Consider the following 144179-nt stretch of genomic DNA (forward strand, 5'->3'; position numbering starts at 1 on the left):
AAAGACAGTTGCAAGTTTTCTAACAACCATTTTTCCAGTCGAGCTTTCAAATTCCAAATGCTCCCTCACATTACTTCTCAGGCGGTTTGGTGTTGTCCCTGTCCAGCACAGTGTTAGCTACTAGAGCTAGCTACTTTTCTGCTCTGTGCGTCAAGAGTGCAGCGATAGCCTAGCTGGCATCAGTTGGACTCCTCCTAGACTAAGGCACAGTCTGATGTGCTAATATGTTGTGAATTTTTAATTGGAACTTTTGTTTACAGATCGAATATTGGATTTTTAACATGCTGGTAGCAGACGAACTGAGTATTTTGGCTGATGACAATGACAATCTTTACTTCTACCACTGATTAACTGTCTGTGCTCCCCCCCTAATAGAGAGCAACCTGTATCCCTTTGGAGCAGAGGTTGGTGATAAAGCAGTCAGGATTGACACAGAAGATGGAAATTCGCCATACATCACCCCACAAATGGGTTTCCCCTTTTTGGGAAAACTTTATGACAGGGTTTATGTGAGTTTCAAACTTTATTCACTAACAACAGAACGATCTCAGAGAAGAATATCTCTGCAGAGGTTGTATAATCCTGCATTAAGATATAGATATAAATAAGGGCACTTTTAAATTCCAGGACCTCCTTGGGTCATTCAACATATTCACACAGCAGCCATTTTCCTCTGACGTCACTCTCAGGTTTGGAAGCTCAAAGGGCGCCATCAAAGGGATAATGTTTGTTCGCTGGGTTCCAGGCTGCAAAGTGGATCATCGTAGGAAATCTGACAAATCATTATCATTTTACTTCTTCCCGACTGATCAAACACATAAAGGATAATAAATACCTGAAGGGACATTGGGCCTTTTTCAAAACAACATATTTGATAACCCATTAGCTTGTATTAGACACCAGCTAACTTTCTAGCAAACATTACCATTTCAATCAGGAGAGACTTCATTATGAAAGATGAGAAATGTGCAAATTCTTTGCTGATTAGACCCCACTGCGATGTCTCCATGGATTTGAAGGGGTAGTGAGGCCAAGAAAAGGACAGGACACCCCCTGATGGAGTCTAGACACTGGGTGACGGAGCTGAACTGATGAGATGGATTGGAGGTGACCAGGGCGCAGGAGGGTCGCAGTGACCGAACTGAAACGACGGACTGACAGTGGAAGAGAGGAGAACAGATTTAAAGTTTGACTGCAGCAGGATGGTTGGTCGACAGAAGTCGAGGCTAAATTTGATTGGTTTAGTACTTAAAAACATAATCAGCTGATCACAGAGCAGAAAGGAGAGAGAGAGAGAGAGAGAGAGAGAACGTGACATGAGTGAATGAATGAATGAATATAAAACCTGCTTGAACTTACGCTGAGCTACATTCAGTAGTGTCACACGATAAAATAGGAAAGTGGTTCATTCCTTGCTACAGTAATTGTAATTGTAAGCTAATGTTAGCTAGGAAGTGGTTGAATGCTAACGTTAGCTCCTGTCTGACCGTAGCTAATGATCATCAAATGTATTGTTTTAACTTCAAATATGGCCCAGGGTCACTCCAGATTTTCATCATCCATTACCTTTTCAGCAGTTGTAGTGAAATGATGATTTTATAGGTGTATTCGATTTGTAACCTGGAGCGCAGCAGTACGACAATATAACAGCATCAGAACACCCTGACCGTGACCAGAGAAGAATGGCTGCTGCGTTAATGAGAGGAACAGCTGTGGCCTACAACATATAAAACAGGAAGTAGTTTTTACAAGATTTAAAGTGTCCCAGCTGTCACAGCCCGGCCTGTAGATATCCACAGTGAATGCATGAATATGGTGAATGGCCGACCTTCACTGAAACATGATTTAAACATTACATTTGAAATAAATGATATGATATCTGTATCCTCCTCTCCTTACAGTTTTCTGATAATGGTCTCGTCCAGTTCCAATCAGTCGCTGAGAACGAGCAGTACCTGCTGCCAGCTCCTTCAGCAGGTGGTTTCCTGGACAACATGAATGTGTCTCTGTTGGCGGTGTTTTGGGATGATGCTGATCTCACGCGCGGGGACGGACAACTGCTCTATCAGGTCAGATGGTCTGGCAGGAGTCATTTCTTCTTTTGTTCAGTTGAAAATTAAACAAAGTCATAGACCGGTCTTTATTTGAATTTTAATATAATGAGTTAAAAGCTTTATGCTGAAACGTCTAAAGACTCCCTTTAAACGTTCAGGAGTACCATGCGCTGGATACGGCGAATATCTACTCCCAGATAGTTTTTAATCGTACAGCCAACGAAGTGACAAAGTTTGAGGAGCGGAGAAGCAGGCCTGCCTTCACTCCCTCCTGGATCCTCAAGATCACCTGGGATCACGTGATGCCCATCTCCTACCAGAAGGTCAACTTATCAGAGGTAAACATGTTGTTTAAATCACGTTAACTATCATGCAGAAGCTCGTCAATAAAGACAATGTTTCTTATTTTCTGTAAAACATAACAGCTTAAAACAGGATGTTAGATGTGTTCAAAAGAGAAGTGATTGTTTTTAAGTCGTGCAATTACAAAGTCAATACAAACCCGGATAGACATTTTTGCATTGAGATATTTGCTAGAGTTTAATTTTTTCGTTGAGATCCTCCTGGCGTCCTGGTGTTGCATCAGAAATAGCCGAACCAAACTCCATTCAAAAAACAGTCATTTTAAAGTCATGAACTCAGTTTACAAACCTGCATCCTGATGTAGTTATTTCAGCATCCTTTCAGCCTGTTTATTGTCATTAAATGTCAGTAACATCTGTTTGTTTTGGCTTCATAGCGCTGTAGTAAGACAGATCTCAGTCCACGTGTGACTTGCTAGATACAGTGAAACTGCCACTCAGTGGAGACAGATGAACAGGCGCTCCACAGCTGAAACAGAGCACTGTACTTGTACAGTATTAATGATAAGTAGTGAAGAACAAAATAGCTTACTAACACATCAGTCCTGCATGGCATGGCTCACATTCCCGGTCCCTCTGTGTTAAAACACATGAAGAGAACATAAAAGATTAGTGTTATCGTGATTTAAATCTCTGTAGTCTCAGTGCACGGTGTGATGGAGCGGGGAGTGTTCCAGTCTGCTGCATGCTTGCCCCACTTTTATGCAGTGTGAGAAAGCATCGTTCCTGGAACACTCTTCTGTTTTCCTCTGGTGCCACCTTGAGGCTGTTAACTGTACATGCATGGTTCAGTGATATCTGCTGCCCCCTGTTAGTCTTCTGCAATGTTTGCATCGTATGTGAGATCATGGATGGTTTCAGTTGTGTAACCATGCAGAGTTAACATGCGAGTTAAGTCGAACAACAGGTACGGTCGTGTATTGAAAACAAAAGTGCAGAATATGTTGTTGAAGTATGTTCATATGGAAGATTTTGTTTAAACCTTTTTCATATTTCCCGTTATTTTCCTTCCTGTAAATGTTCTCATTTAAAATGATTGATGTTGTATTTAATTCTTATGTTTGTTGTATTGTTAAATTTATACTGTACAGTAGTGGGCCTTTCTGTGTGGAGTCTGCGTGTTCTCCTCGTGCATGCCTGGGTTCCCTCCGGGTACTCCGGCTTCCTCCCACTGTCCAAAGACATGCTCGTATAGGTGTGAAAGGTTGTAAGTCTCTATGTGTCAGGTGTAACCCCGCCTCTCGCCCAATGACAGCTGGGATAGGCTTCAGCCCCCCCTCGACCCTGAACAGGATAAGAGGTGTAGATGATGGATGGATGATTGTTATTCGACACAGAGACAAAACTGTTTAACGTATAAAGTACTCAGTGTAACAAAGTGAATGTGGACTTCACTGCACTCAAGAAAAGTGGTTGTTTGTTGTTGCAGACGAACACCTTCCAGTGCATCCTGACCACGGATGGAGCGCGCTCCTTCGCCCTCCTGCGATACGGGGAGATGCTGTGGGGTCCTGGCCAGAGGAAACACCACGACGCTCTCATCGGCTACACAGACGGAAAATCTTTCCGCGGGGAGCCCACTGTTCCCACTGGAAACCTGTTTGGGCCCAGGGGCAGATACAGGCCCCAGCAGACGAAAGGCATCATGGGAAAGTTGGGTCAGCAGGTGTATGATCTGACAGGACGGGCTGGGTCGGACTTGGATCCCCGGATCAGGTGTCAGGCGTGGGCCATGAAGGAGCCCGACCCTGCCGAGTGGACAGAGCAGCTATTTTCATGTCCCTGCACCCGCACGCAGGCTCTGGAGGACCTGTCCTTCCTGCAAGACACCACTGATCCGGGGTCAAGGGTCAAGACGCTGAGGGGGCAACGGTGGGGGGGTGCAGGAGGGCATATTTTCCAGTCCATTCTGTCCAACAGACACGGTGCAGGGAAGAGGTGTGTGTACGAACCGGACGGTCCGCTGCTGGCGGGGTACAGTGAACGCTACTTCTCCGGACACAGCTTACAGAGACACATCGGTAATACAGCAGCTTCTATGTTCATTTTATATCCAGTGTTGAGGTCATTACTCCAAGAAAGTGTTACTCGTTACTTTTTAAAAAGTAATGCATTTCATCACTGAATGACTCCCTGTGGAGAGTAACTCGTTACACTGCTCATTAAGCGTAACTCTTTCCCAGAGTCATCACTGTGATTGTGTCTGAACGATTGCATATGCCGAATGGAAACTTAAACGAGATGCATTGACGCATCATTGCCAGTTAATAATATAACGTTAAACCTGACATATTCCCACGTATCAGCACAAATCCCCATCCTAACAAGGAGCTGTCAGTATTTTGCCAAGTATGTTTCTGAGAGACGGTGATTCTCCTGTAGAGACGGGCACATGTCCTCGACTAAACGATGCTCCGAGCCTGATAATCTCTGCGTTTGTTCCCTGTTGTTGAAAGCAAGCTTTGGCTGCTCGGTTGGGGTCGGCATACTCTGAGCTTGAGCATCACTCTGGTTCCGGGGGTCTGTCCATACCCGTGTTGGCATGTTGCTTTTGCAGGTGCTTGGTTATGTTCCATGTTGTGTTCACAGCAGTGGATAGATGCTCCTGGCCTGGACACAGTTTGCACTTTACCCTTAAATGACTGTCCTTTCACACAACGTCGTAGGTCGGTCTGCCATTTTGCGTCATCCCTGTTTGGACTCTAGCCAAGTCGTGACGTGAGGTCCAGCGATTGTTTTGCGCGCAGCATGCACCGTGGGAGACGTGTGCATGAAAGGCAGAAGAACTTCTGTAACGCACGTAACGAGTAACAAACTAATTGTTTGATTAGTATCAGTAATATGATTGCAGTAACACCCAACACTGTTTATATCTTCTATTGATTTTTTACCTTTTTAAAATATATTAATATAAATGTGATGTAAAAGTGGAGACGTTGTGTTTTCAGAGCTAAACTACAAACATAAACATTACTGAACACTTTATGATTGTACATCATCATCATTCAGTCCTCCTCTGAAACTTGAGAAGAAATTATGAATTATTAAGAACCAAACATTTGCACAGAAAGAAGTTATTGGAGGCACTGCTATGATTACTGTGTAATATTGATGCCTGGCTCAGTTGGCCTCTGACCTCTGACCTCTCATAACCACTCTATAATCTACCTGCAGATGAAGACCTGCTGCCTTTCCAGTGGTGCTGTATAGAGTCTCCTCTGTGCCACCTTTACCTGAACAACAGACCACTGGACCGCTGCCAAGGTTACAGCTGGTCCAACCCTGATGTCTGCACCGCCGCCATGAAGGCCACGCAGGGTGTAGGTGAGGAAGCGCTCCCGTCAGAGGAGCACACGCAGAGGAGTCATCAAGTCAAAACATGATGCAGGAATGACACAAATCAGTGCATAAAAACACCAGTTTGCAGGAAATAAAGTGTTTGAAGCTCAGAAATGTATCGAGATGCTTTAATCTGTGTTCTTACTATGTGGCCGTAGTTCATCTCACTTGATGGTGCCAACTATTTACTGGCTTTTAGCTTAGCTTCTAGCTTAAGGTGCAGGTTGTATATCCAAGCATTTTAAACATTGAAAAAGATGTCTACCTTTGTGGGGACGTGACCTATAACTTTCTGCTTTTAGTCCTTTGCCAGTCACATGCCTGTATGATGGATGTAAATGATTAAGCAGAAAACGTCTCCTGTGTTTGTTTCCCCTGCAGCGATGGTGTTCGGCAGCCTCCACTTCATCACCTTCGACGGGACGGAGTACTCCTTCAAGGCCCTGGGAGAGTTTGTGATCCTGCGTCTGTCCTCCAACACCGGCTCTAATATCTTCACCCTGCAAGGACAGACGGACAAGCTGCACACCGGCACAGAGGGGATCACTGAGGTCCCAGTGGTGGTGCGCATGGCTGCCTTCCACCAGGGCATTGGCAAGGTCAGGATGGAGTGTGTAACTGTGTGTGTGTTTGTTGCAGAGAGTTTGTCTTAAAGAAATCTATCTGGAGATTGGTGCCAGTCTGATGTCTCCGTGTAAAGTTCTGAGCTCTCTTTAGGGGTAGTTAGCCTAGCTTAGCAGACAGAACTGTCTTAACCCTGTATTCTCTCCTATGTCCAGCAGATGGCGATTCTACTGGTTACATAAAGAAGTGTGATTGTATAGAAGTCCATGAGAAAATGCTCCTCCTGATTTATTCCCTCAGTAAACATGTTCCTAATGAGTTTATGGTTTTCAGTCTCTAGTTTCAAGTCTTCTTCAACACAGCATGATGTTCATTTAGTCATTGATGCTCCCATTTAGAGTCACACCTGGGGCTACCTGTGGTTGACAAGTCAGTACCGCTGCAATCTGAGGAATGTATTGTTCAGTGTTTGCCGATATTCAAAAAAGTCAGAAGAGTCGGCTGTTTACTTACTTTACTTTACTGTTAAAAGGTAAAAACATTCTATGTGTGAATCTTTAAGATCTTTAATAGTGCTGTATTGTCTTCAGATTGAGTGGAGATGTGCAGAGACCGGAGACGGACTGCGCCTGTTTGTGGATGATGTCGAGGTCCCAGTCACAGTTGGTAATGATCACCGAACACATCACGTATACATTCAACTTATACATATTTGGCGTCCAAACGACTGACAGGTACCAAAAGTGTTGAACTGGTCCAGTAGATTGAGTGAAACAGGCTGTTATGTAATAAAATTGACTATTTATTATTACCAACCAGACTCATTTGACAAAAACAGTTCTTTAAACTTCACAGAAAAAAGGACAAAAGGAGTTGTTGGTCAGCCACTGACCCAGTGTCAGATATGACAGATATAACATGATATTTGTACAACACAAAATAACACAAACAAACTAACCAATCAAGCAGCAGCAGAGCAGCAGCTCCTGTGATCAGTGAGCTAAAATCACTGTTTTTATGAATGGAGTCTGGTGTGTGTGCAGAGAGCGATGTAACGTCCGTTTGTGGTTAAAACAATCATCTTCCTCTGTAACAAAAAGGTCTATCTCTGTAGGGATCCTTTCTGTAATGTTGTCACACACTTAGAATAACAATCTGAGCCTGTCAGTGGAAACAACAAGAACTTTTAGTGGACGACCTTTGACCCATCAAGGATTATGTTGCAGCCATTACAGCCTGTTTCACTGCTGCAGGATGAACACATCTACTGACATTCACACACTGTTTTGACCCTAAAGTGTGTGAACCTGCACAGTGTGTAAAAGCTGTTTTGGGTACCTGTGTCTTTCAGGTGTGGTGCATGTGGGGGAGAAGGACTTTGCTGTGCGCTGTTTGTCAGTGACCCGCTGTGCGGCGGTGTACGCCGGTGGTCTCCATGTGCTGGTGTGGAAGGTTGTAGGTCACAATCAGCTGATGGCCATGGTGGAGGTTCCTCAGACGTTCTACAACCGCACCGTGGGTCTGATGGGTCTGTGGAGCTCCAACCGCTCCGACGATTTCCTCATGTCGGACGGCAGGCTCCTCCCCTCAGCCGACCTCAACCCCCCCTCCGAGGAGAGACTGCATGACTTTGGCTTGTCCTGTGAGTGGACCTTTATTGTTAAACTTCTTCACTGCGTCTGAAGGAAAAGATCAGGAGAAAGAAATGGAAAGTTAAGTCAAACAAAGCTCTAATGTACAATATTCAGACCTAAACATGATGTGAATATAAAGCTGGTGCTACCTGGGATCAGAAACTACCTAATAAGCAGGTATGGTGAGCACAGACACAGATAGCTGCTAATCAGTGCTAACATATAAATAAAATAATGAGTGTAAAAACAGTGTGTCAGACGTGTTGGATGGTCTGTTAGTCCAATAAACACACAGATTATCTGTCTGATATTTACATGAACAAATCTCCAAAAGGCTCCAACAGCACAAACACGGCCCAGAGGTTACGTTCAGTGACTGAATTAGCTGAGGGGACACCTAGCAGACAGCTAGCAGCTCCCAGCTGTCACTCAAAGTGGCCACACCCCTAATGAGCCTTAATATAATGTAAACAGGTGAGTTGTATAAAGATTCTCCCCGTACAGTTGTCATGAAGACAGAAATTAGCTATAGAGACCCAAACTGTTTTTTGTACCAGGCTGTAAACATGTTTATTTCTGCTGTAAAATTTAACATGGGGCTCTATGGGGACTGACTCACTGCTGGAGACAGCCTCAAGTGGACACCAGAGGAACTGCAGCTTCTGGACCTTCAATGTTAGCTTCAGTTGCTAAAACTGGAGGTTGCTGCTGGGTCTCTCTCCACTTCTCCGCCCCTCTGTAACTGTGTGTGTGTGTGTGTGTGTGTGTGTGTGTGCGTGTGTGTGTGTGTGCGTGTGTGTGTCTTTAGGGGCAGTCCCAGTCCCAGAGAGCCTGTTGTTCTCTCCTCCTCCTCTGGCTCCTCTGCAGTCCTCCTCCTCTGAACAGCTGATGGACAGCGTCAGTCCTGCTGAGGTGGAGGAGCTGAGGAGAACATGTCGAGGCAGCATGCAGTGCGTCCATGACACCCTGGCATCCGGCAGCTCTGAGCTGGGTCAGCACACTCTGGACGCCAGGAGGCAGTTTCAGAGCCTGGCTCTGATCTATGGTGAGTCGGCTGTGTTGTGATAGAGAGCTGTTTGTGTTTGCATCATTAAACTGTGCTCATCTGATGGTCTGGCTGTGGTCTTTAGGTAACATGCCTCCCATAGTGACAGAACCCACAGTGATCCCCTGTAAAGTCAACTCCACCGTCAACATCCAGATAGTGGCTCAGGATGCAAACGGAGACCCCATCACCTACTCGCTGCTCTACCCCCGACCTCCACGGGCCTCCATCGGCAGCGGTGAGACGCCTCTTTTAAATTCCTCACATCCGCCTCCGTCTATGTTACAGATGACTGACTGTTGACATTTGTTAGTGGGATGGTGAGCAGTGGTGAGCTGAGTCAGTGGATGTGTGAGAGAGAGAGACACGCACAGGCAGACTGAACACACAGATGAGTGACAGGACCGTCGCTGGTTTCATTACAAAACACAACAAAAAGTTCTGAACATGTTTTTATTAAACCTCAGGGAGATGCTGGTATTAGGCCAATACAAGCAAGAATGCTAATTTATATGGCAGAGATTACCATGGAGTATTAGGGCCTCAGTAAAGAAATAAAAGAGATTATTGTTAGCCTGAATGTTATGTTGAAGGGGATATCAGAGGCGCAGCCAGCTGCATCCTCTAAAATAACTAAAATCACGACTTCTTCCTGATACTTGTGACAAAGTGGTGCTGATGAGCCAAAAGATTCAGTATTTCGTATTTGTGAAGCCCATATTAAATATAAAGCTGTGTAGTGTGCGTGTGCATTACTACGTGTTATACGGTAACACAGTCTGCAGTGAAACCGAGGACACCAGGAGATCTCACATGTTCTTGTGAGGTACATGTATGCTTTGCTTTCATGCTACCAGCTGTGTTCAATACATACAGCTCTGGCTCAAGTTGTATGAAGCCTCCTGTGTGATCAAAGTATAACTTCACAAGATGCTGCATGTTCGTTTTAGCGCAGGTGGTTGGCCGCTCCTCTGATGTTCCCTGCAAAATAACATACAGGCTAACAATAAACTCAAATTACAACTTTATTCTCATTATATTACGACTTGAAATTACAACACTTTTTTTCTTTCACGGGCCCTAATACTCTGTCGTATACAACAAAGGAGGAAGTTACAAAAAAAGGTTGTGATGGTTTAAAAAATCTCCTCCAACATCCCAAAAACAAATCAAATGATGATGAAATGATTTTTTTGTATATAAACACTTCCAGAGCTCACAAGCTTAAATCTGATCCTAAGATGGCCTTTCTTTTCCTGAACATTACACTTCCTATGGCCCGCAATACATAAATCAGAGGGAGGAGTCGTTTCAGTCACCAGCCCTCCAGATGGAGTTGGCCTTATTTCTTGTATCCAACAGTATGTTCATATAAAGCCTCTGATGCATCTGAAGAACATGAGAAGTCAGTAGGACAATAGGAAAACAAATCCTTTAAATAATATAAAAAATATTTATAACTTTCTGTCGACAGCTTGTCCAAACCAAACACCAAAATAGTGTTAAAGAGCAGCTGCAGTCACGTTTTCAGACATATAAAACGCACTGCTTGAAATAATAAATTGTGTCTGATGTTTTTTTCTGTTTGATTTCCTTGTGAAAGTCCTCCCAAGGCGTCTCCTCCTTCTCCCTCAATAAAGATTCACCAATCTGCATAGGCCCTGCCCACTATGCAAATGTCCAACTGCCCCCTCTGTCGTGAAAACAAACCACTTCTCTGCCATCGTTTAGGGGCGACTTGTTAAAACTTAGCTAGCTTGAAATGTAGTAATAAGCAGTAACGTTAACGTTAGCAGTCAGTAGTGAGTTTGCAAAGATGACATAATGATATGCTCAGCGTCACCCCGTCCATTAACGGGATTGGCTCCTTAGGTTTGTGACGTCTCAATCCTGCCAATCTGACCACGTGTTCTTCAGCCTGTCCTTGGTACACTGCAGGTTAACAGGTCCAGCCATGGAGATGATGCTGATGTCCCTGATGTGTCCTGTATCACATGATGAACACCACATGGAGTTTACAAGGTTAAACTCTGGATTTTACCTGGAGGGGGCTTTCAGCATACATACCAGCATGACTGCAGTGTGATCATTAAGCTTTTAAATATTTAACGTCAAAGTACTGAAATTTTGCAGCAAACCTTAATGAAGACTTTTTCTTGTCTGCCGGCCTGTATGACCTCAGGAGTATCCCATGATGCAGCCTGTCTATGAATGCCTGCGGGTCATTTTTGTTGCACAGCAAAGTCATTAGATTATAGATGATTGTAGACGTCCTGTCAGCGTCTGTTTCCTCCTGTAGGACAGTTTTTAAATGATAGTTTGAGACAAAGCTTTTCATGTTTTTGTGTTCATTTAAAGATGTGAAGAGGAGGAACAGCAAACTGTTTTTCTGTGTGATGTGTTCATTGGAAGGAAAAAGTGACAGATAAACAAGACAAATTCTACTCATCAGTAAATATTTTATTATTTGATGATAATGTGCCTTGGTCTCCAGGTGACGGCCTCCTGTCATGGACGCCCCTCAGCACGCAGCCCGTCCAGCTGACCGTTAGAGTCAGTGACGAGCTCAGCAGCTCCCTGTTCACCCCCATCCTGCGAGTCTGCAACTGCCTGAACGGAGGATCCTGCCAGTACGACAGCGTCACTGAGAACCACCTGCACGGAAAGTTCCAGGTGAGTTCAGATGATGTTATTAAACGAAGAGACCGTCAGCGGACAGATTTCTGTTGGAAGGTTTCAGAATTTGTCAGGAGTTCTGATTAAGTGACATTATTATCTGTGTTATTTAAGTGGCAACCATGACGAGGCTGCAAAGTATTAGCTAACAGAGGACGCTTCAAAGCTACTCATAAAGGGGATTCTGGTATTTTTGAAAGTCCGTCCTATGTTTGATGGGTCAAAGGTCGTCCACTAAAAGTTCTTGTTGTTTCCACTGACAGGCTCAGATTGTTATTCTAAGTGTGTGACAACATTACAGAAAGGATCCCTACAGAGATAGACCTTTTTGTTACAGAGGAAGATGATTTTTTTAACCACAAACAGACGTTACATCGCTCTCTGCAAACACACCAGACTCCATTCATAAAAACAGTGATTTTACGCCAACACACAGACCAACACAGGACGTGCTGGTCTCCTGCTGCCTCGATCTGGTTTTTTTTTGGTGTTATTTTGTGTTACACAGCAGTTGTGTTGGACCTGAATGAACCATTTAAAACACCAAAGTCACACAATAATACCAACAAACTAACCAGTTGAGGCAGAGGCAGAGGCAGAGGCAGAACAGCAACTGCAAGGTAGAATCACTGTTTTTATCAATGGAGTCTGGTTTCTGTAATGTTGTCACACACTTAGAATAACATTCTGAGCCTGTCAGTGGCAACAACACAGGGTCAAAATGACCAGGATTCACATTAAAGTAAATTAATTGATCCAGTTGTTTCTTTCTGTTCAGTGTAATCTCTCAGCACGGTGGTTCTCCTCTCTAAACTCTGTAATGATTCCCCTAAACATCCAGTGTTCGTTGACTTCATGATGAAGAAATGTTAAAGAAGGACAAAGTGTTAGTATTTGGGGTGAAGCACAAGTTTCGACTGTGTGTCGTATTTAATCTGTGTGTCCCTCCTCGTCCTGTGTGTTCATCAGGTGGTGGGCTGTCTGTGCTCAGAGGGGTTCAGTGGAAAGTTCTGTGGGAATGCTGCAGATGTGTGCCGAGGCCGACCCTGCTTTAGAGGTGTGCCGTGCCGGTCAGAGTCAGAGCCGGGCCGGTTCACCTGTGGAGAGTGTCCCGATAACACCGTCTCAGGGGGGAAGCAGGGATACAAGTGCTTCGAGCACGGTCTGTAGCACACTTTGTGATGTCACATCTTTGGGTTTAACAGACCCCACACAATCTCATTTATCTCTTGTTCCCAGACATGTGCAGCCCTCCTTTCAGCTTCCCCTGCCACAAAGACGCCGACTGTCTCAGCACCAAACTCAACTACACCTGCACCTGTAAGCCTGGCTTCACTGGAGACGGGAAGAACTGCACAGGTACTGAACACCTCAGGGTCAATATAACACATTTACTTACAATTCTTTATAACGCTGTGGCTGTGTTTGTCTGTGCTGCAGATATAGACGAGTGCGTGGAGCTCTCCACCTGCCCCAATGCTAAGTTTGAGTGTAAGAACACGCCGGGCTCCGTCGAGTGCTTCTGCAGATACCAGAACACCAAGGACACTGATGGATGTGGTACGTTCACAATCAGGTTCATCATTTAACCCACAGCCAACAGTTGTATCTGTGACACTCAAAGGTTAAAGACGCGCTAATGGTTCATTTAATTCAACTCAGCCCTAAAGGGACTGTCAGTGGTAGAAACGTCGCCATCTAGAGGCTGGACATCACACATTTTCATCTAATGAACCCAATCCAGCCCTTTATTTATTTATAAAAAATATAAATATGATCCAAGAAAAATCATATATACAGTATAAACCCTTCCAATAAAAGACTGTTGATGCAGCCATTCGGAGCTAACGTCAGTTAAATGAGGGAAAAACTGCAGGCAATGTGTCTGAATATAAGTAATATCATGTTTAATTTAACAGTTTATGGCTGTTTACATTCTTTGATTATCAGGGGATCATCAGTAATAATCCAGCATGTAGGTGCAGAGGAGTCAAACTGAATTTTAAATGCAATATTGCATTTATTAATTTTTTTTTTTTTCAATCTTTAAAAAACATTTAATCGCCCAGCTCCACGTTTATTTATTTGTCCGACATAAAAGTTTTACTCCTCTCTATACCTGCGACTAACAACCTTAAAATACTCGTTATGTGACATTAAAGGGCTGGTTGATCTCATGCATGTATTTATAGGTGTATTACTAGTAACACACACAAATAAGACGCATTTGTAATCACAGGTAGTACACCTGTGTTATACATATTTATGATATGTTGATACATGTTACAGTCATGTCTTGTGGAGGGAGTTAAAACAGGTGGAGCTCTCGATGTATTCAGACCGAAGGACAGGAGATGATCTGTGAAGCTGTGACGAGTTTTAAAGTGACAAAGAATTAGAGATGTAGGCCGGTCCCAAACCATGAAGAGCCTGAAGCACAGGCAAAAGAACCCGAAGACACTGAGAACACGTGCAGGTTAGCTAAAGCTCAGAGATGTTCTCTCTTTTTGTTCACGGTAAGAGCCTGGCAGCAGCGTTCTGAATTGTTTTTTATTAATGAAATGTTCTGAAAAACAGAGAAAAGATCATCACGGTTGTCGCACATTTTTTGGCACCTAGTTGGAAAGGAATCAAAATATTTGCAATATTTCTGTAGTGAAAGAAATCTGCTTCGGTACCTTCGTTATGTGTGATTTATAAAGTCTCTAAAACACTCGAGCTTCTGACTGAACTCGTCCTACAGGGAACTCGCTCTCTTTTCTCTCTCCTGAAACTAAGCAGAGGTTTAATCAGCCAGAATAACTGAGGATGCTAATGTGATTTGCTTAGCCCTGCTACAGAAGATAATGTGCAACAACGCTGACTGCACATGTGCAGCCTAAACATGTGCAGTGTGTCATCTGTATGTTTAACTGAATGTTGTGTTTGTCTGCAGGTGACTCTGCCAACCCTCCAGGTAAGTCCCCGCATCAGCTTCATCGTAGCTTTGCTCTTCTTCAGGTGTTACCTTTGTAAACACGCCCATATATGGTCATAAGAGGCCATCACAAAGGTGTTTGTTGTTGCTGTTGTGTGTTTGCAGGCAGTAATGTGTTCAACGTCTCTGTGGGCTGGAAGAAGAACAAGTCTGATGGACTCAAACAGGTGTGTGCATGTGCGTGTGCGTGTGCGTGTGCGTGCGCATGTGTGTGGCTGCTAACACATTATTCATTCAACCTTTATTTAAATCTTGAGGAGTCATTGAGGGTATGCCATCATATTCATGACGTAAGGAGTTCATTTGAAACTAAATAAATACACAAGAAATAAAAACAATAATTAACAAATAAACTAACAAGCAGAGAAAAGACGAACCAATAAAATCAGTAACTGTTTTCACAGTAAGATCCAATTTTTTTCCCTGAAATTGTGAAATTTAAAAGTATTTTTTGATCCAGCCACATGCTCAGATATTTATACTCAGAGACTCTTTCACCACTGAGACCTTCCAGAGCAGAACAGTGTCAACTATTGTCCGGTGTGTTTGTAGCTCTTGTAAAGAGCATGTGCTCATTTCTAATAAGCAAGTGCATCTCGCAGCTCGTAAAAGGCTTGTTGTGGCTAACTGTGCAGTAATGTCAGAGTAATACAGAACTGACTCATCCACATAAAGATGGGAACTGCAGTTAGTTTGTAAGGATGTGGGAACAAGAGCGGACCCAGTACTGAACCTTGTGGAACCCCATTTGAAAGAGCGATCATCCCCCAAAATCACACATGGCTGTCTGTAAGATACGGAAGCCCTAAGCAGACAAGCGTCCATTTTATTTACTATGTTTTCTCATGATAACGAGTAATTTCCAGTTGTATAATGGAAATCTCGACTTATTTATATCGTTACCTCGAGATATCAAAGCTGGTTTTCTCCTGATAACGGGATCATTTTCTCGATGTAGAGAACAGAACAGCAGGCTGGTCACTGTGATATCACAGAGCAGGACATGCCATGCTGACATCGCCCACACTCATGAGGTCAGTTAAGCCTGTTTCTATGTTTGTTTGGTGCTTTTGCAGCTCTGGAGATACGAGTTATGATCGTCTGACGTTAGGGTGGTGCTGCATTGTCATCGCAAGATAATAGAGATAAACGTTATAGATATTATAAGAGAAATGAGGGAATAATTTGTGTGACAGTTTGTATTTAGAAAGAAGGACAGCAGAGGATCTCTAAAGCTGAGAGGAGTTTTAAAGTGACATAGAATTAGAAATGTAGGCTGGTCCCAAACCACGAAGAGCCTTATACACAAGCAAAGGAACCCAAAGACACTGAGAACCTGTGCAGGTTAGCTAAAACTCAAATGAGATGTTCTCTCTTTTTGTTCACGGTAAAGTTGAGATCTTGAGAAAACAGTTGGAAATGACTCGTTATCACGGGAAAACTGAGAAAATAAAATGCATGGATGCATGTCTGCTTAGGCCTTCTGTAGTGAGTCCGGTAGTCCTGAAAACATTTACATCAGTTTACAACATGTAGCAGCAGAATTATTTTTAATCAACAGACTTACTAAGCCACACTATACTCATGTGTTTCTGCTGGTTTCTCAGCTGGTGGGCATTCTGTCGATGGGTTTCCAGAACAAATTCTACAATGCCAGTAAGAAGGATGCAGGACTGGGCTCGAGTCCAGGTGTGGCTGAGTATCGTATCAACGTGTCCAGTGACACGCCCCACTGGTACATCAGAGACTACCTGGCCAGAGTGAGCAGCCACTACGACGTCAGTGCTGTACAAGTGGATGGTGTGTTCAACTTCTATTTAAATACTATCATACATCACAATGTTTCAGTTTGTTAAAGTGTGACTGAGCCCTGATCTGATGATTCATCATCAAAATCTGATCTGAACTCTTTTCTCTCCAGTGATCAAAGATCAGGTTAAAAAGGTTTGGACAGCAGAATTCTTTTTTCAGGAGTGCAAATAAAGACTGTATATAAAGATGGACGACGCGTCTCTATCTGCTCTCATGGTACGAAATTGAAGCCAAAATAGCCCCATGATAAGTGCTGCCATCTTGCAATGGTGATGTCATTTGGAGCCAGAGTCTGAGCAGTAGAGATCGGCAGGTGAAGCCGCTGTAGCCACTTGCGCTAAACAAAACACATATTTAACTTACCGAAAAACAGCAGCAAGGATCCGGCACGTCGGCGTGTTTAACAGCAGAACAGCTTCTTGTGTCGGTCTGAAGCAGATATTCACGCTTATGGAAAGTTCAATGACTGTAGTGTTAGTGTTAGTTACGTCTCCTCTCGCCGTTCCTCCTCTACTCTGCTACTCGGGAACAGAAAGCTGCAGGAGCCCCATTTGTCAACAGAGCTGTCAATCATGAGGCCACACCCCCTTTTTATAACATCAAATAACTAATTAAAAGTAATCTTGTCAGAAAAATGAACACTTGGACGTAAATCAGCATGATAAGAACTAACTATAATGACAGAAACCATGTTTTAGAAAAATGTATTTGACGTGTATTTTGATTTTCTAGTTTGACTCATGTCCCATCTGTTAACATGGAGGAGGCAGCTTTATGACCTATACTGCAGCCAGTCAGCAGGGGGCGATAGAGAGGGTTTGGCTTCACTTTAGGGAGCTGCCATGTCGGCTATCTTTTTACACAGTCTGTATGCAACAGGTAGGAAGATATTAGCGGGTTAACACAACTTTTTTCAGGTAAAGTGTTTGGTGTTGTAATACTCATTTCATCCACAAGGGGCAGTGACACCAGCTGAAACCACTGACACCTTCACCGAAATAGTTCTTTACAATTCTGCTCAATAACTTTGGAACCTTTTCCAAAACATTTTACATTTCTTTAAGATGCATTTTTTCCAAAACAGCTCATATGTGCAGAAACTCAGTGAAGTCAATCTGTAAACAAACTTTCACTTCGGTGTCAAAATGAAGTTTTTGTTTTGCACATAATGTGAGAAGAAACTAAAAATACAGTGAGAATGCAGAGAACAAAACACTGTCTTTAGATACACCACACAGGTTGTCATATGAAGTTAGTTTAATACAAGATCTAATGAAGTTACAGAGCTGTGGGTCACTCTGTCACTGCTGTCTGTTTGGACTCACCTGATAATGAATTATATTATTGAGGAGATTTTAGCAGAGGCCGTATCAGTGCTCAAGTTGTTAACAGTGTTCAGAAACCAGTTTTTCATGTATGAAGATGATATCAGTTATATATAATATAAGCCCTAAAGGATTTTATTTCCTGTTTTTTGTGATCAAATAAAAGAAAATAAAAAAGTGATCACAGTGTTGGATGTGAAAAAAGTATTGTCATGATGTAATGGGAGCTCTCAGCCCAGATACAAGCCAGAGACAACCCGGCAACACATTTGTTCATGGGGCGGTGATGTGAACCTCGGCCTCTTGTGGCCAAATTAAGTATTACAACAACAACAGAAACATGAGCCTGAAAAACTTTGTTTCAGCTGTTCCAAGGATGTAAGAGAGGAGTTTTTTTTCTCACTTTCCTCTCGGGGCTTCAGAATAATGTTGAATGCTTTAACTTCTCTCTGTCCTCACCTGCAGATCTGGATGAGTGTACGGCCAAGGAGGCGGTGTGTGTCCTCCCCGCCCTCTGCACCAACACGTACGGAGGCTACAGGTGTATCTGCAACGGCACGACGGACGTGGATAAAACACAGTCCTGCGTGTTAGGTGAGCGGACTTTAAACTCATCCTGCAGCCACAGAAACACCTTCAGAGCTCATTAACTGACAAAATCAATATCATGACTGAGTGCTAGACCCGTTAAACATTTAATAGATGAAGTAAAAGCCTCTCAGATTTGCCTTTCATGTCTTTAATGTCCTCGTCATACAGTATGTCATTCTTTAATAGTAGAATAATCATAGTCAAGTCCCTCTGTAAAACATTTTAATAAAACACTGTTTGACCTTTGACCCCCCTGCAGACAGAGACCAGCAGAGCGAAGTGGAACTGGACCTGGTTCTGGGCCTGGTTCTGGGCATCGGCATCCCCCTGCTCCTGCTGCTGCTGCTGGCTGCGCTGGCCTGCTTCTGCTGCTGCAGGAAGACAGTGACCGGAGAGTGAGTAACACCTGGAGCACGCTCAGAGCAGCTTTCATACAATTCATTAACAATGACCACATCAATCAACATGCAGATTTATATTGTTTATTGTACATTTGGATGGAGGAGAGCAAAATGTTGTAGGAGGGATGGATGGAGGGATGAACCTGGGTCGGGTGGATGGAGGAGGATGATCTCCTTTGTTTCTTTACCGTGTTTCTCAGATGGAGGTATCAGCTCCCCTAGAGGTTCTTTAGAGAACTGCAGGGAGTACACGATTGTTTTTAATTGTTGATTTAAAAAACATGAGTCAGCATGAATCCTTAGATAATGATAATATGATAAAGTTAATGAAACAGTCATTTTCAAAGCAATCACTGCAGTAGCAACAAACGTATCTGTCTGTTTTTCACATTTTAGTGTTTGTGTGAAGCCAGTTTCTTTATTGAATGACAGAAAATTTAAATGGATTTGGGGTGGAAATGTTGCAACAAAACAGCTGAAAAACGACAGGGCCTAAAATACCGTCAGTATCAGGAATAATATGTTTTAATGCGTGTTTTAAACCCTCCCCAGACTTTGTGCTGTTTCCTTAAAGATTATTTTTTTAGGCCTTTTTGCCTTTATTGATAGGACAGTTGATTAGGATGCATCCTGTGCAAGGTTTTCCAAGCACGTCCACTGGGAGGAGACCCCGGGGCAGACCCAGAGCTCGCTGGAGGAATTATATTTCCCGTCTGGCCTGGGAACGCCTCGGGATCCCCCAGGAGGAGCTGGAAGACGTTGCTGTGGAGAGGGACGTCTGGGTCCAGTTGCTTAGCCTGCTGCCACCGCGGCGGATGGATGGATGGATTGATAAATGGATGATGGATGATTGATGGATGGATGGATGGATGATAGGACAGTGAAGATATGACAGGCAATGTGGGGAGAAGAGTGTCTGGGATGACACGCATCAAAGGGCCAAGGTCAAACCAGCGGCCACTGGGGCGAGGACTCTGTATATGGGCTGCCTGCTCTACCGACGGAGCTAAACCAGCTCTTCCATACTTTGTGCTGTTTCTGTGGGGAGAAATCATCCAACAGCAGCATGTAAACAGAACACCTCATTTTTCAGTTACAGGTTGCTGTTTAGTGAATCAGACACTGATGGTGCAGCGCTGTATTCTGCCTCTTTATGTAGGCCTCTTCTTTCCACAAGTAACATTGTGCCCTGGTCAGGAGGTACTCGGCTGAAAACATATTTCAAAGAAGAAACAACATTTTAAAAAGTTTTAGATCCACTGGTTTACATGAGCAGAATTAAACTCATATTCAGTCATATTCAGGGTAGTGCGGGTAAATGAAAAATGTTTTTGACCTCATAACGATTAAAGAGAAGCAGCATCGTCTTTACATTTGTCATCCGTACAACAATCCTCTCCTGCTGTGAAGTGACCGTCACACAGATCAGACGTCTTCTCTGGTGTGTGACGATCACTGCAGGCTCACGGCAGCCTGCTGACGCTGGGAGTCAAACCTTTGTGGTGCTTCCAAACTCTAATGAATTAAAATAAAGTGTTGAGGTGGCTCAGCAGCTCCTGTGGGGTGCGGCGAGACAGGGTTCACAGCAGGTCAAGACAATATATACTGCTGCAGAGATAACCACACACACACACACACACACACACACACACACACACACTCTGTGTTTGAAGGTACAGCAGTCAGCTCGGTCTGCCCGGAGACAATCTTTGGGAGCAGCTTGAAGGCTTTAAATCGTGTCCTCTGTTCTGCTGCTGCAGCAGCGTCTTCTCCTTCTGCTGAACTTCTCTCTGCCCACTCTCTTACTATATTAAACTAAAACACTTCCTACTAACTGCTCCACTCCCAGTTATGAAACGGCACTTGGGTAACACTTTGCAGATAGAAAATACAGTAAACAAGGATTATAATGAGGGACACATATGTTAGATTACACAGATTAGACATTGTTATCCATCAGTGATTTCTATGATTTGAGTGGCACCAAACTCAAGTTAATATGAAGCAATAGTTCACAGACTGTTAGCTCAGAGTAGTGTAAAGACTGGAAAAGGGGAACCGGCTTACCTTGATCTGTCTGAAGGTGACAAAATCAGCCAACCATCACCTCTAAAGCTCAACCACCAGCTTGTTATATTTGCTTTAAAAACACATTTTTGGTTAATGCATGGTTACAAACGGGACTGTTTCTCAGCTGGGACTTAAAGGTGGCAAAAGTACCCACATTCTTTACTTAGTTGGTAAACTGTGGTGACTCCATCCTGCTGTCAGTAGTGTCCTGTAGTATCAGTGCAGCGTCCAGGGTGTGAACTACCTCTCAGTATAAAGTCAGACGGGTCCCTCTGAAGGTCAGAGCTGTTTCTGTGCTAAGCTAACTGAAGCTAACCTCCTGTTTGGAGATGATTAAACTGAAATCATGTGAGCTTTAATTCAAAGAACAATACAGTGAAAATAATGAACATTAACTTTGCTCCAGTGTGTAAACCAGTTGGATGGGGAACGTTTTGCTGCTGGTTGTCGGCCATGTTGGCTGCTTCACTTTCATGTGGCTCCAAGTTCTCCCTGTCGCTCACAGACATCACATTCATGAGTTGCCTCTTTTCCACGCTCCAGTTTCCCTCTCTGTCTCTCTGTCTTCACTCGTCTGTTTCCTCCTCTTCGTCATGTGACGTCTTTCCTGTGTGATGCGACCTGATGGAGACACCAAGGAGTCTTTCTGTCAGTTATAGTTCATACATTGTGGTTGAAATCAGTCTGGATGTTGTGAGGGTGGCGTGTAATGATGCAAAATAAGAATAATTCTCCTTAAGTACATTAAATCTAAAGTAACCAACCTGTTTTTAAATGTATGAAGTGGAAAGTACAGATATTGATGTTAAAATGTAGATGGTGAAATAAAAAGTTATCAGAGAAATAAATACTTAACCAAAGTACAGATAATGAGAAGTCAGGATTTATCATCAGTGTTTTATGGGCCCCAGGAAGAATAGTTGTTACTGTGTAATAACTAATGAGGATCCTATGTAAACACATAAATGAATCTTTGGTCTGAACTGAGCTTAAGGGGAGCATATTTATGAAAAAAGAGAGACTCCAGAATAGAACCCTGAGGGACTCCACTAAGGCATCACGAAGGCGGACAGAAAAAGCTTCTGATAATCGAAACAAACTTCTTAATAATGCTCATCAGGAAGGACTATAAGTTTATTCCACATATTGTCAAACCTTTTTTGATAAATATAAAAACAAGGAAGACCACACAGTTTGAAAAATCCGTCACAGAGTAGGACAGTAACGAACTTCATTACTAAATAACAAAATGTGCAAATTGTTATGCAACCCTTAAATAAAGCCTACAGTTTAATATTTAGGTCAATCAATTAATATTAATAGGTATAATTTATTCATGTCAGTTAGTAATTCACACAGTATGGAAAACTTCAAGGAGTCAGCTGCACCAGGTTCAGTAATTAGGGCCTCTTGTTTATAGAAATATATTTATCATTTTAAAATATTTCCTATCCGATCTCTACATTAATCTTTGGAATAATTGGTAGGATACGTGATTACTGGAATAATTAATACCTACATCCCCACACTGAAGAGCTTAGAACATTAACCATGTAGATCAGATCACTGGAGGACATTAATGCACCATGTTTGATGCAGTCTGCTTTAACCGCATTAGTACAGCTCATTTTCAGATGTGCGTGTGAACATGCATGTTGTTTATTCATGTTGCCGTGCATCAGAATGTGCATGTGTCCTTGGCCCTAGCATGTGAGCCCAGATGTATGGCATCTGGGCCAGGTGTTAGTGGGCCACAGAGACCCATAATCCCTCTGATGACTGGCCTGCTTTCTCTGCAGCAGTTAACTGCACCCTATGGATATAATGGCGCCAGCATTGTGGGATTATGTTGTTAGATTAGAGCGAATAAGCAAAGCCAGGGGAGAGGTTATGCTGTTGTCTTTAACACAGTAGCTATAGAGCTGCTTGGATTGTGTTGTATGATATGATAGGGTTTAAGGTCCCAGATGTGAGTGATGTCAGGGAGCAGGACTGGTTGGATTTCTATAAAACGCTATAATTCAGCATCATATATAAACGATTATAAAAGACAAAGTGTAACTGTTATAAAGGACCTAACAAACACTCTGAAGAGCTGTGAAGAGCCACTGGGCAAGTGTGCAAAGACTCACTGGCAGGAAAAGTGTTTTTTCACTCTTCTTCACAGAGTGATTCATGGCGCAGCAGGTTGCACCGTCTGCAGCTCGTTATCAGAGAGATTATACATGTTTGCACAAAGAACAGCCATAATGATATACAATCCTAAACATCTGAACTGCAAATCAGACAACAGCAGGTCTGCAGGAAGCATTCGGGGTGTGTGCTTCATGTTTTAATCAGCTTTAGCCCCAGATTTCAGCATCTTTCAACACTGAATATCTAGGCTACAGCCGACATGAATATTCATGAGTCACTGAGTCTTCCACAACAACTGCTGCTGCTTGTCCAGTCATCTCCATAAAGTGCCTGAAATGATTGTTCACTGTAAGGAGGAGTGTAGACAGCACTTATCAGAGGCAGAGGTCACTGCCGAAGGGATCACATGCAAAAACCATCCGAACCAAAAGGTCACAGTTTAGAGGAATAAAATATGAATAAACAGGAAACTATTGAGGAACTATCATCAGTTTACAGTGCGGAAACACCAAAGAGAGTAAGAAATAGCTTACAGCTGTAGCTTACAGGCATGTTATAAAAAGTAAACAGGTTAAAATACATAAACATATGGACAGATAAATAAATCAAACTGTTCTAACAGACCTTCATGTATCTTTCTCTCACGTTCACAATGCCTGTGAGGTCAGTGAAAATGTCTTTTATCGTGTATACGTCAATGCACATTTCAGCACCATGGACAGAGAACAGAAGTCTAATCAGAATCAGAATTATCATTTGTTCAACTTCAAAACGTCACAGAAAAGTAAAATAAATATATGAAACCTTTCACAGGTTTTCATAACACAGAAAAAGGAACGTTTGGCACAAAGTTATTGTAATTTTAAAAGTCTGAGGTCTGAATTTATTCACACCTACAATCACAGACTATTTTTAGGCTGTTGGGGACTTATCTGAAGCAGCTGTGCAAAATGGCTCCGTAAAACTCAGTGAAGAATCATGCAAAACAAACAGGTTCACTCATTAAGCATAATGCAATACTAATACGGTCACAAATCTATGGTGGCTGACAAGGGCAACCGCACTGCAACGGCCAACTAGGTTTCCATTAGAAAAAAACGGACTAAAAATTCACAAACAATGCCAATCCAGAAACACGCCCCCTACAGGCCTGGAGCACTTCCGTCGCATTTTTTCTTCTGCGTGTGTTTTTTGGGTTTGTGTGTTTTGGACTTTTGCATCCCGTTTTTTTCTTTTGCAGCTCTTTTCCATCACTGCATATGTTTTGGACTTTTGCATCGTTTCTGTATTAGCAGTCTGTTTCTTCTACCGTACAAATCCCAGTCACAAACACAAGCAAACACTCAAAACATGCAATATTATAAGGCTTTGTACATTAAGTCACAGATCGAGTAAAGTTACTTAATTTTCATTATTTTATATAAAAATTCTATCTTATTACACAATAATCATTGGTCATTTGTTTTAACTTAAAAATAATAAATGGATTAAAATTCAAGCTCATTTCTGGGAGGTAACCGAGGAGTGTTCAGCAAAACAAAAGGCAAGTTTGCTGCTAATGAGGCAATTTTATTTAATGTAGTTTCAAAATACAAAGTTCTGACTGAGAAGGCTTTAATAAAATGTTTGCATTTATTTGTTACTGGAAAAAGGCATTGGCAGTAAAGCAGCTGGCCAAATGCCTCCATAAAAAACTGTTGAAAATCCACTAATGTGTTACGCTCAACTACGGTCACAAACAGACACATCAAAACATACAGTATCTAAGGCTAATCGATCAATACAAGTGAAATAAGTTGAAGACTCTTATCAACTTAAACAGTTCCTCGATTCTGCTCCTCGTCTCCGTCTGAGCTGCAGAGTCACATTAAACAAGATTCAATGATAAACCTGCAGGATTAGGAAAGCAGGATTAAGGACTGTTTGAACACTGAATTCTTATGTGCTGTTACTGAACACTGCTAATTCATTCTTTCATTTCATTTCTGCTCTTTGTTCTTGATGAGAAACTTTTCACATGCTGCCGTCTTGGTCAGGATTTCCTCCTCAACAGATTTGCTATCTTAATGGGAATATTTATTTACCTTCTGTGACACCTGATCACACAGGATGTTATACCTTTCAAACCTTGCAGAACCCAATCGAGGCCTAAGTCTTGAAAGGTAGACCGTAGCGTCTCCCGGTTCTTTCCTGTGATCTGATTGGCTCATGTGTTTTCTTGCAGCCTCCCCCACCTGTTGCCGGACTACATGCAGGAGCAGTACAACCCTCCGCCCTTCAACTACGCAGACCCGGCCCTGCACTACATGACCCACTGCAGCCCGCGGATCATAGACAACATCACACCCAGGCAACGCCACAGATAGCACACACACACACACACACACACACACACACACACACACACACACACACACACACAGACACACTTAAACTGAAATGCTTACAAACGAGCACTTTTGGAGCCTCTGTGTGTGTTTTATAACTGTAAAATGAATGACTCTTATTTATATGGTAACAAACAAGTAATTAAAGCAGAGTGACTTTAAAAGTCGATTATTTGCGCTCCTGCGGGCTGAGCGCTGGAGCTGCCGAGTGCGAGCTGGAAGTCTTTCTGCCTGGACGACAGTTTACAGTCAGTCTGAGCCAGCAGAACTCGACCACCTCTTGGCTGGAGCCGCTGATGAAAAGTAAACCTCTGCAGTGGTGTTCGGCTTCCAGCTGATCCCAGGCCAGCAGCTGCTCTGATAGCAACATTAGCATTAAGCAGAGTACCTGGCGTCAGGCTGCTGCCCTCTGCTCACAGTTACATCCAGTGTGTCATGGTTCCAGTCCAGGATGTCCAGCATCATGCAGCATCGCTCATAATAACAGAAACCTTCATTAATATAGGACTTCAACACTTTGAGGAGGCGTCACTGTGTTCATAAAGCATTAATCTCGCTCTAAATGATTGTTGCTGGATGGTGTCCCAGTTAATTTCACTCAGCAGGATAATTCAGCTGCAAACAATCTGTAAATATGATGTAAATCATTACGAGGTCCAGTTAGCAGCGTTGTGCTGGGGTCATGTTGCAAAAGAACAAAGCATTCTGGATGTTGGTGTTGAAACAAATGTGGCATGAAGAACGGGATTGTGGGTAAGATATCCTCCAGGTTTAAACTCTACAATGTCTCTGTGTGTCTCACTGCTCACTGACTGTAGGGATTGTCTCTGCAGCGCACCCTGACCTCTGACCTCACATCAGATAATATCACATGATCATCCGGCTGCACGCTGAAGCTGCTCATAGTTCACAGACAAAAAATCATTATTTTTTCAATGAATTCTTATCAGGGTAGAAAATCCTCTCACATTGAAAGGTCAACACTACACCTGACACTTTTTTTTCATCTTGTTTTATATAACATTTAGAAATAAAAAATACATCCATCCATTATCTATACCGCTTATCCTGTTCAGGGTCGCGGGGGGCTGGAGCCCATCCCAGCTGTCATTGGGCGAAATAGAAAATACATAGTCGTCTAAAGAGTTTCCTCTTCAGCGTTTGTGATTAAAGAACAGGTGAAAAAAAGTTCCTTCATTTGTTTTTAATTCATCAAAGAGGCTGAAGAAAGGTCTCTCTTCTTCTCTGTGTGATGACAGTTTGAGACGATAATAAAAAAGTTTAGCAGGATCATTTCTACTACTCCAAGTTTCTTTGGTCGTCTTCTGAGTTATTTTATTTTCATTTATGAACCTTCTGGAAGAAAAAAAAATCTTTGCATTTCGGTTTCTGTTGATGTAGCTAAAAGGGGCTTAAAAATTCCACAATCCCGTGTTCTCAGAAGGACTGAAAAACGTTCATGTGTTCACAGATGAAACCTGTTTTAAAGAAAAGAGAAAACTACTTTGATTTTTTTCCCTCCTTTTATTTCATGGCATCTGTGGCAAAGTAATAAATACAGTTAAGCCAGTATAATAAGCTAATAATATTAAAATTATACTGATCTGTATCACTAATACACCGACACATGAGCAGTAATTTAATTTTATAATTGATCAACACTATTACCACTTCATACTTCACAAAGTTAGATCACCTAAAGTCCTCAGGGTCTAATTAATGTGAGTTTGTATTGTGCTCATACAATACATGTTACTGAATCAAGTGTTTAATTGAACTAAACACAGAAAGTAACATTCATTAAGGGGTGCAGGGTAGTTTCTGGATCATGTTAACACAACCAGAACAGGTTGTTGTGCGAAATAATGCTTCGAATCTTCATCTGCACCATAAGAACTTCTAAGAGCTGTTAAATAAATACAGAGGAGATCCGATTCCCAGCTTTGGAAGAAGTATTCAGATCCTTTACCTGAGCTAAAGTTGTATTTACCTGTATTAAAAACTGCATTACAACAAAATGTTCACAGTATGTGATACTCATGTTGTGTCTGTTTTATTCTTTTATCCTTTCACAGGCAGAGTAACAATGCATAAACGGAACAGCGTAGAAAGCAGCATAAAACTTTTTCACAGATGATATTATTTCTCTCCTCTGCACCTACAGTTATTAATTCTTCTATCACATGAATCCACTGTTTATCTGCGTCCTGTAGTCTCTCCTCCTGCCACCAGGTGTCACTGCTGAGTCTCCCACATGAGGCAGCTCAATCCACTTTGTTTATGAGTGTGGTTTCAGCAGAAACGCAGCACTCTCACTGCCCCAAAGACACACACACACACACACACACACACAGACGAGTAGACACCTGCTCTGCAGCGTTCATCTGGACGTGGCCTCAGCCTGCAGAATGAGATCATCTGAGGGGGGCGCGGAGCGAGGCGGCCCTGCAGGTCCTCTGCAGAGACAAACCTGGACCACACAACAGCCGGGGTCAAGGACGGGCCGCTGCTCAAACGCTCTGTCACTTCCTTATTGTGGCTAAAGTGCTCATATACACACATCTACCCCTGCATAACCTCTGCAGTGCTTCTCATTCCACCGGTTTCACTTTCCACGCCATTGATTGAGAGTAAACTGAGATAACAGCACGGCAACACACACACGATCTGAAGAGGATACAAATCCACAGCACGTAGAGCTCCTGACACCTGTTAAAGCCACACTTCTGGAAGGTTCCAGGTAGCTGTTGAAGTCTGCAGTGTTTGAACTCCAGCTCCACACTGACTGCAGCAGACAAGCTGGAGACAGGCCAGAGAGAGGAAGAGAGAGAGAGAGAGCCAGAGAGAGAGAGAGAGAGAGAGTGAAGATCAGCAGCAGTCAGTGTTTTCGTCCCTCAGATCCCCTCGAATAACACAAAGCACAGGAGCAGGTTCAAAGACGCTCGATGATCTACAAACACGTTAGCGGGACAGAAAACTAAGTGCATGCTTCCTAACAGTATATCCATTTCATCACAACATGATAGAAAGAGGCAGGCACGACCAAATCCTCTTATCCGATTTGAGGCCATTAATCATTTCTGCCTCATGATGTAATTTTGGAAAACATGTCATTTCTCAGTAACAGGTAGGCCAGACAGTGATGGGATTGGCTCCTAAATGACTAGCCTGCTGTTGGACCTTAACCTACTGATGTCCTTATGGCATGGCTGTAAAACCATTAAAAACATACCTCTCACTCTGACTGGGCCGCAACCTTTGGCCGGTGCATGCTGGGAAACAATCAGTTTTTCTGGGGATGGTCCGATGTGGGCTGTAGGTCATAAAAAATACATGTTCTTCTCTGTGGCGTTTACCATCAGTGCATGCATACAGAAGCATAGAGCATAGTAGCATGTAGGCTAATCTCATGGGGGGTTTTAAAGCAAACAGATGCAGCTCTGTGTGCACACGCACACACGCACGCACACACACACAATGTACAGGTCTTTTCATTAATAGTAGCTCGACATCCATGACGCACAACACAACTGCCATTCTCTCCCATGAAAGGTGATCTGCAGGCTTGGCATGGAACCAGCAGGTGCATTACAGCCTCATTCATTAATGATGGCGTCCGCGTCTTTCTGTTACACAGGTAAACATCTTCTCATATTTGTCACCAGCGCTTTATCCCACAGTGAGCCCTCCTCTCTTTAGGCTATTTGCCTGGAAGCTGCTTTATTTTAGAACATGATTGCACAATAACACCGTGCAGAGCTAACACACACTGGAGCTCACGTGCCTACACGCACCCAGTGCCAGAAATTAGACTGCCCCACATGGTAGGTTTCTGACTAAAGGGAACAATGCTAACTGCTATCAGATGGAGTGATGTTACAGGCCATTAATGAAGATGGAGGGGCGACTCCCGCCCTGCCTCCGCTCAGCTAAAGTGACCTTTGACCCCCTGTTATGGAAAAGAAAGCTGCCATTTTATAGAAGTGTATAGAAGGTAGGGCTGAGTCAGATAACGGTCATTATGTGAGGCGGTTACACATTCACAGAGCTGATAAGAAGAGGTGGTTTGATTGTAGTGTGTGTGTGTGTGTGTGTGTATTAATTTGAGCACAAAATAAAACATAACACCTCACATCCATAATGGAAAACCAACACTGTAACACATACTGTATCAAGCTCCATGTTGGATTACATCATGGAGATTGGTTTCAGGTTTTATAGACCATTAAGTCATGTCTCCAGGGCTCCAATATTCCCCATCCATATTAACTTCCAACCTGAGTTCACCTTTGACCCGGAGTTGTTCCCTGGAGACCGGCCGATCACTGAGGGCCGAGTCATCAGGCACCAAACAGCTGATTCTGCATGTCGGATGGAGCGCGGACAAAGTAGAAAGCTATTCTGATTGTGAAATATTTATGACCCAACAGAAAACCATTGTCTCCAAACGTCAGCTTTATTGGAGCAGTTTACCATCTGTACTCAAATACTGTATGTAAGTAAACGTCAAATACCACAGTGTAAGTGCATTTAAAGTACAAAAAATAAAAGCATTATACTCCAAGGTTAATTTCACAAATAGATTAATAAAGTTTCACCTTTATCCAACAACATACATCAGACTGTAATTGTTATTTTGTATAATACGCCGACAGTAGAAGTATAAAGTAGCAGAATAGGAAGATATTTAAGTAAAGTAAAAGGAGTACTTGATGAAATGTACTCTTGTTATACTTTCCACCCCGTTCAGCACTGATGAACCATTACAACATGATAATCGTGTGAACACATAAAGAAGTGCAGTTCAGTGTTCAAGGCAAACACATACTAAGTGCCTGCCAAGTACTTTCAGAAAGGCAAAAGGTGAATTACTACATAATACACCTCCACATACGGTCGCTCACACATGCTGCAGCTTATCTGCGTCTTGTGACGGGCCTTTGTGCCGTCACCTTTGGCATTACACAATCTGCACGGTGACAAAAACCCTGTAGCAGAAAAACAGCTTTAAATGAAAGAATCCAATGTGCTCCAGATTAGGTATGTTGGGAAAAAGCCTGGCTCATTCTAAAGCTGCTCAGCAGATCACATGGCCCAGGCAGCATCACCTCTGCAAACAGTGCAGATGGAAGTGGGAACCACTTTGGATCCTCGTTTCTTACATTTTTACGTGTGAAATATTGAGCTTTACACAATCCTCGGCTCTCCACTTATAGTGTGACATCCGTGGCTAATAATAAGAAGAGAGGCACTGGAAATGGGAGGAAGGGGGGCTGTTTTGGGACATGGAGATTCTGGTACATTCTCTCTCTGAGTGGTTATTCAAATCCTTCTCCTAGCACATCCCTGTCCACCCTCCTCCACCTCCTCCTCCTCCTCTGCATCTCCCATGGGAGCAGACCAGAGACAGGTGGTCACTGGGAGACAGGGGAGCAGTCAGGCATAAGAAATAAGGCTATCAGATACTCCCATCCACAGCAACAGCACAATTAGACCTGAGAATCCACAGTCAGCTGACAGCAACGCCTGCTGCAGGCCCCGTCACATATCACACATCTATTACAAACTGCTGCACACAAACACTTCAGCACTGACACTGCATCTCATTATGCATGAAAGTGATGAGGACTTGAACAGCAGACAGGAGGAACTTTACTCTTGAGCCACTCTGAGCTCTATGTCGGCCTGTGGCCACCTTGTAACAGATGGAAATAAGAAAAAAGCATGGGTATCAATAGTCTTATGATGACACAAGTAATGTAATCAAAATGTTTAACTGCAGCAACAGGAAATACACAAAACTGGGTCAGTTATACCACAGTTACAAGTAGCTAACTCTGCTCCTGCTAGCTAATTACTTATCAAAACCATGTTATTGAGTCTCCCTAAAGATAATGTCCATATGTATACACACACTATGCAACAAGCTTGTCTGCTGTGCCTGTGGCTCTGACTGGGATGTCTATGGACAAGATGCAGCGGCAGCGCAGACCATGGGAGTGACGCATTGCAGGTACAAACACACCAATCAGAGAGCGCGATTTCTTCCAGCTACGTCTTGTGCCCCACCACAGAGTAGCAGAAAGTATTCATACGCCGTTACGTAGACCACCAGCGATACGGAATATAATTTCTAATATCGATATTGAAGCTTTCGTATCAGTCGTACATGGGCAAAGCTGTTGTTTGTTGATTATTCTGTGGAGATATTTTGCTCTACAAAGGCGTTTTATGTTAATTAAGTAAGTGAGGAAAAGGGAGGCTGGCGGAGTGATATAGGAAAGAGGAGGAGTTTGGGATAGCCGTTAAAGGCGAGTCCAGTTGCCTCTCTCTCAGTGTGTTCATAGATTGTCACTGTACTGAGGCGTTGTGTTGGCTTTCATTTGATACGGATTTTGCCGTGAACCAGCCTCTACATCTTCATCCAAATGGTAAGAAAAACAGGATTATATTCTCTCTATTGTACAGAATCATTTGATTGCACCTTAACCGTTTTCTATTTCTCAAATCTGCGAAATAAATGTTTATAAAAGTCAGCAGTGGCTAAGCTGAAGCTGTGCGCTGTAACGTTAACTACCGCAGTGTCTGCCGACCTAATGACAGTTTTCTAGTTGCTAGGTAGTGCCTGCTCTTTAGTCTAAGCTAACGGTAGCTAAAACAGAGTTGGTCTGAACAAATGCAGCAACGTCCGTGTGACTAACATTACCATTCTTACACACTTGAAATCGTGCATCAGCGTCACTTTGTCTGCTGTAACTCAGTTGATTTCATTCTAACGTTAATGTTGGGCGCGGTAAATTCTGGATTTGTCCAACGTGTCCCACTAAATAAGCGTTGCAGATTATATTGTTATGACTACGTTCTAACCGACGCCCTGCCTGTGATACATGCTGTAATAATCATTTATTCTGCTGAAGGTGTCCACAATTTGTCAAAGTGCTGTAACGCAGAGCCGGTAGCTAGCTAGCTTTAGCTCTTTCAAGCTAACGCTTACCGCCAAATTGTTGGTCCATTCATTGTCTATGGCAAAGTTAGCGTCATCTTTTTTTGTCCTCAAACTTTATTGAACAATATTTGAATGTACAAACCGTGCAGACATGTGCCTAACGTAATGGTTTACAAAGAAAATGATAACATGACTACCTAAACGACTTTTCTCGTTGATTTCTGGTCAATTAAAACACGACACATCTGAATAAGATGATAAAGAAACGTCGACACGTCGACATTTAGAGCCAAGCATCAAATAACTGTTTTTAATTGCAGCAGAAATATTTTACCATTCAAACTAATATACGTGTGTGTGTGTATATAATAACCATATTTTTGTTAGGTAACTAGGATAGTTATTCCTGACACATCCCACTTTTTAATAATCAATATGACTATATATTTCAATGTATTAGAGATAAAGAATCTTGCACACGTTTGACCGTAAGTGGTTTTAAGGTGTTTTTAATACCAAATATAATGTAAAATCATGTTTTTCTGGAAATTATAGGGCCTAGTATATCTATATTGCATAATTTATGTACTATAGATTAAACGCATACCAATCTTGGGTAATAACATTGCTTATTTTGACTCCATTACAACACTAGAAATGGTACAAAAGAGCCATTTGGGAGCAGAAAGACCAAGCTTTTATTGCAGCCAAATGATCTGATCACTTAAAAGAGGCAGAAATTCTCGGATGGATGGCGACGGCCCTGTCTTTGACAAAAGACTATCTGAAGACAATTGCATTTGTTAAAGATGGAAGGGTTAATTCTGGATATGTTTGTAACTTGGTTCTCTATTAATTTCTCAATCTTTTTTTTTTTTTTTTTCAGGCTGATCAGCTTACAGAGGAGCAAATTGCCGGTAAGACATGGCTGCATTGGTCTCCTTCTTCTCTCATGTCTGCAAAGCCGCCTGCGTTATGGATCCTTGCAGTGGATTTACACTTTTGCCTTTTAAGGCATTCCACAGGGCGGCCTACTGGTCATAAAACAGGAATGAATGAAACGGCTGTTGCTGGCTGGCTCTGCAGTGCAGAAGGACTCCCTCATGGAAAACTTTGCATTTTCCTGGTTGCCGTGTAATAAATGATGTAATCTGGAAGGGCCGCTGAGGCGTTAGCAGTCACCTTTTACATACTCTGCATGAAGTGTCCTTTGCCCTGGGTGTGTTCTTGTTAGATGGAATGCTTCAAGAACAATTGCAGTGTAAACTTGGGCCTAGTGAACTGGTATCTAAGATGAGATGAACATGTTGTAATGTAAAGAATGCAGGAGGAGGGTCTCTGAAGGCATTACTTCCAGAATGTGCTCAGGGTTGCTTGCTGTAATGTATACGTTGTCTAAAATGAGGCTCAGTTGTAGTGGTTTACTTGAATATCTTCAGTTTCTGTTGACTTGCTTCAGCTCACGTCTCGGCTTTCACTATATGCTCATCGAATTCATCTTGTATTTCATGGAATCAGCTGTTAGTGGGTGAACCCTCACTAGGTGTTTTTTTTTTTTTTTTCTTTCTTCTTCTACACGACTGTAGCCTTCCATGTTGTGTTTGGATTTAAATTTAAAGTACAGTAAGTGACTGCAATGCTGCCCTCCTCATTTCCTGCAGTCCATGCAGACAACAGACCCTCCCTCATAACAAAGAGGGTGTTGCCCTGTGTGTTTGACCCTGCAAATGGCAGGGCAGGTTGTGGTTTTTATGATGCTGACAAGCTGCTGCATGCCACTCCACATCGCCCATTGGCCTCATCACACTTGATGAGCGTGTCATCGTTCTCATCCCTCACGGCTCCACGACCCACACAGCCTGTCATTCTAAGCGCCCCGCTGCTCGCTCTTGTGGTCGCTGTCCTTGTTTAGCCACAAACTGCTGTAGTTGGAAGTGAAAACAGAAAAGTTGGTCAGCCTGCTGGAGCCCGTTTATACCTGAAACATGAGTGATGTAATGCCCTTTAAAGTCGGGGGTAATTCGGGGCTTGTGTTGCTGTGAGTCAGTTATGCAGGGTGGATTGATGGCATCTAGGTGATTTTTTTTTTTTAATACACATTTTCCCTCAGAGATTCAGGCCTTTGCAGTGTTTTGGTTTTAAAGCCACAGTCCTACACTCCTGCATAAATGTGTAACATGTCTGCATTACTAAAGAAGCACCTTTTTTCAATGTTTTTTTTTTTCTGCAAACAGAATTCAAGGAGGCGTTTTCGCTCTTTGACAAAGATGGAGATGGCACCATCACCACCAAAGAGCTGGGCACAGTCATGCGCTCTCTGGGCCAGAACCCCACAGAGGCCGAGCTGCAGGACATGATCAATGAAGTGGATGCTGATGGTGAGAGCTCAGTCTGTTAGCAACACGTGTATGCGCACACACACACACACATCCTAACAGTGGATGTGCTGGATGGTAATCCCTCATCGATGCCTGTCTGCTGTCTCCAGGTAATGGAACGATAGACTTCCCAGAGTTCCTGACCATGATGGCCCGGAAGATGAAGGACACAGACAGCGAGGAGGAGATCAGAGAAGCATTCCGTGTCTTTGACAAGGTAAGCGCTGTCCACTCGCGCTTACAAACCACACACACGTGTAAGGCAGATATTAACTGACTGCTGTGATGTTCAGGATGGTAACGGATACATCAGTGCTGCTGAGTTGCGCCATGTGATGACAAACCTCGGGGAGAAGCTGACTGATGAGGAGGTGGACGAGATGATCAGAGAAGCAGACATTGACGGAGACGGACAGGTCAACTATGAAGGTAGGTACAGGTCGTATTTCATGTTTTTACTCCTCACTCATTCATCACACACTGAGTCCCACATTTCTTCTCTCCCCTCTCTCCCTGCAGAGTTCGTACAAATGATGACGGCGAAGTGAAGGCCTTGTACAGATTTCGTATATAAATAATTTGCCTTTTTTTCTTTGTGTAATTTATCTGTAAAATCTTAATAGCCCCCCTTCGTCCCGCCCCCTCTGCTGTCCAAAGGAACTGCATGTAAACTGCATAGGCTCTTGTCCCCATGTCCCTTTCTTTTGCTGTCATGGTGTGTTGGAGTGACAGAACGGTCATACAACCAGAAGCCTGCGGAGGCCCCTGGGAGCCGGAGAACTTGGAATCTTCCCGTCTTGTGTGCTCGGGGCCCCTCCACGCATGGCGACATTGGAAACCTGTCAGCTGGTTGTCACTTGGCAACACTGTTGGCATGGAAACAATGTAGAGGAGTTTAAACTCTGCATGGACTACGGACAAAGTATATATGGAAATCTCTCAGCATTGCACTACTGCAAAAAAATGACACGGGTGTATCTCCTAGGTACTCGTACAAACTCTTTTTGTATCTGCTGTTCTATATACCAGAAAACGACTAATCTTACCATGCTTTTTAATGTTTTACTCACGACTTTTACTTTCTTTCTTTTCTCTTTCTCTTTTTTTAATGACCTCTGGTCATGCCTCAAATAATCCATTCCAAGTTGTATATTTTTGTTTTCCAATAAAATTTACAATCTACCCGGATTTGAAAATTGTCTTGTTTTCTCAGTTCTGATGGATCCTTGAGTTTGTATACCCTGTAATAATTCCCATTTTTGTATTGACAGGATGCTCCGGTTTTGATAGGATCTTTTTTTTTTTTTCTTTTTTTTTTTTTCTTGTTGCTTAGAATACATATGAAATGTTTACCATTAAAATCTAAAGTGTCCCCTGTTAATTCCCCAAAGCACTGAGGAGCATCAGCCAATGCCTCTTAATGTTCAGATAAGCTCAGATCAAATCTGTATTGTCATTAAAATAAAAGCACTGAGTGGGATCAAAGGCTTCTATTTTGAAGGGCACATGATGGTCCTCGACATTGAATTAGCCTTGTTCTGTCCAGCTCCCCTCTGACCGCACAGCCACGTGTTGTCTGCTGCTGATGGCACCATGCAGAAGCTGCCTCATGTCTTATTTGGCGTTTGCCCCCCAGTGACGCGGTGCAGGTGACAGAGCGTACATCAGAAACATGGTGTAAATAGAGGTGTACCTGTTCTGTTTATTGTTAATTTCTGATTATTGAGTTTGTTACAGTAGCTTGCAGAGATACTAAGTTTGTTATTTTGATGAATGACAAAATAAAGCTCTATTGTGGACCTCTGATCTGGCTCCTGTGTGGACTTTATGCCGGCTGCTTTTTGAGTGGTCAGACTGACGGTTATGTAACACTAAACTTCAAATTGTGTTTTCAAACTATGTGATGGGTTGTGACTTCCTGTTAGGAGTAGTGAGGGTTATTGTTGGCTCGGTCAGTCATGCATATTATTCAGTGCTCCCTGTGGCTGCACATTGAAACATTTAGAGCATAGCAAAGTGCACTAAAGTTAAAATTCACATGCCAAATAGGACGATGATGCAAAGAGTAAATTTATTGACATTGACCTAAATGTTGTCATGTTTGTACCTTTTTAAAGTAAGATCACCTTCATCAGAGTCTGCACAGGAACAAGTTCAGTTCCAAAACCTTCAACAAAAAGGAAACCGCACAACCCAGCGCAACAGTTTGAGGTGTGAATTGATGACACAAGTGGCTCGTGTGTTGTGAAAACCAATTATCACAAGGTTAAAAAAACTCACAGCGGGAGGTGCCTTCACAGTCTACTTATAAAAGCTGTTAATGACACAGCACATACAACAGTTCGGTCTGTACCACCAGGTAAAGAGAGATGTACACTACTGTGTGTGTGTGTGTGTGTGTGTGTGTGTGTTTCATGTACTCTCAGATCACATGAGACTTCCTTGACAAGCAGTGTAAACACACAGACAGAGAGAAAGAGTGTGTGTATGTGTGGGTCCAGCCTAGTATGCCACAGCAGGTAAGATATTTCACACTTGATAAACCATTAAGACAGTTAGTTTGAAAGAATCAGTCAGGGTAAACACAACCTACATACACAAACCTACACTCATGTCTACCCTGCAGGCAAACCAGACTAATAAGCTGCTGAAGGACTAAATTTGAATTTCATGTCATCTTTTAAACCTCGGCCCTATTTCTTTATTTTTTTTTCACATGTTTTGGGGTCTAAATGACTAACTAACTAGGTAAACAAAGCTTTATGTCTCCAGTAGATGTGTTCAGCCTGCAGCAGTGAAAAAGGCTATAATGGCTGCAACATAATCCTTGATTGGTCAAAGGTCGTCCACTAAAAGTTCTTGTTGTTATCCTAAGTGTGTGACAACATCACAGAAAGGATCCCTACAGAGATAGACCTTTTTGTTACAGAGGAAGATGATTGTTTTAACCACAAACAGACGTTACATCGCTCTCTGCAAACACACCAGACTCCATTGAGAAAAACAGCGATTTTACCTCACAGAACACAGCAGCTGCCAGTCTACCACTTTCTCGATCAGTTCATTAGTTTGTATTATTGTGAGTTACTGAAACGTCGTGTTGGATTCTAACTGACCATTTAAAACACCAAAGTGTTGACCAGCCGTGGCAGCTGTACACCAGTAACTCAAGTGTTCTTTATATTCAAAATATTGTTTTTGTTAATGGAGTCTGGTGTGTTTGCAGAGAGCGAAAAAATCATCTTCCTCTGTAACAAAAAGGTCTATCTCTGTAGGGATCCTCTGTGTAAATCGTCATGGTCATTTACACACCAAAACATGTAACAATTTGTAGGTTTAAAATTATGACAATTTCCCTTTTAACTTCAAAGGAAATAAAAAGTTGCATAATTTAAATATTTGAAATCTCTTTTTGCCCAAGGTGGTCCTCAGACCATAGCTTGGAAACAGGGTTTATGAACAGCCCTGTACCTTTGAGATGGTGAGAAGAAAGAGACGTGTGTTCCTGTATTGTCTTGTACTGGATCGTAATTTGCATTTTAATGATAACTTCTTATCTGTATCATCTAATCACAGTAGCCGTCTAAATATCACACGATGGAGAATGATTAAAATGATGATGATGTGAAGTAACTAACTGCACCGTGTACACACTGTTCCTCAGTACTGGCTTGCTATTGTGTCTCAGTCTCAGTCGAACTGGTCGGTGGGTCTAAATTTAGCCCTCCACCAGGCCGGCTTGTTGAAAAATTGATCGATAGTGGAGTCGCTGCTATAGTAACAGTCGCAGTTTTAATGGTGGTCAGGTGTCATCGGCTCTCCAGCCAAGCAGATAGTGAAGGAGAGAGCGGGCTGTGGCCACATGGAAAAACAGAGCCGTCTGTAAAGGCACTGACATGTCCAGGGGCGGTAATAGAACAGATAAGGTAAGGCCCTCAAAGCCAGAGTAACTGTGTGAGCTTAATGAGGACGAGATGAGCACAGGACAAGACACGTGGAGACGCATCAACACATTGTTGGCATAGCAATGTCATCATAGCACTGACAATCTCCTGTGTGTGTGTGCTTCTTATCTGCAGGCTGATGACAAGGAGGAGCGGTGTGTCCGGGGGAGCTGGTGGCTGGGAACACTGAAAGTAGGTGTCACACTGCAGGACAGGTTCACAGTCTGTACACAGCGGCCTCTGTGCAGGCCCTCACACTTTAATACTCATTAAAGAAGACAGGAGAAGATGTGTAGATATGGTAGATTTTCAGTTAATGGATTTTCTTACATACAGCACCCTCCCTTTGTCTGTCTGTCTGCCAGGAATAATTCAAACACTCACATAGCCTCAGTCCGGTCCCTGAGAGCCTCAGAGTGCATGCAGGGTAATAATGCACAGACCTAATTAATTATCAGGTTACCTCTATCAGCTCTCACGCTCCATTGTTAACCAGCTGCCGTCCTCTTTCTATGAATGGATCATGTACAGATGACAATAGGCCAGGTGCCTTGATAATTATTCTCAATCACAAGCTTAGCTTAGTATATAGCAGCGCTTATAGAGCCGAGCGTTTTATTGTGAAAGGCCACAGTTTTGAATGAAGAGATTCTGCTCCCAGACTGCTTGTGCATCAGGACGAAGAGGTCTGAAGTTAAACCTTCATCTTGTGATGTAGAAGTAATAATTTCATCAGGCTAGATATAAAACAGTGTTCCAGTTACTGGATTTGGCTCCTCCAAAAAAAAAAAAAAAGTTCAGTAGTGACTAAAACATGCTCTTAATACAATAAAGTTTATATACAAGCACACAAGCACTAGAGCTGAACTGAGATAAGTTAGGACCCATTTAAATGTGAAATATTTGGATATGGTGGCTGATAAAAAAGAATACTTTGGGTGTAATGTAAACAGACCTTTTTTCATGTGGACTGTGCACTGATTTTGAACCAGTATGCATGCTACTTTCTTAAACAAATAGCTTTATTTGACAATATTTAACATCAGATAAAGACACAATTCCCTAAACTTCTCTCCTTTCATTGTCTTCCAGGACACACCTAATCCTGGTCTCTATCACATCCGGGACTTCATCGAAGAAGCTGAACTGAACCCTGTGAGGAAGACCTATGGGTTCAAAGGCGTGGGGAGGAAAGCCCCATCCCTGGGCGTACGTAAGGGGGATTTTCTTCTACCAGGGGCATATGACCACATCGACTCCATCCAGGAAGTTCTGAGACGACAGGCATCGTATTCTTTCAAAAACTGTCCACGGCCTGACATTGTCACCCTGGGCATCAGGGACAAGGTAGGGTTCAGACATGACCATTACTGACCCTGTTGGCATAAAGCTACTGACCATGTTTTGCTGCTTCTAAAACCAAACGTTCCTATAGAAACCTCTGGATCCAAACAACCAAGATACAGCTTTAATCAGTGTTTTTGGACTTGCTAAGCTACGCTAATCACCTCCTGGTTCAGTTTGACACTTGATGTACGGATGTGAGAGTGGTGATAATATAATTAAATGACACTAAACATAATAAAGTCCATAATATGAGGCCTTAACTTGAAGCTGGCTCTTTAAATGGGAAACAACCAATGGGCGCGGAGCGAGCCGCACGATAATTGCCCGCCAATTTTCAACTTAATTTCTCAGTGACGAAGATATACTATTGCTGTGATTGAAGTTACATTGGCAGGAGAGTCACGATTTAAGCTATAGCCGCAAGAAGGTTGTGATGTTAGCTAAAGCAGCAGGAGAGATGTGATGTTAGTTTTTGTACAGGAGAAATGTGATGTTAGCGATAGCAAAAGTAGAGTTCTGATTTTAGCTTTAGTAGCAGCGGAGTTGTGACGTTAGCTATAGCAGCAGGAGAGTTTTGATGTTAGCTACAGCAAAAGAAGAGTAGTGATGTTGGCTATGGTGGCAGGAGAGTGGTGATGTTAGCTATACCAAAAGGAGAGTTGTGATGTTATCTTTAGTAGCAGCAGAGTTGTGATATTAGCTTTAGCAAAAGAAGAACTGTGATGTTAGCTTTAGTGGCAGGAGAGTTGTGATGTTAGCTTTAGTTTCAGCAGAGTTGTGATATAAGCTTAAGTAGCAGCAGAAGAGTTGTGATGTTAGCTATAGCAAAAGAAGAGTTGTGTATTAGCTATAGGAGCAGGAGAGTTGTGATGTTAGCATAATAAAGTCCATAATATGAGGCCTTAACTTGAAGCTGGCTCTTTAAATGGGAAACAACCGTGATATTAGCTATAAGGAGAGTTGTGATGTTAGCTATGGTAGCAGAAGACTTGTGATGCTAGCTATCATAGTGGGAGGGTTGTGATGCTAGCTACAGTAGCAGGAGAGTTGGGATGTTAGCTACAGTAACAGGATAGTTGTGATGTTAGCTACATTAGCAGGAGAATTGTGATGTTAGCTACATTAACAGGATAGTTGTGATGTTAGCCACAGTAACAGGATAGTTGTAATGCTAGCTATAGTAGCAGAAGGCTGGTGATGTTAGCTATTGTAGTGGGAGGGTTGTGATGCTAGCTACAGTAGCAGGAGAGTTGGGATGTTAACTACAGTAACAGGATAGTTGTGATGTTAGCTACATTAGCAGGAGAATTGTGATGTTAGCTACATTAACAGGATAGTTGTGATGTTAGCCACAGTAACAGGATAGTTGTAATGCTAGCTATAGTAGCAGAAGGCTGGTGATGTTAGCTAACGTAGTGGGAGGGTTGTGATGCTAGCCATTGTAGCAGAAAAGATGTGATGTTAGCTGTAACAGCAGGTGAAGTTATTAATACAGCTAGATAAGTTAATGCTACATTCCTTTACCATTATTTTAACACTGATATAAGAGCAGTAGACTGTGCTCTTCAAAATGCACCTGCAGCAGACTTACTGGAAACAGAAGATGTTTGAAATGTAAGACCACAGACAAAAAAGCCAGCTCATGGTGATACTGACATTTATATTTAAACACGTCTTTATCTTTATTCCCTGTGCCAGCACATAAACACTTCACCATGCGACTACAATGTGGCAGAGAAACCAGTGGAGAAGATTCCCTGCAAGTAAGCGCTTGTCAAACAGCCTCTCTGTAACGCTCAGATCACAGCCGAGAAGACAAACTGTGAATCATCTCTTCATCACTGAATCCTTCCTCCTCATCTCCTTCCCTCTCTCATCTCGTACGGCTCAAAGATGGAGGAGCAATCAACATCCTGCTCTCTCATTGTCTCTGCTCTGATCATGCACGGCCTTATTCCTTTCTTCTCTCACTCTTGCCTTTTTCTTTGACAGCTAATCAACCCTATGTCCCTCCCTCTTTCTCTCCCTCCCTTACTCTCTCTCTCTCTTTTCTGTCTTCTTGCAGGCATGTGATGTTTCGCTCGACCGTGCAGCGGATCAGCTTTCCACCTGTAAGTATCCAGTCACCAAGACTAGTTATTAGGATCATTCAGTGTTTCCATTGCCCACAAAAAGGCTTCATTACAATACACTTTCAATGGGTTTTGGTTGCAAGCTAATGTGTACCTGGTATGTGCTGTACAGGAGCTAGTTATGACAACCACAAGGGTCAGAGAAAACCGATCCCACGGTATGTGTGATTGTATCATCTGTAGGCCCGTTATGGCCCCGTGCTGGCTGACCAGTCAGCAGTGGTTCATGTTGCAGAGTGTCGCAGCCTTCGCCCTGTGTCTGTGCTGGTAGCTGATGGATATTTGAGCCGTGCTGGCAGCTGCTGAGTGTTGACAGAGAAGGAAAGGCGCTAAGAAATCCCGAGGGTGTTATTACTGCAGAGTTGGGAGCAGTTTTCTGCTGTTAGTGGTGTCACAGCAACTCCAAGACAAGTCTATTGTCAAAGGTTAAGCAGCTACACAAATCCCGCAGCGAAGTTAACTGGAAGCTCAGATCGCTCCGACAGCTGACCTGACGGGACATTAGCAGATCCTGACTGAAGAGTCTTAATGGTTTACAGTGGGAGCTCCTGGTTCTTCCTGAGACGCTCTGAGAGGAATAGAGTGAAACAGATTTCCACACACACAAAGAAAAACCTCCAATGAACCGAGGACGTTTGGGAGCACAACAAAGAAGATTCATGTTCTCTCTTTTCTGATTTGACTACATTTCTCCGTCCCCGGGCCACACTGCGTCCCAGATTTACATGTTGTGCTTTTTGCATTATCGACTGCACGTGCTGCGCTGAAGGAACAAATCCTCCCCTGTGATCCAAGCCTGTGTGAATTAAAGTCATAATCCCACATTTCCATATGAATACACGTCTTCCTCTCTGAGCAAACGAATGATTCAACCTTTAACTACAGCAGGAAAACTTGCTGATCCAAACACCTGCTGCTGCACCAGCAGCTTTGCTCTGTGGATGCCAAAGCTGCTCTGTCCACATGGAAATATCTCAACAACTGTTGGACGGATTGGCATGAAACTTTGTTCAGACATTCGTGGTGCCCGGAGGATGAATCCTGCTGACGGCTGTGATTCTCTGACGTTATGTTTGATGCCATTTGCAGGTCAATTTTTGTAATCTTAGAGATAGATGTTAAGATGTCCAGCATCCCCAGAGGATGATCCTCCCCTAAAGTTGATGATCCCCTGGATCCTAGTGTTTTTGGGTGGCACTGTGATGCAGTGGTTAGAAAACAGCTAGAAGGTCCCTGGTTCAAATCCCTGTTCTCCCCGTGAATGCGTGGGTTCCCTCCAGGTACTCCGGCTTCCTCCCACAGTCCAAAGACACGCTTGTTAGGTTCATTGGTGACTCTAAAATTGCCCGTAGGTGTGAATGTGAGCGTGAAAGGTTGTCTGGTCTTTATGTGTCAGTCCTGTGGTTGACTGGTGACCTGTCCAGGTGTAACCCCACCTCTCACCCAATGACAGCTGGGATAGGCTCCAGCCCCCTGCGACCCTGAATAAGCAGCAAAGAACAGATGGATGGATGTACTTTGCACATCAGAGCACAAGGACAGTTTTTTTTTTACATTTATGGGGAAAACCAGCTTTTTAAAATAAATGTAAGCTTCCCAGTTGATTAAAGTTCGACTGTTTAGCAAGTTCTTGGATGCACCAGAGAAAAGCAGGTCAAAGTTTAGAAGTTTCACAGACTATCACAGTATCTGACAGTTTCCTTCACTGCTCAGGAGAACGTTCCTGTCGTGCTGTGGCACAGGAGGAAAGTAGGCCAGGTGCTGCACATACACACACGCGTGTGAGAGAGTTTCACTTCTGTCCAGCAGCTCCTGTGAAACACACCTGCATTAGCACCTCTGTGAGCAGCAGGGGGGTGCAGGGGCAGCAGGCCGGCCGCTGAGGATCAAGTGAACGAGCAACTGGGATCAAATGGCGTGTAATGTTAGAAAGCGACCCTCTGAGGAGCAGAGAAACCTCACTGACTCTGTGAGAATCAGAGAGCAGCTGAAAATGAAGGGCTGGTCCTGCGTTCAGGGACAGAGGGACAGTTTTATGTCTGAGGATGAGGAGGGTGGAGGGGGGGGTGATGCTATTTCTGCATGGCATGCCGCTGGTGGTGACCAGTATGTGTGTTAGTGGGTAAGAGGAAAGGAGAAGTGAAAGGCAAGGAACGAGGCAGAGAGGGAGTTTAACCCTCAACAAATCACACAGGCGAATAAACACAAGCCGCTCATAAAGACAAGAAACAAAATATAGATAATAAAGGTTTTAAAATCTGGGTATACACATCTGAAGGATAACTACAGTATCAGTGGAGTGTTTCAAGAGATTATAGATCCAAGGGTGAAACTGTGAGTCCGTTATTTGGCCCCTAATACTGTCAAAGGTCATGATATAAAGTAGGTGAATGTAACACAGGCCTCAGTGCATGTTTACAGCTGATTGATGGGACGCTGTCCGGTTTACTGTCAGCGCGCTTTGATCAGATGCTTAAAAACTGCCATTTGAACACCTTAAAAATGAGGCTCAGAGGTGTGGTAAAGGTGTTTTTACTAGTCCTAGAAAACATGACGATGTCAGCCAAATAAAGTCAAAACAGCTCATATTAATGTTTGTATGTCCTTAACTAAACTATTAACAGCGCCCACAAGTTAGTCAAAGTACAGGGACTGGAAAGCTTTTTTTAACTTCACTGGGTCAAAAACTTATGATAACATGCTACAATGAAGAGTTCATACTTTGAGTCAGTTCTGCTGAAAGTGCCTCCAAACAGACCCTGTAAGCTTGTGGAAAGGGTTCACAGAGGGTCGGGTGTGCTTGGGTTAGTGCTGAATTCACATGGATTCAGGCCAACAGGATCGCATCTAAGTGGACGTAAGCAGGAGCCAGCAATGGTAACATATTTACCTTTTGCCACCAGGTGTTACGTAGAGAAAATGTCTACTTCCAAGACAGGTCAGACTATAAGAGGAGGGAGTTCATAAAGATGTTCTGAGGCACCGAGGATCAGAGGGACTACCCAGCTAAAGCTAAAGGGAAAGCAATCATCTTGGTTTTAAGAGTTACCAAACCTCTAAGCAATAAACAAGCTTCTTGCGAAAAGCTAATGCTAACTTACATTTTCAATGAAGATAATGCTAAAAAAGCTGCTTGTTGCTGCAGTTTTTTATGCGAGAAAAGTTGGTAAACTGTTTGTGTTATTACATTTTAATAACATTTTAGACTTGATCTGCAACATATTGAGGTTGAGGCGTTAGCATAGCATGAATGGCTAATTTCTGATCCAATTGGTTTTAACCTACGTGGTTATAAATCATTCATCCAATCAAAAAAGTAATGCAACAAACTTTTGCTGTGTATATTTCTTCAGTCTAACGATGGTACAAATATGTATGTGTACACACATGCTAACGATGCTAACTGCCAGCCTTGGGTTACAGAGTATTGAGGCACATATTCAGATAATCCATCAATAATAGCTTTTGTCTCTGACTGTCTCAGAAGGAGGGACCTGCCCCCTGCCAGTACGATCCACCGTCCAGACCCTCAAGAGGCGTCACTTCCTGTTTCAAATCCAAGTTACCACGGCTCCACTTTGTGCACTCAGTGAGTCCAGCTAGCATCTCCTCTATAGATGCACACAGGTCGATTTGCTTGGATAATGTTCTAATCATGATGTTTGATTTGAAAGATGATCAGTGTTTAATGAAATGAGTCACCCTTTGGACGTCTTTTACAGGATGCAGCATCGATAAGCAAAGAGATCTGACGGCTAATTCTCTAAAACCTTTACATATGATTTAATAGAGAGGCCAAATATCTATTTAATTAGCAGGGCTGACCAGTATACAATTAGCTTTCATTATTTGAAATTTTAACATTAAAATATCATTTTTAATCAGCAATTGTTGATATCTACAATTGCTGTTACCTGTGGTTGAATAAAAGTGGATTGCTATACATCAAAAATGATAAATTATGCTTCTCTTTTGGTTAAGGGTGTCCATGTTTGGTATTTTAATGTATTGCAAAATATATAAAGCATTAAAACATTTGTGTCTGTGTGTATTTAATAGAAGACCCCGGGGCCGGGGGCCTACGAGCCCTGCTGGAAGCTGGGGGACCGTCTGAACACGCAGGCCACAGACCCGTCGTTCAGCCTCTTCTTCCGCAACATCTAGTGTGGACTTTATTTCCCACAATGCATTGCCTCTATCTCCTCATCCTGTCAGCTATCAGATGACACATGAGCCTACCTGATTACTGAAATAAAGTCAAATGTAGAAGAGAAACACACATTCCAGTGTCCTGTGACTTGGACTCTGTGTATGTGCACGACTCTGAGCTCTGCCAACAACATAATCAGCTACATTTGTGGAGCTCAAATCGCTTTAGTGACGCCGGCCAGGGAAGCAGAACGATCTTATCTGCAACAAAGGGTACTTCATTCCACTTAACTACATGTTCCCGGTACTGCTCTCCCCCTTCATCCCCCCTCTCTCCCCCTTCATCTCCCCTCTCTCCTGCTCTCACTCCTCTTCCTCCTCTCTCTGCCCTGCGATGCTCTCAGGAGGAGGAATGCTGCTCAGCCATGCGTCACATGGACATAGCTTACTGTGGCATGCTGCACCCTCAGATAACACATTCAGCATTAGAGGGCCGAGGCAGCCGCGCACAATAAAACAGCTATTCTTATCGCTACCTACTTCTCTGTCGACCGAGCAAACAAACACAGGCCATAATGTCTGAGCAGCACAGATACCCATCACACAATGGTGGTGCACATTACAGAGTTACAGCGCGACGAGGGAAGGATGCAGAAATAAAAAGACTGCACAGTTTCCTTTTTTATTTATGTATTTATTCAGAGGAGGGTTTCCGGAGCATGCACAGCTTCATATTTGTAGATTTAGACACTCGTGCAGAAGAGCAGCTGAACAGTTGTTGAGGGAGAGAGGAGAGATATTTATCCAATCTGCCAACACAGATTCTCTTATCAGATCCAAGCATGAAAACATGTACAGCCATAACTAAAGGCCACGTTATGAACCTTTATTTTAGTGTGGTATTGATTCTGGAGCCACAGCAACATTATAATACAGCAGTCAAAGTGCCACAAACAAACAGTCATAGTGCTTTTAATGGCAGGAAGTCAGTCACATGACTGAACCTTTTTTTTTTACAGCTCAATCAGAGACAGCATCTGAACTATTGTAAAGTAGGATCAACCAAGTCACCAGGCCTCATAGTAAAGCAGCATGTCGATCCTGATCCTGTCCTTCACCTCAGTTTCGCAGTCACATAACTACAGACTCGGGATGCACACATATTTTGTTGATGTGACAGGGACCGAGCACGTTAATGAACATCTGTAGAAAAACAAAGATGTTCGTAGCGAGAGTTAGCAAGAATGCTAATATTCAACAAAAACACAAACATTACAAATGACAACAAACTGGTACACAAACAACACCATTGGTATCGACCGATAACAGCTTTAAAATTAAACATCATCATCAGCCCCTCATAAATGATTCAGATATTACAGTCTGATAAAATAGCTCTTTATAATATCAACCAGTCTCAGCTGGACTCCGCCCCCACGGCGAGTTAATGAAGTATATTTTACACTTTAACCAACGTTTATAAGTAATTTGTTGAGTATATTTGTACATTTTGAAAAACAGAAAGTGAAAGAGTCAGCATGATATTTATGAGATTTCCTCTACAGGAAGGACTAATTAACAATTAGTTTTAGTGTTGGCATCGGTATCAATAAGTACTGATCGAGATTTCAACAATCAATTAAATGATGTTGTTGGATAAGAAACGTGCAAAATGTCCACAGATAACTGCAGGCTGACTTCTTTAGTGTTTAGGGTTCACAGCAGCAATTTTAACTGTTGTGTTCTGTCTCATCAGCCAGCAGCTGTCTTCAGCCCTGCACCAAAAAGCAGATCATAGGCAGTATATGAGAAGTTGGCGTGGTCACTATGATGTCACCAACTGGCTTGTGACCTTCTGTTTTGAAGCCTTGAGTTTGACATTTTGTGCATCACCATGTAAATTTTGTGAGCCAGAAGTCACCATGTTTGGACAAGAGGGTGGAGCTGGAGAGGAGTGAGGTGTTAGCAAACACCAGGTAATCAGCTACTGCTAGCCTGGATAGCAAGGTGCATCTGTAATTCGTTGTAAATGTGATATTAATTGAGGTGCTAAATTTGGCCTGCAAAAAAAGCCTTTAAAAACAAAATGTTCTTAATGAAAAAACAAACGGCCGACTCCTCAAAGTGTCTTTTAGTACAACTGAACGCTGAACAAGACATTTGTCATGTTGCCCATAGTCACTACTCATCATTCACAGGTAGCCCCGCCCTAAACCCTCCCCTCTTTCTGGTCTGTGTGACTCTCAATGGGAGCATCAGTGACTAAATGAACATCATGCTGTGTTGAAGAAGACTTGAAACTAGAGATTGAGACCATAAACTCATTAGGAACATGTTTACTAAGGGAATAAATCAGGAGAGGAGGAGGACCATTTTCTCATAGACTTCTATAGAATCAGACTTCTGTGGCGTCCCCCCTGCTGGACAGTAGAAAGAATGCACTTCTGTATTTTGAAACCTAGATGCTACATCCTCCTCTGACATACAGTCTATAGAGCCCAAACAAAGTTAGCAGCTGGCTTCTGAACATTTAGCAGCTAAACACAAGAAGTTTTCAGAAGTTGTTAGAGACCAAAAAAGAGCTGAAGGAGGGGAAATATTTAATGTTTCTCTGTGTCTGCTGGATGAAAATACAGACAACAGTTTGCTGACTGCGCTAACTTTATAATGGGAAAATATATAAACATAAATAAATATATCAATGTTGTGTTTACAGCTTGTACTGCAGCCCACAAGTAGCATGCTAGCATGCTAGCATACAGCGGGCTGTGAACAAATCAAACAGCTTATTCAGTGAGGAGACAAGCAGGGCCCTGTTTTTGGGGATGTTACCATGACATGATGTCTTATCTGATGCTGGTTTCTAAGTAAGCAAATATTTTCATATCTAGGAGATCACAAAATACCTTTGTTGCTCCGACCTGCCCCTCGACAACAGGACCCATTCTGACCTCCTGAATAATGGATCTATATTTGTGCTTTTATTGTGGCGAGAATATGTTTTTCAGTTACGGCTGAAAAACTAAAGGGGGTGAAAGAAGTCTAAAAACCACTGATGTAGGGGGTCGACACACGGCAGCATCGCTACAGCTGGTGAGGATGGATCTGGTCTCCTGTTCAGTGTGCTAGATTAAAGTTTAGAGGCTTATTTAAACTAGATTTGTTGGTGATAAGAGAAATTTGAGGCCTTGGGTGGACTCCTCCGCACGTATCGACATCATTGAAGTGTTTTGTTTGCTGCGACAGGCGGACGAGCTGCACAGAATATTATCTCGGCACATCTACTTAATCTCCCCCGCTCTGTTTTCCTTCACTTGCAGACACTTAAGAGGTTGAAGAGGTTCAAGAGCCGGGCTCTTATTCCCCCGCTCATTATTCCTGAGACAAAGGAGAGGAAGACAATCTTATTAACACGCGGCTTTACATGGAGGGCTGAGTGTGTCCGCTGCTTTAATGTGTGTGTGTGTGATGAGCAGCCATTGTGCCTGTGGTCAGGGCACCAAGCCCCCAGTAATCTCTGCCTCCCTCGACCCCCAGCGCCCTTCCTCCCTCCTCATCTCAGTGATCTCCACAGTCCAGCGCTGATCTCTGACATATGCCTCATACTGACGACTTAACACCCTCGGCCGGCCTCGACCACAGGCACGGCCACACAGCCGCTCTCTGCCTGTCAATCAAGCTCCCCCTCATACACACACACACTGCTTCAGAGAGAACGCACACAGCTGCACAATGACATGAATGCACACACACATGCACTGTGATCCCTTGCTCTTTAAAAGCACACCTGCAAACTAATGCAGAAACATGCAAACTCTTTAGTGAAGGTTTAACAGGTTAGATCCAAACCTTCCTTGGATCCTAAAATATCAACAGAAAGATGAAGCTGAAAATGATCACTGCACAAAGCCGACAACACACACTTCATGTGGAGGAGTTCTTCCTGTCAACAAGTCAAATGAACCCTCAGGAACACAGAAACACAGTGACTACATTGGTCTCATTGTGATGTCATTTCTTTGATTTCTTTGAATGCTTTATATCCCAAAAATCTGAGCAGTTTAAATGTTGTGTAAGTTTGTAAGTAATGCTCTACTGACTATTATGTATTTTCTTTTCGATCTGTTTAACAGGATTATACAAACAGTAATTCAGAGGTGTGTTTATTGGTTTATAACTCAGGATGCGAGCTGTGCTGGCACAGTGGCGTTACATCTCTGAAAGGTCAGGAGAACATCTGGTGTCGGGGCGGGCTGCACTGTCAGACCAAACATCATTTTCAGTCTGTGGTAGCAGCTTAATGAGATCTGGTGAACCTTCAGGAGGCCGAGCAGCATATCAGAGGAGTAAATCTGTGTTTCTGGCAGCTTCCATCAGGAGGTGACCCCACTCCTCAGCTGGGCCCGAGTCAAGGACGGCAAATTAGCCGCTAACACGCTGAGAAAATGTGACCCTGCTGCAGAAGGATGACGAAGGCAGGCGGGTGGAATTTCCCGAGAATGTGAAGTTAAACAAAAATACCCATAATGCAATTCTGGTGAGGGACAAATGCTACTTTCAGTCCCAGCTAAAGGTCACCAAACAAACAAAGACGCCAGTGTTCGTGCTGTGACATTATGCAGGACTTAAACAGCTTCGTCTCTCTCGCTGTTTAACTCGAGCACCTTGAGAACCTGCAGACGGTCAGCAGGTCATAGAGCCGCAGGTTCAGAGGTGCTGCTCCCTGTTAGCCCGGGTCACATTCACTCTCATCACCTCCACCCACACTGAGGGTGACGAGCCGGCCGGGGAATTTAACAGGCAGTGTGACACACAGGAGGGCAACCAGGTATCCTTTTACCCCCCCTCAGGCTGCTGACAGACACGTCAGAGCAGCATTACGCTTCTATTAAATGACATGTAAAAGTTTAATCAGCTGCAATGGGCGTCTGTTAGCGAACAACAGGGTCATTGTTTGCGTGGGTAGCGGTGCTGGCAGCGTGGCGCTGGACATGGAAGTGTACCAAGAGCGCTGCAGGCCGATCAGGTGAGCCAGAGTCATTGATGGAAGAGGTCACGCTGCCTATGTTATGAGCTCCGCTGCTTCACAATGTCGACATCATAGAGGAGCAGCCGTCCAAAAAAGAGTCTGATGGCAGAGCGACAACAACGTGAGAATAATTTAACACTTCTTTCACATCCAGGCAGCTTCAGTTCATAACACGTGGTTGAATGTGTGACCTTTTGACCTTATGTCTGTTACATTATATTTTACATGGTAGACTTAAAGTCTTCACGAACAGTTTGACATTTCGGGTCTACAGTTCTTTACTTTCCTTTTTACACACTTTAACACGTTTTTTGGAAAAATGAATCCAATACAGAATTGTGAAAAAGCTGCAGTTCCTCTGGTGTCCACTTGAAGCTGTCTCCAGCAGTGAGTCAGTCCCCATAGAGCCCCATGTTAAACTTTACAGCAGAAATAAACATATTTACAGCCTGGTACAAAAAACAGTTTGGGTCTCCATAGCTCATTTCTCTCTTCATGACAACTGTACGGGGAGAATCTTTATACAACTCACCTGTTTACATTATATTAAGGCTCATTAGGGGCGTGGCCTCTTTGAGTGAGAGGTGGGAGCTGCTAGCTGTCTGCTAGGTGTCCCCTCAGCTAATTCAGTCACTGAACGTAACCTCTGGGCCATGTTTGTGCTGTTGGAGCCTTTTGGAGATTTGTTCATGGAAATATCAGACAGATAATCTGTGTGCGCGCTTTATTGGACTAACAGAGCGTCCAACACGTCTGACACACTGTTTTTAGTCTAGGGTTATTTATATATTTAGTTCTAATTAGCAAGTGAATTAGCATGGGAGACAGGATTGCTGTTAGCTGGTTGTTAGCTTAATTTTAGATTTAAAATTGCGTCACGCTCTTTAACTTCACGATCAACACGTCATGAATCTGTTTGACTGTTTTGTTCTGATGCAGGGTTGTGTGCAGTGGTGGGTAGTAACGCGTAGTAACACTTGCGTTACATGTACTTGAGTAATTTTTTCAAAAACATGTACTTTTAAGAGTACTTCTTTCGTAGCAAGTTTTTACTCTTACTCGATTAAATATGTAATAAAAAATATGTACTTCTCTGTTACATTGAGCTACACACGTCTCACTACTTTTATTGACACCAGGGTTGGAAATGAAGCACCCGCCAGTCCGAAGTATAACTGTTCTGATCAGTTAATGACTTCACCTCATGCGTGGACGTTATCTGTGAAGCGGACAGCAGTACTTCCATATGATGACGACATCACTGTCTAATCCTTTAGCAGACACCTGCGACGTCTCTGCTGCTGCGGACAGCTCGCGAGTTTACTTCACGGAGGACCAAGCACTCAGGTGATTTATAGTGAATAAGCTAACGCAACCAACCCCTACTAAGTTAACCATCATCAGTGTCGTCTGCTAACACCAGTTAGCAACTTAACAGCTAACCACAGAACATAGAGGAGAAGAGGAGCACAGAAACTGAGGCAACAGTTTGGATTAGGGGAGAGTGGGGCAAGGTGCGCCGCCTCATGTTTGTGGGCAAATGTGCACACTGTTTGTCACTGAAGCATACATTCATGAAACAGCCCTCATTTCTTTCTGGCAGTGATGCAGAGAAACACACAGGAGAAGGGCTGAGTGATATTCAGGCCTGCACATTGGTGCATTTTGGTTTGAAAATAAACATTTGAGTTTAATGACAACATGTCAAACAAACTATCTGGGTCAGATGACCGCCGACCAAATGATGAAAAACACGTCAGCGATGTGGAAAAACATTTATGGAATATTGTTACGGTTAGAAAAGATGTTTTAAAATAAGTGAACGTTAGTTACTGTTACGAGTTTGTAAAATGCATGGTAAGATTTAATTTAACTGGAATATGATTTGATTTATGAACATTGTCTTATCTTGTGTTACATCTAATGAAGTTACTCACTACTTGAGTCGTTTTTTTACGTAATACTTTCTTACTCTTACTCAAGAACTCTCTATAGCTACTTTTACTCCTACTGAGTAAATATAACAGTACTTTTACTTGAGTACTGTTTACCCACCTCTACCCACCACTGGTTATGTGCCACCTTACAGTTAAACAAATGACATACAGATAGTTAACAAGCTTTAGAGGTGCTGGCTGGAAGAGTTAGATACTGTGGGATGAGGCTGACGGCATTTTAGTTAATGCACATGATATTTGTATTAATCGTCCTAACTCTCAGGAAAAAAGAACATTTCCTGTAACTTTCACTTTAACCATTCCCAGATGTACAAATTCATTTTTATTTGTGTTTCATAGCTTTAAGTGCTTATTCTACATAAAATGTCACAACCATAAACATCAGATACCAACAGCAGCATCAGAGAAACTATACAACTAAAAATATGTTGTGCGTATTTTTACAGTAAAATCTTGTAAAGAGCTCGTGTCACGTCTCCTGTAAAGCTTTAAAAATAGAGATGCGTCTGAGAACACGCTGTCTTCGCTTCTGCTGAATGCATTCAACATGTGCATTGAACTCTGCGGGAACACATTTGCCCTGCAGGGATGAACTATGTATACGTCTACTGGACCAGTCCTTTTATTTATAAATGAGATTATGGAGCCACATCTGATCCTCATAACCTCCATCACACCCCTCACCCATCCGTGACTCCTCGGCCTTGTTTGGACATCACAATGATGGTTTATGGTTTCCTTCTTGGCGCTCTGCACCCGCACCACCCAGCCTGTGCCCTCCATGTGCCCCTGCAGGGTTGGCATCAAAACACACACCCACACACACACACACACACACACACACACACACACACACACACACACTCTCTCAAGCGTGACCTGAATACCAGGCTCTCTCTCTCTCACACACACACACACACACACACACACACACACACACCCCTCACTCAGCCCTTGATTATTAGTTAAAGACTCCTTGATCCTGTATGGCTGCTGCTTCGCTCCTGATGACTGGCTCACTGTGACTCTTGAGTTACTCACACAAGTCAGTCCACAGGACCATTTATGTTTTTCACATTGGTTACTCACAACCTGCTAATATTTGTCAGAAAATCAAACTCCATCCTGTCTATGATCATGACATCACCTGCAGTCTCACACAGCTGGTTAACCTCCCTCCTCCTCCTGAGCTGTGTCTGGATGAACTCTCCTGCTGCTTCCAGCTCCTTGAGGCTGACCAGTGCCCACTGTGATGAGCTGTTAGCTCGGATCAGTACCAGGATTTCTCTGATGAACTACCAGCGATCTGTTTCAGCTGTGGAGCGCCTGTCCATCTGTCTCCGCTGAGTGGCAGTTTCACTGTATCTAGCAAGTCACACGTGGGCTGAGATCTGTCTTACTACAGCGCTATGAAGCCAAAATAAACAGATGTTACTGAGATTTAATGACAATAAACAGGCTGACAGGATGCTGAAATAACTACATCAGGATGCAGGTTTGTAAACAGGCTCATGCTTTGTCAGGTCTGTCTGCAAGACGAAAAGAACATTACTTTAAAATGACTGTTTTTAGAATGGAGTTTGGCTTGAACATTTCTGATAGAATCTCTATACTTCAGGAAAATGTTAACGATGTTAACTGATAAGCTTTCATGACTTTGCATCATGCTAATTCTTTCTTGTATTTGTACGAATTAAGCAATTCGCACATTTAAATTTTATAACGTTAGGTTGAGTTTGTAATTTTGTTCTTGATCTAAACACACCTTCATGCAATCCTTTCACCAACAGCTTTTCACTGTTGCTGACAATTTTACAATGTGGTAATGAAATCCTGAGCGTTGAACTGGAGCTGTGTCGCTCCTGTCATCTTGTTTAAGCTGTAAAGACGGTCATTAAACTCTTTTTCTTGTCTGTGAAAGGTTCTCAAACATCCAGGTCATGGTGATTCAAAGGTTTAATCCAAAAGGCGGCTGGACTCGGTTAAAGTTCTCAAAGACGTTTTGTTTCTACTACAAAACTGAAGAAGCCTGTTGGATGAGAGCCTTTGACATTCAGATAAAATGGAACATGCCTCATATTATCATCAGTTCTTGTCTTGTGCAAATAGTGAACATCGATGACATGAACATTGTAAACAGCCAATGGGAGCGTTCCCTGCAGCAGCACACAGGAAGCAGCGAACCAGGTAGATAGTAAACATGGTCGCCACAGTTTGATCTTTGTTTGCTGTTAGCACGATGTGTTAGCACGGCGGCAGTTAGTTTCTGTAAACATTGAAGGAGAGAGGAAGGAAACGCCTCGCTAGCAGCCTGCTAGCCCTCAATCACTGTAGATAACAACAAACCACTGCACACACAAGGCCAGCTGTGGACAAAAGCTGCTTCTGTTTGTTCTCCATCGTTTGTTTTCTTTTTGGAAAGCTCCATTAAGAGCATGAAGGGAAACATTCTCAACAGGAAGTTGGTGTTTGTCTGTGAATAGTGACCCTGCAGGATGCCCAGCCTTTGGTAAGTCTCTAAATGTCGTAAGACTTGTAGTGTATAGGGCAGAAGACAGTTAATGTACACTTGATACCCCCCCAACCCCTTCCTCATATCAACCGTACAGACTGCTCAGGTGCAGAAGGGACAGCGTAACTAGAGCGACACACCTGAGTGCTCTGACATCACGATGACGCACACACACAATAGGATCTCAGGCATTCATTGATCTCAGGTGTACAGTATAGACTGTATACTGTATAGATATATGTGAGTGTGTGTGTGTGTGTGTGTGTGTGTGTGTGTTGACTCTGGGTCCAGTGAATAGAGCTTCCTCTGCCCGTTGTCATTCTGAGAGGCTTTGCAGCAGGCCGCTTCCTCCATTAATCTGTCTCCTTTTACCCGAGCTGTCAAGTCCATGGCATGTGTGTGTATGCGAGAGTGTGTATTTTAAGGCATGTGTACTCGTTGTCAGTGTGAGTGTGTATTTGTGCGAGCACACCATGTAATATTTCACTCCCTCCCCACAGGGATTAGACCATTCATCTCCCGGAGCCCCTGTGTAGGTGTCACACACGGTGCTAATGAGGAGAGGATGGAACCAGGGAGCGCCGGCGACGAGGAGGGAAAAAGTAAAAATAGATTTATTTCGGACGGAAAGAAAAGAGGCGACAGCGATCGATAAATCCTGCACGGAAATCAAAGTATTGATTGATGAGGGATTTTCATGTCGGGAGCGATGGAGAGCGTGGGCGACTGTGGAGTGAGTGTGAAGACGGCGGAGGCGGGGATTAGAGCTTGTTGCCCTGCAGGAAGGGAAAGGGTTAAGAAATGGGGGCTCTTCCTAAAACACAAATCAATTTCCAGCAGGCTGAGACATTGATTATAGCTGCCTCATACCTCACATGGTAACAGCAGACATCAAACAGACACTGTCAGCCTGTAAAACCACACAACAGGGGCATTATCTGCCTGTGTGTGTGTGTGTGTGTGTGTGTGTGTTGTTCTGCAGACCAGATATCTCTCCGCTTCCCCAGTTACTCAAACAAGGGGATGGCTGCTAGGCAACCAAGCCACATCACATCACATCAGGCAAGCCGGGAGAGGGCAAGAGACATAGAGAGACAGAGGAGGAGAGAGAGAGAGAGGAGGAGGAGGAGGCAGGAGAGTGTGCTGGCAGTATTACATAAGCCGGCAGCACAGTCCCACTGCTCACATTAATGTGGTTAGGCACTCGGAAGTGATGTCCATTAGTCACAAGTGACAAGGCAGGTGAAGACGCCGATCCAGCAGTGATTTTTAAAAGCCATTGTTGTTTATAACAGAGAGAATTATGATGAGAAAAAACAAACAACACACATTATGAGCAGATGGGTCGCCTACAAACAGAATAGGGACTGATAACAGCCCTCAACAAACATGCACTAGGAACACACACACACACACACACACACACACACACACATAATAATGACATATGGAATGATGAGTGCACGCCCCTGACAGGAGAGCTCTCATTGGACGATGAAGGGGGGTGTTTGTGTGCATGTACATGAAAGCAACGTCAATCAACACGATCATCAAAAATACATCAAGGGGCTGAAATAAAGATGAGCTGCTGCTGTGACTGACAGCCGATAGATCATCTATGATTCCACATATAGAACACAACAACACAGTCCGTCTCAGGATGTAACCAGCACATCTCTGCCATTCACCGTATTCACACAGCCGCCATTTTACTCTGATGTCACTGCTTGATAGAGTTGCACAACAAACTGTGTGGGACAGACAGAAAATCCTTGCTCACTGTTATGTTAGCTATGAAGTGGCTGAAAGCATTACACAACAACTAATGTAACATAAGACAACATCTCACAATAGCATTCCCCCGCTGCCTAGCTATATTGCTGCTTAACAGAGTTACACGATGTAAGAGAGGTGGAAAGTCCTTGCTAACAACAATGTTAGAGTTGAGGTGGCTGAAAGAGTTAGACAACAGCTAACATTAGAATACAGCCACTCCCTAGCTAACACAATATGTTCCTAGCTAGTATAAGAAGCTAAGAAGTTGCTGAATGCTAACGTATGACAACATTTCACAATAGCATTCCTTCAATGCCTGGCTAACATTACTGCTTGATAGTGTTACACGATGTTAGAGGAAAGGTGGAAAATCCTTGCTAACAACAATGTTAGCGGTGAAGTCGCTGAAAGAGTTACACGACTGCTTACGTTAGGTTACAGCTACTCTCGAGCTAACAATACTGTCATAGTCTTACACGATATGAAAGAATGACATAATTTCACAGCTAAGAAGTTGCTGGATGCTAACTTTAGACAACATTTCACAATAGCATTCAGCCACTTCCTAGCTAACATACTGCTTGATAGAGTTACATAAAATATCGTGCAGGAAAAATCCTTGCTAACAGTAATATTAGCTAATCAAGTGGCTGAAAGAGTAGCCTAATGCAACAGCTAACGTCATAATACAGCCAATTCCCAGCTAACAGTAATGTTAGCTAGGAAGTTGCTGAATGCTAATTTTAGACAACATTTCACAAAAGTTCAGCCACTTCCTTGCTAACAATCCAGTTTGATAATTTAAGTAGCAATATGATTATGCGATGAAAGGTGTATTTAGCTAGCTAACATTAAACTAAGCTACGAATGGAGCATTGAATGCTAACTTTAACTGTTGTCAAACTTAATGTCCCAGAAGATTTCCGTGTCTTTCGTGTCTCTTCAGGTGCTAATCAACTAAAAAAAAGGAGAAATGCTAATTTCTCAAGTTTCATGTATTTATATGATTTGAAGCATAGAACACAGCAGTGTGACATTTTAACCCTGAGTGTGACATCAGAGGAAAATGGCCGCCCTGTGAACATGGTGAATTCATATATCGTGATATGATTTGATTCAGATTTTTAATATATTACTCATCAATTGTAACTATTACTTCTGTGTGCAACAAGAGATTGTTACAGTACTTACATTATAACATTATACAGCTTTGTTAATGTTTTTTGTCAGCATGAACAGCATTCATATCCAATTTTAACGTCAGTGTATAAATATTGAAAAATATTCAACGCTAAGAAAGAAAATCAAAGAATCATTTTCTGATAATTTGTATCTGGAGCATTTTCAAAAAGCGAAGCTCTTATGTTTCAATTGAGGGACAATCAGCCTGATGACTGAGGGGGTGACAGTTAAAGCCACTGAAAGTGAAAAAGTAGTTTGGATGCCTCCTTATAGAAAATGCCCTTCTTACAGAATCCCTTTAAATGTAATAACTTTACACTAACACTTAGTGCCTTCTTGCTACGCTAAAATGAGAAGGTTGACACACATTCAGATCTGTTTTATTAAATATGAAGCTACGTCCAGGGGTTGTTTGGTTAGCTTAGCATTAGGACTGTAAACAGAGGAAAACCTCTGTATCGACGTTACTACCGTAACGTTTTTTAATACTATATCTTATTTGTTTAATCCCTTCAAAATCAAAGTGTAAAAAACACCAACTCATGGTTTTCTGGGAGGGTGTTTTTGTTATAGACTGTTTTAAAGCTAAGCTAACCGTCTCCTTTAGCTTCATATTAACTAGACAGAGATGATTGATATTGATCTCCTCGTCACACTCCATGCATGGAAGTAATAAACAGTGTGTCCTTGAAACCTTTATCAGTGTATAATTATCCAACTAGAGGCCAAATCATCGAACCGAACCCAAACCCCCACCCTGCCCTGACCCCTTAAAGCTCCCTGGGGATGATGGTGAAGGGCCGGATGGGACAGGAAGCCTCCAGCTCCAGGGCCGTCAGGAAGCAGTCAGGGGCCTGGCTGGAGCCCCGAGACTGCAGGGCCTCGCCCAGGCCGCTCCACGCCTCGTGGGAGGTGCTGTGGACCTGAACCGCATCACGCAGGACCTTCTCCCCGAGGTGCACACGCTCAGTTTTCACCAGCAGACGGCCCTGCATGGACAGAGGGAGGAAAGAGACCGGGAAATAAGAAATACTTTACAACGTTAAGGTTTGTTCAAATATTCACAGAAGAAAATCTGATTTGTCCTGCTCACCGTCAGAGATTCAGAATCAGAATCAGGTTTATTGCCAAGTAGGTTTATACATACAAGGAATTCGTTTTGGTGGTTTTGGTGCAGAACAATTAACACAGAACTAGAATAAAACAAGTAAAAGACTTAAATAGAATAAGATAAAAAATTAGGCAATAAGAAATAAGAGCAAAAAATATGTCACATCAGTGTTTTTTTTGTTCATCTTCTGGGACTTTTTTAAAACACATACAGTAACTCAAAAGTACAGGGTGGTTAATATGATTTTTTAAGTTTCTAAATCTATTATTTTTTATGAAAATCTACTCGCTGTATTAGTTGCGTTAAACTAAACTAACTAACTCCACGACTGAGGAAAGAAATTAGCCAAAGTCGACCTATAACGTTCTCTCATTTAAACAAATACAGACTGGTGATAATAAAACTTGAACTTCAGCCCTTTTTCTATGTAAAATATCTACCATCAGAACACAGCAGCATGGCATCATTAGATCCCGTAAGCAGATGGTGGCTTTATACAAAAAATCCAAATCTTGGATTATAATGCCTGCTGTCCTGTGGACTAAATGAGTACAACACAAAACAACATCCAACAGTCCTTCACTTTACCACAGTCAGTTCAGACTGAGATTGTACAACTGAAGGGAGAAAATCCACAAATCGAGAGATTAGGAGCTGAAAGACGAGGCAGTGAGTGAGTGTCTGTGAAAGCAAACATCACGACTGCTTCTTTTTTATTTTTGTTTTCTGAAACAGTCACAGTTTGGTTCCTGGTTTGTGTTGAAAAAATAATCTATAGAGCTGCTACACTGATACAGAGCACAGACCATCATCTGACATAGACTTGGTGAATAATGGATGTTGCCACCGTGACGTCACCCTTTGGTTTCTCGACTGCCTAAATAAAGCCTCGAGTTCGGGATTTGGACGCCACCATGTTGGTTTTTTGGAGGCAGACGTGACCATATTTGGATAAGAGGGTGGAGCTGAAGAGGAGTGAGGGGTCGGAGGGAGCGGAGATTCTGTTTGTGGTGGTGACTGACTGCAGGTGTTTATTTATCAGACTGAAGAAGTAGTGGAGATGGCGGCGGGTGAATGACACATTCAGGGAAACTTAAAGTAACCCTGCTTAATCCCGATTGCTGAATGCTGATGTACCAAACATAATGAGCTAACAAGCAGGTATGGTGAGCACAGGCACAGGTAGCTGCTAATTAGTGCTAACATATAAATTAAATAATGAGTGTAAAAACAGTGTGTCAGACGTGTTGGACGGTCTGTTAGTCCAATAAAGCGCGCACACAGATTATCTGTCTGATATTTACATGAACAAATCTCCAAAAGGCTCCAACAGCACAGACACAGCCCAGAGGTTACGTTCAGTGACTGAATTAGCTGAGGGGACACCTAGCAGACAGCTAGCAGCTCCCACCTGTCACTCAAGGAGGCCACGCCCCTAATGAACCTTTATATAATGTAAACAGGTGAGTTGTATAAAGATTCTCCCCATACAGTTGTCATGAAGAGAGAAATTATCTTTAGAGACCCAAACTGTTTTTTGTACCAGGCTGTAAACATGTTTATTTCTGCTGTAAAGTTTAACATGGGGCTCTATGGGGACTGACTCACTGCTGGAGACAGTCTCAAGTGGACACCAGAGGAACTGCAGAGTTTGGCACTTCAGCTTTAACTTCTTTATTCAGCACCGGAGGTTGCCGCTTGGGTTGCCCAACTTGAACTTGCTTATCAGTTTTATTACCTGCCATAAGCAAGTTTCAGAACTCTTTGTTAGGCATGAAAATGAATAAAACTTTGTGTGAAGGCATAAAAATCTACAACAATGTATAAAAATAAAGTTTTGTGAAAAGACATTGGTGTGTTCTTTAACAGAACATGTGATTCAAAGTCTTCACTTGCAGTGGCGTGCCGGGCGACGACTGCCCAGGGCTCTGCCAGGAAGAGAGCCGGGTATGCATGCAAACTCCAGACTCACTGGTTTTATACTGCATGATTCATGTACATATATACATGTATGTGTGTTGGTGTCTGTGTGTGTGTGGAAGGAAGGATGAGGAGTTTCATGTAAACTGTACGTGTGTATAAATTAATAAATGGTCGTTAAAGCCAAAAAATAAATGTGAGCTGAGAGAAAGAGAGAGTGATATTATCCGTGATATCTGTTGTCACCATGTTAAAGGTCAGCAAACCTCTGTGTGTGTGTGTGTGTGTGTGTGTTCTCTCCCTCCAGAGCTAAGCTCAGTCGGGGTTGGTGTGTTTGAGAGTCCGACAGAAAAGGGCGTCACGCAACGGACCACAGCATGGAGTCGAACATACTGCACACACACACACACACACACACACACACACACACACACACACCAAGATGCAGTGTCACATACACACAAGGTGACAACATGCAGCACAATATCCTCCTCTCTAACTATGACTGCCTGTTACACACACACACATGTACACACACACACACACATACTGGCCTGGGGTCAGACAGACAGTCTTGTTATGCACTCTCTGCTCACAAGCACAGGATTAATTGGGCTGAAATTCACATAGCTGTCTAGGGGCTCTGATGCAACTTTCAATAAAATCACACACACACACACACACACACACACACACACACACACACACACACACTTCCCCCATTCTACTTCTCCTCACTAAGACTGTGAGGAAAACACGGAGGAAGACCGAAACTCTAGGGCACGGAGAAAACCTGTCACAGGAAGTACACATAGGGTGACAGGCTTGTGTGTGTGTTTGTGTGCGTGTGTGTGTGTGTGTGTGCACGCTGGAGGTATGTGATGTTTTCCTTGCTGATAGTTTGTTCACCAATTTCTGCATCACACTGTTCTAAACACACGCACACACACACACACACCCACACACACACACACACACACACACACACACTCGTCCATCTGTCAGTTCTGCTGGTAACCATGGAAAAGATGATCATTCGAGGTCAGCAGCTCGATCAAATAAACTCTCCTGAATAAACTGAGCTCTGTTATAAACACAGGAGACGCCACACTGACAGTCATTTCCTGTATCTGTGTCACATGGTTCCCACATTGGCCACGCCCTTTTAATAGACCAGCAGCTGAGTCTGAATCAAGCAGTAATCTCTGGTGTTGAATAATGAAGTCAAAGCTGAAGTGCCAAAAGCTGCAGTTCCTCTGGTGTCCACTTGACCCCCCCTCTGGTATCCCCATAGAGCCCCATGTTAAACTTTACAGCAGAAATAAACATGTTTACAGCCTGGTACAAAAAACAGTTGGGGTCTCTATAGCTCATTTCTCTCTTCATGACAACTGTACGGGGAGAATCTTTATACAGCTCACCTGTTTACATTATATTAAGGCTTAAAGTGATGCAGCATTAGGGGCGTGGCCTCTTTGAGTGACAGCCATTGGCACAGATTGTTTAGCTTCCACAACTTAGCATTTGCTAACCCCTCGCTCCTCTCCCGCTCCACCCTCTCGTCCAAATATGGTCACTTCTGGCTCCAGAAAACAAACATGGCGGCATCCAAATACCGAACTCGAGGCTTCATTTAAGCAGTTGGACATAAAATGATTGATGTTACGGTGGCTATGTCCATTATTTATACAGTCTATGGTCTAAATATTAGCACAGAGTATGACTGATTCTTTCACCCCAGCATCACCAAAGTTAATACTGGACCCTTTTTTAGGAATCAGAAGGACAGATCAGGAGCAATGATCTTTGCTTAAGACCTGTCTTTGTCTTAGCAACACAGTCTCTCTGTTGGTGCTGAACAATCAGTGTTGCCACGGCTCGTTAGTATCAGATTTACAGATAATTACAAGTTAAAACTTTGCTTCTAAATTATGATTGTTATTTAAATGTAACTGTTTTTGGAGGGAAAAAGAGAGACTGCTGAGAAACACAAAAACAAATGTGAGACTTTAGGAAACTGTTAATGATGCGAGCAGTTGTTTTCTGAGAAAATGTTCCAGCATTTAATTTTACCTACAGCCATGAATCGACATTTTACATTTCTGCATAAGGACATTAAGACTGTTTTGGGGTTTTGGTAGCCTTGTTGTTTTGCTCTTTTTACGTTTGGGACAGAAATATGTATGACTATGCTAAGCTAGGCTAACATGTCCTGATTTCAGCTTTGCACCTGCCTATAGATTTTCTTCTCCTGAACTTTGGAAGAAATGAAGAGCATAACACTGAAGGGTTCCTTTCAGAGGCAGACAGACAGGTCTCAGAGGACAACACAGGAGCCAGAGAGGCAGCATGAGGACGAGTTCTGCTGTTAAAGGACTAAAAAAGAGGAACCAAATGTGAGGGAGGAGTAGAGTGAGCAGATTAGAGGAAGTGAGTGAACAAATGTGTGTTCAAGAACATTTAGATTGCTTCCCACAGTTTCTGGCATTATACTAAAAAACTGGTATCTATTGGTTTTGCTTTAATTACTCGCAGCCATCTGTCTGCAGTTTTACCTCAGCTGATCCCGGCGAGCTGGCAGTGCAGGTTTGTTTTCTGTCGTGCCATTGAAGCACAACTGAGCCGAGTCAAGCCGAGCTGAGCGAGTGGGCTGTGGTGTTCTACATCCCTCTTTCAAGCTAAATATAAGCAACATGTAGAAATACTGCAGCTAATATACAACATTTAAGCAAGAGTGTTTCCATCAGCTGGGCTGAGGAGGATGAAACAACCTGACAGAGATCTGATCATACAAGTGATGAGCATTGGAGAACTTGGTTTGTGTTCTGATAATAGACACTTTATACTATACAAAGACAAAAAGAGTACTCAGTGATATTCTAACATACAGCTACGCACTCATCAAAGTATTTTCCAAATATTTTCCATGGGAATTATATTTGTTGGATTCTTTATCACCAGGATGCAAATCCATCTAATGTGTGAAGCAATACACCGACTTACAGCTACAGTATATTGCTTTAAACGCTTGTTAGCTTGATACATGCTAACATTATACAAACACAAAATCAAAACAGCACAGAAGCGATCATCTTCATGACGGTGTGGAGACGGCTGAACTCTAAATATAGACGTTCTGCTGTCGGCCATGCTGCCTGCAGAGCTGAACATGTGACTGACCAGACCAACAGGAAATAAGAATAAAGTTGTAAACAGTTAAATTTAGGTAAAGGTGAGACGTTGTCATGTAGTTTCAGAGGGATTAATGCGTCCATGTCACGGTTCAGGTTCATAAGGTCCATTAAAATCCAATATGGCAGCCAGAGGGCATTTTTTGTCACCGTACTTGTAACCCGAGTGTACTATCATCTTCTACACACAGACACACACAGGTTAACCCAGTGGCCTGATGAACTGTCTTTGAACCAGCTGGAGACTCTCACCTGAACCTTTAATCCCATCAGAGGTTCAGCCTGGTCAGGAGAGCCGAGGGGAGCTGAGGCTGCTGTTTCTGACCCGGTCACGCTGCTTTCAACTCTGTCTACTTATTAACCCTTACAGCTTCCCTCTATTATTATATAAGAGAATTATCCGTAGTATGTATGTATGTAGAGTATAAAGCTATACTCAGCAGCTGCTTAGCTTAGCTTAGCATAATGACTGGAAATTCAGTCAAATGGAAATATTTTGGATTTATTGAGCATTTCCATAGAAAACTTTTGACACTTTTGACTATTACCGTTTCTTGTTGAAAGTCAGTGAACACAAAACAAAGAAATACAAAATGACCACAAGAAACGCGAAACAACATTAAACATAAGCAACAATGACTGCAAACAGACAAAACTACAAATAGACACAAAATACACACAGATACAGAGACACACAAAACAACCACAAAGACACACATCAACTACAAATGATAGAAACAACCTAAAGAGAAACAAAAAACGAGGGAGAGACTCAAACTACAAAGACATGTTTAAAGAACACAAAGAAATGCAGAGCAACTACAAAGAAACAAAAAACAACAACACAGCGGTACGAAATGTCTGCGAAGTGATTCAAGCAACTACAAACAGACACAAAACAACTACAGAGACACACAAAACAACCACAAAGACACACAAAACAACCACAAAGACATACCAAACAACCACAGAGACACACCAAACAACCACAGAGACACAACCACAGAGGCACGCAAAACAACTACAGAGGCACACAAAACAACCACAAAGACACACAAAACAACCACAAAGACACACCAAACAACCACAGAGACACACCAAACAACCACAGAGACACACCAAACAACCACAGAGACACAACCACAGAGGCACGCAAAACAACCACAGAGACACAACCACAGAGGCACGCAAAACAACCACAGAGACACAACCACAGAGGCACGCAAAACAACCACAGAGACACATCAAATAACCACAGAGACACACATAACAACCACAGAGACACACAAAACAACCACAGAGACACACATAACAACCAGAGAGACACAACCACAGAGAAACACAAAACAACGACAGATAGACACAAAACAATCACAGAGACACACAAAATAACCACAGAGACACACAAAACAACCACAAAGACACACAAAACAACCACAAAGACACACAAAACAACCACAAAGACACACCAAACAACCACAGAGACACACCAAACAACCACAGAGACACAACCACAGAGGCACGCAAAACAACCACAGAGACACAACCACAGAGGCACGCAAAACAACCACAGAGACACAACCACAGAGGCACGCAAAACAACCACAGAGACACATCAAATAACCACAGAGACACACATAACAACCACAGAGACACACAAAACAACCACAGAGACACACATAACAACCAGAGAGACACAACCACAGAGAAACACAAAACAACGACAGATAGACACAAAACAATCACAGAGACACACAAAATAACCACAGAGACACACAAAACAACCACAGAGACACACAAAACAACCACAGAGACACACATAACAACCAGAGAGACACAACCACAGAGAAACACAAAATAACCACAGACAGACACAAAACAACCACAGAGACACACAAACCAACCACAGAGACACAGAGACACACAAACCAACCACAGAGACACACAAAACAACCACAGAGACACACAAACCAACCACAGAGACACACAAAACAACCACAGAGACACACAAAACAACCACAGAGACACACAAAACAACCACAGAGACACACTTAACAACCAAAAGGAAACAAACTACAAAACACGACAACGACAGAGACTTAAATCAAAAGACATGTAAAATGACCAAAAAGAGACACAAAAAAACTACAGACCAAAAAATTACAAACAGACACAAAACAACTAGACATTCTCAAAATGATAAAAAAGACATGCAACTACAAAGATACAAAAAAGGCTCCAAACAAAGCTGCAGAATCTGTTTTTGTCAGCATGATGTGATAGTGAAGATGCAGACCTTTACATGTCAAATGTCTGTAACAGTTTATTCACCTGGATGGCCTCTATGCATGGGAATTCATTTCACAGTTAATTTTCACCTGTGTGCAGCTTAGAGCAGATCTATAAATATAACAGAATAAAAGTCAGGTACACAGCCACATGGGAAGACAGCAACAGGAAGTGAAGAAGAAAGAAAGAAAGAAAGAAAGAAAGAAAGAAAGGACTGAATGATACAGAAGCCACAGAGGAAAGGAAGAAAACAAGGGAAGGAAGAAAGGGAGCAAGAAAGAGCTAAACTGGGAACAATGGATGCAGAGAGAGGGAGATGGAGAGAAAAAAGAGAGAGGTGTCAAAGAAAAAGGAAAAAATAAGTGGGCCCAGATGAGCCATACATAGCAACGGACGAACCAGCCAACTCCCAATCCTCTCCCTCTCTCTCCGTCCCTCCCTCTCTCTCTCTCTCTCTCTCTCTCTCTCTCTCTCTCTCTCTCTCTCTCTCTCTCTCTCTCTCTCTCTCTCTCTCTCCCCCTCTCTCCCTCTGTCTCTCTCTGGTTATCAGAGGTTTTGCTCAATAGAATATATTTCTCTGGTTGCTAGGCAATCCCATAAAGCGGCAAGAACGTGCAAAGTGTTATAAATAATGTATTTGCATTATCTAATCAGCTGACAACCACCCCCATCCACAGAGAGAAAGAGAGAGAGAGAGAGAGAGAGAGAGAGAGAGAGAGAGAGACAGAAAGAGAGAGAGAGAAAGAGGAGAGAGAGACAGAAAGAGACAGAGAGAAAGAGGAGAGAGAGACAAAAAGAGAGAGAGAGAGAGAGAGAGGGACACAGAAAGAGAGAGAGAGAGAGATGGGGGCATTTGATAATTGGAACGCGATTAATTCAATGAGCACAAGTCCTCGTCCTTGAGAGTATGCATGCATATGTGAAGCAGTGTATGAATATGCTTCATTTGGAGAGCAGGAAAAGGAAAGTGTGTGTGTGTGTGTGTGCGTGTGCGTGTGCGTGTGCGTGCGTGTGTGTGTGTGTGACTCAGAGCAGCAGGGATGAGATGTGGAGGATGTTGGGAGTGGGTCAGATTCATTTCATGCCGTCGCTGGAAGCGAGGCTGGGCCGTGTTTCAGTATCAGCTAACCATGAGAGAACACACACACACACACACACACACACACACACACCTAAACATTACAGCACGGACCCCCTCTTGTGTAAAAGCTTAATTAGATGGATCAATACAATAGATGTGAGGTTGAGCCTGTGAGGTCTGTGAAGAAATGACAGCTAAAATGTGTCGCTAACCATTAGCAAACATAGCATAGCCCTATACTGGTTTCCCTCACCACCACACCCTCATCGATCCAAAAATACTCTGAAACCGGCAGCTGACCAGAGCTGTGAGTCACTGTCTGACACACACACACACACACACACACACACACACACACACACACTGGAAAACCATGTGGACAGGGTTGATGCTAACACGTACTGTAAAGTGGTGTGTGTTGAAAAAGGGAAAATGGAGGTGGTGTGATGGATTCTCTTACTCATATTTGCCTTTGCTCTTCTTCTGTGGAGAGAATTATGGCTTCTCTCACTCTGGTTACCTCGACTGAAGCTGTTCAGGTTGTTTTACCTCGAAAAAGTACCTCTGCTTTATTACTCTGCTGCTCTTCTTAGAGTACTTTTGCTGTATTTCCTCAAATAAAAGCCGGTCTCAAATACTGGCCTGGGCGTAAACACAGCTACCAGTGACCAGCTGAAAAACAAGAGTGTATAAACTCCTGGTGGTTAATATATTATGCTAACTATGCAAGTTGTACATTTAAATCACTTTCATTTAATAAATTCAAGAATTAAATCACGTTATTGCCAGTTTCATGTTATACTTAACTAACACTAACACTACAGTCATTGAACTTTCCATAAGCGTGAATATCTGCTTCAGACCGACACAAGAAGCTGTTCTGCTGCAGACTGAGCCCACCTGAGGGCTCCAACACGCCAAGGCCACAAGGTAAAGGTGTGTGTCGGGTAGAGGAAGGGGCGGGACGTCAATACTGCGGCTCCACCAGCCGATCTCTGCTGCACACACTCTGGATACAGATGAGCACGATGGCAGCGCCCGCTCCGGGGGGGTTAGGCTTCATTTTAGTCAATGAGAGGAGGAGGAGACGCGTCAGCCATCTTTATATACAGTCAATGATTCAAATGTCTACTTAAACATTAACATTGATTGGACATTCACATAAAACATGAAGAGAACTCCCCCTTAAGAGGAAATTAGTCGTACAGTCATAGAAATGAAGAAGCATGAAGTTCTCAACACTGTCAGCATGCTCAGTTTGAATTTGACCCATCTTGCTCTCTCCCTGTATTTCCTTACTGTATGTAAACTGTAACCTGTCCATAAAGGTAATATTCCAGAACAATAATCTGAATAAAGACTCATTTTCACATCGATGTCTCCGTCTCATACTGTCGTCACCTCAGAGGAGTTTCTCTGACAGCCAGCAGGAGAACATTGTCTTTCCTCTGTCACCCTGATAACTTAAAGAACTTAAGGACATTCAAGGAAAGTACAGTATGTACCTTTGCAGAATAATAGCTCTGTGAGAATATCAACCAAGAATATCATCAGAATTCCCCTCAAGGCAGAGCAGAATAAATGGGCCACTGGCGCACAAAGTGTCCACTGCAGATTCAGTGTAAAAATAAATGCATGAAGCCAGCAGAGCCACAGCGGAGCAGCAACTGTAGGTTGTATTCTGGCAGGCTGATGCAAGCCAGAGATACGGGCAGCGCTCCAAATCAAATGTCCCACACACTGTCCCACTTAGACTCCACCACAATGCAAGGATGAAACTGTTCACCACACAGCTCCATCAGCATGTCTGATGTGTAATCTACATTACAGCAGTAAGCTACAGAGCAGAGTTTTTTTATTTGGCTTGGTTAGTGCCCAGTACAACATTCAGCTGGGCGATAACACGGCCACTTCCCCCTGCAAAGCATTGTTTGAGCTGCAGGTGAAGAAAGTGGAGTCTTCCATACAAGTGAGAACCACAGTTGGGAGAGAGAGACGGTGAAAGTGAACTCATCCTCCACAGATGAGTAAACAAAAAATGAAAGACAATGTTGTTACATAGATGTTAAAGGCAGCTCAGCTAGCAGCCCCCTCAACGGACATCCACTGTGCGCTCACGAGCGTTAGAAAAACCTGAAACTTTTTCATGTAGTGTTTTAACTGGTTTTACTGAGTGTGTCTGTTTGTTTTGGAGAGGAGGAGACCTCTGTGGAAATTCTGCTCATGTAAAAAACTCTTTGAAGATGAAAAGTTAAGGAATCCTAACCTTAAAACAAGCCCAGCTCCAAGAGACAAGTTGAGCTAACATTAGCAACAGCTCTGCTAACAGCCCCTCCTCACACCCTGACACAGATTCTTAAACTAAAACTGCTTTATTTCATTAATTTTGTTTGGTTAAAAAAACATAAATCAAGCGGTTAGCAATAAACGACTCCCAGCCATCACTTGTCTGCGCTGAATTGTTTACAGTCCGACTTACAACCTGAGAAGTGAGAAAGGAGTTAAGAGACGATGTCAAAGAACGGATTGTTAGCTGTTAGCATGCAGATGTCTGTTTATAGAGATTAATAAAAAAGGAAATCATCATCAGACGACAGCCGATCGGTATGTAATCACGGCAGACTGCGTTCTGCCTCATTTGTTGTCCACATGGACTGTTTTTTCCTGCAACCAAAGCCTGCTGATACGGGATTGGTCGATACTACTCAGACTACAAACACACTTCAAACGGAAACCAGAACACTTCCCGTACTAAAATCTGGTCTCGCCTGCATTTTTATGCACAATCTGTTAATAGAGATTCGTTTTAAAGGTGAAGATGTCTCTGAGAATAATTCAGCACCTGTAAAACCTCACCTGAATCCTGACCTGAAAGCGTCCTGTGTCTGATAAAGGACGTCTGATAAAAAATGATTTCTAACATAATTTTGTCATGAACAGGATACTGAAACCGGCAGCATCATCAGATTAAATATTCTGATTGCTGTCAATCAATATCGAAAAAAATATAGTGATCATATTTGTGCTCTGACGGCCAGTAATATGTGTCCTGATCCAAGTAGAGACAAAAAAAAGCACAAATAGTGTGACATGTGTGCCAAATCCACGGAGGAGGGCAAAAACACAATCATGCTTAAACACACACACACACAGATGCACACGCACTTATAGACAGAGAACACATCTGGTCTGTAAGAGACCCAGAGTAGGACACCGCCAGCTGGCTTACATTCAACTTTTCACCCCCTGGGATTGGTTCTCCCACAGGCCAAATATGGAAGAGACGCGTACCTCCGTCTACCACAACGACACACACACACACACACACACACACACACATAGATACACATACACTAAAGTGCACAGTAGGAGCAAAAGCATTAGCCTTATGTGGTCACAAGGTGGCCAGCAGTTAAGTCAAAGAGATATCATCCAGCACATCTATGTTCACTATGGAGACCACAGACTGTGTGTGTGTGTGTGTGTGTTTGTGCGTGTGTGTGTGTGTGTGTGGTGGACAGTGTGAGTCTTAGATTTGAGGAATATCCCTCTTTGGTCCCTTCACCATGACAACAGAGAGAGTTCAAAGGTCAGGGCAGCGATGGTTAATCCAGAGGATGATCTGTAAGACAGACTGGGAGAGAGACAGAGAGAGGGAGTGGGCGAGAGTGGGCAAGAGAGGATCTTTATAGAGCAGAAGTAAAGAGAGAGAGAGAGAGAGAGAGGATGGGTTAGGATGAAAGAAATGTGGTCGAGCAATCAGGAGAGGGAGAGCGAGTCCTTGAGCAGTGTCTATTGTTTGTCGGTTATCGTCCAAAGTTTGTTTCTATTTTCTGAAATGAACACATTTCAGTCAGACTGAGCTGTAACATGATAATTAGGACTACAATTACCACGATGCTAACACTGACACAGAAGCTACCGCACTGCTCACAGCAGCTATGGCTACTGCAACACTGTGAGCTAACATTAGCAGCTAATAGCAAGCTAGGCTAATTATTTGTATTTGTATTAAATAATGCAAATAACATCAGCTAAAATGTATGTTTACCATCTAAAAGGGACTTTGTTCACTACTATAACGAATAAACAGGAGTACATGAGAGTAATGATAATGAGCAGCTGGTTGTGAGCTAATATTAGCTGTTAATGGCCCCAGGCTTATCATTTCTGTTTAACTAAAGAACCCAAACTGCTCAAATTAATGTTTATTCTCAGAGGAGGACTTCACAAGAACCTACAGTAGAAATGTATTAGGCTAAACATTTAAAAAAAACATTGGCTTGGGGTTTTTCTCTTTTCTTCTGTGGCTGCAATAGCCAACATGTATGTTATTTCTCAGTGACTACGTTTACAACTACTGACAGTATAGCTTTGTGTTTGATGTTAACATAAGCTACATCCCTTTTAGTTTCAACAGAGTATTGATTATGAGCAGTTGCCATCTCTGCTGATAGGCTGCAACCTAATATCTAATATCAGCTAATAGCGAGCTAGCATGTAATTCTGTTTAATTCAGTATCACAAATTAATTCAGCCAGCTTTAATGCTATTCATCAGAGAAGTACTAAATAGACAATGTTCACATGACGACCATGTTCTCATGGTGACCATAGTGAGGATGGAAAGCTAGTAAAAAAACTTAATGCTAACTTTAGCTTCTGTGAAATGCTAGCTAAGGGGTTACCAAGTAGGCCATATAACTAACTAATAATGCTATCAAATTGTAATTAGCATTCAGCCATTTCCTAGCTAATGCTAAAGTTATCTTGGAAGTGGTTCAATTCTGACATAAGCTCTGTTTGTTTTTCCATGAAATAAGGTCCGATGTCCCTCAGGATTTTAAATTATCTTTTCAGTTGCTGATCTGGACCATAGACTGTATAAAAAGATGGCCGACATGACAGCTCCCTAACAGTGAAGCCAAAACATTTTGGGCGCCGCCTGCTGACTGGCTACAGTATAGGTCATAAAGCCCGCCTCCTCCATGTTAACAGATGGAACATGAGTCAAACTATAAAATCAAAATACACGCCTGATAAATTTTTCTTAAACATGGTTTCTGTCATTATAGCTAGTTATTATCATGCTGATTTACATCCAAGTGTTTGACACGTATTTGATGCTCACAATTTGATGCTGTCAAAATGATGATTGACAGCTCTGTTGACAAATTAGGCTCCTGCAGCCGATCAGTTCCGGATTAGCAGAGCGGAGGACGATCCGCGAGTAGAAACGTAACTAGAACAATCACTACAGTCATTGAAGTTTCCATAACTGTGAACGTTAACCTCAGACCAACACAGAGAAGCTGTTCTACTGTTAAACACGCCAGTGTGAGGGATCCTTGCTGTTTTTTCGGTAAGTTAAGTGTGTGTTTGGGTTAGCGGAAGTGGCTACGGCCGCTTCACTCGCCGATCTCTACTGCGCAGTCTCTGGCTCCATATGAGGAGACGCGTTGTCCATCTATATATACAGTCATTGATCTGGAGGCAGTAAATGATCAAACTTTTTGAGATTCCATTTGTTTTAAAACTCTAAAAAATCAGTACCACATGTGAACAGCGACTAAACGTCTCACTCTGACTATCTCTTTATCTCTATAAGCTTACCCAATAATTTCTGTTAAATGAACAGAAAACAAACACAAACAAATGTGGTCAGGTAACACTGTCTTCTCAGTAATAGTCAGCACTAACAGCTGCACACAGAACGGTAAAGTGGGGCTAACTCGTGTACCGACTGAACAACAGAGTGATCTGTTCATCTTTAGCCACCGTGACTCAGCCTAACGAGGTATTGATTAGTTATTGATTAAACATGACAGGACACATGGGTGCTGTGATTAAGAAGCACAGATTTACACCTGATATGGACTGATACCATAGTTTGTGTTATTTAGTTTTAAAGAGGGTTACATGTGTTAAACATCCTCATTAGACAACAATTACAAATCTGACAAAACATTATTTATTTAAATTATAAAATTTTAGCTCCAAATTACATAAAAAGGTAAGACTGTAGGTGGATATAAAACACATACTGAACACAGAAGCTGTTTACAGCAACTATTTCATCGAATTTACAAAATTCTACAACTTTAGCTAAACACAGCGGACCTGAATTTATAAAATACAAATTTCTTTAAATGGCTTTAAAACAAAAACACGTTTACATAAATTGCCTGTGTGCATATGTTCAAGTTAGTTTTGTGTCTGAGCACATTTATGCAGTGTGAACAGTATATCTGTGAAAATGTGTGTGTGTGAGAGTGAGAGCTGAGTTCAGCGGGTGTAAAAACACTAATATGAGTGTGGTTTCCTGTTCATGTTCTGACACACCATTAACACAACAGGCTGCACTCTGGTGTCTTAACACGGTGATTTCTCGGGCTTAGATTTTCCATCCGTTGTGACAAAGAAAAAAAGGCAAAAAACGTGTGAAGACACCAGATCATCTCCTGCTGAGATCCTGCAGGATGACATGCGTGTAAAAACGACATGTGCGTGTTTGAGTATGAACTGTTCGTCTTCAGAGAGCTGGATTTAATTTAATTTCACGTAATTTTGCAGATTTTAGAGAAATGATTTTGTGCATCCCTCCGTGTGTGTCAGCATGTTTGTGTTGGAGCACGACTGCATGTGTGAGTCTGACGTGATTTTAAAGTTCTTGCGTAACGTGCAGCGTGATGTTATTTAGCGAACTTAAGCATTTATGATGTGAATGGATGTGTGTGTGTGTGTAGCTGTTTGCTAGGGTGAAAACATGAGTGTGTGCACATGTGCGTCCTGTGTCTTATGTCACTGATACTTTAATGAATTCATGTAAAGCATTTAAAATGTGTTCATGTATCCGTGCATGTTAGCTTTGATTCAGTCTATCAGCCTGTGTAGTGTCCCTAGCTGTGTGTGTCTCTCACCGTGTGCACGAGGATGCTCTCTCCTGTGGGGTGGATGGCGAGCGCCTCGTCGTACAGGCCCTTAGCTTCGTCCAGTTGGCCCCGCAGCTCGGCCAGGCAGCCCCGCTGCAGCAGCACAGAGTGAGAGTTGGGGAAGAGCGCGCTGGCCTCGGAGATGCAGAACTGGGCCTCCTTTAGTCGACCGTCCGCCATGAACAACTCCCCTGAGGAGGAGGAGGAGAGGGAGACAGGTGAGAGGATGGGCGGGAGAGAGGTAGAACAGAGAGCAGGAAGTATGGAGGGTCAGGGGTGAAGAAGGGGGAGAGAAAGGGAGTGAGAGGAAGAAAGATTAAGGGAAGATGAAGAGAGGGAAAAGAGAGAAAGGAGAGAAATGCATTAACCTCCTGAGACCTGAGACCTGAGGTGCTTGTGTGGGGACAATGGATTATTTTTCAACAGTGTGGAAAAGTTTATATCATAGCTTCTTGGGAATACTAATACTGGTGAAGCTGGTATGCAACTTAAAACTACAAACATTAATAAACAAAAAGTTTCAACCACAACATTTGATGAGGTTTTGTCCAGTATTGTCTTGAAGACGACGTAGAATCATTTGTCAGAGATGGCTGCCATCTTGTTTTTACACTGTTAACTGTATCTTGCTTTTGCTCCAACTAGATGGCACCGAAAAGTGTGATTTACTTTAAAATTGGGACAACAGGTTTCACTAAAGCAGAATCAAGTGTGCGTAAAGCAAACCCTAAATGTGACAGCGACATGTGAGAACACAGGAGACAACAATACACACTTGGATGGACACACACACACACACAGCGTCAAAGAAAGAGTGGGAGTTGATGTGGTGCCTGGGAAGTCCTAAAAGTCTGCCTAAATATGGACATCACATACTGAAGCTGCCTTTCTCTGCTGAGGACAAACCCCAGACACACACACACACACACAGTTTCACCCACACACAATCACGCCTACAAGCAAGCTGTTGTCCAATCAGACTGGGACACACAGCTTAAGGACCCACCCCTCAGGCTGGAGCAGACTCATTTCTGGGCGGGGAGCTGACGCAGGGAGCTGTCAATCATTGACTGGAGGGGACGCCAGGTCGACAACACCCAGAGAGAAACTCTGCATCCCCTGTGTGTGTGTGTGTGTGTGTGTGTCTGTTTACCTGTGTGTCATGCATGCACAGATGGGAAACACTGAGCGCATCACGCTCTGAGATGATAAAGAGCCATTTGGCCTCGAGGTTCTTTCATAGTTTCACTTCGGGGAAAAAAGAATTCAGTGAGAGCTCGGTGGTTATGTAAGGACGTTTCCTGCTGCTCACCTGAGCTCTCACATGAACCGTCCGATCTGAGCCACCTCTACGTTTACAGGTTATCTTTCATTCAAGAGACTAAACAAATGTTTGCCCGCTCCTTTAAGAACAAGATTGCGATGCATTTCTCTCCAGTAGATCAGAGAATTCATTGATAAACTGTAATTAATTCAGAACTCTGCTGCTTAACTACAACTAGGACAACGAAGCGTAACAGCCCAGTTCAAACTGCCTTTACTGGTTCATCAGGCTCTTAATAGTCTTTATAGCCTTCATTACGACTATTTTGTCATTTTATAATCCTTCACAGAACCTCAGTTTTACTAAAAAAACACAAACAAAGGAGAATCATCAGCTCAACCTTAAATAGTAAAACGAGATCAAAGTTGAGTCTCATTCTGAGTGAAAACAAACCTTATAGAAAACCACATTTTGATTGACATCTGTCTGGCTCCGCCCACAACATGACATGTGACAATCAGCTTGTTGCAGCTTTATATGTTTGAGTCATCTGAGCCAGAATCAGAGGAGGAAGCGTTATCCATGTAAACTGCTACAACATGCTTTGCTATCAGATCAAAGTTAGCAGTTAGCATTCACATGCTACGTTAGCTAGGATGCCTCTATTTGTTTTCAAAGCTATGGTTGCAATGCAAAATGATGGTCCATATTGTTAGCTAGTGCTACATTATGACACAGCAAAGATCAGCGTAGGGTGACCACCCGTTCCACATTTAGCGGCACCGTCCCACCACGTTCTCCAAATCACAGCAAATGTCCCGCATTTCAATGTTTGTTTTTTTTAATCACTTTTGAAGTAAAAATGTGACGTATGAACCGTGTAACTCCCAAAAATACAGTCCCACTTTAAAAAATGTTTCCCCAGTAACTGTTGTGGTCTGAAAATATTTATCTGCGTGCCCAGCGATGCGTGTGACACAGAGCTTGCTGCGTCTCCAGGCTGTAAATTCAAACAAACAAACAAAAACAAAAAAAGAAAAAGAAAGTGAGCTTCTTAAAAAAACATAAAGTGGTGCAGGGAAGGCGCAGCTCCACCTGCCCTCTCCTCTCTCCCTCCCTCCCTAAATGATCCATGTTGAGTGCTAAGAGCAGAGTTTATTTAAATGTTCAAAGTGTCCTGGGGGAGAGGGCTGTTTGTTTTTGAATCTATAGCTCTCCTCCTCCTCGCCCTCCTCCTCCTCAGGTCTGCCAATATGTTTGTGACCTTACTGTGTATCATAGTTCGTTCAAAGACAACTTGTGCACTTTTTTCTTCCTTTAGTTAATTCATGATTTTATTTTGTGGTTGAGCCTGTCCAATTTAAATTGAGGTGTTCAAATGTATTTGTAAAGCCATCGGAAATCAAGTTATGGGATTTTTATGTGGCGCTCAGTGTTTCAGTGGGCTTTGTCTCGTTCAGTTCAAAAGATATTTAGCGCTCTGCTATTCTGTAACTGTGAGCGCTCTTATTAATAAATAAATTATTTGTATTTCAAACAGTAATCTTGTGTTGTTGTCTTTGTTGTTGTTTTTGTTGTTGCTGTTGTAAGACTGTAACTAAATATTCATTCTGCATTGTTTTTCGTAGGTTGCCAGCGACCTCTTTGAGTGGCATGCAACAATAAAATCAAGATTCACAGAGCCTAATAACAGTCATTTCTCTCGCGGTCGTGTGTCCCTCATTGTCCCGTAAAATCATGTCTGCTGTCCTGAAACAGAACAATGATGAGGTGGTCACGCTACATCAACGGTCCGTTCCCGCGTCTGCCAGTAATCACCAACACAGTCAAAACATGCTAACAGCCGAATAGCTGCCATGTACATTTTCCTATGATTCGTTTGCACAATCACTTCTGTAATTTTTGTAATAAATACCGAGCATAACCACGCCTTATTCAAACCAAATAACAGGAACATGTACAGACTTTTAAATAACATTATTATTATTTTGGTTTTAAACTAGTTTCTAATATTTATAGGTATTTACGGTTATGTACATTAGACCCTAAATGACACAGTTAGAAGGCTAATGTTGATCCAGGGGCTTTAACCCAAGGTTGTAAGAGATGCACACTCTGTGACAACACTGCGTAACTGTTTGATTCTGATCTGTTACCTACTTTATATATAATATATATAAAGCAACTCGACCTCCTGTATGAACGGTGCTATGTAAGAATAATATTACATACAGCAAAGTGTATCCATCGTGTGTGTGTGTGTGTGTGTGTGTTTGACCGTTAGAGGATGTGAGATTGAAGGGGGAAGTGACCGATGAGAAGAGGAATGCTGGGAAGTAAAGGAGGGGGGGGTCTGAGTTGAAGGACACTCCCCTGGTCACACAGAGTTTAATTCAGCATGCTCTATTTTCTCAGCAGAGAAGAAGCAGAGTTCAGAGGCAGGACGTGAAAAATAACCTTCATATTACAGTAAAGCCACAGGGGACCTGACCCCCTCATCCCGTGCTGAACTGTCACACACTGGTATCACTGGTATGCTGGTTGCATCACTGGGCGGCTGTATGGACCCCTGTTCTCATGCCTCACTCCCTGCAGCTCAGAGGATGGATGGAGTTTGTCTGTGCGGAGCTTCATCCACAGTCAGACTGAGGCTGCAGGCTGGAAGTAATGACTGCATGCATCACTGCCACTCTGCCCTTAATAGCACTGAGGACACATGTATGCAGGTACAGAGGCTATGCGATGGTTTACCCTCTAAATGGTGTTAAAGATGTCTGTGTCTGTGAAGGTGGAGACAACTGAAAGGAGCTGCAGTGGTTTACACAATAAAGGGGGAACAAATACATCATTTACGGCACACAATAGTTTTGTTGTGTAATCACTTCCCTGATGTTACGACACAGAGTTTCCAGCCTTTCGGATAACGGTGACCTGAAGTGAATTTCTGTGACAACAGTGCTCAGAAATGTGCGCTCACATCGGTGAATAAAAGAGAATAAATGTTTTCTCGCTCCCCACAGAGACCGAAATCCAGCTGAGTTTGTCAGCAGGTCAGTCAGGCTGCACAGAACAGCCTGCGTGGAGAGTTTTATTCTGCTTTGGTCTGGGTTTGTCTGATGAGGCTATTCCTGACAGGGTGGTTTGATGTTTCCATTCATTTTATTCAAGTGTGATATCTTTGATCATTACATAATGGGGTACAACAACGTCTACAGCAGAGAAATTAAGCCAACAAATGTCTGAAGTTTCTCTCTTGTCCACTTGAGGCTGTCTCCAGCAGTGAGTCAGTCCCCATAGAGCCCCATGTTAAACTTTACAGCAGAAATAAACATGTTTACAGCCTGGTACAAAAAACAGTTTGGGTCTCTATAGCTCATTTCTCTCTTCATGACAACTGTACGGGGAGAATCTTTATACAACTCACCTGTTTTATATTTATACATTATATTAAGGCTCATTAGGGGCGTGGCCTCTTTAAGTGACAGGTGGGAGCTGCTAGCTGTCTGCTAGGTGTCACCTAATTCAGTCACTGAACTTAACCTGTGTTGCGATTGGAAAGTTAGCCAAGTTCCACACTCCTCACTGAGCTTCTTAAAGGGATTTTTTGGGTGTTCTGAAGGGGGGTTGTATGAGGTACTGATCAATAGTAAGTGTACTACGTACAGTTGGTAACAGTCAGCACGGCCCCTGTTAGGGGAAGCTGCCCAGAGTTTCTACACTGAAGCTAAGCTAAGCACGGCTGCAGACGGGGTGAGGACCACCACGTTACATCAGCCACTTAAAATGGTCCTATACAAACAAACATGTCACTTTAAGTGTACGCTGTGTTTTAGTTTTGGTCACCGCGTCACGTTGACGTCAGACAGCCCGTTCCCTCTGCACTATGTCTCACTCTGCACAGCGGCCGTGTATACCTACGCCTGCAGCGCCAGTATCACAACAGCGCTTTGAGTCTGCGGTTTGTAGAAGAGATGACAAATAAAGGAAAAATCAATATCATGGAAACGACAAAATGCCGTTCACGCTCACAGATGTAGTACACACTGTGATAGCGTGCTAATCAGCTGACCCGCAGCCCAAACAAGTTAAAGAGGTTCCCTGGTTATAGAAACAATAAATCATTTTCAAAAGAATAAAACCCGCAGGTTAGAATAAAAGTTTAATAGTCGTGTGAGCTGCTGTCGTACCAGCCTGCAGCCAGATGCGCTCCAGCATGGTCCAGATGTAGGTGGGTCCTTGGCGCCGACTGGAGCTGAGGTCAGACACCTCAGAGAGCGCCGCCTCCAGACGAGACGCTGCAACAGACGAAGGGCTCAGAGAACCTGTGAAGGAGAGGGAAGCGATGAGAAAACACAAGTTTCTCTACAACCTAAAGGTGACAGTAGATTTGCTCTCGCTATGTTGGTTTTATTTGAGATCAATTAAAACAGGATGAAGCAAACAACAGACACAGCCTGTGTGTTTCCATTGCATTTTACAATCATTAAAAACAAGCAACTCAGTGACGCAGAACACTGAAGCCTTTGATTTCTGAAAACATTGAAGGCTCTGTCTCTATAGTTTTTATTTAAGACGGATTTAAACATGAGCATCTTGCAGCCCCCCACAGGACCGAATGTAACCGAATGAACAGACAGGTGATTCCACTACAGACACAGGTGTGGAGGTGAGTCACATGATTGATATTTAACAACCTCAGCCCCTCCCTCATTGGGTCGCAGACAGGTAAACATGTTTTAATCCACAGCAGGTCAGAGGCTGGGGGTCTGGGCTGACCTCTACACCTACCTTCCTCTCTGATATTGACGCAGCAGCAGAGAGCAGGAGGAAGTGTTTGACTTTAAAAGATGAGTTCAGCTCCAAACATGTTTCACATCAGTCTGTCATGAATAATGATCGCAGCAGAGCCAGGACAGACCTGTGGAGGCGTCCTGGAAGTCCGGCAGGGTGAGGTGGATGGAGGGTTTCCTGGCCCCGGGGCTGACCTCCACCCTGTCAGCCATCGGTATACTGCTGCTGTCGTCTGTCTCACTGCAACACACACACACACACACGCGCATGCACGCACGCACACACGCACACACGCACATACGCACACACGCACACACACACACACACAAACACACAAACACACAAACACACAAGCCCACACATGAGGACAGATACTGATAGATTGAACAGTTTTGTTCCTGTAGTGTGTGTAGAGCAAAGATCTGACCCAAACAGCACACCACACACTAACAGATTCATTCACCAACAACCAGAGTCCAACTCTCAGAGCTGGAAATCTCACTAAATCTCTGGCGGTCAAACGAGACTTTAGAGTAAACAAACATGGCGGACGACGGGCAGGAAGAATTGGTGATGATAGTTAATAAAGAAAAGAGAACAAACTGTGGATGAAGAGGTGGAGACGGCGTGAACACGGGCTGCACGTTACTTCATGCTGCACGTTTGCTTTTGTCGCCATGGCTACGGTTGTCGTGCTTCCTGCTTCAGTCAGCTTAGTTCCTGATTGGCTATCGTTTGGTTCCACGTGACGATCCACAGAGAGGATATCAGATCGTAAATATTGAACATGTTTAATATTTGAAATCGGTGCGAACACGACGTTCTTCTGAGCAGATCGGGGGAAGTAGAATCACTCGAACATCTGAGATCATCTTTAGAACCATCAGAACATCAGGACTCTGTTACTTTAGTCTGAAGGAGGGAATCAGACTGATTATCTTGTAGTGTGGACCCCGACTAACTTAATGTAACTTGGCCTAAAGTCATAAAATTAGTTGTAGTAGTTAAATGTTCCTCAGCAAGTTTTATCGTGAAAGTGTAATCGATTGTTGCATATTTATGATCACTAACGTCTCTGCTATCTGATTCTAACTGTACCCTGAATATCCTGTCAGGTCAACCGTGGAGTCCTGCATGTGCAAAACTGATGCTAGAGGGGAACCTAGATCGTCATAGGTCCACTGACCAAGCTGCGGTTTAAGAGCAGTTGGGAGCTGAACTAGTTGAACACTCTACAGTTCCTTAAAGACACACACAGACCTGTGTTCTCTCACCTGGAGCGGCTGACGTCGTAGCGGCTCTGCCAGCTCTGCAGCATCTCCTCACACGTCTGCAGGGCTGTAGCTGGGCCGAACAGGACCTCCTCCAGCTTCACCTTCGTGAACAGCAGACTGGAAGACACACACACACACACACACACACACACACACAAACATAACTCATATTCATGTTTTGAAACAGTGTTTGCTGTTGATGCACCTGTAAGGACATCAGGTCACACCAGTTCTTACATTAGCTGACATTCAGTGTAAAGACGTGGTTATGGAGTCTCTTTGAAGGGAGCCAGAGCAATTTAAAAGCGCTGCTCCATCTGTGTCTGATCTACTGAACAACAACACACCTGAAACACTCCATGAGGTGTTCTGGCTTCATGCACCTGTTGGATCATTTCTCCACAGGCAGGGCACAAAGCCAGTGGAGGGTTTAAAACCAGTTTAAAAGCGTTTCCTCCTGATACTGACGGTAAGTAGCTCCTGCTTCCTCTTAGTTTTTCTCTTCCTTCTGTGTTTTCAGCTCTTTTGTTTCAAACATCGTCAGTCTTTATTTTCAACTGACTTTGAAAAGCAGAAACATTAACATTATTTAATTTATAATTATATGAGGAATAATGCATCACTGAATCTTTCTAAATCCATCAATCCATCATCTACACCGCTTATCCTGTTCAGTGTTGTGTTTGGACTGTGGGAGGAAGCAGAAGTACCTGGATAGAACCTACCCATGCACAGGGAGAACTGGGGACTCAAACCAGGAACCTTCTAGCTGTGTGGAAACAGCGCTAACCACTGCACCACCGTGCAGCCTTTTATTGAAATCAACTATTAAAAAAATTCCCCCTGCAGTTCTTCAAAGTACCCCGAAGGCCTCAACATCAGGCTGCACAAGGTGACGCAGTTCATCTTGTGCCGGGCTGGTTCGCACTTTACACCTACACAGAAGGAGAGTGGACTTCTTCGAGTGTTTATTGACGGTTTTCAAAGCAGCTTGTAGAAAGGCTTTGTCAGTAAAAAAGGCTTTGTCAGAGTCTACTACAGTAAGACATGAAACCGTCAGGTTATGGGGAACAGCACTGGTGACTATCTGATCTCATCCCAAGCAGCAGACAGGAGGAAGATTATCAGCTAGCTACCTTTGCTATGTGCCTCCAAGAACTCTGCGATGTGCTGCTGCTGCTGGTTTTAAACTGAAGGAAACCAGCAGAACATTTACGTAGAACGAGCTTCCTGTAGATGTTCAGGTAGGTACAGGTGTAGGTGTAAACATGTGATTATTATGGCTGTTATTATTAAACACACAGAGTCATAAACGAGCTCCTGCTGTGTTTGGTCAGAACATCAACATCTGACTGATGCTTCACACGGAGGCTCATGGATCAATGCTCACAGAGAGGTACAGATAATCATCAATAACACGCTCGAAGAGTGTGTGTGTGTGTGTGCGTGTGTGTGTGTGTGTGTGTGTGTGTGTGTGTGTGTGTGCGTGTGTGCGTGTGTGTGTGTTTGGGTGTGTGTGTGTGTGTGTGTGTGTGTGTGTGTTTGGGTGTGTTGAGTGGTTGATGAGTGGAGGACATAGAGTGTTTCCGTTTGGCCCTTTTAGTTGAAGACAACTGGTTAAGTGATGTGGGAGTCTCTGATGAGTGAGTGTGTGTGTGTGTGTGTGTGTGTGTGTGTGTGTGTGCGTGCGTGCGTGTGTGTGTGTGTGTGTAGCAATTGCCAGAAGGAGCTCTCAGAGGATGCAGTCTGTCATGGGCATCACTCATCCATGAGAGAGAGAGAGAGAGAGACTATGATGTTCAGCATGTTGAAGGCTCCTCCAGTTATGCTCTCCTCTCCTCTCAGTGTGTGTGTACGTGTGTGTGTGTGTGTGTGTGTGTGTGTGTGTGTGTGTGTGTGTGTTGTGTAGGGGGTAAATAGAGGGATGGAAGAAAGGATGGAAGAAAGGATGGATGAAGGGAAGCAGGATGAGGATCAATAGCAGAGTGAGACGAGCTCATGTTGGGGGAGAAAACTCGGTGAAAGGCAGCTCGTTACCGACTCACGGGTCTATGGACCGAAGGGGGAAGGGTGTGTGTGTGTGTGTGTGTGTGTGTGTGTGTGTGTGTGCAGAGCGTAAGGGGTAGATGGAGGGATGTTGGAAAAGAGAAAATTGAAAGTGTGTGGGAGGAAGGGAGCTGGATTTTGTGACGTGCAGATGACAAGTGCTGCTGAGGGACGGGGTGTTAAGGATACGGCAGCCTGTCGGGTCCACAGGAGTGTGTGTGTGTGTGTGTGTGTGTGTGTGTGTGTGTGTGTGTGTGTGTGAGTATGTGTGTGTGTCTCTAGACTCCCCATTACCAGTGCTGCAGAGCATTTAGAAGCATTGTGATGGTGTTAACCCACCCTAGTGTTGAAATGTGACAGGGTGTGTAACATGGACAGCATGAAGCAGCAGCAGCTGTGAGTGTTTGTTTCAGTTTAACTTCAGTTGTTTCATCACAAATTAATTCCAATCACTAAATGACTCACAGGAACAAAAACTTCATCCTGCAGCAGTGAAACAGGCTGTAATGGCTGCAACATAATACTTGATGGATCAAAGGTCGTCCACTGAAAGTTCTTGTTGTTTCCACTGACAGGCTCAGATTGTTATTCTAAGTGTGTGACAACATTACAGAAAGGATCCCTACAGAGATAGACCTTTTTGTTACAGAGGAAGATGATTGTTTTAACCACAAACAGACGTTACATCGCTCTCTGCAAACAAACCAGACTCCATTCATAAAATCAGTGATTTTAGCTCATAGGACACAGACGCTGCTGCTCTGCTGCTGCTTCGATCTGTAAATGTGTTTGTGTTACATAACTAATTTAAAACAAGATAAACAAACAGAGCAGCAGCTCCTGTGTCCTGAGACGTAAAATCCATGTTTTTGTCAGTTTTCAAATAAGAATCATTATAAAGAAACCCCTGTAAGATATATGAGTAATTACTGGTAAAACCATGATAAAATCACCCTCTAATATTAGTTTAAAGTAAAGACCTTATTCTGTCTGCAAGTGAAGCTAATGTTTTAGAATTGAAGTCACATGTTTTCACTTCTGTTGCCCTTACAAATGACTTCACATCATCGCGATTTAAATCCAGTTGATCTCAGCCGTCTGAGGACAGAGTGTTTCCCACCTTGTTATTCACCACCTGATCACAGCCAGTGTTTCCCTGCAGCTCCACAAAAGGTACATTTCATCAAGATTACAGCACTCACGCTACACATCAGATTACAAAGGCTGTCATTTCAGCCTCCTGGGAGTGAGCCGTGTGTGTGTGTGTGTGTGTGTGTGTGTGTGTGTGTGAGGCCGTACAACAGCGAGTGGTGCAGCTCTGTGTAAACGCCGCAGCCGGCTGAGAGCAGCGAGCGCCGGCGTAAACTCAGTGTAAAAATAGCTAATAATGCTCCTCTGAAAAAGTGGTTCAGCTACAGTATTACTCACTCTGCACTCCCACAGAGCTGTGTGCTCTGCAGGCACACACACATGTGCACACACACACACACATCATACTGCTGTGTATGTGTGCATACATACCATCAGTACATGCATAGGGATTAACACACACACGCCTGTGCAGACATGCAGGAGCTTGGCATGCACGTGCACGCTCACACATGCACGTACACACTTCTCATGCAGCAGCATCCCGTTAGATGAATGCAGAATCAAAGGCTGGGATTAATCATTCTCTTTAGTACAAACTGAGAGACCACGATCACTCTCTCCCCTCCCCCTCTCTCTCCCTCCCTCTCTCTCCCCCTCCTCGCTCAATCTGTAGCAGAATCCCATTTCACATTGAAATGCATGCCTGTTTACGGGGTGATTAAAATTTCAAAGAAAAGGCAGAAACGGAGACGGAGAGATAAAAAAGAGGAGAGAGAGAGAGAGAGAGAGAGGGTGAGGAAGAGAGGAGGAGATGGAGGGGGAGAGAGGAGGATGTTGGGAGGACTTTGGTGTGCTACAGCGAGCTGACAGTTTGCTGTGGTGCAGAGAGGCAGCGGCTAACAAGCATCACACACATGCATGCACACACACACACTCACAGGGACACACAAACATGCATGTGCCAGATTAGGATCTTCTACACATGTACACCCACACCCCACCCTTACAACACACACACACACGCATGCTCTGCAACATGCCTGATACAAGCTTTGATGTGTGAACTCACTGCAAAGACTCAACGAGCTTGTTACAGAGAAAACACGAGTTTCCCTCTCTGACTCGGAGCTCTGCAGCCCGGCCGGTCCCCAGGGCGTCCACATACACTCTGGATGAATTTTGTTGTGCATGTTGCAGGTTGGGTTTGCATTCGGCTGACAATAAAGTGCTGCCTTTACCGTTACAGTTCTGTTAAATGCATCCTAATCTGATCCTTCTTTCACCTGAAGCCTTCTTCTTCATCTGCATGAAAGCAAACACTCACAGTGTTTGTTCTACAGCCCGGCAGATATCATCAGGCCAATATGGGCCTATCGCACATATATCAGTATCTGCGTGTATCTTTTATGCGGTGGATGAAAATGTTTTTTACAGAACATATGAAGCAGAAAACAATGCTTGGGCTGATTTGGAAAAAGAATAGCATCACAGCTGAGCAGACTCTGCTCCTCGATAGAACTGCTCGACAACATTAAATATTGTTAAATAACAGCCTCCTGGGGACCTTTGCAGAGTTGGATCGATGCCAAATCCAAAAAGAGCGACTGCAGAAGGTCAAAAGTTCTAATTGGACGCTATATGGATTATCGTATTTCTCTATTAACTCGATGTCAGTCTCAGAGGTTGGGTTCTTTATTTCTATTGATTTGAGTTACACTGTCTTCATTCCTGTTTCACATCTGCCTGCAAACTTTAACAATCTTCTGACACAGACGGACGCACAGCATGTTGTAGCTGTTTAAAGGATGGTAAAACTGTGGACTGTACTTTATACAACAAAACTATTATGAACATTCAAGGCGCTTTTACATACGTGACATTCGCCCCTTCTCTCACACATTCACACACTAATGTAGAGCCATGCAAGGCCACTTGTCAGCTAAGCATTCATACACATTCATATCTTGCCCAAGGACACTTTGGCACACTTTGGAAGTGCTGGGGATCGAACCGCCAACCTTCCAATATGAGGATGACTCACTCTACCTCTGAGCCACAGCAGCCCAACAAACCAAACATGTGCTCCTCTGCTGTGTGACTTTGCAGCTGATGTTAAACCTCATCTGTTGCATTAATCATCACCTTTACTCCAGTATCTGGTCCCTTTGACAAAAAGTTTTTTTGCAGGTGTTTTTAATGATAATCAAGAGTTGGTCATGAGCTGTGTGTTTTGCTAGTTTGTGTCCAATGAAATGCTTTCTCTTATTTCTGTGTTCCATCGCCACTGACGAGAGAGAAGAAGAGATCGAACTAGCTAGCAGCTAAGGGTTGTACTGTGTTTGTGTTTAGCAGTTCCACAATTCACAGTTTGTGGCTGCTGTAAACGCCAATCAATATCCACGACAAGTCCCTCCCTCACTTCCTGTTTTAACGGTTACATGTAATAAGCAGAATCCAACAGACTTCAAAGAACAGTCTGCAAGTCTGCATCTATTTCCTCTTTTAATTGTCTCCATGTGCATCGAGTCTCGCAAAATACTGACGGTAATCTCTCCCTCTCTACCTCCATCTCTCCCTCTCTGCTCCATCTCTCCATCTTTGCTCCATCTCTCCCTCTCCACCTCCATCTCTCCTTCTCTGCTCCACCTCTCCCTCTCAACCTCTATCTCTCCCTCTCTGCTCCATCTCTCCCTCTCCACCTCCATCTCTCCCTCTCTCCCTCCATCTCTCCCTCTCTATCTCCACCTCTCCCTCTCCACCTCCATCTCTCCCTCTCTGCTCCATCTCTCCCTCTCTGCTCCATCTCTCCCTCTCCACCTCTCTCTCTCTACCTCCATCTCTCCCTCTCTATCTCCACCTCTCCCTCTCTATCTCCACCTCTCCCTCTCCACCTCCATCTCTCCCTCTCTGCTCCATCTCTCCCTCTCTACCTCCATCTCTCCCTCTGCACCTCCATCTCTCCCTCTCTCCCTCTCCACCTCCATCTCTCCCTCTCTGCTCCATCTCTCCCTCTCCACCTCCATCTCTCCCTCTCTGCTCCATCTCTCCCTTCTACCTCCATCTCTCCCTCTCCACCTCCATCTCTCCCTCTCTTCTCTCCCTCTCTGCTCCATCTCTCCCTCTCTATCTCCACCTCTCCCTCTCCACCTCCATCTCTCCCTCTCCACCTCCATCTCTCCCTCTCTACCTCCATCTCTCCCTCTCTGCTCCATCTCTCCCTCTCTGATCCATCTCTCCATCTCTACCTCCATCTCTCCCTCTCCACCTCCATCTCTCCCTCTCTACCTCCATCTCTCCCTCTCTGATCCTTCTCTCCCTCTCCACCTCCATCTCTCCCTCTCTACCTCCACCTCTCCACCTCCATCTCTCCCTCTCTGCTCCACCTCTCCCTCTCTATCTCCACCTCTCCACCTCCATCTCTCCCTCTCTGCTCCATCTCTCCCTCTCTTCTCTCCCTCTCTGCTCCATCTCTCCCTCTCTACCTCCACCTCTCCCTCTCTGCTCCATAACAACAGTTTGGGAACAACAACTGATGCTGCTCTCTCTACCCATATGACCTCATGGTTACCGGGGCGATGGGGATTCCTGGCGCAGAGAGCAATGTGATTGGCTGAGCCCGGAAAGAGCTCTTAAATGGGTCAAAGCAGTCAAGTGTCTCCACGGAGGATGTGTGTGTGTCTGAGTGTGTGATTGTGCGTTCAGAGAGAGCGAGCTGATTTAACGTCCAGCAGTGAATCTGGTGTAATTATAAAAGCATCGTCTGTCCTCCGTCCTCCCACTCTGTCTCTGTGGTTCCTTCACTGTTTCATCACTTCTCTTGTTTTCCTGCGTCTCCTCTCCCTCCTGATGTATGGATGCACCCGTCTGTCTGTGCTGGGCCCAGGGAGGCCAACACTGACCCCACATGGCTGCGTTACGAAATGCTTTGCTGGGCTTTGCAATGGGGAGAAAACACATGAGAGAGATGATGCAACACGCTCACATATTATGTTTCGAGAGAAGAAACTGGGCCGGATTGTTAATGTTGTTCTCTCAAGGTACAATGGAGCTTCCTGCACTGCTAATGAGTGTGTTTTGTGTTTGTTAAGGAGGACTGGCTGGAATTCTTCCTGTGAGATAATGAGAGCATCTTAAAGCAAAGATTTGGGCCGAGAATTCAGAGTTCCTGCATTTTTAAACCTGAGCCCTATTCTTCATATGTTGGGTCTAAATGACTCATAGAAACAAAAAGTGTGTGAATGTCTCCAGTAGATGTGCTCAGCCTGCAGCAGTGAAACAGGCTGTAATGGCTGCAACATAATCCTTGATGTGTCAAAGGTCGTCCACTAAAAGTTCTTGTTGTTTTCATTGACAGGCTCAGATTGTTATTCTAAGTGTGTGACTACATCATAGAAAGGATCCCTACAGAGAGAGACCTTTTTGTTACAGAGGAAGATGATTATTTTAACCACACACAGACGTGACATCGCTCTCTGCAAACACACCAGACTCCATTGAGAAAAACAGTGATTTTAGCTCTCAGGACACAGGACCTGCTGCTCCACAGCTGCCTTTATCAGTTAGTTTTGTTTGCATTGTGTGTTACACAAATATTCAGTTTGATTTGAAACAACCATTTAGAACACCAAAGTCACACAACAGCATGAACAAACTCACAGATGGAGGCAGCGGTAGGCCAGACTCTCCTGTGCTCTGTGAGGTAAAATGACTGTTTTCTTCAGTGGGGTCTGGTGGATGAAATGATACTAATGTCAGCCTGTTTTCTGTTTAAATGTTTATGACTTAACGTATCTGAAGCCTTCTTTGAAGAATAAAAGAAGATTTTGAGGTAGAAATCAGCATTTTAATCAGATATTAATTCAAAGATTAAAAATATAAGTATTATGATGCAATATTATAAAATGTATTTCGATATTAAACCTTTGTGAAGTCTGACACCACATGTTGGTGAACTTGTGGGACATTGCTTTTGATCTAAAGCAGCAGGCGGGCGCTTCATGTGTTGGACGTCCCAGTTCTGTGAGGAGAGCAGCGCTCGGGTCGGGTCAGAGCTGCAGCGCTAAAAGGGTAAGAGTGTACGAGGGGCAGAGCTACCGCAATGCAGGCCTCCCCTCCGGCACGTCTAAATAAGGCGTGAAGTGTGTGTGTGTGTGTGTGTGTGTGTGTGTGTGTGTGTGTGTGTGTGTGGAGCTGGGACACCCAATCCCTGCGGAGAGGACTGGTGTTAGGACGGGTCTCACTGCACCACTTACTGGAGCTTCTCTCACAAGTAAAAGAAAACACAACAAAGTCTGTAACAGTAAATCTGTTCAGCGTTCGATCGATCGGTTCTTTATCCTTAATTCACCGACGCACTTTCCCGTGTGCGTCGGCTAATTTAGTGGGCCTTACTTGAAGTTTCCGGGGTGCTGGCTGAGGGCCAGGTTCAGGGTGTCCAGAGCGTGTCGGTGGTGTTTCTGGGCGCTCAGCAGCAGGGTCAGCAGGTGGAGCGAGTGCACGTCGTCCCCACGCAGAGACAGAGCGGCCTGCAGGGGCTCCAGGGCCGCTGATACCTGCCAGACACAGCTCAGGTGAATCGTACAATCTTCAGTGGTTTGTAATAACATTTATAATATTTCCCATCAGTTTACCTGGCGAACGAGTGCCAGCTGCAGAGACAGGTACATGGCGATCTGAGCATCCTGAGGGTCTAATGAGTGAGCCCTGAGGAGGAGAGAGGGAGACGACCCTGATGGTTCATATCGTCATATGACAAACTCCAAAGATGTGAACCTTAATATCTGCATGTCAGCAGTATTACCAAAGGGTTGTCTCTTGTAGCTTGTACTGTACATATTAGTTCATATTTAATGTTTAAGTGTACATAGAGAGCAAAGTTAAACCGGAGTCAGATTCCTTATATGTGTAAATACCCGGCCAATAAAGCTGATTTATCAAACTTTCCTCTTCTTGTCCCCATTGCTGCTATTGCTTTTTGCATTTACTTATTTCGTCTTTTATTGGTTCCTCTTTATATTTAACTTGATAGAGCATTTCTACCAATATAACAGGCCAACAATGACACTTGTTTCATATGGACTATAACTACACTCCGACACAGCAGGGGGCAGTATGCAACTTTTAGGAATGTTGCATAAAATTAATTATGGCACGTTTTTAACGTGACTGAAGTTTCCGTAGTTCTCTTGTTCACAAACCGAAGCACTGGGCAAATGTGAACACAGCTGTTAACATAAACCTGAGAGGAAAGCGATTCTCCTGATCCACATCTGTTTCCATCCTTAGTGGATGAATTGCTCGCATGGCCTAAAATAAAACGTTACATTTGTGTACGATCTGAGCAAAAGTTCAACAACTAATAAACAGACACAAACATGTGACGGAGAGACGAAGAACAGAAACGTACTTGTTTAAAGCTTGAAGTGCTCGTTTGTTGAATTCATTGCGATCAGCTTTCAGAGTGGCTGCAGAGACAGAACCAAACGTTAACTCAGCGCTTACTCAGCTCTTAGCAGGAAAATAACAAGTTACTCACAATCAATAACATGGATGCACAGTCCTCACATGTAAACAAAAAGGCGAAAGGGTGTTTGGTTTCCTGACAAAGGCAAAGACTGATACCCCTGAAGTATCACGCTCTGTAGGAGACCATTAGCTTAGCATAAAGAGCGGAAGCAGATAATCAGGACTTTTTTTCATCTTACTCAAGAAAACAAACATATTTTACAACATGTCTAATCATTTCCGCTAGTTAAAGGTCCAGTGTTTTTAAGCATTGTGAAGAGACAACATGTATTTCCAGTGAGAATATCCTCAGCCTTCATCGTTAGGTCGGTTCATGTGTGCTTACCCTCAGAGGCCTGCAGACTGCAGCTCAGCCCCAGAGCCAGGTACGCTCGGGGTAAAAACTCTCCGGCTTCCTCCCCCATTGACATCACACTCTGTGACAGGGCCTCCGCCTCCTCGAACTGCGCACACACACACACACACACACACACACACACACACACACACACACACACACACACACACACACACACGTACACACTACAGTTTAAATGTAGACCACATACCTCAATGTACCAGAGAAAGAGAATTATTTAGTGTTCACACAGAGTCTGATGTATATTATCTTGATTTCTTCCCTCAGTAAACAGTGAGAGAGTTTATGGTCTCAGTCGTCGTCAGATGACGCTGATGGGAGCCAGGATGTCATGACGGTGGATTACGTTCCGCCTGCTTCTGCTCTCCACACAGACTGTTTTTCCTGCATACGCCACAGCCTGCTGAGACGTGAATGGTCAATATTGCTTGGACTACAAGTGTAGTACAAACGGAAACCAGGGCACTTCCCATCCCTAAAATCAAAGCAGGGTAGGATTTAGGGCGGGGCTTCCTGTGATTGACATCTCGCCACCATTGTTGTGTCTGGAGCTCAGACGTGTTGGACGGTCTGTTAGTCCAATAAAGCGCACACACAGATTATCTGTCTGATATTTACATAAACAAATCTCCAAAAGGCTCCAACAGCACAAACACGGCCCAGAGGTTACGTTCAGTGACTGAATTAGCTGAGGGGACACCTAACAGACAGCTAGGCCTCACTCAAAGAGGCCACACCCCTAATGCTGCATCGCTTTAAGCCTTAATATAATGTAAACAGGTGCGTTGTATAAAGTTTCTCCCCGTACAGTCGTCATGAAGAGAGAAATGAGCTACAGAGAACCAAACTGTTTTTTGTACCAGGCTGTAAACGTGTTTATTTCTGCTATAAAGTTTAACATGGGGCTCTATGGGGACTGACTCACTGCTGGAGACAGCTTCAAGTGGACACCAGAGGAACTGCAGCTTCTGGCACTTCAACATTCATTTCTCTGCTTTGGAGGTTGCCACTTGTTTTAAAGCCTGTTTTTTTGCTAGCCAGAATTAGCCTCCCAATTCATCTCACAGTTACTGTGAATAAAGGATGCACCTTGCTATCCAAGCTAGATTTTCGAACGTGTTCCTCTCTAGCTCCACCCTCTCACCAAAATATGGTCACTTCTGGCTCCAAAAAAAACCAGACCGCTTCGGAGCTTCCAAACAGACATGTGACATCACAGTGTCATCACTCCTCATTGACTTCTATGAGTGTGAGCTGCTGCACGTAAACCTGCAGCTTCTCTCCGACCTGAGTGTGAAGGAGACAGAACGTGTGAGAGGTGCAGCAGGGAGCGGAGTATTGATGTCTGAGCCTGCTGTGAGTTTAGTGAGAGGACAGTCCGAGCAGATTCAGTTGAAGGACGACGCAGAGTTTGCTGAAGGACACACACACACGGTCGCCCACACACACACAGCAGACTGCAGGCGGTGTGTGTGGCTGATGTGCTCTGAGCCGAGGAGAAAGTGTGTCAGTGTGTGTGAGGTACGACTTGTGGAGGGGGGTGGGGGGGTGGGTAGGTGGGTATGAGGGGGGGTAATGTCTTTGACAGCACGCCAACTGCTCTGCCTCCCTCCTCCTCCTCCTCCTCCTCCTCCTCCTCCTCCTCCTCCTCCTCCTCCTCCTCTTCATCCTCCTCCTCGTCTCTCTCTGTGAATCCGTCCTCTCAGTTCAAAGCCTGCACACAATAGTCGCTCGTTTAAACACACACACGTCCTCGCTCTTCTTCGGAGGATTACATTTCCCTCTCTGGTGAAAGAAGAACGCGTCGCTGCTGTCGGGTGGAAACCTCTCATCTGCAGGACAGCTCTCCAGGAATTTAAAACAGCAGCTCTGCTCTCAGAATACACACTTTGTAGTGATGTCACAGGTCTGCAGACGGTTTCTTGTGCTCATATTCATGTAGGAGTTTTATGAACGCATGAAAGCACATGAGGAAATCATGATGAAGTGTTGAGCTGCTCTGGTGACGAGTGTTAGGGTGAGGCAGAAGAGAGTGAAAGTCAGTTATTCCATACAGTGAATGAAGACAAATTTCAAAGAAGTCCGCCGCGCTCGTCAATGTCACTTCTCAAAACCAATCAAAATCAAGAAGGGGCGGGACTTCTGATATCAACTGTGTGAACAACAACGGTGCAGGAGAAGCTAATCCTTTCGTTTGTTTCGAGGATACAGTTTCCATGTGTGGAGCTGCTGCTGACGCCAGGACACGATTTATTAACACTGTTTGTATGTTCTTGGTAAAATGTCTTTGAATAAAAGTTTCAAGCACACCAGACAACTTTCATAACCTAGCAGCAGTGAGCGGCGGTGAGAAGCACTCTGAAACTCTTATTCTTTACTTTTTAACTTTATTAACAGAATTGTGTCTTTATTCTCAACATTCTGACATTTTGACTTTAACTCACCATTTGGAAATATTTAAAATTACAAAACTTTTTTTAATTTCACATTTGGACATAATTCTCAAACTATCACTGAATCCACCAGATTTTATTTTTATTTTAGACGTTCTGACTTTAGTCTGCATTTTAACATATTTCTCAAATGTTCGTAGTTTTTCTCAACATTCTGACTTCATTCTTGACTTTATTTCTGAACAATAAACTATTTCTCTCTCAAATATATCCTCCACATTTTGACATTCTTGATATTTTTTGCTTAATTCTCATAATTTCAAACAAATTAAAGTTACAAGAGTTTGTGTTGATTCTTGAATCACAAATCACAAATTTTAACTGAATTCACAACATTTTAATTTATTCCTGAAACTTTGAAGAATTATGAGTTTAAGGGTTTTTACGTTATTCTCCTAATTTCGTATTCTTTCACAATATTTTGACTTTTTTTTTTACATTTTGATTCATAACATTCGACTTCACATCAGAGTTTTTCTCATCATGTTGGTTTATTCTGATAATGTTAAATGAATTTGAGACTTCGTCTTCATTCTTCACATTTGGATTTTTACAGTTTTGTTTTTATTCTAAACAGTCTGACTTTATTCTCGACTCGGATCGTGACTTAGACTTTATCCTAACTTTCACATTTATTCTCCACATTTTAACTTCATTCTTATAATTGCAAATTAATTCGACATTTAAATTTAGTTTAATTTTGACTTGTTTCATGACATCGACAGTTCTCAAAATTTCAACATTTTTTATTTATTCTAACTTTCATTTGAACATTCTGCCTTTTATTCTTCAAGTTGAAACTTTATTTTTATATTTGACGTCTTTGGGTTGATAAAACTTTGACTTTGTTCAGGACGTGTTGATTTGACTTTAAATGTAAAATAAGAGCCTCCTCCCTGATGCCTGGTCCGGACACTCTTCCATACAGTGAGCACAATGAGCAGGAACAACAATGCTGCAGGCTGGATTACAGCGCCGAGCGTCCGCTGCAGCCGATGGTGGATAATGGTGGCCCATTTCTGTAATGCCCCCTGCACTGTGGCCACACTGTCCCATTGTGATTAAGGCTGTAAGCTCCTTAGTGTCTCCGGCCGGCCGTGATCTCCAGCCTCTGACAGATGTGCTCTATCCGCTCGCCCCGTTAGCTCCTCTCTCCTAATCTCTGACCCCTTTCTCTCTCTCCCTCTGTCTGTCTCACCCTCTGTCTCACCCTCCTCCCTCCATGCTGTGACTCTCTCCCTGCGGATCATGAACAGGACTTCTCCCTGCGGTGCGTATCTGTCTCAGTGACCTCAGAGTCAAACCCAAACATTAGCGACACAGTGCGGTGGTGAGCTGAATTCTGTGACACAACTTCAGCTCTCAGCTTATCATCAGAGAGCGGAGGACGCGTAACTCCGTGAAAGTGAACATGCATGGATTATAATGCTGCTTTACGTGACACTGCAGCACATTTGTTGTGTCTCTTTAGTTCCAGATGGAGAATTGATCCACGTCTGTAATCCTGGAAATTGTACCTTTACAGATCTGCAGTTTGGCTTTGAGTCAGTGTTGTGTTGACATTATTTCATGGTTACTTTAAGTCAGCAAACCTTTTCCCCAGTGACCTCTTAAAGGACACCCATATTCTCCTCCTCTATTTATCTGAGATTAACACGTGTGGCTCAGAGGAACTACAGAATAAATAACATCCCTTTTCTCCCTCTTTGCTCAAACAAACTAAAAGACAAAAAGGGTTCAGCAAAATGTGGGTGCACAGATTTTGTTTCGCCTGCTGGATATTCACACACATTTATGTCAGCCAGAGTATACAGCTGAAGAAATGCAGAGAAAGGAGGCCAAGGCTGCAGCTGCTTGCAAGCAATGCATCCTGGTACATGTAGGCACTGCAGCACAGCAGCACAGAGGAATTTATCAACATCCACATTAAACACAGATAAACTCTCTTGAACACAGAGCAGTGTCTCCTTATGACCTCTCATCATGGGCTATCCGTCAGTGTCTGATGTGCAGCTAAGCTAACGCGGGATGTTATCCTCAGAGACAGAAGATCCAACTGCTGTGGAGTCAACAGCCATGCTAGCAGCTTTGTAAGGTCAGCAGTGCTTTGAGCTAAAAGCTAACATCAATATGCTAACATGCTGATGTTTACATCCTGCATGTATTTGGGCATTAAGCAGAGTATGAGACTAATTTAAATGTTGACCTGATGATGGCGCTACATGAGAAGAGTCACTGGAGTTACATTTCCTCTTAAATTTCATCGACTTTCTTCAAGTTGTTGAGAAACCGCCACAGAGCTCTGGAGCTGTAAGCGAGGCCAAGAGGAGCAACATGTAGATCAAAGTTGGAAAAAATAACTTTTTTGTTTTGTAACCACAGTCATCATTTCATGACGCTCTGTGCGGATCCTCATCGCTGCTTTCAGGGTTAAGTTAAGCTGTGAGCAGGATAAGAAAGGGGGGGGGTTGTGTTCTCATTGCTGGTTTCATTTGAAGGATTTCACGAGGGGTGACGAGGTGGAAGTGTCCCCCAAAAAAACACAAAATATAAAAGAAAAGTCAGGAAAAAAATTCACCTAATTTTTAAGCTGTAGCAATAAATATTTTCTGCTTCATTACTCTGATGATCTCATCTCTCCTAATGTGGATGTAAACACCTGCTGCTATTCTGTGTGCACTCTCCTAATAGAGGAGTTATTAGAGCAGCACATAGCTGCACAGACAGGAGAACAGCTCCCCCTACAGGAAGTCATCCACATCAAACTGCAACAAGTTTCTCTGCAGAATGTGGAGCAAAGAGCTCCCAGCAGCAGCACTGATGGCATAAAAGTTATTCTGAGGTCATTACTTTAATGTGTCTGCACACACCTCAGGCTGCAGGCCTCTCTCTCCAGGTGTGTGCGTGAGGTGTTCTGTGCACGAGTGTGTGAGTGTATATTTGTGTATTCACCCAGTGCAGTTGACCAATGCAGACTTTAGCAGCCAATAGGGGCAACGAGGGGTCCTCTGGTCTCATCCTGCTGCATTCTTTAAATACAGACACTGCACCGACCCCCTGCAACACACACACACACACACACACACGCACGCACACACACACACACACGCACACACACACACACACACACACAGACACACACACACACACACACACACACACACACACTGTGAATCATCTGCACGCAGCAGCCGCTAATAAAACTGAATCACGTTCAAGCCAGTGAACGCACATCATCCGTCCTCACACAGCCCTAATAGACCCATTTAGACACACAGTCACTTAATACATGTAGGCCAATCATTAATGGACCACGTGCACGCTCACACGCACACACATGCACACGCACACACACAGCCGGCTGGCCCTAAATAGAAGTGGATGTGACGACGCTGAGGCGGCCCCTTCTCCTTCTAGGGAGCAGCAGCCTATTTCTAGAGCTCTCATTGATCTGCAGTGTCACTTTATCCTGCAGCCCAGATCAATGTCTCTGTCACACACACACACACACACACACACACACACACACGGAGGGGACTGTAAGCTATTTCAGCTTCTGCAGAGGATTCCCATTTGGCATAAAAAACCCAAAACATTTCACTATATTTCACATCAAACGTTCTCAACAGCGTGTCTGACTGAAGGTAAAGTTATTTTTGGATTAAACTTTGGCTGATGATAAGAAGGACAATATATTTCATACCTAATTAGGAAGTCAAATGTGCTTTTAATGTTCATTTTCAGCAATTAATTTACCTAAAATATTTAATTGGTCAAGGTCAGGAACCAACATTCATCTGTACATGCTGGTTGTTGCATGTCTGGTGATCATGGTGAGTGAGGAGTGTAGAGGACAGAGGTATGGTGGATGATGGATGTCTCCTTTGGGTGTGTCTTAGTTTGTGTGTGTGTGTGTGTGTGTGTGTGTGTGTGTGTGTGTGTGTGTGTGACGAGCTGTTGCTGGTATTTAAGGAGAAATGAGCTCACCTTCCCTGCTGCCATGAGTGACAGGCCCAGCTGGTGCCAGAGGTGGAACTCGTTGAAAGAAAACTTCATGGCTCGCTCAAGACACTGTGAACACACAGACATGTTTAAGTTATATAATGTGGGCAAGTGAGATGCACAGAGCAGGTACAGGTAGGGGCAGAGAGTCTGACCAGGTGAGCCCAGACTGTATGACAAAATGTATCCTCAAACACTGGAAGACTTCATTCTTTTTAAAAGGTACAAAAAGTGCATCCACTAAAAGTTCTTGTTGTTTCCACTGACAGGCTCAGATTGTTATTCTAAGTGTATGACAACATCACAGAAAGGATCCCTACAGAGATAGACCTTTTTGTTACAGAGGAAGATGTTTTTTTTAACCACAAACAGACGTTACATCGCTCTCTGCAAACACACCAAACTCCATTCATAAAAACACTAATTTTACCTCACAAGACACAGGAGCTGCTGCTCTACATGTGTTGCTTTCAGTTAGTTTTTTAATTGGTAACACAAATATTGTGTTGGATCCAGACTAACCAATTAAAACAAAGTAAAATAATAACACAAACAAACTCTCCCACCAAGGCAGTGGTTTCCAGCTAATACATGTCCTGTGAGGTAAAATCACTGTTTTTATCAATGGAGTCTGGTGTGTTTGCAGAGAGCGATGTAACGTCTGTTTGTGGTTAAAACAATCATCTTCCTCTGTAACAAAAAGGTCTATCTCTGTAGGGATCCTTTCTGTAATGTTGTCACACACTTAGAATAACAATCTGAGCCTGTCAGTGGAAACAACAAGAACTTTTAGTGGACGACCTTTGATCCATCAAGGATTATGTTGCAGCCATTACAGCCTGTTTCACTGCTGCAGGATGAACACATCTACTGGAGTGATTCCAAAACATTTTATACACATTAGTCATTTAGACACCAAGATATTAAAAAAAGGGAACCAGGTTTAAAATTCAGAAATTCCCCTTTAAGTCAGGAAAGTCAGGGTGAGTGTTATTCTCTTATTATCTTCTCCTTTAACAGCCTCTAAACTGGAAGGCGGCTCCTCTGTACGACATTTCTCCAGCTTGAGCTGACTGTCACTCCCCCTCAGCACCCACTCAGAGCTGCTTCAGCCCATAATGATGTGATTGATGTGTGTGTGTGGACGAGCAGAGGACGGCGGGGAGCGCGTTCAGTCAGCTGCTGTCAGTCACACAGGAGTGAGCTAAAGCAGGAAAAGGGTCCGGCTGATGTTGTGACGGAATAATGTGCTCAGAGGCTGCTGGGAGCTGAACATGCAGACAAAGAGGCCCTGCTGCAAACAGCTCAAAATATCACACAGAGGGACAGAGGGTGGACTGTGCAGCGGATTATATTACTGAATAGATTCTTAATGAAACCATGAATGAACTGAGCTTGACTGAAATATACTCGAGCACTAGTAAACTTTGTAGCCATGAAACTATAACAGTCACTGCTGCTGCCACAGGCATAATGGTGCTGACCCTTGTTAACCTGCTGAATCTGCCCCCACACATACAAATCCCAATTTAACCCCCGCTCACAGGGTTAATATGCAGAGCTGAGACTGAGCACTGAGTCAGATACTGATCTGTTTACTACCACACACACACTCAGAGGGAGGAGATGTACTTTTTGAGCCACCTGCTTTGAGAAATAATAATCACATTTAGAAAATATAAAAGAACATGAAGGTGTGATGGAAACCTGTCGTAGCTTATACGACGGCTAAAAAGACACAAATACAGACAGACTAAATTAAAGCTACATTGTATGTGTTTAAGAAGAACAGTTTAAGTTAAAGAAAGCAGAGAAGCAGAGTTTACAGGATGAGCAGCAACATTAAATACTTAAATATTTTTGACAGCAGCTCATTTCTACGTCTTTTTAAGACAAAATTACAGAGGGATTTCAATATTTACATTCTTTAGCTTTTCCATCTGATGGAACAAATCCCACTTATTTGATATTAAACTCTTTGAGGGAAGTTTTGCACAAAGGAAGAAAAATGACTTTAATCTTCTCTAGTTGGTTTATTATGGAGTTATTAACAAAAAGGTGAATCTGTATTTTGTATCTCACTTCAGAAAAAGCTGCCTATCTAATAAAATGTGAGGCATTAAAATGACGATGCTAACGTGATAATGTTGAGTGTTTTAATATCTTAACCTTGTGAGTTAGCATTCGCTAATTAGCTCAGGGGTTCTCAAACTTTTTGGGGCCAGGGGCCGCTTACAGGGAAGAACATTTTCCAAGGGCCCCCTCATAATCGTAACACCATACACTTCCTACCATCTGCCCTCTGAGATGCCGTTGGAACTATTTGTCTTGTATAACTTATCAACCGAATAACTTCAGATCTGTTTCATAGTGATGAACAATAAAACAGTTCAGTTTGAATCATGTTAATGCCACTTACTTTCAAACAGAGGCTCCTTTTATTCAAACTGTTTGTGGACTCAACTCAACAGCATTTATACTCTTCAACTAACTGATCAGAAAATGAACCGCAGCAGGAATGTTCGTTGTGACCTGAGTTCAGTGATTCATGACAGATTGAAGTGACGTGTCGGGATCATGACAGTTTCTATTGGTCCAAAGTTAATGTGGGCGGGAGTAATGGACACAATATGCTTGTTTCATTGGAGCACATGGTCCTCACCTGTAGACATGCAGTTTGTAATGATACATTTATTAGAACCATTTCGCGGACCTCCAGGCTATGGTTCGTGGACCCCCTTTGAGAAGCACTGATTGAGAGTACAGCTGAGGCTGATGGGAACCCTCACAAATCACAAACTTTTTCTTTTCATTACAGTCTTTACTGCAGCTGCTCTTACAGATATGTACTTTGCATAGAGTTTGCAGACAATTGGGACAAAAACTTTAATCATGAGCACAAAAAAAAAAAATAATAATTAATGCCAAAAACTACTATTTCCATATATCTAACAGAGCCCAAATATTTTTGTCTTTGTTCTTCTTTCATTTTCATTTTATTTGTTTTACAATTTTAACTGTTTTTATATGACCTGAAACATGTGGAGCCAATAAGTTATATTTTTCTTAATTCTAATTTTGTTTTTATATTATCTTGAAGATTTATTTTTTTGTGTATGTTAGAATTATTATTTTTTCTGTAAAAATGTAACTTGAGTCTGATCTCTACACAGCTCTGTTGTTGAGATGTTTATCTTCTGCTGCACAGAGGGTTTCTGCTCACTGCATTTGACATAATTAATAATATAAAAGTATGGATTTTGAGTCGCAGCATAAAGATAGAATAAATACAGATTGTCTCGATGACAGGATGAAAACTTTAAGAGATGATCAAAGTTCGAACTGTCAGCAGAGAAGTTCTCCAGCTGACCTCTTACTCTCACTTTAATGCACCTGTAATATTAATGTCATAATTTCACATATAGAATAAAACATGACCCTGAGAGAACTGTACTTATATGAATGATAGATAAATTAAACATGTCACATGCGGCTCCTGTCAGAAGGTGTGTGTTTTGTGGATGCATGAATTGTTACTGAAAGTGCGTTGCTCTGTGTCGTTATGTGTTTGCTTGTTATCCTGTGAGAACTTCAGTCCACACAGTGTCTCTTCTCTGTCTTTACAGGATGTAATATGTATTTATCTGCACAATAAAACGTTCTGATAACAAACATGCGGATGAAGCAGACTCAGACGCTGCAGAGTCACAGCAGGGACGCACTCATCCTTCAGTCTGTCATCAATCAACCTGAAACTTTTCATCACATCAGAGACACCTGACATCTAATCTGTAATAAATGGTCCATACCAGCTCATTTATCAGTGTATGTGTGTGTGGTAGCGTGTGTGTGTGTGTGTGTGTGTGTGTGTGTGTGTGTGGTCCTCCTCATAAGATGACTGATGCTATCTTTGAATCAGTCCGACAGGTGGACAGACCTAATTTGAGAACGACCTCTTTGACCTCCACCTCCCAAACTCCCCACATCTGGGTGGAGGTCACATTAGGAGAGCTTGTAAAAAGGAGGAGGTGGAGGAGGAGTTTGGAGCGACAAACTGAGACCAGAGGGAGAAAGAAGAAGAAAAAGAGGAAAAGAAAAGAAGGAGAGAGAGGAAGAGAAACATAACCCCGTCAGTCAGAGAGAGGAGGACGTTGATCTAAAAGTTTGTGAAAGACAAAACTCTCCTCCCCTCAGCATCTAGTGTGGGTGTGTGTGTGTGTGTGTGTGTGTGTGTGTGTGTGTGTGTGTGTGTGTGTGTGTGTGTGAGCACACCTCAGACAGCATGGCGTACTGCCCCCTCCTGGCCATGCCGATGGTGAGCAGGTCGTACACAGAGGTGGCATCCTGCAGGCTGGCCTGCCGAGCGTCGGCCTGGTCCGGCAGACGACTGATCACCGCCTCACCGCTGGCCTGGACGGACAGGGAGGAGGAGTGAGGAGGAGCAGCGATACAGAGGAGGAAGAGGAGGAGGAAGAGGACAAGGAAGAGAAGGGGTGAAAAAGAGGGAGGAAGAGAAGGAGGAAGAAGAGTGAAGAGGAGGAGGAGGAGGAGGAGGAGGAGGAGAATTTAAGGAGGGAAAAGTCTGTTGCTTTCTTTTTTTTTACGTGTTCAGAAAGCAAAAAGGCTGAGAATGTGGAGTTTAACAGAAGAAGGCACAGTGTATGTGTGTGTGTGTGTGTGTGTGTCTCACCATGGACTCTGTGATGAGCAGCAGCAGCACAGCCTCCTCCACCACGTCCTGAGGACAGAAGCAGCTGCGAGGACACAGGAAACAGGAAGTAGAACCACAGACAGGAAGTATACTCCTCACACACACACACACACACACACACACACACACACAGGGCTGAAGGTAGCTTGTCAGATTGCTGCGAGTGTCCAGTTTCTGTCTCATTGTGGAGCTGTAACATGACACTCCACAGGTGTATCACTACACAGCACTATCTCAGATAGCGCGCTCTCTCTCTCTCTCACACACATACACACACACACATGCTGCAAAAAGGGAGATGTAGAATGGTCAGGGTGAATTGCTCGATTCTGATTGGCTAAATGAGTTCACTCCTGAGAATTGGACGAGCTTCAGTTCATGTTTCTTCAACCCGTCTGTAGAATCAGAGAACGTTGATGACTGCGGTGCAACAGCTTTTCTTTTTCTGCTCACATATCATCTTTATTTAGAGAGTCGACATAAACATGTAGAACCTGTAGGCGTGGGACCAGAGAAATCACTCGCAGTGACTTCGACTCGAGTGGCGAACATTACGAGTGGCGAGTACTTAGACATCAACTAGCACGAGCACAACATACCCCGAGGGGAAACGCCTTCGATGCTAAATTTCATGTTAATATAACAGCCTGAATGGAAGCTCAAATAAAGAAATCAAAGCAAAGCCCCCAACACTTTAATTTACCAAACCTTTCACGTAGCCTTTTCAACCACAGACGTCAGGAGACGAGCAGACATGACACAGATCTGTGTGTCTCACGCTCTGTACCTGGCTCAATACCTGTCCGTATTTCACATTTCACATACTTCACATGCTGTGAATGACACGAGCAGGAGCTGTAACCTGTGATCAGTTCATCATAGTTTATAATAACTCAGCGCGAGGAGGACACAGGCGTTTAATAACGTGGGTCTGTGTTACCTAAAGTAACCTGTGTAAACTGTATTTTCCATTTGAAGCTTTTATTTTGTAGGGACGTGGTTCCGATTAAACCTCCCCGAGCACAAACACATTTGGATGAGGAGAATTTGCACCTGAGTGCTGCAGCTGTCTGTCAGAGAGGATCTTTGACAGACCTGACAGCCGACGGGCTGAAAGAGCAGCTAAACACAGGTGAGTGTCACCTCGAGGGCAACAACAGGGACACGGTACCACAGAGACACAATCACAGGAGGAGTCGGCCCACAATCACAGGAGGAGTTGGCCCACAATCACAGGAGGAGTCGGCCCACAATCACAGGAGGAGTTGGCCCACAATCACAGGAGGAGTCGGCCCACAATCACAGGAGGAGTCGGCCCACAATCACAGGAGGAGTCGGCCAACTATCACCTGAGGAGTCGGCCCTCTTACATGTTAAACTTTGGAGAAGTAATCGTGACCACACCTTCGATGGACAGAATGAGGGACTTCAGAGGTTTGAACAGGTGATAGAAATGATTTAAACAGACCCGTCGGTGCCATAACGCTGCGGGGGCTTCACGGTGGGGTAGACGGCGTCTTTGGAGGCGGCGGCCCCCTCCCTGTGGAGCCAGGCGGTGGGCGGGGGGCCCAGCGGGGGCCAGTAGCTGTCCTCACTGACGGAGCTCAGCAGCACCTCTGCCAGCTTCCTGGCTGCAGACTGAGAGACAGAACACAGCTGAACAAAGTCACCTGCTGCATTTAAAGATAAACTATTAACAGACGTGTCGTTAAATTCAGAATTATTCAGCTTATCTTATTATTATTTTTACTGTAAAATATGTCCTCATGGAAATGGTTGTCAGGTTGTCTCATCAGTAAGATAGTTTTTATTCTGTTTATCTCGCTTCATTTTTATTTACCAAAATGGAATTGCTAAGCGAACAGATTCACAGGAACATCTTTGCTTTACCAACTTCCTTTTCATTTAAAAATTGATTGATTAATTGATTAATCCCTGCTGCCCTCACCAGAATAAAACTCAGCAACATCTAGTGACTAAAACAGCAAATGTTTTTATCATCCTGAAACTTTAATTTGTAATATTACCCTGAACATTTCTATAAAAGATCCATACTCGTGCCTGTATTGATGCCATATTGTCTCATAAATATATGATGATACTTTTGTTGACTGCTGTATTGACTCATGAATCCTGATGATCATGAAAACATTAATAACAACTACACAGGACAAAATAGAATAAACTACATGATAAAAGCATCATGTGGTGAGTTCAATAAGCTCAGACTAATTAGACTGATCAATCTGATCGGGGCTTGTTGAGCAGCTGAACGCTGCGTGAGACAAAGAAGGTGATTCCTCTTTCAGTCCGCCCCCTGTGCACCCTCTACCTCTGACCTGAACATTCATATTCAGACCACAGGGGGCGCCGTGGGTCTGCAATGAATCATGTCATGTTAGGACTGCAGATTCGCCTCCCAGGTGTCTTGTTTTGCACAGACGAACACTTCACCTGCAGTCATTCCAACAATAAAAGGCGTGTCCTCTGTGTCTGCGTATCGACACAGTATTAAATATCACAATAGTTTGCTGTATCAATGTTTGCCCCACCCCTCGAGTCGGAGGTGTTTCATTGAATCCTCTGACATCTGAAGATCTCAGGTTTAACGACCTCGAGCAGGACGACAGGGAGTGTGAATGATGCTGAGAATAAATCTCATGTCTTCTGTATCGTCCTTTTTATGAGTTATGATGATAAATGAAATGTATGTTCAGGTCCCTGACATGTTTGTTGCCCGGTCGATGACAGAGTCGAGCAACTGTTCAATTTAAAAGCAGTTTTTTTCTAATGTTTAGAAGAAGTCAGGATGTTTTTTTGTGAAGTGTTAGATAATGTATGCTTCTGCTTTCTGCTCTCTTTTTATACATAATGATGTCTCGTAGGGCTGTTTTGGCTTAATGGATCATTCATACATCCATAATAATAAAAACAGATGAATCAGTGGGACAACGAACACCCTGCACAGAAGTTATAAGAACGTAGACAGCAGCAGGATCATTGGTTTGTTATACTTTTCTTTACTTACATGCTTCATGAATTCACCTGCTGAGTGATCTTGTTTAAATATGAGTACATGTAAGGTTACTGCTGCACGGCTGCAAACACCACCAGACTTCCTGCAGATTTTCAAATTAAAGTAACCTGACTGTTGACCAGTTCTCACGCTGACCATCAGAGCGTTACACTGGAACGACAGTGGTGTGGCTCTGTGTTCAGAGATCAGTGTCGGTCTATAGATTATTATTTTAAGCCAAACCAGGAACGTTTACGGGAGCTGAACGAACTGTCCCCGCCTCAATCTGTGAAACAGTCACAGTTCAGTTTCAGGGAAAGCTCCTGGATGTGTGTGTGTGTGTGTGTGTGTGTGTGTGTGTGTGTTCTTACCTTCCTGAAGCTCTGAGAGCCTCGGGACTCCACCACCCTGAGCACCCGACGCAGCTGGTGTGAACCCTGTGCAAGATGACTAACACACACACACACACACACAGTAGGTGTATACTTTATGAAGGTGTAACACTGAAATAAAGTGCAGAAGAAGAAGAAGCTGACAGAGACGTTATGGTGTGGAAAGACGATGTTAGCATCAGTTCTTAGCAGCAGAGGATCAGGATGAGTGAACAGCAGCTCTGATATCCTGACTGCACTCTGCTCCACACACAGCATCACAACACAGCAAGCAGATCAAACATAACTCACAGTAGAAACACACCTTTACTTCCTGTCTGTGGCCCTGCCCTCACTGTTTTCACCTGGTCCTGATTACCCTCACCTTCATAGTGTATTTAGGAGGCTGTGTCTGAAACTAGATTCACAACATAGTCATACTTACATACATACATCCTGCTGTTTTCCCATTTCTGTGCCTTCGTCAAACGTTCCCTGCTAACGTTTAACGTGCACTTCCTCCTCTTGTTTTTCCTCCTGTTCCTGTTTCTCTCTGCACCTTGTCTCCTCGTGGACTCTCATCATCTGCCTTTTGTTTTTCCTTTATGTGACAATAAAAACTTCTAAAGTCTGTTTGCTGTCCCTTTATGTCCACAACCTTAAACCTGACACCTTCCTCCAGTGGTGACATCATTTGAAAAGTTCATAACGCACTTTGTGACCTCACTCTGTGAAACGTGCTATGCAACATAAACTCTTACTTTCCCACTTAAATTACACATTTCCGTTGGCTCCGGTTGTAACTCTTGATTTTCCTTGCTGACGGTCGCTTTCCTTTTCAGACTGTTTGCTTCATCTGAGCGTCGACTTTGTTTCTTTTTCTTTGGATTTTCACTCATTTTTGAAGTTGTATCTGTAGTCATCCATCTTTTCTTTGTTTGTTCAGCCATAGTAGATTACTGTTTACTCGCAACACTTACAGAGACCGGAAAAGCAGACGCTTAGCTCCGCCTACCCTCTCTGGCAGACCAACCACTGCTGGGTGATGGGAAACGCGTAACTAACTGGGCGCCGCCACAGACACCCAGTCCATCATAATACTATATACTGCAAATGCAAATGCTTTCATCAGTAAGCTCAGTCACCATTGTGTTATCTCATTCAGAGATAGATAGGGACTTAACAGACATTTATTTACACGAACATCTTCCAGATTATATCTTTAATCTTTATCTCTCATTTTGTTGTATATATATATATATATATGCACATATTTGACATTTGTCTTACTTCTATATATATTTCCTATATCTTTTTTTATGCCATATATTTCTCCATGCTTCTCTCTGCGTCAGAGCAACTGTAACGCCTGAACGTCCCCCGGGGATAATTAGAGTATTTCTGATTCTGATTTACAAGTTGTAGCTGATTTTTCTTTATTGAATAAACCTTACTTTACAAAGATATACCACAGACCGCATCTGAAACTCAAACATAACTGATGACTGATAAGACAATATGAGTCGGTGCTTTAATTTATTAAAATATAATCGTGTTAAAGAAATGAAATGAAGGATTTAGGGGCGCTGACGTACAAAAGTAATCGTCATGTCTCCGAGGTTTCTGCTGAAAGAGGATCTTTGGGGTTTAAACAGTTTCTCATTGTTTATCGTCGTTATCCAAAGTAAAAGATTTAAACAGAATCTTAGTTTTAGTTTAAATAAGGCTTCAGGTGAGCGAGGTGCACCTGATCAATGGGACACCGAGTGCATGTGACGGCCAAAGAGCAACACTGACACCTGCTGGTCGGAAGCTTAAAATGCATCTGCGCTGAGGTGAGTTTCTCCTTTAACTCTTCTGTCCCCGACTTTCTGCAGAAGACCGAGGTGAGAGGCTTCGAGGTTCTGTCAAAACACTGCAGCAGTGAGACGGCCTGCAGAGCCAGTGATGAGGTCATGAGAACATGTGCAGATGAATCATGACTTCTACTGGGTAACAACCAACTGCTGAACAAAGCTTAACATGAAGGGATGCATCATTTTATGAATTGTTTTCCTTAAATCAAACCTTGTTTCTGAGCTTAGACTCAGACAAGGAAACATTTTACAACTGTTTTACCTTCCCTACCTACTTCAGCCTTTGTGAATACACCTGGTCAGTGCAAAAGAAACTGAGGACTGGACTTAGTACCAGTATGTGATTCATGTTTTGTAACTGGCTGCAGCCATCTCTTTCACCAAAGTCCATCTCTGAGTGTCTGCAGACTTTCACAGTGACTGAGCTCGGCTGTCCTCCTGATGTCTGTGTATACATGTGTGAAAAATAAAATCAGTGTGTCCTGCTCTCTGTCACTTTTCTACAGGTGTCTTTTCTAAAGCTTTTAAATATGCAGCTTCTTCATCCTGTAGTAACGTACAGAAGATGATGACTGCTGGGAATATAAGTAAATTTTAAAGATTCAGAAAGTAGCTCTCTTTGTAAACGTTATTGCTTCCGTGTTTTTACTGATGTTGTTTCAGTTATAGCTGATTATGCAACATGAAGTAATGTCTGTCTCAGATTTGGAGTGTGTGTCTGTTGGTATTTTGTGTGTCTCTGCTGCTGTATGAAACAAGGCAGGTATCGTGCACGTGTTGTGTGTGTCAGACTCACCCTCTCTGCAGCAGACACAGGTACGCGCTCTGTAACGCAGCCTGCAGGAAGTAGCCCAGGTCGATGTCGGGGGGTGGCGGAAGCAGACTAGATTTGGGGGTCTTACTGTGGGGGGTCGAAACAGTCTGAAAAAATGCACGTGACAAAGTTAAAACTTAAAAAATACTTTATTTTATGTTTTGCATGATTTGATTGTTGGAAACTGTCAGCAGAGCAAACGCGTCTCTACTTAAACAAGTGAATCAGATGAAAATAAGCAGAGCTGGAGACGCTGACGATGCACATTGTTTCTGTATGATGGTAAACCTATGAATGAACACTCATTAATGTAAACACAGGAAGGCACCTGGTGAACAGGTGAAACACGTTTATTTCTACTTTTCAGTTTATGTGAAGAAACCTTGTCGAGCTCCTGCAGGTAGGACAGCGCGGCGTCGCAGGCTCGCAGGAAGCAGGACAGACTCTCCTCCTCCCTCTCAGACAGACGGACACGAGACACTGAAGACAGAGCCTGGTGGTCCAGAGACAGACCTGGAACACACAGAGACCAGAGACCTGAGACCTGAACCTCAGAGAGAGCAGAGAGCAGAGGCCTGAGACCTGAGACCTGAACCTCAGAGAGAGCTGAGACCAGAGGCCTGAGACCTGAGACCTGAACCTCAGAGAGAGCTGAGACCAGAGGCCTGAGACCTGAGACCAGAGACCTGAGACCTGAACCTCAGAGAGAGCTGAGACCAGAGGCCTGAGACCTGAGACCAGAGACCTGAGACCTGAACCTCAGAGAGAGCTGAGACCAGAGGCCTGAGACCTGAGACCTGAACCTCAGAGAGAGCTGAGACCAGAGGCCTGAGACCTGAGACCAGAGACCTGAGACCTGAACCTCAGAGAGACCAGAGACCAGAGGCCTGAGACCCGAGACCTGAACCTCAGAGAGACCTGAACCTCAGAGAGACCTGAGACCAGAGACCAGAGACCTGAACCACAGAGAGACCTGAGACCTGAATCACAGAGAGTCCAGAGACCTGAGACCTGAGACCTGAGACCTGAACCAGAGACCTAAGACCTGAACCTCAGAGAGACCAGAGACCAGAGACCAGGGGCCTGAGACCGGAACCTCAGAGAGACCAGAGGCCTGAGACCTGAACCTCAGAGAGACCAGAGGCCAGGGGCCTGAGACCAGAGACCTGAACCACAGAGAAACCTGAGACCTGATACCTGAACCAGAGACCTGAGACCTGAACCACAGAGAGTCCAGAGACCTGAGACCTGAACCAGAGACCTAAGACCTGAGCCTCAGAGAGACCTGAGACCTGAGACCTGAACCACAGAGAGACCAGAGACCAAAGACCTGAGACCAGAGGCCAGAGGCCTGAGACCTTAGACCTGAACCACAGAGAGTCCAGAGACCTGAGACCTGATACCTGAACCACAGACCTGAGACCAGAGACCTGAACCTCAGAGACCTGAGACCAGAGACCTGAACCACAGAGAGTCCAGAGACCTGAGACCTGATACCTGAGACCTGAGACCAGAGACCTGAACCACAGAGAGACCAGAGACCTGAGAGACCCGTTATTGTGCGATCCGGAACCGAACCGGACCCATCTATTATTTGAATGTTGGGGCCCGAACGGAGTAATTAGTCGGACCGACCCCGGCCGGACTAAATAGACCCGATCAGCACCGACTTCACAGCTGATTAATATCAACAAGTTACCGTCAGTCAGCTGTCAAAACAACCCTTTTTTTCCTACCTGTGTGACGCAGCCTTCTCCCCTGAGCCTGGCCGTGCATATCATCCTTCCTCCGCCAACAAAGTTCATGAAACACATCCAGGTTTCCTGGTATCCATGTCGTGTTGATAAAAACTGAGATGCTAATCCACGAGTTATCTCAGATTAAAAATCCACCTGCTGTCACGCAGACGGATGACAAACGTGCGGCTCGTTTAGAGACACACGTCACTGCGCTTACTTTCTTCTCGTCTTTGTCCACAATTTACATAAACGAGGTTTTACCTCTTTATATTCGTTTTCTTTTAGCTTTTTTGTCCACATCAGCGAGGAAGGTATCCATCATTATCGGCTTTGGCTTCAACTTTTCTCTGAACCTGCAGTCACGTGACACGTCACTCTTTAAGACCTACCATTGTGCAAGTCCGCCAGGACATATTCTTACATTTTTACATACTGTAGTGCCATTTTTTTGAGTATTTTTATTTGCTTTACACCAATATAACCCTTACATCCCTAGTTTTAATAATATGTATTGACTTATGTCTTAACTATTACAATAAATTGCTTAAAAGTGCAATAAACCTAAAAAAAAAAAAAATGAAAATCGTTTTTGTTTTTTTCACATTTATTTCAAAATACAGAAATTGCATAGCTGTATCCCTCAAATTTGTAAATGTAAAAAGTTGCACAAAATCCTTTGGAACCACTGGAAATTTATTTGGAGTCTGTACATAACTTGCTTTTTGAGATATTGTCAATTTTGTAACCTGTACAAAAAAACGAAAATAAATAACATATATTTAAAATAACAAAATTTGCAAAGAGACAACATTAACATCAAAACAAATTATTCACAATAGTGCAATAAAATTTCCAGAGTGTGCCAGATACTTAAGAACACGCATATTGTATGTACAAAACCATGGTCATCCATAAAAAGTGGATTTGAAAATAAAAGAAAATGTTTTTTACTGAGTTAAAACTTCAGAATAGAGGAACACAAATGACTTCAAATTTCTTTCAAACTACATATGCAATCAAGCAAAAATATGAACACAAAGGCAAAATTTGCATAAAGACAACATGAACATCAAAACAAACTATTTACAATCACAGGTTCCCATTCAAAGTCATTGTTCAGTCCCACCAGTGGAGCTGTGGTAAGATGTATGACAGTTCCTGTCCACAATGACACAGAGAGGCACTTCACATGCCTCACACATGAAGGGGGTGCACTTCCCACACAGCCTGCACCTCCTGCGCCCTTTTTTGAGCCAGATGCCCCCTCAACTAGGCAACAGAGATGTGATGTTGGCTTCCCGGGACTTGTTGTGAGGGCACTCCGCAGAGCTCTGCCGACAGCTGCTCCTGGAAGGCCTGGTGAATCATGGGCTGCTGCTCCAGTTTGCCAAACAGTTCTTTGTGGAGCAAAAAGCTGCTTGTCACAGCAATGTCAATGAAATGATGCAGCACTGTCAGGTACCATTTCCTGCTCTTCCTCCATGAAGAATAGGAGCCAATCAGCTGGTCGGACAGGTCAACTCCTCCCTATAGCTGTTGTAGTCCTTCACAGCCGATGGCATTGGCACCTGGACCACTGCGTACTTCCCACTGACCTTGCACATCCTCTTTACAGTGTCCCCTGAGAAGGCAGTGTGAAGAGTGGAACATACACTCACCTCCCTCATGTCCATTCACTTGATGTAGAGAAGGGCCCCCTCTCTGATCCCCCTGATTGCCCCCCGTGGAGATTTTTTTGTCGGGGCGTTGATTTTTGTTCTCTGGGTGCCGATTCTTGTTTCCCGGTATGTCCTACAGGCTCCAAACCCCAGGTGGTGTAGGTGCAGGAACAGTGCCGGGCTGGTGTAACAGTTATCACAATAAATGTGATAACCGGATCCCAGGTAGCTCTTGTTGATGAGGGACATCACTGCATCAAATGAAAGCCCCTTACCAGTCGCCATAGTGGACCTCCCCTTTTAGATGTTGAAATCAATGGTGTAGCCTGTGGTATCAGACATCACAAAAAGTTTGATCCCCCAATTGGTAGGCTTGTTCTTGATGTACTGCTTCAAGGCAATTCCAGCTTTTGTGGCTACCATGCGCTCATCCACAGAAAGCTTTTGCTGGGGGTGGTAAACAGCTTTACAGGCCACACGTAAGCTGTCGTACAGGGGGCGTATTCTATGCAGACAGTCATAGTCACCTGTACCTGTCTGCCGTCATTGATCACATCCTCCGCAGGGTCACTCATGTGTATGTTTCCAGTAATGGTGAGGAACCGTTCCCTGGACATGACCTTCCTCGGATATGGCACGTGGAAGATGGAATCAGTACGCCAGAAATCCCTCATCTTTGGAAGCTTTTGGATGCTCATGTGCAGTGTCAGCACAATGTACTGATACATTTCAGGCAATGTGACCTCCGCCCATTTGAATTTTTTACCTGCAGCAATATTTATTGCTGCATTTTTGTTTGTGTTGGCACACAGAATTTTGATGGCCATCTGGTCCAAGTACATCTTGAACAGGTCAGATGGAGAAGGGCTGACCACATATTCCAACAGAGGTGGCTGGACACCTGGCCTCCTTTTCGGAAGGAAATGTGGCATGGAAGGCAAGCTGTCAGGCTCCTTCTCAGTTTTCCAGCCAGCTGCAGGGAGTGCCTCTGGCCTGGAGCACTTGCTGGTGGAGCGGCTTCTGCATCCTCTCCCTCTGCCTCTCTCTGGGGTACTGGGAGGGCAGGAGACCTCCATTCTCGATCGAACTATCTTATCTGGTTTCAAATCCACCGCCAATCAAAAATGAATATGCAAATTGTAGCGGCGGCGCTACTCTGGGTTGCCTTAACTCATTGTTTTTTTTTCCACTTTATTTCCTGCATGTTCTCATGCGAATGACACATTTTTGCAAGTTAAAACACACACACAGACACACACAGCACCCTAGCCAGGTCTACCCGGATCCATTTGGGTGTTACACATAATGTTGAACAGACCCGGAACTGAGGAATATAGAACGAGGCCCGACCCTGAACCGTCCGGTCCCGGGTCCTCGGGTTCCCGTGAAGACCTCTAACCTGAACCACAGAGAGACCAGAGACCTGGTTAACAGGTCATTTGTCTTCCAGCAGAGCCACACTTGTTCTAATCTGCCTCCCTCTCTTCCTCTCATTGTGCTCTGCAGACAGAGCAGGTTTGCTCTGGTCTGGATGCTCTGAGGTCTGTTTGTGGACTTATTGGTACAAATAAACGGACCTCAGGAGGCCTGTGACGGACAGCAGCCTCAGGCCAGACGCCAGCTCTAATCAAATAAGCAGAGAGCTGCCAAAAGACAAGACATCATCAACCAAATATTCCCGTCTGACTGCAGGCCCACAACAACATGCAGGAGGTACAGAGAGGCATGGGAAGGAGCGACACAACCCCCAAAGGAGCTGATCTTTCTCTCCAACAGAAACAATCACAGGGAATCAACGGTTTCATAAAATCCTCGTCAGTTTCATGAGGTCATCACCAGGAAACAGGAAATGTGATGACATTATAAAAATTACGGGTTTAATACGATTATAGAGATCTCTCAGGACTGTAGCGATGATGCTCTGTGGATGTGACCTTTGACCTTTTATCATTTCTGTGGTAAATGTGTCAGAAAGATACATACTAAAGACTATACTCATTAATGTGTTCCTAAAATAATCTGCTATACAGAAACAGTCTGTTTGCCTTCAGACAGCGTGTGACTGTGAGTAACAGTTAATGTTTCCTCCAAACATGACTCATCCCGTTTTTAAAAAGCATCTGTGTAGAAATCTTTGCAGTGAATCTGATCCCTGAAGGCTTTATGTGGTAACTTTACTCTGATATAACCTGGAACCTATTTTTTAACATCTTCCTCTCATATGACTAATAGGTAAATAAAAGTGTGTGAACGTCTCCAGTAGATGTGTTCATCCTGCAGCAGTGAAACAGGCTGTAATGGCTGCAACATAATCCTTGATGGATCAAAGGTCGTCCACTAATAGTTCTAACTTTAAGTCTATTGTTATAGAAGAAGAAGAAGAAGACGCTGTTCCTCTCCGTCATATCAGGATGGCTTGTGCTTGCAAGCAATACAAATCGACTAAGTAACTGAAATATTGTGCTGACCATAGACTGTATAAAAAGATGGCTGACATGAGAGCTCCCTGAAGTGAAGCCAAACCCTCTCTATCGCCCCCTGCTGACTGGCTGCAGTATAGCTCATAAAGCCCGCCTCCTCCATGTTAACAGATGGGACATGAGTCAAACTATAAAATCAAAATACACGTCAAATACATTTTTCTCAAACATGGTTTCTGTCATTATAGTTAGTTCTTATCATGCTGATTTATGTCCAATTGTTCATTTTTCTGACAAGTTTACTTTTAATTAGTTATTTGATGCTGTAAAAAGGGGGTGTGGCCTCATGATTGACAGGTCTGTTGACAAATGGGGCGCCTGCAGCGTTCTGTTCCCGAGTAGCAGAGTAGAGGAGGAACGGCGAGAGGAGACGTAACTAACACTAACACTAGTCATTGAACTTTCCATAAGAGTGAATATCTGCTTCAGACCGACACAAGAAGCTGTTCTGCTGCAGACTGAGCCCACCTGAGAGCTCCATCACGCCAAGGACACAAGGTGTCTGTCGGTTAGAGGAAGGGGCGGGAGGTCAATACTGCTGCTCCACCAGCCGATCTCTACTGCACACACTCTGGATACAAATAGCAAGATGGAGACGTGCGCCTGCGTAACACAAATATTGTTTTGGATCCAAGCTAACCCCATAACAACACAAACAAACTAACAAATGAAGGCAGCGGAGACCAGCAACACCTGTGTTCTGCAAAGTTTAATTACTGTTTTTGTCAGTGGCGTCTGGTTTCACCTCGTGTTTTCACTTTCACCGTGTATTTCACCATGTTTTTGTAGACTTGTCCATACCTTTAATGACGAAAGCCTCAGCCAGTAGGCGGAAGTGGTAGGTGGGCTGTATGTCCTGCGTCAGCTCCTCCAGTCCCACCCTGGCACACATCCCCTGAGCGTCCCGGTATCGACCCTGCACATAGTGAACTTTGGCCATCAGCAGCAGAGCCTCGTTCAGGTACCTGGGCTGGAGACAGGAACAGAACACTGAAGCAACACAAGGGAAGAGATCAACATAAAAATATAATACCTGGATTTAATGAATGATGCTGTAAAGAGACTGACTGTGAGACGGCCTCGGCTCAGGACCGAGTTGAGGTGTCCTTTGGCCCGGCACAGTTTGGGTTGTGTCTTGTCCTTCAAAGGCGTGCAGCTCCGTAAGAGGTCCACGTTGTCCTGCAGGCACTCCTCCAGCAGGGCCTCCGCCATCAGCAGCATCCCGTAGTCATCTGAGGAGGGGTCAGGATAGAAGGATAGAGTTAGGGTCAAAGGTCATTAGTTTCTGTGGCCAAAGCAAACCTCAGTGAGCCCATTAAAAACAACATTTCCCACCAACTCACGGATAGAAGCTCAAATATAAAGTCTATTTAGAAGCAACAGTTTCCATTTCCCTGCTGCTCTCCTTAAATAGCCTTAACATGAAATCACATAAGAGGTGCTCGTCGTGCAGTAAACCAGCCACAGACTACAGGACCAAACCTCTGCTCTCTGTACACACACACTCGATTAAACCTTCCTGTTTACCTTTTCTTTCTGTGTGTTTATGTCCTGATATACTTCACATATCGGCCTGTTAGTTTTATCAGCACGGCCAAGGCTGGAGCTCTCTGAGGGGGAGGTGAGGGACGTTTCTCAGGCCAGAACTACAGCAGGAAAGGAGTTTGGTTTGAACATTTATGGTACAAACTCAGGACATCAGGAGAAGCTCACTGATAGACCTGCAGGACAGAGTGTAATGCAGATATCCTGCTGAGTCTAAAATATCAGAATGGTTTTGTCTAATTTGTGTCAGTCGTGACCCCCAGAGCAAATAGAAGACTATTGGCGTCCTTGCTTTGACTTTATTTGTCATTGCTGCTTTAGCTTTAGTTTTATTCTGAACACATCATGGCTACATCTGGAGGAATCTGCCTCTTTTTTGGGTTCACACTGAAAGAAGCGGAACAACTGTAGCTTTTAGAGGGCCTTTTTTTTGCTCGTGCTCTAGAGTGTCTCCCAACACAAAAGCAACCTGGAGTAAATTCAGTATATTGGTTGAACACATTAGCCAAAGCAGAATTAGCCAAAGCAGCTCTTTAAAACGTGTGCAACAGCTTGTAATGGTGGACCAAAGCACAGAGACCAAAGGAGCAACAAGTCCAAATTCACACGTCTCCTTTCCAACTGCTTCATAATTATAAACCAACGACAGAGTAACAGTTTCGACCCCCCAGTCCTCCATCTTGTTGTTGTATGCGGTGTTTCTATTCCAATTGCTGGCGAGCTAACATCGCTACAGTGTTTCTTTTGGTGCTACAAACATAAAAAAGGAAAAAAGCCTTTGAAGGTCAGTAGTTCTGTCAGACTTCGCAGAGGTAGTCCCAAGAACGGTTTGAAACTTCTAGACATTTGCTAACATTAGCATTTAGCCACTTCCTAGCAGTGTTGGGAATTACAGCTCTTTGAAGGGACCTGGATCTTATGGCTCAGTTCTTTTCCACACGCATATTTAAAATTCCACGCTTTTAAATTTTAAAAGGAAACAGCAGAATAATGTAAGAACAATTAATCAACGTCATTGATTGCCAATAAGTTATGACACAACTCTGTATGACTAAAGAGATGTCAACAAAGCAAACACAAACTTGGCGGAGGGTTATAATGTTGCTCACCGTCGGCACTATGTTGTGGTGTCATGATTTTGCTGCACGTGACCTCTTAAAGTGGGGTGGCAGTTGAAAGACGCTGCCTGTGGTAATTTGGCATATAAGGGAGTGGATCTGGGGCAGGCAGTGAAATATGGGCAGAAATATAAAAAGAACGGCTCTCACCTAAGACTCCATTCCCGTCATTCGCACCAAAGAGGTGTCAAAAGAATCGGATCATCCACAAACGTCACAACACTACTTCCTAGCTAACATTATCCTTTGAAAATGTAGCATTTAGCAAGAAAGGAAAGGCTTAAATCAATTCTTAAATTCTGTAACTGAACCCTTTTAAAACATCACACAGTAATGTAAGCTAGGAGGTGGCTTAATGCTAACGTAGCCTAGAGTTATCAAAATGTTGTTTTAGCTTGACATATGCCCGATTAGCCTCTAGGCATTCACTATCCATCGTCTTTTCATTTGCCGTTCAATCAAGAAATGGTTAATGATAATTATTGGTCTTATTAACTTCGTGTTTACACCACAAACCAAGCCGTGAAACATTAGCATTTAGCGTGACGTCAAAGGAAAATGGCTGCTGTGTAAATGTGGTGCAAGGCAGCTCTTAAGGGTCTTTTTCCACTCCGTCTTCTTCTTCCCCTGCTATGAAGTTCCCCTCTCTGTACTCTAACACTGTGAGTGCTGTAACTCTCCTGGTCACATCAGCTGATGTGACTCATGCATGCACAGAAACACCACATTGATTTAACACTTCAGTGCATGAACAAACTGCCAGCCTGCACCATCAGCCAGCTATGGGCACAATAACTGTTGACTTGCAGTAAAGTCACCTGAACCCATATTTACTCTGCGTGTGTGAGGGGTGGAGGCAGGTGCATTAGTGACTCAGCACAGAAATGCTTTATGAGGCACAGAATGATAACTGTGTGTGCATTTCTTTGAGCTTGTGTGGAAGGATTTCACGTGAGAAGCAGGTAAAATCTTGTTTACATTGCAGGTGGTATTCTCCCACGGGGTAACAGTGAGGAGGGTCACACAACACCTTTGATCATGTTCACACTCACTCGTTCAGTGTGTGTACTGTAAACTTCCAGGGAGTGACCCACTTGGCCCGATGTTTGCCATTTATATCTGTATTTATTATTACACTTATAGAAAGTGTATAAAAGTATAATATTACACTTATTGTTGTTATTTGTTGAATAAACGTGCAGAAACGTCCTCTACAGTAACCCTCTCTATCTTGTTGTGAGTCCGAAGTCCAACTTGTGCACACTGCAAAACATCCTTGACAAACACAGTGGATTCTTTCAGACTCTTAAAATCGTAAATCAGTTGAAAAATCTGCATTGAAGTTAAGTAACAGTGTAACGTCACTGTTCTCCCTGCATGCCAACTCATGTCAAAGTATTTTCATGACGGATTCTCTTAAAATAAAGTCTTACTCTGGAAAACACTTCCTGAAACTTCTCTAAAAACAAGTTAAATTTAAACGGGATTTGGCAGAACTTCACCTATTTTGAGAAAAACATGATTAATCCCGATAATTTAAGCTTTTTTAGTTAGTTACTTTTTGCAGTGTGCGGATCCAGGAAGCGACCTGAGTTAAAAACCCTCCAGGTGAACACCCCCACCACTCACCGTCCTCGTGGAAGCGCGCAGCCTGCATCTGGTCGATGATCGCCGGCATCCTGTCCCACTGACACTCGGCCCGGCAGCGGTCCACCTCCGCTTCCAGCCGGATCTGGGTGAAGGAAACCCGGGCTGCCATCGGCGCTCTGTCCCGGTGGTGACTGTAGTCCCCGGACACGATGGGAGTGACTGCAGACTGCAGGAGGAATAAATGTGTAATCTTAGTGAGGAGGAGGAGGAGGAGGGGTGAGCTGTTACTACAGGCACAAGAGGTCATCAGACATAAAGCCAACAGTAAATACTGACAGAAGAATGAGGAAATATTTCAGTGTTGAAAATGTGTTAGAATGTTTCGTTATTATAGCTACTAATTAATTTATAATAGACCAGGAAATAAATTCATCTTTTTACTTCTCATATTTTATGGAAGCCCATTTCTGCCATTAAAAAAAAACACGATTCTGTAGATTACCATAAGTAAGTATCTCAAAATAATGACTTTGAATCAACAAATAGTATCACAACATAAAAACTAATACCTCAGAATACTGACATAGAATCTTAAAATAATGAGTCAGTTGTCAAAAGACTTTCAGTTTCTTAAATAATATTTTAGTATCTCACGTTAATGACCTAACATCTTTTAATTTAAACTTTAAAATAATTAATTTTAATAAGTAATTAGCATCTAAAAAGTATGATTTGGGTTCTCAAAGTATCATCAGCATCTCAAAAAATTACCCTCAATGAAATAATGAGAACTTTTTGAAATGAATCATCCTGAAATAATAAGAGGACTTTTTTATCTTGAAATGACGACCTGGTATCTTAATATATTGACAAAGCAATTCAAAATAATCAGTAGTATATTAAAATATTTAAATAGTTTCTGACAAATTTAACAGTATCTTGGATTAATGGGATATTATCTCCAATTGATGACCTAGTATCTCAAAATAATGACTCTTTATTTAAAAATAATGAGAGATACAAACTCATTGTGTTGAGAAAGCTTCTTATTATTTTCAGAATGTTTTTTTAGGTTATTGACTTACAGGATCTTTTTTTCATCACATTGGCAGTAACTGGCTTCTGTACATTTAAAATGCATATTTAATATAATGCACGCTATTCCGCATAGATTGTGTGTTCCTCGAAATGAGTGACAGTTCTTGATTTGTAGCTGTTGGCAGTAAAAGGAAGTGAGACCTCTTCTCTGAGCAGCCATGTCCTTAATCTTTCCCTCTAACACTTTAACTGGATCAGGTTAAAGGCTTAAGAAGCAGCGTTTTAAAGAAAGCTGCGTTCTGCTGCAGCAACGTCCGCAACATAAACACACAATGCATCATTTTGTACATATGTTTTCTCATTTTAATAATATCCTTTTCATAATTAGGTTCAGTGAAAAAATAATTCTAAATTTCGTGGCTTGTTCTGCAACATTGGCAGGCTGATGCTTCCTGTTCTCCTCGCTCAGATAGTAAATAACACAGGTATTGAGATGTGACAATGACAACTGTATCAAGCACTAGGCAGAGAGAAATAAAATTATATTCTTTAAGTTTTGACTCTAACATGGGAGGAAAACAGTGCAAAAGTGGAGGGGGAAGTAAATATTCAGGAGTTGAAGCACAGCACAGGATGTAAACACAGGGACAGACAGGGTCACTGACTACTGAACTACTTTATGACAGAAATCAACCTCGAGCCTCCTGAACAGAGATTTAGCGGCTTCATTTTCTCTCTGGAAACTTGACATTTCTGTGACACAAATCTTCTCCTCCTCCTCCTCCTCCTCCTCCTCAGTGAACTCCAACACACAGCGCGCTTCTGCGTGCACTTTACATTTGACAGCGACTGCAACACTCCCCCTGCCGACGTCATTAAAGAGTCAGCTCAAAGGTATTTTTCTTTGTCAAGACTGTTCACGTCGAGAAATACTTTGTCCCCTAGAACTAAAGACTTCTTTAAAGAAGAAATCGTAGCCTGCAGGTATGAAAAGTGAAGCCAACACAGACAGAGGGCGGTGGCTCCACTGGTTGCAAAATCATTTTCAGTGTTCAGGAACCAAAAGACACTCCAAAGTGTCGACTGTTAATTTTTTCGATAAGTAGGTTACATATTATTTAGAGCCTATTTTGTTAGCCAAAATTAGCATCAGAATCGGCTTTATTGGCCAGGTATGTGTACACAAGGAATTTGACTCACGTTTTAATTTGCTCTCCATGTACATGTAAAGAAACAGACATACGTCTTAAATAAGCACAATAAGCAACCGAAACAGTATCATAAAACCTTGAGTTCGCTGATAACTTGGTGTTTGCTAACCCAACTCTGTCCCTCAATACAGTCTATCCCTGAAACATGCCATATGTAGTGCTCTCATAGTGCTGACAAATTAAACAAGAATAGGAATGCTATGGCAATAACCTGTCCTTAACTATCATTTTTAGGTAATTTTCCCAAGAGACTATATCACTTGATGTGGTTTCGCACTTAACATGAATTTGCTATCTAATTAACCATATTTATAGTTGGAACAACTTTATTTGTCTTGTTATAATCTTAAAAAAATGTTTAATTTGCAATTAAGTCTCGGAAAACTAAGTTATCACTGTCGTCTGTCAGTTAGTTTTAAATTATATGGGGCAGGGACTTCTCTTGTTTCACTTGTGTACTCTTTAAAATTTCTAACCAATCACAATGAGCTGTCGTGTCCAAGTGGGGCTACGGCAAGCCGCTTAGTCCTTAAAGGCAGTGTCCGATTAGTATCGTTTCCAGACAACTAAGAAAACAGCACAACTATCCGCGAAGACAAATTATTTACAAGTAAGTATGAAAATAACATTTTACGTCATTATATTATGGGTCGTTTTTTATGTTTTGTGCATTTAATGGGCCGTAGCATCCCAACGCAGTCCTGAAGCGAAGCTTTTAGGTAGCAAATGTTCATACAGACAGCCTTTTTGCTAGCGTATGTTTCCGTTAATTTCTGGTGTTTACTTATATAAACCGTTAGATAGGTATTCTCGTAGTGCTTACGGTGTGGAGCTCCGTCGCTGCGCGATACTTTTACAGCAGTTAAATAGGTCATATAGCAATTTGTTTTTATGTCTTTACCTCTTAGAAGTATTTCAGTATAAAGTGATTAACCCAGATTTGATTTGCAAATGTGATTTAACGTAATTGTCTCCTCTAATGGCAAAATGGGGCACAGTGGTTCTAAGATAGAGCAGCTCTAATCAGACTTTGATGGAGAGAAACAGAAGGCTTCACAGAAATTGTGAGGGGAAACTAAAATACAGAATGTCAGTCAGTATAAATAATATGTGTACATTCAGTGTTTAAAACGTCATATTCACCAAAGCTAATTCAACCTTCCACCTGTCTATCTGTCTGTCTGCCTGCAGAATGAGGAGCAGCAGGTGTAGGTTACAGTGGGGGGGTCTGCTCCTCCTCCTGTCCTGCTGTGTGCTCTCTGTCCTCTCTCAGGTGGATCCTCAGCACCATCAGCAGCAGACGGTGGTGGAGTCTGCAGCTCACGTATCGGGTCATGCTCACGGTCGACTCGACAAAAACATGGTCCAGGACAAAGAGTGAGTGACACCCCCACACGCATCTCTGCCAGGGCTGTAGTGTGTGATCCAGCTCTTATTTACACACAACGGTGAACTTTGAACCCGGCAGCGGTCACACACTCTGTCATGGTCTCTGTGTTTCAGTCACATCATGGAGCATTTAGAGGGAGTGATCGACAAACCAGAGAACGACATGAGCCCCCAGGAGCTCCAGCTGCACTACTTCAAGATGCACGATTACGACGGCAACAACCTGCTGGACGGGCTGGAGCTCGCCACAGCTATCACACACGTGCACAGAGAGGTGGGTAATGTGTGTGTGTACCTGTTCTTGTTAGTTAACTTTAATACAGGTCATCAATTCTAACTAATGACTAAAGCAGATAAACTTAAGTTATATACTTTTTTATTTTTCCCGTCACAAATTAGCTGCTTTAAAAACACAGTTAAGTGTTTCCTTTATTGTTTTTTTTTTTGCACAAAGTAAATTATTTAAGAAAAATTCCCCACTGTCCCCTGTTAGGTAAACTGTGACTGGTGCATTGTGGGGATGATCACTCCCCATAACATGCTACTATAAAGAGAAAAGATGGGATTCATGGACATGACGAACATCTTTCTTTCTTTGGTATTGCACTTTTGGCAAAAAGGAAACCGTGTTCTTAAAGATAAAGAGAAAAGGAAACTAAAGGTGTGTTCAGACTTATTGCAAAGCTACTTTTTCACCTGCTGTGATTACATTGAAAATCAATGCATAGGCCTTGAATTTGGGCAGGTTGAAAAAATTCAACTTGAGTGAATAATTTGTCAGACGCTGTCTTTTTGAAAGCAAATCAGTGTTGAGATTCTTCTGAAGTCTTCAGGTCGCAGAGGAAATGGTCGAACCAAACCCCATTCAAAAAACAAACATTTTAACAGTAGTTTTCTTGTCGTCTCTCAGACAGACCTGACCAAGCATGCATTTATAAATCTGCATCGTGATGTAGTTACTTCAGCATCCTTTCAGCCTGGTTAGTGTCATTAAAACTCTCTGGTTGTTTCACAAAATACATAGGACCTTAAGTTATAGCTAATCTGCACACTTAAATATTTATTTATTGCATATCATATTTTCATTGTTATAGTGAATAAGTGAGTTTCAGTAGCCCAGAAACAATAGCTCAAAATGCAGCTAACTTTAGCAGCGTCAAATCGCTAAAACTCAGATTTAATCTTCAGTGAAATCGCCCATGAACAGTTCATCTTAACTTGCATCCCACCTGCTACGCTGTTCGCTTGTTGGTGTGTTGGGAGGAGTCCAGTTAATCCAACCTGCTCCCAGCGACGGTGTTTGATTCAGGAAAAGATCAACAGTGTAAATCTGTTTTCTGTCCCATACAGAGGGGAAGATGGTAAAGAACTGAAATCTGGTAAAAACTTTGTAGTTTCAACAAGTTCAAATAAAACATGAACAATATTATAACTATGACTATCACTGATAATAACGTATCATTAACTACAGTACAGCTATCATCAGTCTCGCTCTCCTTGTTAAAGCTCTTCAGTAGGCTGCAACAGTTTCACTCTTTAACAGCATCTCATCGCACAGCTAGCTCGCTCTGAGTCACCAGGCATCCCAGCATGCTTGAAGCAGTGAATCAGGTGCTTGACTTGCACAGTGAATGCGCTCTACTTGGTCTGCGTTTCATGATGTTTACTGTTTTACTTCTTTCGTTCTAATACTGACTTTCATACTTTTTTGATCAAAGCAAACAGTGAATACAGTATGCAGATTCTTTTAGGTTCTATTATGTCATTTCTCAGTATTAGTAGAAATCTCAGTCATTAATGTCTTTAATGAGTTTACTGTTAAACTTCAGTTAATAGCCTTTAATCTATAAATTCACCTGCCTTTATTAGAGAGAGGCCCCTCTCTAAATAATGACTTGTTGGTCTGTGAAGCATATCTGCTTTGTTTGTTGTTCAATGCATACAGTATGCTGTAAACATGTTTCTATAAAGTCAACACAAGCAGCAGAGTCCTCCCGTCCCTCCCGTCCCACCTGTCGCTCACTGTGCTGTAAATGTCTTTATCCTTCGTCCTGATCGTCTGATGGAGACTCTGAGCTGCTGCGCTCGCGTGCTGTGGTTCCACGTGCACGTATTAGTGCTGCTTGTTTACCTTCTTTCCTCCCGCCGCTACACGTACCAGCCTTCTGACCGTCTTTCTCAGTCACAGGTTCAGATTTACTTCTCCTCTTCTCTCTCTCTCTCTCTCTCTCTGAATGGAGAAGTGTCTCACTGCTGCTCCTGTTTTTTTGTCCTGCAAACTTAAAACCTGACAACATTCAGGTTCTTCTGTTTTCTCCGTGCCGCCACAGAGACCGTGAAATGTGACGTGTGGCATTGAAGAGAAGGAAAAAGAACGGTGCTTCGCTGCACAGACAACCAGATAAACAGTTAGTGTATTCGGGCTTCTGACTGAGACCGGCCTTTATTTGTCAAACGTGCAGCCACACCCGGCGAGACTTAATTTGGGATCTGTGTTTATTTGAAGTCTTAAGGTAATCCTGTTATCTTCTGTCGGAGGGTTCATCTGCAAATATATACGACTGATTGGTTTTTCTTGCAGCTACGGTAAACATCAGATATCACACCCAAATAAATTCACATTTCCTTAAAAGAGATGCAGTCAGAAAACATGCTGCATGATTTTCCAGATATCTTCCAATATAGTCGTTCTTTTGAGCAGGTCCAGAAAGCGATGGAGGGGAATTGCCTCGTCTCCCCGACAACTTCTCCGACATGTTCTGTCAACATTAATTATGTTTTTGTTTTTTGTAAAGAGTAATGAAGCAACGAGTGAGGCTCGTCCAACAGAATTCACTCCCATACGAAGAGAAGATGCTTCACATTGTTGACTCGTTATTTTATTATTACTCTTTCTCCCCTCTGTGCCTGACATGATTTGTGGTAGTCCCTCTACCCTTTGCAGTTCTGAAGAGTTGTTGCATAGAGTTTTGTGATCTTGTGCGTCCCTCAGGAGCGAGGAGAGAACAGCGCGCCGATGAAGGAGGATGATCTGATCGCACTGATCGACGACGTTCTGAAGGACGACGACAAAAACAACGACGGTTACATCGATTACGCAGAGTTCGCCAAATCACTGGAGTGAAACGTCACCTGATCGCACAGCAGCAACAACATGACTCTGCAGGAAGAGGAGCGGTCCACACAACCATCCTTTAATTCTTTCTCCTTGGAAGGCGATCAATGAGAATATCGCTTATTAATAATACCTCTTTCTGTTGATAATTCAGTAATTTAATAAGTGACAAAAGGAGGAGGACAAAATGCCCCGTTTCTTACACTGACTCTGGTGTGTGCAGGTCCCTTTCAAATCCTCTTTAAAGGCTCAGTTCACCCAAACACCACCAACAAATACATTCTTTTATTCTGTTTTCTGAGCTACACATTCTAACACGAGTTTCTTTAGAGTGAAGTGAGAATTTATGATTATTTGTTTAAGTGTGCAGGACACTGTGTGGTGTGTTGTTCTTTTAGTGGTGCTATCAGTCGTGCAGTAGCATCTGAACAGAATGTCATCACACTAAACGCTGGACTCCAGCAGACGCACATTTACATGGACACACTGCTGCCGTGTGGACCAAACGATTCCCTCTGTCAATTCTTCTGTTTGTGATGAAAGCGAGTCAAACCGGAAAGTGGCCTTGACCTGCTCACATGTACAGTTTAAATGTAACGCTGATGTTTTTGTGTGGAGAGGAGAAAGATGCTGGACTGGGGAGGTGAAGCTCGAGGATCCTCTCAGCTGTGTCTCCTCGTCTCTTCCTCCTCCTGCCTGTGACCCAAAAATGGATGGTTGAGATCATCTTGAAGGATGTTTTGGTTCCTTAAATGCATCTCAAGGAGAGAGGAGGCGTGCAGGAGCGAGGATGCACAGGTGTATCCTCTGCCAAAGTCTTCAGCACCTTTTGATGCATGAAAGAGGCGTGGCACACAGCTGTAAAACACAAATCATATATAAAACAGAAGTTATGTAAGTACAGAAATAATGAAAAAAGGTGGAAGCACTGATCATTCCCGGTTCGCCCGGCTCCTCGTTTTCCCTCCTCTCCTCCTCGGCCCATGTCTCAGGTGTAAGGGAGTAAGGCTGGAGGAAAGGAGGTGAGGGAAGGAGTGAAAATGAGAAGAGGTCTTTGTGCAGCTCACGTGTCCTCGTTTATCACAATCATACAAGCAAAATCCTCCTCTTCACCATCTCAGCAGATACTTGACCTCATAGAGTGAATGTAAAGCAGCATCACGCTGCTGCTTCTGTCACTGGATAAGCTCAAAGCACACTGGTCGTCTCCAGTAAAGCACTTGTTATAAACCATTGAACATGTTTGCTTCAGCTGCCTTTAAACCAGACGTGGATCAGACATGTCGTCTCTCTCCGTGTGTTGTTGAATCCATCTGTGATTCTTTCTACAGGTTGATTTTCGTACGGATGAATTCTATATTTTTGCCATCAAGTGTTGAATTTTCAGCTGTTGAATGCAAACATGTAAAAGAGTGAGAACAGAACAGAAGCAACTGTGTTGTCTCTGGAAAGTGAAATATTAAAGACTGTAATCTTCACACTTTGACTTGTTTTATTCATGAAACCACATTTACAAGGTGATCTGTATTCTCAAGCTTCTGAGCCGTCAAACACTCAGGAAATATGTAGATTAACATTTTCCCTTAAAAGGTCATTCTTGTGTTTTTAAACCTGGGGACTGTTTTTACATATTTTAGGGTCTAAATGACGAATAAGTACAAAGGTTTTTGAATTGCTCCAGTAGATTGTTTCATTCAGCAGCCATGAAACAGCTGCAACATAATCCAATCAAAGGTCGTCCACTAAAAGTTCTTGTTGTTTCCACTGACAGGCTCAGATTATTATTCTAAGTGTGTGACAACATTACAGAAAGGATCCCTACAGAGATAGACCTTTTTGTTACAGAGGAAGATGATTGTTTTAACCACAAACAGACGTTACATCGCTCTCTGCAAACACACCAGACTCCATTCATAAAAACACTGATTTTAACTCACAGGACACAGGAGCTGCTGCTCTGAGTCTGTTAGTTTCTTTGTGTTTTTGTGCCTTTTATGTTTTAAATAGTTCAGATCCAATACAACAGCTGTAACGGCAACTCCTGTGTTCCACAAGGTAAAATGTTTTGAAACAGACGTGACTTTGCTGTACTCAAAGACTAGTGTCAGCAACAACATGACTCTGCAGGAAGAGAAGCGGTCCCCACACCCATCCTTTCATTCTTTCTCCTTGGAAGGCGATCAATGAGAATATCGCTTATTAATAATAATTATTTCTTTTAATAATTCAGTAATTTAATAAGTGACAAAAGAAGGAGGACAAAATGTCAACAAGAACTTTTAGTGGATGACCTTTGACCCATCAAGGATTATGTTGCATCCATTACAGCCTGTTTCACTGCTGCAGGATGAAACCATCACTTCTAAAACATTTATTCACAATTAGTAATTTAGACCAAATAACAAACATGGCCCGTCCCAAAAATACAATTAAACATGTGGAAGATCAAAAGCTGGATGTTTGTTCTCTGACGCTCTTTAGCTCCAGTGAGCGGCCGGCTCCAGAGGCTGCATGGAGGCCAGTGAAAACATGGGGGAGGTGATGTTGCTCCTCAGCTGGCTGTACCAGTCTTCATGCTGCCGCGGGGCTGCTGCTGGTGGGACGCTTCCGGGGCAGGGGCACTGGCTGACCGGGCCTGGATGACCGGGGTACGGACTGGAGGGCAGCATGGGGGGAAGGCGGGGGAGATGAGCCAGGGGCTGGTGGTAGTACTGACGATTCATGCTGGTCGCCTGGACGTGAACGCCTCCCAGCAGCCCCCTGTGGCCCGGCATCACACCCACTGGGAGAATTTTGTGTGAGGCGCGCTCCTGCTTCCTCTGTTTGGCTCGTCTGTTCTGAAACCAAACCTGCAGAGGACACGCAAGGAGCGGGGAGACAAGGATAGGTTAGAGACCATGAAAGGTTGGAGACAGTACACAAAGACAGGTTAGAGACAAGGACAGATAAGGGACAAGGAGACAAGAACAGGTAAGATACCAGGACAGGTTAGGGACAAGAAAATAAGAATGGTTTAGAGACAAGGACCAGTTAGAGACAAGGACAGGTGAGAGACATGGAGACATGGATAGGTTGGAGACAGTACACAAAGAAAGATTAGAGACAAGGAGACAAGGATAGGTAAAGACAAGGACAGGTTAGAAACACTGAGACAAGGACGGGTTAGAGGCGAGGACAGAATGAGGACAGGTTAGGAACCTGGATAGTATGGAGACAGTACACAAGGACGAGTGGAGACAAGGAGACAAGGACAGGTTAGAGACAAGGAGACAAAAACAGGTTAGAGACAAGGAGACAAGGAAAGGTTTGAGACAAGGAGACAAGAGTGGGTTAGAGACAAGGAAAGGTAAGAGACAAGGAGACAAGAGCAGGTAAGAGACAAGGACAGGTTAGGGACAAGAACAATTTAGAGATAAGGATAAGTTAGAAACAAGGACAGATAAGAAACAAGGAGACAAGAACAAGTAAGACATGACAAAAGGTTATAGGCAAGGAGACAAGGACGGGTTTAAGACAAGGAGACAAGAATAGGTTAGAGACAAGGAGACAAGAACAGGTTAGAGACAAGGAGACAAAGAAAGGTTAGTGACAAAGAAACAATAATAGGTTAGAGATAAGGCAAGGTTAGAGACAAGAAGAAGAGGACTGGTAAGGGACAAGGACAATTTAGTGATAAGGATAGGTTAGAAACAAGGACAGATAAGGAACAAGGAGACATGAACGAGTAAGCCATGACAAAAGGTTATAGACAAAGAGACAAGGACAGGTTTAAGGCAGGGAGGCAAGAATATATTAGAGGGGTAGAGAAGAGGACTGGTTAGGGACAAGGAGACAAAGAAAGGTTAGAGACAAGGAAGCAATAATAGGTTAGAGATGAGGAAAGGTTAGAGACAAGAAGACAAGAAAAAGTTAAAGATGAGGAGACAAGGACAGGTTAGGGACAAGGACAAGGTAGAGACAAAGGAAAGGGATGGGTTAGAGATGAGGAAAGGTAAGAGACAAGGATACAAAGACAGGTTAGAGATGAGGACAGGTTAGAGACCTGGAGACAAGGATAGGTTACAGACAAGGAGGCAAAGACAGGTTACAGACAAGGAGACAAGGACAGGTTAGAGACCTAGAGACAAGGATAGGTTACAGACAAGGAGGCAAGGACAGGTTAGAGACAAGGAGACAAGGACAGGTTAGAGATGAGGACAGGTTAGAGACCTGGAGACAAGGAAAGGTTACAGACAAGGAGGCATGGACAGGTTAGAGATGAGGACAGGTTAGAGACCTGGAGACAAGGATAGGTTACAGACAAGGAGGCAAGGACAGGTTAGAGACAAGGAGACAAGGACAGGTTAGAGATGAGGACAGGTTAGAGACCTGGAGACAAGGATAGCTTACAGTCAAGGAGGCAAGGACAGGTTAGAGACAAGGAGACAAGGACAGGTTACAGATGAGGACAGGTTAGAGACCTGGAGACAAGGTAAGGTTAGAGACAAGGAGACAAGGACAGGTTAGAGACCTGGAAACAAGGAAAGGTTACAGACAAGGAGGCATGGACAGGTTAGGGACGAAGAAAGGTTAGAGACAAGGAGACTAAAGACAGTTGTGTTCAGGGTGAGCGAAGCAGATAATAAATTAACCCTAAGAAGTGCTTTAAGTTCATATAAATGGTCCAACTGTTGCAGACATTGTAATATTATCTTTGCTGTCATTTCAAAATAAAAGCACAATAATTAATAATTAACTTGTGTGAAACTTTAGGTTAAAATACTGTAATTAATAATGAAAGTATTTTAACCTGAAGTTTCACACTCTGAAGCATGTTTCATGCAGCTTTCCTGTGATATCAGACACTTAATACAATAATGGACGGCAGGGATAATGAGAATGACAATTTTAGGTAATTGAACTGCGAAGTGATGATGTCATATCCTGCAGGTGTTCAGTTTTGCATGATGTCCTGTACATACAGTGCTTCTGTTTAATGGAAGTTGATTAAGTAATTTGGTATGACTCCTGCTGAATATCAGAGCCACTCTGAATCACACTGTCCTAACTGACCCGTCATAGCTGCTCATCATGTCTGACAGGAAATTGACCCCCCCACCTGTATGCGGGCCTCGTTGAGCTTGGTGACCCGGGCCAGCTCCTCTCTTAAGTATATATCAGGGTACTGGTTCTGTCCAAACGCCTCCTCCAGCTGCTCCAGCTGCTTGTGGCTGAAGGAGGTGCGGTGTCGTCTGCGGGCGGGGGAGGGTTGGAGGCCTCTGCTCCTCCTGCCGAGGCCGACAGACAGGGAGGTCTCACACAGTGACCCCTTCCTCACCGGGTCTCTGATATCTGTTTTCAGGAGGAAGAAAGACGGTTTAAGGGTTTGAAAAGATGCTGAATGGACTTTTCACTTCCTCAGCGAGACACAAACACGTAGATTTAACTTGTAAAGGAGCATTTCACCGATGATTCTGTAAAAAAGAGGGATTACACGACTCTCTGGTTCCCACTGCCAGCAGGCAACCTGAGAGCGACGGAGCTTTAGCTGCCGAAGACGAGCTCGTGAGAACAAGATACCAGAACCTGCAGGATTACAGCGAGATTATTAAACAAAGTGACTAATCTGACAAATTGGTGGACTGAGCTGACCTCTTGTCATCATGACGGACAGAGAGGAGACACAGGAGGAAGGTTTCATGACAAAGACTGTTTATCTTATTTTATTTTTATTAACCAAACCTGCAGGATTGCATCGTACAAACTACTTATATACTATCAGGAGTTTAAGGGCCATAAGCTGAATTTCAAAGCACATATTTATTAAATATAACTAGTTTAATGATCAATAAATTCATAAAGTTTTTGTCTTTACATTTTTCTCTGAACCCCCACAGACAGCTTTTAGACCATCATGCAACACGGGCAGACCAACACTGCTTTAAAGTCACTTCAATGATAAATCTGAGAAACATTTGATAGTTGCAGAAACTCAAAGCTAATAACAGAGTGTTAATGATCAGTGTGGAGAGAGTTTCTCAGACTCACCTGCGGTGGAGCTGACGGTCATCATGTCAGAGTACACCTCTGCACACTCCTGCTGGCTCCTCGCTGCGTCTCCTGCTGCCTTCACCTGAGCCATCGCTGCAGGTCTGCTCTCTGACGGGACCACCTGCGCCCTCTGATCCACAAAATGAAGTCACATGATGGGCCCAGGTCACGCCCACCTGGTCTACCTTTACCTGTGTGACCAGAGGGCAGTGACCATGAGACAAGCAAAGTGTTTTATAGATTCACTGTTTAAGTCCCTCCAGTTCTGGTTCAGGTAAGAGATGTGTTCAGCGATAACCTCTGATACAGACTTCGTTTATCCAGCGTCAGGAAGGTGGACTCGTCTGCTGTCGAGTCTTTAACACTGAAGCAACAATGACGGAGAAAAGTGGAAGGACCCTGTCGAACACATTGAAGCAAACAAGAACCAGATCGTCCCTCAACAATTCAGAAAATGAAACAAATGATCGATAACCTGCGTGTGTCTTTCGACTAACACTCACATGATTCAGTGATTTGTTCATTTCATTTTTTATTCTTAATACTTTGACTTAAAGCTGATATTTCAAGTTCATCCTGACACTTGGACTGCTCTGCTTTTATTATCATTTTGACGTCTTGACATGTCGACTTTCTTCTCCTCCACATCTGACTGTTTTATTCTTGTTGTGCCTTTATTTGATTCTGATGTCTGGCCATATTAGTTTTCTGTATTATCAATGGCTTACTAGTAATAATTAAGCAATAACATGTTATACTGTATCATCATGTAAAAGTAATAGAACCCATTCTGCTGCTGTATTTCTTTGACACTGTCAGCTTTGGCGACTCAAGAGTCCAGAGGCAAACTAATAGAGGAGAGGAGAGGAGAGGAGAGGAGAGGAGAGGAGAGGAGAGGGGAGGAGAGGAGAGGGGAGGAGCTGGGCGTTTTCTGTGTGAACTCTCATGTAATTAATGTTTTTCATTTATTTTAATTTGGAGTGGATCAGTTGGATAATTCATCTGTCAGTCGTTGTTCTTTACAGATTAAAGGAAAGAGAGCGATCATTAGGACAGAGGAGAGAAGAGGAGGAGGCAGAGTGATACATACTTTATTTGATACACACCTAAACAAAGTCTGGGTCCCATGAAAGGCCCATGTGTTAGTGTCCTTCACTGAATCCTTCATCAGTCAGTACAGAAGAGTGTGACGCTAACACAGACTCATACAAAGTACACAACTCCTCACGATGCTTTCACTGAAACTCTGTAAAGCTTGAATCCAGAGGAAAGTCTTTAAAAGGTTTCTGCTCTGCACACTGAGCATGTTAGCACCTGTATGTAGTAACAGTTCTCCACCAGCTGAGGGCAGAGCAGACTAAACAACTGCTGGTGAGCCGTGGAGGTAAGACTGGACTGAGTGAAGCAGAATACAACAGGTGTTAAACCTGTACTTACTCATATGTGTGTGTGTGTGTGTGTGTGTGTGTGTGTGTGGAGGGTAACATGATGCTTCCTTTTCCCCAGTGGACTCAGTTCTTCACACTCAGAGGAGAAATACACGCCTGCACTGATGGACCAGAATATAAAGGCTCCTCATGAGAGCAGATGGTGAGCCTTAAAGTTCCCCGACTCGACTTCAAGATTTATTCATTCTTTTTAAAGACAGCATCCCAGTCTCTTTGCATCACACTGCAAATACAAATATGACTTTTATTTTGAAAAACAGGTTGTCCAATTAGCAGAGGACTGAAATGTTTGACTTTCATTGGATATCAAACAAATAACAACTGATATAATTACCAACAGTTTGGTGCATTTTTGTCACCCTGAACAACAATGATGGATGAGTCCCTGTGACATCAGCATGGAGGAAGTGACATCAGATAAGTGAGTTGGCTCACATAGCCCAAAACTTCCACCTTGTTTTTATCCTGACAGGGTCAAATCTCTGTGACAGGGTTTAATGTTTTACACTTGTTGGTAGATGACTCCACCTCCACTGTGCTTTGTAAAGAATACAAACATCACAATGGCTGCTGTGAGCAGCAGAGAAGCAAAACGAGTACAGGGCAAGAAGGAACGAAGCCCAGAAAGAAGAGAAATATATCCGGAGTGACTGAGAGGTGGCAGAGAGACACTGAGGCAGGGACAAAGATCATGGGATCTGAGGGACAAAGATGTGGATCAGAGATCTCTTTATGCGGCTCTGATGTGGATCAATGCAAAAAACACAGAATAAAAGAGAAGCACTGAGTATAATCAGCAACCCTCCATAAAGTCCAGATAATCTGATAATGATCGAACAGAGATTGGTGCCTGTTTCTGGAAAACAAACCCCAATGATGTGAGAAGTTTCTAAGCTTAATTAGAAGAGGAAACTCAATACTGTAAATGTCCTTTGGGAGAGGGAGCCTTAAGACTTCAGTCCTGATCGCAATCCTAGTGTGACCGATTTACTGTCACATCGAGGGGGGGAATAGGCCGAGGTGTAGACCACGCGTGTCCAAGATGCGGCCCACCAAGAGGCCTCACCTTGCCCCTGAGACGTTTTAAGGGACAGGGAGGAAAATTTAAAAACTATGTTTATATGAGATTAAAATACTTTTTAATACATATTTGCAGGGCCGGCTCAAGGCATAGGCGATGTAGGCAGTTATGTAGGTTACCTAGGGCGCCACATTCTGGGGGGCGCTGGCTTGAGCGCAAACATTTTAATGTAACCCCGATGTTAAATTCAAGCCTACTGTAAGATCGACACCTTCACTCCCAACCTTCCTCTCTGCTCTGCTCGCATGAACTGTCACTCTGCCGCTCTCTCTCTCTTACTTTCTTGACCACTCACTCAGTGTGCACTTCCTGACCCGAGTTACAAGAGAGGAGAGGAGAGATGCGTTCAGGTCCAGCTGATCTTTTAACAGAGGGGAGGGTAAGAATTGTTCTTTTGTCGTACATATAATGTACGTTCTGTTGTTTAATTACCTCGCCCTGTTCACCTAATCACATGTGATACAGACAGAACGAGAGAGAGAGAGACAAAGACACTTTTAAAGTTTGTGAGTGAAGAAAGACCCTTTTAAAAGTACACAGCTTCATTACTCGAGTCAAAGTATAGAACCTCCTGGTCAAATATTGACTTAAAGTACTGGAGTACCTGCTTTTAAAAATACTTCAGTATTCAAAGTACTTTTTAAAAAATATTAAAACGTATTTTCACAAAGCGTGAGTGCAGTCAAGAACACATGGGTGTACATTCTGCTACGTTTTGTTTATTTGAAAACATTATTTACATTTTTAATCTCACATGCTGCAGATTTACTGATTTACAGATTTACAGATCTGCAGCTCCAGAATAACAGGCCGTGATGAAGTTTGTGTGCGGTAAACAGTGCGAACACTTGAAACGATACGATATGGTCATAGTGCTCAGGTGGAGAATCGTCATTGTCCTGGAAAACTGTGTCTAAAAATGTAATTAATGTTTTGTTAAAAAACATAACGTAGCAGAATGAACACTCATGTGTTCTTCCAAAAATAATCGTGTTTAGCTTTTGCTCTAATCTATGTGATCGGTTGATGTTTTCTGTTGAGCTGCAGCCTCCTGTGTGACCAGCAGGGGGCTCTGTCACATCAGCCTGTTCTAAAGCAGGATCCTCGTCTGTCTGTGTTTGACACAGGGTGGACGTGGAGACCACCCAGCTGAGTCCACTCCCTGGTCCTCCACCAACACAACCCCTCTCAGGTCACTTCCTGCGTGTGGTTGGCTGCAGATTGACTGACAGACCCCCCCTCGCCCCATGCTGCTGGATTAACTCAGCTGAACTGTTGTGTCACCTCGTGGGACCCCAGCTGCTATCAGCAGTTCCCATGATGCTAAACTGAGTCCAGGCCGAGGCCGAGAGGAATGAAGAGAGGAAGAGAGCGGCTAACGTCCCGCTCAGCCCTGAGTCATGACCAGCAGCTGGCTCAGGGACAGTAACTCATCACACACTATATTTGTTCAACAATGCTATGTGCTTTGTGTTTGTGTCTGTATAGGTTCTTAGAAAACTCTGCACATGCTGGGCATATGAGGATATAGACTGTATAAATAATGGAGGTAGCCACCAAGGCGTCACCCGTAGGTTTGTTGACTGTTTAGCCGCTGCCATCTTTGTTTTTTGAGCCAGAAGTCATTATAAAAAGAGGGAGGAGCTGGAGAGGAGCGAGGGGTTAGCATTGCTAAGTTATCAAAGCTCTACATTCGAAGTTGGTGGCTAAGTCATCAGCTAGCATGAAAAGCTAGTTTTGCATCCTCTTCTCAAAGAATGAGATTCTGTTTGTGGTGGTAGCTGACCGAAGTAGTTTTTATCAGACTAAAGAAGCTAACAGAGCGCGTGGAACGTAGCACATATCGCCCATCTCTCTGTTGACAGTAGCAGCCTATGAACGACACCAACCATGTAACAGACCCCCTGCACGGGCCACTACAAATAAATCACTGTATGACAAACAATGGGCAAGCTAACAAGCAGGTATGGTGAGCACAGACACAGGTAGCTGCCAATCAGCGCTAACATATAAATAAAATAATGAGTGTAAAAACAGTGTGTCAGACGTGTTGGACGGTCTGTTAGTCCAATAAAGTGCACACACAGATTATCTGTCTGATATTTACATGAACAAATCTCCAAAAGGCTTGTACAGCACAAACACGGCCCAGAGGTTACGTTCAGTGACTGAATTAGCTGAGGGGACACCTAGCAGACAGCTAGCAGCTCCCACCTGTTACTCAAAGAGGCCACGCCCCTAATGCTGCATCACTTTAAGCCTTAATATAATGTAAACGGGTGAGTTGTATAAAGATTCTCCCCGTACAGTTGTCATGAAGACAGAAATGAGCTACAGAGACCCAAACTGTTTTTTGTACCAGGCTGTAAACATGTTTATTTCTGCTGTAAAGTTTAACATGGGGCTCTATGGGGACTGACTCACTGCTGGAGACAGCCTCGAGTGGACACCAGAGGAACTGCAGCTGTTGGCACTTCAGCCTTTGCTTTATGTTTCCTCCCTGGAGGTCTCTGCCTCATGAGGACGCTGGTTTGAGTTTCTTATAGTAGTGTTTGATGGTCTTAATTCTGAGAAGCTCCTCTCCTTCTTGTGTAACACGTCTGTCATATCACGAGCCATCTGACCCGACGATACTTGACTCCTAAGAAGCCGTAAATCACAAGTTCAAACGCAGACTGAAAAAGTGTCACAGTGATACAGTAGATTGTAAACCCCCCTCCTCCTCCTCTTTGGTCCTGTATCTTTGCCAGGAAAGTGTAACTTGGTGACGGCAGTCCGAACAAGTTAATTCTCTGGTTGAGTTTACAAATTAAAATCAAACGTCACCATCGACCCTCCAGAAAAGTCCCGTCTTGTTCTCGTCACTCTACCGAGAAACGTCTAATTTGATTCCTTGTGACATGTCGTCTGCGAGGGCCAAGTGCTGTGTGTGTCCTGGAAGAGCTTTCATCCCTCATGCATTGTGTGTGTGTGTGTGTGTGTGTGCTCCTCAGATCCCATATGCAGCTCACATGTTTCCTGTCCCAGACAACAACTCAGCCACAAACCCCCCCCGTCCGTCTTGTGTGTGGTACCTCCACTTCTGTTAGTCTCCATAATAAACATATTTAAACTCCAAATTCAGTTAAAAACAGTCTTTAAATAAAAGTTATATTTTGTTAATGTTTGGTTAGAAGGTTTTGGAAGAAAATGTGAAGTTATCTCACGTAGACAGTTCTGCACCTTTCCAAGGAAAATTAGCAGCACCGAATAGTTTGATTTAATGTAGATCTTTTTCTAAAAATCATCCCCATCGTCAGCTGAAACCTCAGACTTCCTGTCTTCCTGTCTCGAAGGATGTCTCCATATGTCCTCTTCTTGGCTCCAGATGTCAGTCTACTGGAATTTTGATGAAGGCACGAAAAGAACAGGATGAACATTTGCCTATAGAGAAGAGGGACTGAAGGAAAATGTGGACTTACAGCCTTCTGCTGTGTATTAATAGACATGTTTTTCTTATTTTGTATGTTTTCCTTAACCTCTTTCTGTGTATTGACCTCGTGGGGCCATCGTGCTTCCAAACTCCAAACTTATCAGCTGTTAAAAGACGTCAGCTGTGTCTCAGTTCAGGGGCTGCATCCTTCAAAGGATGCTGTCTATGAAGGATGAGTCCTTCGTAGCCTGTGTAGACGTTAAAGCCGAACTGAAATGAGAAGGTTTGGTCTAAGGAGGATTTCCTGTTTGTGTCACCACCTGTTCCTGCCCATAACCTTGCGTCACAAAGGACTTGAGTCACTGTTTTGATGACTTGCAGCTTGACTTGTCAAAAAATAAATGACTTGAGACTGACTTGAGGCATGATGACTTGGATGACTTGCGTGTGTTCATAAGTTTGAATGTTAGCTGTTGTATATAAAATGATAAAATCAAAGTTTCTGTCTAACTATCAAGTATGTACGCAGCACAAACTGGGAATCATGATTAGACGGCTCAAAAATCTCTTGTCATGATTGGATGACTGGCTGTCAGGTTATATAAATTGGCCAATAATATCATTATTAGACGGGCTGCTAACACCTTGTCTTTTCTCTTTATAAAGACCGGATACTACAGGTAAGAGTGCTGGATCTTGGGTGGAAAAAAAGTCACTTGACTTGGGACTTGACTTGCCTTAACTAAGGACTCGAGACTTGACTTGACTTGACATAACCTGACTTGACTTGACTTGCCCAAAGAAAAAATGACTCGAGACTTGCTTGAGACTTGAGCAACGATGACTTGGTCACAACACTGGTATTGACTCTAACGTCGTTGCAGAGCCTCGTTTACGGCCCATAATCTGTAACTCTGCAGCCTAATAACAGGAATGACAGACGCAATATAACCTTTACAGCTGACAGTGAACTGGGCCGAGGCATACAGTATTCGGCACAGCTGTTTCCATGACAACAACACAACACAGGTTCTTAGTCCCACCAGTGTTGTGGAGCTGTGTTTAGCTGCAGATGCTTCTTCACATTTAAAGTCGAGCTCTTCACAGCTGACGAGCACAGCAGAAGTCGTCCCTGTGCTCTTCTTATACCCACATTTCGAAAGCTAAGACAACCCAGTGTTATTCAGTGTACCAACGTCACACGAGGGACAGCGTTACATTAGCTACACTTGCATGCAGATGTCTGGTTATAGAGATAAACTAAAGCTAAATTAAAGTCGGGTGTTAGCAGGTTTTTTGACCAGTGGGAAAGAGGCTTGTGTGTACTTGCTGCATGCAACCAGTGCTGCTGAAATACTCGTGGACGATGCTACTCGGACTACAAACTGAAACTAGAACACTCTCAACGCACAAAATCATGTTACATGCCTACATATGCAAAATCTGTTGATAAAGATTACCAAATATCTGTCTGTAAATGTACAGAGTGATGATGTAATACTTTGTGTGTGGGGCCGCCCTCTCGTAGTCGACTAATAGTAAGTCAACGTGGAAGAGTCTGAGCTGGCCAAGTTTGCTGTTAGTCACAGAGAAAAGAAAATCCCCAAAACTAATTTCTATTAAACCTGTTACTCGTGTTAGCTGGTAAGCTCTCCCCCTAAAGGAATGTTGCATTGTGGGTAATGTATTCATGTGAAATAGTTTGTTATGGGATCTTTTGGAGCTGACCTCGAGGGACTGCAGTTTTTGGCACCATTCGTCTGTCCTGGAGGTTTCTGCTTGGGTGTCGTCTATTTATATCCTCACATGAACTCATCAAACGAGTTTCCATGAACTGTTACGTTTCATTGTGAGCACATAAATCAGGATCACCTACACACAAACCTACTGTATCGCTCACAGAGGTGCAGATATTTGAACAGGAAGTGAAGACAGCACAGTCACATGACACTGAACAGCAGGTGCAGATCTTCAGGATGTTAATGAAATCTCCTTTTTGTTTCAGATCACTACATGATACATGACTCTACCAACGCACTCACTGATATATCCTCGTTATTTATAGTAACACGCAGCACAAAGAATAAACTTTGTCCCTTTTCTGTTCCAGTAAGTCTATCTCTCCATCTTTCTATTATTAGTCTGCAGCGAGGGCCAGAGGAGCCGGAATCTTCTGGAAGCATCTATCATCAGTGTGTAGTCGTGCAGGGTGTGCGTGTGGTGAACAGGACCGGAGACACAGGAAGGATGACTTCAGAGTGTGGATCTGATTTCTGTTCGTATAATCAGAGAACTTCAGAAGGAAAACCACAAAATATTTTATCCATGAAATATGTAAAACCAGAATCCTGTTCCACTTGGCTCTTCACCCCCAGAGGCCGGAGACTTCAGCTGTGATTTTCTGCTGCTTTTGTTTTCTGGATGTTTTTGCATTGTTACTGTATCTGTTGTTTGCTTTAATATAACTGTTTTTCATTCTGCTGCACTTTTTGTCTTTGAAGCCTGTTTGTTCGTTTGGGGTTTTTGTGTTGTTCCATTAGCATCGTTTCTGAAGATGCAGCAAGTTTCTCCTGATGGAAGTGTTTGAGCTCTACAAATGGTTGTTGTACCGTGTTAGCCCTGGTTGGCGTGGTCATTTGATACTTAATTGACATCTAAACTAATTCTCTGACCTGACTGAAATCATATGAGCTGCGTCCTAATTCAGAGGCTGCATCCTTCGAAGGATGTTCTGGAAGGCCGATTGCGTCACAGCGGCGTGTTGGAGGCAGTTCCAAATCAAAGGCTCCTTCAGATGCTGCTGACAAATGTGTCCTCCTTTCCCAGGCCATGAAGGATGCACCCGATGGAACCTTCGCCCAACGTATCCTGAGATACATTGCACGCTAATAAGATGGCGGACAGTTGATACTCTTTAAATGTAAGAGTTTTTGGTTTCAACTCAATCGAATAGCTAGCGATACAAAAGGCACCTGGACTTGGTCGAACTTCTTGAAGACGTTTCACCTCTCACGCGAAAGGCTTCTTCAGTTCTAAACTGACTGGTAGACAGAGCTAGAAATATAAGCCTCTGTAGGTCATTAGTGTGCTAATAGATGTGTAATCAGGGATGAGGCTCAGGTTAACGACTTGGAATAGCGATACAAATGTACATAAAAACCGAAAGATTATCTTTAAAATAATAGGTGAAGTAATGTGCATTTAGCTATTCTAGCTAGTTAGCCAGCTAGCTACCTGTAGCTAGGGGACAGGAGTGGCGCTTTGTGACGCAAGGGTAAGGGCGAAACAGCTGGTGACATAAACAGGAAGTCCTCCGTAGACCAGACCTTCTCATTTCAGTTCGGCCTTAGTGTCGACACAGGCTATGAAGGATGCATCTTTCATAGACCCCGTCCTTCGAAGGATGCAGCCCCTGAACTGAGACATAGCTAATGTGTGTGTTTTAGCTGATACCAGCCTCAATACTCAAAAGTTAGCCTCCTTCCGGATGCTGAATTCAGAGCCGTCTTTTGTATGTTTATCTGCTGTCATGTAGGTTACAATAGTTAGCAAATCCGGCTAATTAGCTTATTTGTTATAGTGAACAAGTTGGTTGGTATAGTTGGTTGCTTCGAAAACCAAAGAGCACATCCTTAACGAGAGTTGACCTCATTCATTTTTGGTTTTCAAGTTTTACATCATAAAAACTTTGTTTGCTACTTGCACATTTGATGTTTTTTTTCCCTGAGTGAAAGCTATGAAAGAAATTGGCAGCTCTGTCCCGCTTTGATTTGGGGAAGTTTCACCCCAGCATCTCTAATGTTATTCCAGATAGCAGAGTATTTATAGAACATACTGTCCTGAAAAAGTCTTTTGTTTTTGCAGCATTTAAAGATAACAAGTTAAGCAGCCAAACAGATATGTTAGAACTAATAACTGACTGATCAGACATTTTTTCTTATCACACTCTGTCATATTAAAAGGACAACAACTCTGCAAAAATGTTCATGCATTAAGATATTAAAGACATGTTTGAGACGCTCAAGCAGAATGTACCTTTTAAAACGTTCAGACGAACACTAAAGCCAGTGTGTTTTTTTATCAAACTCATGAAGCTGACATTAGCTTAATTGGCAAGCTAGCTAACACTAGAACTAATACGATCTGTCACCATTTGTTGCCTTTTATTCAAATATGAGTGAGAATTTCAGGTGGTTAATCTGCCATGTTATCATTTTGCAGTAAGTGTTGTGCACGAAGGAAAAGCTTGACAGACGTAGCAACAACAACCAAGGAGGGCGGGGCTTAGTACAGGTGAATTATATGCAGGTGATGCAGGAGTTTTTAACCTGTTAGTTAGTGTAAACAAACATTATTTATTGTTATTCAATCTGCAGAAGAGTTAATAAAGGATGTGCATGTACACACTAAGACTACACACAATCCCACCTCTCGTGTACATATCAGAAAATAACATCCATGACATTACAGTTGTGCTTAGTGTCAAACACACACACACACACACACACACACACACACACACATGACTGTGCCGGGTGCACTCAGGCCTCTGTGTGGTTGTGTCTCAGTCCACTACGGACACATTGAGGAAATTCTTCCTCCCAGTTTCCCGGGACTGAACTGGGAGTGACCTGGTTGGCAGACGCACAGCCCCGATGGAAGGAATGTAACTCAACTCCCCGAGCTTCACCCTCAGTAACCCCCCTCATCCATCCTGCAGTCTGCTGGCCCAGCTGTGTGAGGACAGTGAGAGACATACAGAGCTGTCAGAGGAGGAGGATGTCTTCTATCTCTCAACTATCCAACAAACCCCTCAGTTTGCTTTCAGGAGTCTGCATGTGATCGATGTGAAAGACTCTTTTCTCTGGGCGTCACTGGAGTGCCAACAGCCTCAAATATATGGGTTTCATTTGTGTTGTGCAACTCAGAACATACTTCCAGTCCCACGAAAACAATGACTATAAGAGAAACAGCAACTGAAACAAGAACAACCGCGCTAAAGCAGCTACAAGAGTTTAAGAGTGGAAACAGAGACAGACAGTAAATAAATGAAATCCACAACAAAAAAAAGAAACAAGAAGAAACCGAAGCCTCCACAGAATCATTCACAACAACAGAAGTAGAAGCAGCAACAGAAACAATAAGTTAGGTTTAGCATGAAGCTCAAAACAAAGCTAATGTTAATGTAAGGATGTCATGTCATTCTCACATTACATAAACATTACTGCATTAACCAGCTGAGCTTTGAATACAGATCACATCAACTTCCAAAAGGTACAAATATATTCAGTCGTCCATAAATAAGGCTCCTTTACCTGGATGTAAAGCTAAGTCTGTAAATGGAAACCATTCTTACTGTTGCATGACTGACTGATCATGTCATGATGCTATTCATATAGTGTGATACCCCACAAATGAGTCGAATGATCCAGACCATCCTTCCTGGTTGTTACCAAAGATCCTTAAAAAACTACAATGGAGTGTTAGGGCCACATTAAAGAAA

At 43.3% G+C, this 144179-nt stretch overlaps 5 protein-coding genes across 5 annotated transcripts; 3 read left to right on the forward strand and 2 right to left on the reverse strand.

Moving 5' to 3' along the window:
- Positions 1 to 31718: 31718 nt before the first annotated feature.
- On the forward strand, positions 31719 to 36503 carry calm2a (calmodulin 2a (phosphorylase kinase, delta)). The gene is made up of 6 exons (XM_069658072.1): positions 31719 to 31804; positions 33206 to 33236; positions 34554 to 34697; positions 34808 to 34914; positions 34991 to 35126; positions 35217 to 36503. Exons 1-6 carry the CDS (start codon positions 31802 to 31804, stop codon positions 35243 to 35245), a joined length of 450 nt encoding a protein of 149 aa, XP_069514173.1. The 5' UTR covers positions 31719 to 31801; the 3' UTR covers positions 35246 to 36503.
- Positions 36504 to 38593: 2090 nt separating this feature from the next.
- Positions 38594 to 46381, forward strand: stpg4 (sperm-tail PG-rich repeat containing 4). The gene is made up of 7 exons (XM_069659112.1): positions 38594 to 38623; positions 38777 to 38833; positions 39734 to 39988; positions 41687 to 41751; positions 42054 to 42099; positions 45605 to 45709; positions 46180 to 46381. Exons 1-7 carry the CDS (start codon positions 38594 to 38596, stop codon positions 46282 to 46284), a joined length of 663 nt encoding a protein of 220 aa, XP_069515213.1. The 3' UTR covers positions 46285 to 46381.
- Positions 46382 to 59496: 13115 nt separating this feature from the next.
- ttc7a (tetratricopeptide repeat domain 7A) lies at positions 59497 to 120136 on the reverse strand. The gene is made up of 20 exons (XM_069658399.1): positions 119992 to 120136; positions 116768 to 116931; positions 116501 to 116669; positions 110205 to 110335; positions 109805 to 109929; positions 107153 to 107231; positions 105234 to 105403; positions 103745 to 103808; positions 103327 to 103464; positions 99040 to 99123; positions 98005 to 98109; positions 92567 to 92684; positions 92123 to 92180; positions 91347 to 91419; positions 91108 to 91268; positions 82579 to 82695; positions 81432 to 81544; positions 80701 to 80835; positions 75238 to 75440; positions 59497 to 59715 (listed from the first exon to the last, which is right to left on the reverse strand). The coding sequence occupies exons 1-20, from the start codon at positions 120119 to 120121 to the stop codon at positions 59497 to 59499; spliced, it is 2556 nt and encodes an 851-aa protein (XP_069514500.1). The 5' UTR covers positions 120122 to 120136.
- Positions 120137 to 122726: 2590 nt separating this feature from the next.
- Positions 122727 to 126992, forward strand: mcfd2 (multiple coagulation factor deficiency 2, ER cargo receptor complex subunit). The gene is made up of 4 exons (XM_069658400.1): positions 122727 to 122811; positions 123393 to 123578; positions 123705 to 123864; positions 126583 to 126992. The coding sequence occupies exons 2-4, from the start codon at positions 123394 to 123396 to the stop codon at positions 126712 to 126714; spliced, it is 477 nt and encodes a 158-aa protein (XP_069514501.1). The 5' UTR covers positions 122727 to 122811; position 123393; the 3' UTR covers positions 126715 to 126992.
- A 2190-nt stretch (positions 126993 to 129182) lies between these two features.
- Positions 129183 to 132826, reverse strand: prop1 (PROP paired-like homeobox 1). Its single transcript, XM_069659337.1, has 3 exons — positions 132733 to 132826; positions 131804 to 132036; positions 129183 to 129554 (listed from the first exon to the last, which is right to left on the reverse strand). Exons 1-3 carry the CDS (start codon positions 132824 to 132826, stop codon positions 129183 to 129185), a joined length of 699 nt encoding a protein of 232 aa, XP_069515438.1.
- Positions 132827 to 144179: the final 11353 nt, after the last annotated feature.

Source organism: Semicossyphus pulcher, unplaced genomic scaffold (assembly GCF_022749685.1).
Source record: "Semicossyphus pulcher isolate SPU_LCO1_2020_fin unplaced genomic scaffold, fSemPul1.0.p SCAF_12, whole genome shotgun sequence".
Lineage (NCBI taxonomy): Eukaryota > Metazoa > Chordata > Actinopteri > Labriformes > Labridae > Semicossyphus > Semicossyphus pulcher.

Excerpts from the sequence above, each read along its gene's own strand:
- calm2a (XM_069658072.1), top strand. Across the intron at positions 33,237-34,553 it reads TACAGAGGAGCAAATTGCCG|AATTCAAGGAGGCGTTTTCG; the intron begins GTAAGACATGGC and ends TTCTGCAAACAG. Across the intron at positions 35,127-35,216 it reads CGGACAGGTCAACTATGAAG|AGTTCGTACAAATGATGACG; the intron begins GTAGGTACAGGT and ends CTCTCCCTGCAG.
- stpg4 (XM_069659112.1), top strand. The coding sequence starts at position 38,594 with ATGTCCAGGGGCGGTAATAGAACAGATAAG. Across the intron at positions 41,752-42,053 it reads GTGGAGAAGATTCCCTGCAA|GCATGTGATGTTTCGCTCGA; the intron begins GTAAGCGCTTGT and ends GTCTTCTTGCAG. Across the intron at positions 42,100-45,604 it reads AGCGGATCAGCTTTCCACCT|AAGGAGGGACCTGCCCCCTG; the intron begins GTAAGTATCCAG and ends TGACTGTCTCAG.
- ttc7a (XM_069658399.1), bottom strand. The coding sequence starts at position 120,121 with ATGGCAGCCCGGGTTTCCTTCACCCAGATCCGGCTGGAAGCGGAGGTG. Across the intron at positions 109,930-110,204 it reads ACCTGCAGGAGCTCGACAAG|ACTGTTTCGACCCCCCACAG; the intron begins GTTTCTTCACAT and ends GCATTTTTTCAG. Across the intron at positions 98,110-99,039 it reads CACTCATGGCAGCAGGGAAG|GGGGTCGGTGCAGTGTCTGT; the intron begins GTGAGCTCATTT and ends TGTGTGTTGCAG.
- mcfd2 (XM_069658400.1), top strand. The coding sequence starts at position 123,394 with ATGAGGAGCAGCAGGTGTAGGTTACAGTGGGGGGGTCTGCTCCTCCTC. Across the intron at positions 123,579-123,704 it reads AACATGGTCCAGGACAAAGA|TCACATCATGGAGCATTTAG; the intron begins GTGAGTGACACC and ends TCTGTGTTTCAG. Across the intron at positions 123,865-126,582 it reads TCACACACGTGCACAGAGAG|GAGCGAGGAGAGAACAGCGC; the intron begins GTGGGTAATGTG and ends TGCGTCCCTCAG.
- prop1 (XM_069659337.1), bottom strand. The coding sequence starts at position 132,826 with ATGGCTCAGGTGAAGGCAGCAGGAGACGCAGCGAGGAGCCAGCAGGAG. Across the intron at positions 132,037-132,732 it reads GACCGTCAGCTCCACCGCAG|ATATCAGAGACCCGGTGAGG; the intron begins GTGAGTCTGAGA and ends TCCTGAAAACAG. Across the intron at positions 129,555-131,803 it reads TCAACGAGGCCCGCATACAG|GTTTGGTTTCAGAACAGACG; the intron begins GTGGGGGGGTCA and ends TGTCCTCTGCAG.